The 144,179-nt window shown below is 30.5% G+C and overlaps 9 protein-coding genes and 1 long non-coding RNA gene across 10 annotated transcripts in view; all 10 read right to left on the reverse strand.

Annotated features, from left to right (window-relative positions):
• Positions 1–8,427, reverse strand: part of LOC135950476 (CD109 antigen-like) — a 13,162-nt gene extending 4,735 nt beyond the window's left edge. Inside the window, exons 1-4 of the mRNA XM_065500015.1 lie at positions 8,348–8,427; positions 7,871–8,279; positions 2,511–3,331; positions 2,154–2,415 (exon numbers count right to left, since the gene is read on the reverse strand). Coding sequence (XP_065356087.1) covers positions 2,154–2,415; positions 2,511–3,331; positions 7,871–8,279; positions 8,348–8,427 — 1,572 coding nt within the window. The remainder of the gene's footprint in view (positions 1–2,153; positions 2,416–2,510; positions 3,332–7,870; positions 8,280–8,347) is intronic.
• A 9,235-nt stretch (positions 8,428–17,662) lies between these two features.
• Positions 17,663–18,767, reverse strand: LOC135952287 (thioester-containing protein 1 allele R1-like). Its single transcript, XM_065502157.1, has 2 exons — positions 18,263–18,767; positions 17,663–18,202 (listed from the first exon to the last, which is right to left on the reverse strand). Exons 1-2 carry the CDS (start codon positions 18,677–18,679, stop codon positions 17,711–17,713), a joined length of 909 nt encoding a protein of 302 aa, XP_065358229.1. The 5' UTR covers positions 18,680–18,767; the 3' UTR covers positions 17,663–17,710.
• Positions 18,768–29,198: 10,431 nt separating this feature from the next.
• Positions 29,199–37,843, reverse strand: LOC135950156 (uncharacterized). The gene is made up of 3 exons (XR_010575938.1): positions 37,704–37,843; positions 37,229–37,637; positions 29,199–29,382 (listed from the first exon to the last, which is right to left on the reverse strand). It is a non-coding gene; the product is annotated as an uncharacterized LOC135950156 (long non-coding RNA).
• A 3,246-nt stretch (positions 37,844–41,089) lies between these two features.
• Positions 41,090–50,520, reverse strand: LOC135950477 (thioester-containing protein 1 allele S3-like). The gene is made up of 4 exons (XM_065500016.1): positions 50,501–50,520; positions 42,218–43,301; positions 41,650–42,162; positions 41,090–41,584 (listed from the first exon to the last, which is right to left on the reverse strand). Exons 1-4 carry the CDS (start codon positions 50,518–50,520, stop codon positions 41,090–41,092), a joined length of 2,112 nt encoding a protein of 703 aa, XP_065356088.1.
• A 3,956-nt stretch (positions 50,521–54,476) lies between these two features.
• Positions 54,477–63,110, reverse strand: LOC135950478 (thioester-containing protein 1 allele S3-like). Its single transcript, XM_065500017.1, has 5 exons — positions 63,040–63,110; positions 62,549–62,957; positions 55,144–55,964; positions 54,810–55,071; positions 54,477–54,752 (listed from the first exon to the last, which is right to left on the reverse strand). Exons 1-5 carry the CDS (start codon positions 63,108–63,110, stop codon positions 54,477–54,479), a joined length of 1,839 nt encoding a protein of 612 aa, XP_065356089.1.
• A 5,318-nt stretch (positions 63,111–68,428) lies between these two features.
• LOC135951200 (CD109 antigen-like) lies at positions 68,429–77,191 on the reverse strand. The gene is made up of 9 exons (XM_065500799.1): positions 77,054–77,191; positions 76,581–76,989; positions 71,926–72,746; positions 71,593–71,854; positions 71,268–71,535; positions 71,127–71,214; positions 69,767–70,850; positions 69,090–69,596; positions 68,429–68,917 (listed from the first exon to the last, which is right to left on the reverse strand). The coding sequence occupies exons 1-9, from the start codon at positions 77,119–77,121 to the stop codon at positions 68,429–68,431; spliced, it is 3,996 nt and encodes a 1,331-aa protein (XP_065356871.1). The 5' UTR covers positions 77,122–77,191.
• A 6,544-nt stretch (positions 77,192–83,735) lies between these two features.
• On the reverse strand, positions 83,736–99,182 carry LOC135952266 (thioester-containing protein 1 allele S3-like). Its single transcript, XM_065502125.1, has 9 exons — positions 99,047–99,182; positions 98,570–98,975; positions 89,852–90,660; positions 89,417–89,678; positions 89,096–89,363; positions 88,952–89,042; positions 84,946–86,029; positions 84,372–84,884; positions 83,736–84,299 (listed from the first exon to the last, which is right to left on the reverse strand). The coding sequence occupies exons 1-9, from the start codon at positions 99,112–99,114 to the stop codon at positions 83,808–83,810; spliced, it is 3,993 nt and encodes a 1,330-aa protein (XP_065358197.1). The 5' UTR covers positions 99,115–99,182; the 3' UTR covers positions 83,736–83,807.
• A 12,570-nt stretch (positions 99,183–111,752) lies between these two features.
• Positions 111,753–119,316, reverse strand: LOC135950479 (thioester-containing protein 1 allele S3-like). Its single transcript, XM_065500018.1, has 9 exons — positions 119,249–119,316; positions 118,776–119,184; positions 117,813–118,621; positions 117,394–117,655; positions 117,069–117,336; positions 116,924–117,011; positions 112,983–114,066; positions 112,305–112,817; positions 111,753–112,241 (listed from the first exon to the last, which is right to left on the reverse strand). The coding sequence occupies exons 1-9, from the start codon at positions 119,314–119,316 to the stop codon at positions 111,753–111,755; spliced, it is 3,990 nt and encodes a 1,329-aa protein (XP_065356090.1).
• A 3,391-nt stretch (positions 119,317–122,707) lies between these two features.
• On the reverse strand, positions 122,708–127,553 carry LOC135950480 (thioester-containing protein 1 allele S3-like). Its single transcript, XM_065500019.1, has 9 exons — positions 127,486–127,553; positions 126,999–127,410; positions 126,064–126,872; positions 125,655–125,916; positions 125,330–125,597; positions 125,192–125,276; positions 123,936–125,019; positions 123,267–123,779; positions 122,708–123,203 (listed from the first exon to the last, which is right to left on the reverse strand). Exons 1-9 carry the CDS (start codon positions 127,551–127,553, stop codon positions 122,715–122,717), a joined length of 3,990 nt encoding a protein of 1,329 aa, XP_065356091.1. The 3' UTR covers positions 122,708–122,714.
• A 3,486-nt stretch (positions 127,554–131,039) lies between these two features.
• LOC135950481 (CD109 antigen-like) lies at positions 131,040–133,457 on the reverse strand. Its single transcript, XM_065500020.1, has 4 exons — positions 133,443–133,457; positions 132,454–133,314; positions 131,585–132,097; positions 131,040–131,529 (listed from the first exon to the last, which is right to left on the reverse strand). Exons 1-4 carry the CDS (start codon positions 133,455–133,457, stop codon positions 131,041–131,043), a joined length of 1,878 nt encoding a protein of 625 aa, XP_065356092.1. The 3' UTR covers position 131,040.
• Between the last annotated feature and the right edge of the window lie 10,722 nt (positions 133,458–144,179).

Below are 144,179 nucleotides of genomic sequence, written 5' to 3' on the forward strand. Positions count from 1 at the left end.
CAAAAGTTATGTGTATTCCAACTTAAAAAAGTAAGGAAATCTAAGAAAAGATTAATCACGATTCATTGTTGGTGTTTTGTGCTTTGATATTTTTACAAATAAAGCTTGAGTGTCTGTAATTCTCAAATACTCTATAGTTTTATTTGTATAATATCTTTAGTTTTTCTAAAGCCTTTTGGGAAAAGGTTTCCTGATGATCTGTACCTGGTTACTGATTGTACCATGGAACAAAAGTATCTATATACATAAGTGTAAAATTTCAATAAAAACGATTTTATGATTTTTACCTATTTTGATCTGCTTTTTTGCTAATAACGGATCCAGTTCTTTTCTGATATTCTTGAATTATCTTTTTCTGAATTAAAAACAAAATTGTTAAAAACAGTTTAAATACCTTTACTGAGTCAAAAGTTATGTGTATTCCAACTTAAAAAAGTAAGGAAATGTAAGAAAAGATAAAATCACTGTTTATTGTTGGTGTTTTGTTTAAGCTTTGATATTTTTACAAATAAAGCTTGAGTGTCTGTAATTCTCAATCACTCTATGGTTTTATTTGTATAATATATTTAGTTTTTCTAAAGCCTTTTGGGAAAAGGTTTCCTGATGATCTGGCCTAAGCAACCAGTGAAATGCGCATAGGAACTAGCTTATCCCCCAACAATAAATTTCAGTGAATTTACCAAATTAAAAATTAGGAATTTAGCATAAAACAATTTTACTAAAATACTAATTTTGTATTCCCGAATAACCTTTTAACGTAAAAGTTTTTCGCCATTTTTTTCTTTCGAAAAAAGTACTTACATTAATTTTAAATTATACAGAAAATAAGATGAAGATAAATAATGTATTTACATTTTTCTGAAAGATAACATTTCGGGAAATTTTATAAAATTAAAATAATATCAAAATTCGCATTAGTGTTTGGTCCAGAGCCTTCCGAAGTAGACCTATTTTTTATGAATATTTCATCTTTAGACAACATGTTCTCTAATCGCATAGCTGCCTTCAAAAAACTAGTACCTGTTTTTTATGTCCCAATATGTTCTTCAATATTGTGCAAAGGGATTTCATAGCCCCGAACTTGGTGCCTTCAATAGATCCAAAAATCAAAAAATCCCAATTTTGGGATTTTTGAAAAGTTTTTTAGGAATTGTGGGATTGTCATTAACAATTCACAAATATCTTTTCAAGTTTTGTATTTGGAACAAAAGCATGGCAGAACAAGCAAGGTACAATTATTAGAAAGTATGTGCTCAATTATTCATTCCCTATAACTTCAAACAAAAGAAAATGAAAAAATATCAAAATAAAATGTCTAAAAATAATAATTGAATTTAAATTTTTGTTAAGAAAAAATTCAATTTCAACCATAAATTCATTAATTAAATGTGTACTAATTTCAATTAAAACGTTAAAAATGTATAAAATATCGCGGTAACAAATTGAAAAAATGTAAGTAATTAAACACATAGTTTGACGTTTTAGGGTTGAATAATGAAAACTCTCTCTAATAATTGTACCTGGTAACTGATGGAACAAAAGTATCTATATACATAAGTTAAAAATTTCAATAAAAACGATTCATAAACAAAACTTTTATTGCATTTTAAAAATTAAAATTTTCCAAAAAAGTCAGCTACTATTTTTTTTCCCATATTTTTGAAAAAAGTCTTCGATAATTTTTTTAATTCTTAAAAATGTTGTACAATTTTGAAAAGAAGACATAATTTCCTACACGTTGATATATAATATGTAATCAAATTTAAATCGGTCTATTCGTTTAGAAGTTACAGATTTATTTCCAATTTTTGTCTCAAAATTTCATAATCGGAGAGCACTCATAGCGGACACAGATAAGAACATAGCAAAATTGAGAGTTGGTCGAAAGAATCAAAAGGTTAATTGGTACATAATAGACCTAATATATGTCCAAATTGTGGTCAGGTTCAAAGCAAGAGCTTTGAAAATTATTGCTATTAGTGTTCTTTGCATCCTTAATTAAATCGGCAACCTTTGTAATAAAATTTCATTTAACTCGGCAGAGGCGCTAATTGATAAATTCGAATACTAAAAATTTCAGTATTCTTGAATTAAATTTTGTGCAACGATTATAAATATGTGCCCAATTGCAACACAGTGTAATCGATAATTACCTGATTTTCCAACTCCATAGGAAATTTCAATGTCATTTCTTTGAACCTAAAATTACCGTCTTGTATGTAGTGAACATATAAGTAGGATTCTGGAATCATTTCTATTGATGGAGTTATTTTGATGGTATGTCTTTTTCTATTAGCTGGAAGTGCTATATACTCCAGGTGGACTATACTACCGTGACCTACAATAGTATATACCAAATATGGTATATTAAAGGCTGACCGAACTTCTACTTCAACCGGTTTTCCGAGTATTGGTCTGGAATACAGGAAAATATTAAGACAAAACATCATTTCAGATTAAAATATATTCATGGATATCATTTAGCAATTAGCAAATCCAAATTATCTTACCTTTCTTTCAATCTTAATTTACAATACAATGGGCTTTTTCCCTTGGTCGCACTGTGGTCTACTGTATGAATATTTGGCATTGTTCCTTTCGAATCTTTAAATGTCACTGTATATGAAGCATCTCGCTGTTGATCAAACTCAAATAATGCCACACCCTGCTCATTCAAATATGTTTGATATTTCATGGCACCATGTTCCATAACAACGGGTGTCGTAGAATCCCAGATTGGCCCATCATTCCAATCTTCAATATGGGCTCTCAAACGAAATGGTCTATTGTTACGAAATTCTATCTCATCATACGGTATAAAGACTTTGTAACTTTGTTCACGTACTGTAATCGAATGTGTCAAATTTTGCCACATGTGCGTATGGTTTTCTTCAAACCTGACCTTCAAAAACAAATCACCCACTCCGGCTAGTTTTTGTGGATTTTCCAGGTGAAACTCAACAATGGCTAAACCATCCATATGTTGACTTTGTTGTTCGATTAAACGGTTGTTGCGTACAATACGTAATTCGACGTGTAACATGCCTTCCACATATTTATCAAACGTATATTTTCCATAGATTTCTGCCCTGATGTGTGGTTCAGCAAGTATCAAATTGTGGGGTGCTTGTATGTACAAATTAAATTTTGGCAGAGTGTATAATTGGACGTTAATATGTTTAGAGTTTTGATGAGAATATTTTCCACTTATTGTCACTCTTATTTCCCATTCGCCCATTACTGGATGTTGCGACAATTGGAATTTTTCCATAAAGACACCTTTTGTGAGGGTAATGTCCTTGAATTGTTTAACGCGGTTTTCGTCTTTATCCTAGGAAAAAAATTTCTGATTATTATATGTAATATGTATAAGAGACCCGTTATTCTTTTCAGCATTTATCTGGTAACGCTGGTAACATTTGTCATTTGCTCAAAAATAAAAAAAACTGTTTTCTTTAAAAAAAAACCAAACTGTAAGAAAAAGTTGAAAAAATATATTAAAAAGAGTTTTTTATATAATTTGGACAAAGAAAATAAAAGGTATATTTATATGTACATAAATATGTACGTTCAGCAACGTTTTTTCATAACAACGTTCATATTTTTATTAAATTGTTTTACATAGAAGTCAGCTGCTTTATGACTTGTCAAAAATAAACCACTTAACTGTCTAAAATGCTGATGTAAACGGCATAGTTTATTAAAGTAGCTTATGATCATAAACTAGTTTGAAAATTACAAGTGTAAATGCACTATTACACCGATCAGTAATTTGTATCCAAGAATCATACTATACAAATATTAGGAACAATTTGATCGACATTTATTCTGAACTATTTTTTTTTTTGTTTCGAGAAGTTAATTTTTGGTCTTACAATATTTTTGAGATATTGACTTGAAGTTTTTTTTGTAAGACCAAAAATTAACTTTTCTAAACAGAAAAGTTAGTTCGGAATAAATGTGGATTAAATTGTTTCTAATATTTGCAATCCTTATAAAATTTTGATACAAATTTTAGTTCTAAAAACTCAATAAATATGTAATATTTATATGTAATATCTTTATTTATTATCAAAACTAAATGAAATTTTCATTAGAACGAAAATCCCAAAAATTATATTTTTTACAATTTTGCCCATAGAGTCCACATCATTCTACGAGATTGACTACCACGACTGAAAACCCAAAAACCCTTGAAACATTTTTTCAAGATGATTTGAATAGGAGAAAACACTTAAATATTACTATGTGTAAGTATTTAGAACTTATTACAATAAGGTCCTCATGTAAACGCTTATATGTCTGGCAAACTGTGCAATCTGTGCATTTTTACACTCTCGCAAATGAACTGTCAAAAAATGTATGGAAATTCGTTTGCACAACTCCGATAAGTTTGCGCGTCAATTTAGACTCGCAAACTTGAATTTATTGTGCATTTGATGAATCAGCTGCTTTTGTTTATTTTTATTTATAAGAAATAAAAATCAAAAAATATAAAAATGTTGTGCATGTGAAAATTGTGTAACTTTGGAACAGAATGATTGGATTAAATGGCATTGTGTCTGAAAACATTAACCAACAGATAGAATATAAACAAAATCTTCCAAACTATGTATACCACCATTTGTTCCAAAGATTTAACTTTCATTCAACATTTTTCAAATTAAAATATGCAATTTGAACAAATTTTTTTAAAAGCTTTTGTTGAATTTATTTTTATTTGACATTTTTATCAAATATAAATTTTCTGTATAAACTTGCACAAAATTGAAAAGGTGAGTTCATGAAACACGTCGCGCAAATTTTGCACAAATGGGAAACTTAAGCGTTTAAATGAGTACCCTTAATATTTCATTGGCAAAAATAATAGTTTAAACTGATTATATTTAATTATACCCTTCAGTTTCGTGAGAAGGGTATATATAAGTTTGTCATTCCGTTTGTAATTTCTACATTTTTCATTTCCGACCCTATAAAGTATATATATTCTGGATCCTTATAGATAGCGGAGTCGATTAAGCCATGTCCGTCTGTCTGTTGAAATCAATTCGGGAACCAAGACAACCTCGATTTCTGACCTATTTTTGACCTATATCTGGATTACTAAGACATCTAATGATAGATATTTCAAAGACATTTGCAACGACGTATATAAGACCATAGTAAGATGGACCTACAATGGGTCAAAATTTTCACCAAAAAAAATTGAAAAAACAAAAAAAAATTTAAAATTTAAAATAACAATCGAAAAAATTTCTTTTCCAAAAAATGAAAAAAACTGGAAAAAAATTAAATTTTGTTTTCCTAAAAATATTTAAAATTTTGAAGTATAATTTGGTGAAGGGTATATAAGATTCGGCACAGCCGAATATAGCACTCTTACTTGTTTTTTAATGTAATTGGCATGTTTTAGGCTAAAATTGGGGTTCAAACTTGACTCTGATTGTTTATTTGCTATTATAAAACTGTTTATTGAAACCGAATGTATTGTTACGAAATTGTACTTGAATTCAAATATAACGATTTTAACGGCTGATTTAAAAGTAGCATAATGCTTTCAAATAGCAGTGCCTCTCAAACTGTGACATATCTGTGGGCATTATTAACATTGAATAAAAGCTTTCAGTTGACCATTGATCGTAAGTATGGCAACGCTGTTTGCTGCGACCGTATATTCTAATTCGAATATTCAGTTAAAGAACATTGTAGAAAGTACACCACAGATGGCGTATGTATTAGAAAGCTCTAGAATATACGAGCTTTGACAGTTAAAGAGTAATCTAGAGTGCAGATGGCAGTGTTATAAATAGTGGCAGAGGTTGCAGTCGTTAGTGAGTTTATGAGAGACGCTTTTCCAATAAACATCAACTGAGTGCCTTAAAGTGTGCTGTGTTTTTCAAGTGAATTCGTGTACATTATAAAGTGTGTCTGTATTTCTGCGAATTTATAAACGTGTATAAAAAAACATTGAGTGACTATTATTCTGTTGTTGTACATTTTTAAATAAATAAAGAGTTGTTACAATTTTCAAACTACTAAAGGGCTTTTATTTGCAATCAAAAGTATCTGATTTATTTAAAGGAAATAAACCAACGTTTTGAAAAGGTTAAAACGTAACAGTATACTTTCTATTAATTTTTTTAGTTTTTGTATACATATATTTACATAATATATATTGTTTAATTATAAGAGAAAAATCTGTCACGTACGGTATGTCACGTACCATATTAAATTTTATTTATTATAAAATGTAAGAAATTAAAAGTAAACATAACGCCTCTCACGATTCGAAAATTTTCGCATATTTCTACATGTACCTCAAAATGACTTCCGTTTTATGTCACGTACGATATATCCTTATTTCGCTCGATATTTTGTTTCGAAAGAACTTTTTATTATTTTAAAATATAAATATATATATGAATGGAACATAAAGACCAAATTATTTTTCAGATACACTTATTTTTGCAAAATCTATTCCACTCTATATGCGTACAAATGTCACGTACGATGATATGGAATTGCAAAATTTTGAACTTTGTCTAAATATATTTCGGTTTCCTCACTTGAGGTTAATAACGAAAAATGTTGAGCCAAACCCGTAATGATAACCAATTATTAACTATATAAATTGTAATAGCAATAAATGACAAACTCTATTGAAAATGGTAATAATCTGTATTTATTTCAATTATAAATTGCTGAATTCGATACATTTTTTTACATTTAAAATAAAATATCTTCTGCGTAAACTAGTTTTTCTAACAATTTGTATATTAATTCAATTGTTATATCATCATATTTAGGTGGAGGGTATTTAAGATTCGACACGGCCGAATATAGTACTCTTATTTGTTTTAAATGCGAAATAATATTTATACACCTAAATACCTTAACATAAATTTAACTTTATAAATACACTCTGCTATAAAATAGCCCTTTTTGTCAGACCTTGAAAAGCGGGCTAGTTGGTTTTATTCCTTAAATTCATGATTTTTACTTTTATTTTTCTATAAAGTATCAAATATTTAGTTCATTTTTATTTGTTATATTTAAGATAGCTTTAGTTTGATTAAGAATATCTTTAGCTGAAACTTTTCGTACTCCATTTGATTTTGCTGAAGGAGAATCTGAATTAGTATCAAGCTTATTTTCGTCTAAAATTAAGTGGAACTGGAATGTAGACAATTGGCAACAATATGCATTAAAGGGTTATATGCATTAAAGGGTTTTTCAATGATGTTGAAAAAAAATTGGGTAAAAATTATGATTTCCGATTTTGACCCATTGTATGTCCAATTTACTATGGCGTTATATAAGTTGTTGCTAAGGACTTTGAAATTTCTATTATTATATATCCACGTAGTCTATATTAATGTAGGACATTTGGCGAGATCAAACACACATGCCGAAAATTCCATAAGAATTTCCCTAGAAATTTATCCCATAACTCGTACAGAATTCTGTCCGACATGTATGAATTTCCCCAGACAAAGACCTATGATTTCTTGTCAATCTCTCATACGAATTTCGGTACAATGTCGGGCAGACAACGGATACGAAATCGTCAACTTGTGAATATTGTCGGTACGAGTTCTAACCGAATTCGGCAAAACTTGTATAATGGGGAGTAATTTTATAAATTCTGCAATTATTAAAAGCAACAGGAAAACTAAATTAATATTTGGTGACTATTTAGATACTAAAGGAAAATTTAAACTGAATGTAGTTGCATACAGATTAAAAATAGCTCTAATTTAGAGGATCATGGTCCTTGCTGTAACAACAATTTTTATTATTAGAAGTTAAATATTTATTAACACTTAGTTTTCGATTGTTGTAAATATCAAATAAAATAAACTTTACTTACAAATATCTCGATACGAATTGGTTCTCTTATGTTAACAGGCCTTGTATGTTCATCCAATATGACAACACGAAACTTTACCAAATCTAAGGGTTTATACACCGACTTATCAGTTTGTATATAGATTTTTGGACCCGCAGAACTTTCAATTAATAGTTCACTTTGATTTTGAAATGTACAACCACTTAGACCTTCTGCAAACAACTGATAGTCACCCTCCTCTAACTTTGGTGGAAAAAAATCCAATGTTTTGGATTCGAATGGTTGCAACTGTACTTCATCTGTAGCATTATAAGAACGACCCGCAATGGAGATACGTATATTGCAGGGCGTATTAGAATCATGTAGTGTAACCGCCACAGTATATTTACGATTCGATTTCATTAAACCTGGTGCAATTATGGTATAATAACTGGAATTTTGAAATTAATACTCAATATTATTGATTTTATTTAAATCTCAAAGACATTTTATAAATACTTTTCGCAATCAATGAATGCCATACAGTGCAACAGTATCAAATACTGATAAATCGAGTTGAGTTTCATATTCCAGCCCATTGTTATTATGATTTTATTCCGTATCACAGAACTCAACACAACTGGTTGCACTCGCAGAGAATGCAAAACTGATGCAAACTTGTTTGTTGTGTGTAAATGAAGATGATTGCTGAAATTGTTAAGGACCTACAATGAACATTTTGTGGGCATTTAAGGTTTAGGGTAATGGGTGTAACAATTATAGAGAATATTTATAAAGAGTTTGTGAAAAATACTTTTGTTTTCAAACAACTATCTTTCGATTTGTTTTTAAAATACATAAGAATATGAAGTAACTAGTTAAAGAATAGGTTGTCCAAATTTACTTTGAAAATCAGTCATCGGTGCGCTAAACTTATAAACGACTGTCTTATCGTTAAATTGTGTTGAGCGATGAGCTAATTTTTGCTCAATTGCCATAACAGACTCCATTTCATCCATAAAAATATACCGTGCGTTTTACACGCTGCACAGTGGAGCAGAATCCAAATTTTTTGGAATTAAATCTGGCATTTCTAAACGGCTGGCCCGATCGGGATAAAATTAGACGTTGGAGTAGACAAGTAGTATTTCCAGGGCGGCGCTATGGGGGCTCAAATTAGGGTACCTTCAACATGTAAAATTTTTAACACGTGCCATTTTTTGGTTTCCCATCCGATTTTTATTTATTTTATTTTCATTTCTACTTAAGAATTTATTTATACCCTACACCACCATAGTGGGGAGGGTATAATGCGTTTGTGCAGATGTAACGCCCAAAAATATTAGTCTAACACCCACCTTAAAGTATACCGATCGATTTAGAATCACTTTCTGAGTCGATTAAACGATGTCCGTCCGTCCGTCTGGTTGTCTGGCTGGCTGTCCATGTAAACCTTGTGCGCAGAGTACAGGTCGCAATTTTGAAGATATTTCGATAAAATTTGGTACATATAAGGACGAAGGACGAAGCCTATTGAAACTGGCTGAAATCGGTCCATTATTTCACCTAGCCCCCATACAAATGTCCTCTCGAAATTGGACTTTATCGGTCATAAATGTTTAATTTATATATGTATCATGTCACCAAATTTTGTTACGATCGGTCCATAATTAGTCATAGCTTCCGGAAATCATATTAACGTGCTTAAATCACTTAAAAATGTCGGTATACACAATTCAACATAATTAACTTTCATATAGACATAAATCACACGACCTAATTTCATGGTGATCGGTCCATAATTGGTCATAGCTCCCATATAAGGCCCACTTCCGAAAATCACTCAAAAATATAATTTATTGAAATTTAAGAAAAACATGTTTTTGATCTTTTACTTAGTGTAGGGTATTATATGGTCGGCCTTGCCCAACCATACTTTCTTACTTGTCTATTATAACTCGGAAACTACTGAGCCGATTAAAACGCAATATATATGAGCAAATTTGTACATATCATGGGGAAAATGTTTTCAAAATTCAATCAGTTAAAAGAAGAACATTAACTACTCAATTTTATGTATATCAAACAAAAAAGTGAAATTTTTTGTGAAAATGAGGGAATTCACTGAATGGTGAATAAATTCGAAAAAAAAATCTATCGATTTTTATGTTCAATATTTCATTTTGTTGCTATTATATGCGGCTTTGCGTCAAAGTAATAAACCCGAACAAGTTCTTCCATTTTCGATTTTTCATGAGTATTTTAAAAATTTGCTATATACGCAATATATAAACAGATTAATGTTTATGTAAATTTGAATAATATCGACCTAACACTTTATGGGTTATCATAAATTATGTGGAGAAACATCTAAAAAAATTCACAATTTTAGAAAAAAAAAATTAAAAAAAAAATCTATCCATAGAATTCAAAAATTTTACTATTTTTGTACTTAGGTAACCATGATGCATCAAATCTATATAGTGGTTAATGAAGCCTTTTTTTGCTGTTGACCTGTGTTATTTGTATGCATTACAAAAGGAATGACAAAATCAATACCCCCATATTTTTCATGGTGGTACCTAGAGTATCCAAAAACCGAAACTGAAAACCGGTTTTTTCGTCTTTGTAAACTCCACCGGTTTCGGTTTTTTAAGTTTACAGTTTTTGAAAAACCGGTTTTTGTAAGACTGTTAACCGGTTTTAATGAAATATATTTTCTAAAGATCATTCCAATATATTTATGAAAAATTTTGATAACGTTTTTAAAAATATTGATTTATTTTATAGAAAATGCTAAATTTCGGAAGATTTTGTACACAATTCTTAACACATTTCCTATTAGCGTACAAAAATAAAAATAAATTTTAGTATACCTTTTTCATATTAAATAAAAATTTATTATAAACCGGTTAACCAGTTTTTCTTAAGACAACAACCGAAATCGCTTCACCGGTTTTTTTAAGAGACAATAATCAAAACCGGATTTTTCAAAAACACACTTTTTCGGTTAAACCCGAAACCGGTTTCTTAAATTTTACGGTTTTTGGACACTCTAGTGGTACCACTTGGGAAACAATTTTATTGTTAGCGTTACACACTTCCAGTCAAACTTATAGTAGTTTTAATTAACTATAGTGTGTAAAGGGCATATACACTAAACAGACATAGAATAACTAGTTTCGAAGCGCTCAGTTATAAAGTTAATGATGAATTGCAACATAGTTGAAGATAACACAAGTGACTTAAAAATACTGACCATGAACTAGAGATGAGCGATATTTGCATACCTGAGATTTAATCACCGTGATTGAAAGTAACAAGTACATTTAAGTAATTCTTTCATATCTTTCAATATACTGTTAAATTTCGTTCTTTTATATTTTTCACCATTCACTGGTAACAACTGATACTGAATATTAAATGGGTCATTTGACACGTATGTGCTCTTAGTAGTGCAGAGTAATATAGCATGAATAAAATTGTCGCTTAAGTGTCTTTAAGTAATCTAGGGTATGGTCACGTTAAACGTTTATTTTGTTATGTACTTTTTTATGAGTAATTCGTACAATCTGGTTTTATACAAATTCTGTTGATATAATTCTCATACAGCTTATTTTCTTTTTGCTTAAGTATACTGACATCCCATGCAACCAAGAGTGAAGTTAATTGCCACTTTAGTGTCTCTAAGTATCCCAGATTTTGACTCACTATTTAATATCAATATACATAACGTGATTACTGTTTAAAAGATCAGTGATTTACAAATCACTTTCACTGAGAATGATGTTCTTCAAAAATCATGAGATCGCTCATCCCTACCATAATCTTGAAAAACTAAAATAAACTAGTCTGGCTGTATGCAGTAGTGTTGCATAGAATTTGATTTGGCATTGAATTCGACGTCCCGCAGGATAATCGTAATTCCCCCATTTTAAGATTTTTCAATTCAATACTTACTTGACAACAAGTTATTCCAGAATATCAGATTCTAAACGAACTTCATTTAATAACATGAAATAACACTGTCCAACCCACTGAGACTTTTTGATGGAAACAGGGCATGTTGAGTAGATCATTTTTGTAGAATATACATAAAGTCCAGCTGGTCTGAAATTTGGGTCAAAGTTTTAATTTTTTCATCGAAGGACAGCATAATACTAACTGAAAAAAAATGTTGTAAGTTAATGTCTGAGAGAATTCTTATTGTCAAAGTTATATTGTGGTCAATTTTATTGGTCAATTTGACCCTTATTTCGAGAAAATAATAAAAGTCCTTTCAAAAAGTACATTTGAGGATTGAAATATTCTACGAAAATTTTTGCCTGAATATTTCAATGGGGGTCACCAGAGATACAAAAGTTGTAAATAAAGCTCTTTACGCTTAATGAGCAGAATTATAGGCCACCTCGGATCTCACATTTAAAAAAACGCCAAAAATCCAAGTATTATCCGAATAAGCTGAAATTTTAAATATAAATAGTCCTTAAGGAGATCTACAAAATATATGTATACATATGCAAGTTATCTTAGTTCAAGAGATATTTATGTAGGTTTATTTATGTATTATTTTTAATTCTGCTCGAACTTTATTTGGTTTTTTAGATATGTCGGGCCTATGGAGGTTTGCTAACAGTTATCTCATCCCTATAAAAAGTTACACGCATCCAAAGTTAGAAGATGTAAAAATGGCTGTACTTTTTATATTTAAAAAAAAAGTTAAATTGTTCAAAAGGGAGTAAGGTTTGTGTAGCTCCTAATGAATAAATATATGCTTTTTGTATAAGGAATAGGTATTGGTGAAAACCTTAGGACCTGTAATAAAAGATTATTGCAGAAATTTGAAATACAAACAAAAATTTCATATCTGAAGAATTTGTTTTATTAAAGTCCTCAATTTAATTTTCTACAAACTTATAATTGTTTATGATATTATCAGCTTTAATATTAATATTCTTCTAATTTAATTATTGTTAAGCATAAAAATTTATTTCGTTTTATTTATTAAATTTATATATATTTTCATGTATAATAGAAATATTAACATTTGCAGACAATAACAAATCTTAATATCAACATTCTTTATTCTCACTGAAAATTGGTATTTTTTCTCTTTGCATTTGTTCCCATGTCTTGCGATGTTAAAAAAATAACATTGACAAATTATTGTTATACATTGATATTGGTATAATGTTGGTTGTTGTCTTAACTAAATACCTAATTTTATAATTGTACTAACATGAATCATGTAGATCATTGTTATGTATGAAAAAGAAAAGAAGAAGAATTACTTCGTGTATAAATAGCTTTTATTGGAGAAATTAATTATATTTATACAAATTTTCTTCAATAATGAAGTATAATTTAGCTGTGTTTAGTTACCAAATACTGTATTGCCATTCTTTTGTTAACAATTCGACCAATGTTGTCAACATATTTATTGTAATAGTTTCTGAAAAACATTCAAACTTATGATTGACTATTAGTCAAGCTTTTCTGGTGTATGCGTGATGTAAACCGAGGTGTCTTAGTGGCAAACTCATTCGGCGAAAATTCTTTTCTCACGAACAGCAGATAACTTCACAACTATATTAAAATTTAATAAAACGCAACCGTTTATACTTGAATATATTAAAAGTTAATAAAACGAAACAGTTCATAATATAATATATAAAAAAATAAATGCACCCGCATCAAATTTTATATTTGGAAGAAATTGTGGCGAACAATTTTTATGCTATAAAATTTATTTAAAAGGTAATAACAATTACAAGTTTTATAGTTTTACTTTTACCGACATTAAAAATTATGCAATATTGCAGTAATTTGTTCCTTATCTGAAGAGACATTTATATGTAATCGGGTTTCTTCTGCAAGACAACATTTGAAATATTTCTGTCAAAATATCCTACAATATTCAATTCTCCAGCAATTTTAATAGTCAAGGTAAAGTTTTGAAATGATGACCTAAATATTAGTTATCTCAAATACATTTAACATGCTAATTTTTTATTTTAATTAGGAATTCTTGATTACGCAAAGCATATAATATTCATCTTTGTGGTGGTCTCACGATTTGAGCCACCACTGTGTTTTTTTCTTGTCGTTTGTCTTAAACATACGTATATTTCATCAACATATTACAATATTCTACCAATATTCTCAGTTGGTTGCGAAAGCACATTTATTTCTTCATCTACGTCTGAAATAAAAGAACAAGCAACAAAAGAAGAAGAAAAAATACAATAACAACTACAATAATTAACTGCATAATCAAGTTCAACATCGATCTCAATACAATTGTCATGCTCGCTAATATTTCAATTCAGAAACAAATTCCATTATAAAGTCGAATGTTACAACTTAAAACACCAAGAAGAAGCTAATATCAAATATCAAAGCTAATATTTTAAAACTCAATTTAATTTGTGATTGGAATCGTAATTTTTGGAAACATAATTGTGGAATCAACAGCATTATACCAAGATCAATTTCTGACTAAATTTGGACACCAAGGAATCATTAGTTAATAAATTAATACAAAGAATTGGTTAATATGTGGATATCACAGTAACTATATCATAAAATTTAATCCCAAAGAAAAAAAAAAAGAAAATTAAGTTTCATAATGCTTAAAATTCTAACGTGTTAAAACGAGAAAACCAAATGTTATAAATTTGTATTACAGCTAAATAAATAAACGAAATGTGTAAAAGAAAATAAAAGATAAATTAAAACCTATAAACTATATTGCACGAATATCACAGTGATCATTTTCTAAAAGCATTATGGAATTTAAGTTTCTCTATTAAGTTTACTATTAATTATTTTACCTATTTTATATATGTAGCTAAGTATATACCCCGACATAATTTTTTCTACACCTAATATTGTTAAAAATCTTCATTTAACCCGATAAGAACCAGCAATTGGCGAGGCCTCATCAAAAGCTGCTCTCAAATTTTTTTTGTATATCGGTGAGTGAAACAAACATATTTATTTTATTCTCTTATCACTACTAACATGCAATATTAAGAGAATGCTAAGCTTCAAGAGGTTTATAAACATGTTGCTTTAGATTCTAAAGTTCAGAAACATATTGATGATTAATGTGGATCGCTCTTATAAAACTTCTCTTAACTAAAATATTGCTTGTTTGTACGCTATTGTCGGTTTAGTAGATCTATATATATTTATTTTTTTTATATTACTTTACAAATGCGGAAATATAAGTAACTTAAAATTAATTGTGAAAAAGAATAATATATATAAAAAGAAATCTATCCAAATCTATAACAACATACATATATACTGATAAGAAATATTTTTTGTTTATAATTTAAAATAGTGCATATGCTATCTACTATTTATTTAAGTAATATTAATTCGGGAGTTATTCGCGTTAAGTATTATGAATATTTTTGAAATTTTTGTTTAATAAATTGAATTAATATGGAAAAATAATTTGTTAAAGCAATTTTCTTACAAAATGTGATTTGAATAGGAAGTGGTAGATTTCTTTTTGGGATTTTAGTACAAAATTAAAGCGCCACTAAAATCATTGGTAGGGAGGGTTGAGAGACGCGTGTCTACCAAATTACACCTTTGGTAGATTATTAAATTTTGGTTATGGTTGATCCTTTTTAGTTTTTTTTTCTTTCCGTTTAGTTGTTCTATATAGGGGTAATTAACATCTTCATTTGTTTCGTTTAAAGTTCAACTTCTAGTCCATTCATTTTATTTAAGACTACGGGAGTCTATAATAATATTTATGATGAACTGTCTATTGACAAGAGAAAGTTTGGAAAACAAGAACCCCCCCAACCGACTGACCGCTAGTGGTTATCAATGGCTCCCATTCGTTTTCTTCAGTTCTTCCCAGAGCACCAATCGTCAATAGTACTATACTTTTAACACCATGTGTATACATTTTTATTAAGATTCAGTATAGAATAGCAAGTTTGTTCATTACAGACCTGAGGATTAATAGTATAGTAAGAGGACATAATTTTATTATTTTTTCGGATGTCATTTACCTTATAAACTAAAAAATTATAATATAGGGATTTTCCATGAACAAAAATATAAAATTTTTAATAATGTACAATTGTAACTATTAAAGATATTACAACAAAATTGGGAAATAATGTAGATCCAAATGTCCTTAAATCAATGGCGTTATAATTTTTGGAATTTTTAATTTTCAAATACCCAAATTCCTTAAACGGGGAAAATGTGTCCAAAATTGAGTTTTTTTTAGAAAAGTGCCTACTGTGACGTTAATTACCGTATGATAGTAAAAAAACTTGATACAGTTACGTTTTAACCTTTTTAAAACGCTGGTTTATTTCCTTTAAATAAACCGGATACTTTTGATTGCAAATAAAAGCCGTTTAGTAGTTTGAAAATTGTAACAACTCTTTATTTATTTAAAATGTACAACAACAACAGAATTAAATAGTCACTCAATGTTTTGTATACACGTTTATAAATTCGCAGAAATACAGACACACTTTATAATGTACACGAATTCACTTGAAAAACACAGCACACTTTAAGACACTCAGTTGATGTTTATTCGAAAAGCGTCTCTCATAAACTCACTAACGACTGCAACCTCTGCCACTATTTATAACACTGCCATCTGCGCTCTAGATTGATCTTTAACTGTCAAAGCTCGTATATTCTAGAGCTTTCTAATACATACGCCATCTGTGGTGTACTTTATACAATGTTCTTTAACTGAATATTCGAATTCGAATATGTTACAGATATGCTACAGTTTGAGAGGCACTGCTATTTGAAAGCATTATGCAACTTTTAAATCAGCCGTTGAAATCGTTATATTTGAATTCAAGTACAATTTCGTAACAATACGTATTTAAATAAGATATATGTATGTCTTTTTAGAATTTTTAGTCAAACCTAAATTATTTTCTCAATTTGGTAAAGTTTTGATAGGTCTGAGGGTGACTAGGTCCGCTTAAGTTAGCCGAGTTTACTTTACCTGTTTTTTTCTACTAAAGAAAAAATATAGGGAGTTTTTTGGGAAAAATTTAAAAATACGGCCGTTTTCCGATGTTCCAAATTTTTTTGTTGCATGTAACCTTTAATAGGTAGGAGATAACTGTTAGCAACTTGTTTTGATTTAATTACGAATTTTATAGCAAAAATAGCTGATATTTAAAAAAAAAATAAGACCTTCCATAGGCTCCCCATATCTAAAATACCGAAAAAAGATCGAGTAGAATTAAAAAAATAAACCTAAATATCTATTGAACTGAAAGAGATAACTTACATATGTTTTTTGTAGAACTCCTTAAAGACTGTTTATATTTAAAATTTCAGATAATTCCGGTCATACTTGGATTTTTGGCGATTTTTTCCAAAAATGTGAGACCCGATGTGGCGTGTAATTTTGATAATTTTGGTTAAAGAGCTTTATTTACAACTTTGGTATCTTTAGAGACCCCTAATGAAATTTTCAGTCAAAAATTTTCGTAGAATAGTTTAATCCTTAAATGTCTTTTTTAAACTGACTTTTTTTGATTTTCTTAAAAAAGGGTCAAATTGACCCCTAAAGGGAGGAGATAGAGGGTTAAGATCTTCCACATAGAGAATAGACATTGAGCGAAAACTCTCCTGTCAAGGTTTCTGACGAAGTTGTCAGAAACCTAAGTGGTGAGAATGTATTAGTAGAAAAAGCTATGTTATAACAAAAAAAAAAACAGACACTCGTATGTGGGATTATTTTGAGTAATTTTTTTGTTTGAGTTTTTTTCTAGTTTCCGCTCTGTGCTTCTCTATGATCATCCATTTAAATCAATGAAAGAAGTGTGAGCTTTAGAAAAATTGTGCTCTGGTGTATTTTATTTACAAAATTTATAAACTATAAAATTGAGTATTTGAACGACTCAAATTATAATAATCGTACATAATAATGGCAGCTGGTTTTGTCATTAGAACTTCATTAATTTTATCTGCTGGAATCTCTAGGCAATGATTAACATTTGCCTGTATTTTATCCAAATATAAAATAATCGTTGATTCAGAATTTCTGGACTCAATTTTCTGCACAAGATCGTTTTTATTTAAACGGAAACTAGTTTCAGCCTCAGATGTGAAACCAGATGGTAAATTTGCTTCCATTATAACCATATTGGTGGCTTGGTTGGTTTGTGCTTCCGTATCCGTTTGGTAAGTGAAACAAACTTCCAAATTCATTTCTTTATCATTTTTAAACTTTGTCTTGGGTTGTATATTAAAATGACGAAACTCCTGAGCATTAGCAATGTGGTATTGATGGTTGAGTTGTACCAACGAGGCTCCAGAGCCCTCAATATCAAAACTAATATGACGTGCGGTTTTAGGTAACTAGAAAAAGGAAGAATTATTTAATATTTTTTTATATTTCACAGCCATATACATACGTACCTCATGTTTTTGAAAATCCAAAATATTGTTTGAGTCCACATAGAATTCACCTGTAGCTACCTCAATTCCCTGCTGATCTTGAGCCCTATAGGTAATTTGTAAATTCACATTTTTAAGATTTTTATATTTCTCCGAAAATTTCACTAAAGCCTCCATGCCCACCACAGTGTCGTGGGAAGATGTAAAACCTCCATTAGCATTTCGTTGTTCTATCAGCCACTTCAAAATAGAGGTATGATCTCCTGGGGTATCCAACAATGTTATAGCAGCGTATGCTGTAATTTCTATATCATTGGCCAAGTTATGATCATTTGCCGACCACCATTTTAAGCCATTATCTTCTTTAACATGGGACTTTAGCTGTTTCACAAGAGTATTGGCATTCTGATGTTTAGCGCGTTTTATAACAGAAGCCATCAAGGATAATACATAAATGTCGTTGATATTATTTAAATTTGAATTTAAAAATTCTACTCCATTTTGTATAGTTTTGTTATAATTTGTGGCGTATTTCTACAACGAAAAATGAGTGGGTAAATTGACGACAATAACGATATGAAGTACTTACTTGATTCTCCAAAAATGCCAACAATATAAAGGCTGTAAGTCCATACTCGTCTTTATGATTTGGCTTCAATATATAACCCGTAAAAATAAACTCCCCATTTGGCTTCTGCTGTCCAGCCAAATACTCCAAGGCGGACTCAATTAGTTTCTCCTCAATTTCTAAAAATTGCGAAGCTTTGATAAAATAACGCACCACATAGGCGGTCAGCCAAGTACTGGGCTCCTCATCGGTCGCCATGCCGAAAACGCTATAACCACCATTTTCATGACGAAATGATAGTTGTTGTTGGTAGGCAACTTCCATCGCTGCAGTTAGACTTTCAACCAAACCCTTCTCTTTCGAGAACTTACCATTTGCTTTAAGATATTGCAAAATTAAGACACTGGGAGCAAAATTCACCATATTTTGATCACCACAACCAGTGGGCATTTGTATTAGATCATGGAAATTCTCCACTGTGGGCACTAAATAATGACCACCCACTGAAAAAGTAATATAATCAGAATCGGGTACACTATCCATTGGCTCTTCAATGTTAAATAATGAGGTTATTTTCTCTCCTTGGGGTATACTTAAATATAAAGCCTGATTTTTTTGTTCTGCCACGCCTTCTGGTTCAACTTTAAGTGTTTGCTGAACAGCATCTAGGTGTAAAGAGTTTGAGGCTGTAATTCTCAGAGTTATATCACCCACTTTTATGGGATAAATAAGAAAATCAACCGTTTTTGCTTTATCCGCCGGTACACTTATGTGTTTAATTTGTTGTTGATCATCATTTGATTTCTCCAGGCCCTGTATTTTCGATTCCATAAAATAGAATTCTTGATCGTTATTATGAAAAACAACTTCCGTATCTAAGCTCTGATTGAGATAATTAAATATTATTATGGGTATTGTAACAATTTCCCCACGTTTCACTGAGTATGGCAGATTTAGTGATATGAAGAACGGTTGTATGGTGGTGATATCTGTGGGTCCATTTACTATTCCGAATCCGGTGACGTCATTATTTGTAAATGCTGTTATACGCCAAGTGGTTATGGCATCGGGTATTGGCAGAGTTAACTTCGTGTCGGTTTCGTTGCTGGAAGAGATTTAAAAATTTAGATTTTGTATTAATTTTGTAATCCATACAAAATCTATAGAGTTGTCATTAACTCATACTTACACTATAAAGTTATCAAATATCCAGGTTTCTGGAAATTTTTGACGATAGCGATATACCCTTGGATAAGTAGATTTGTATTCTACACGGCCTGTCAAAAAACACACATTAAACCAGTTCCAATCACTAGTAATAAATTCACTTACCAGACAAAGTTTCAAATGGATAATGAGCATTAGTCAAAGTCAACAGACCGGATATTAAGCCGGGATAAACCGTTGCCGCTATGGGAGAATACGACTTTTCACTTTTCAATTCAGAAAGTATAACATTCCTATCTAAATCATAGGAATCATCCAACAAATATACACCCAAGTCTACGGCCAATATACTAATATACGATTTAGGTTGTGCCTTTAGAGTAATTGTAACTTCTTCGCCCGGTTTCACTTGCTTGGGTGCTGTTAGTGATATCTGAAATTAAGAAATATGTTTAGATTGGGTTTTTATATTTTGTACTGAGCACCTGATTTTCAAATTCCTCTGGAAAACTCAAACGCATTTCTTCATAACGTAAATTGCCTTTGTGAACGTAATACACATAAATGAAGGCATCCGGAATCATCTCAATTGAGGGTGTTATGCTTATGATGTGGGACCTTTGATTGGGCGGTACTTTAATATGCTCCGTTTTTATGAGACTAGCGTGACCCATTATTATGTACATCAGATAAGGTATGCTGTCAATAGAACTGACCTCAATTAGCACAGACTTTCCAAGCTTTAATCTGAAATTATACATTTTGGGAAATTTTATAATGTAATGGCGTTTTCTTTTCTGGCATAAATGATGCCTTATTCTGCATTTTGCCCTTTTCTGTGTTATTTTCTAAAACAAATGTAGTTTGGTAAGGGTATAAAGTGTTCTTTTCAAATAATGTTGCCCTAACCTCAATTCTATCAAAGGGTTGGAAATGCAGCACTTTTTAAACAGTAAAATGTATAGTTTTACAACATTTAGAAGGTACATAAAAGAAAATTGCATAAATGGTAATGGTTTTTGTTCTATTGTGATCGTTAAAAATGTAAAACATTATGAGGGTATGGGTAGTCTTTAATAAATAGTACAAAATATGTAGGCAATATTTTGTGTCAGAAAAGAAAACTCCATAAGACTATTTTTATCTTCCTAAGATTTACAAATGCTCTGGTATGATTTTCTATCTAACGATGATAACGTTTATTAATTGCCATCCGCGACCAAAATGGGTAAATATTATTATATCATCTCCAAAACTCCAATTTCGAACTTTTTAAAATTTCGTTTAACCAAAATTCTAGAATTGGTCTTTAAAATACAGAATTTTGGTATCAAGATTTTAATTTATCAGTACAGACATCAAATTAATGACAAAACTTTTGTCAGTTTCAAAGAATAAATAATTTTAAATTTTCAACATCCAAATGATCATTACTTTAAGAGGTAAATGATTTGGTCTACCGATGTACACTGGTATAGAAAAAATAGTGGGAAATAAATATGTAACTTCTAAACAAAGAGGAAGTGTTGTTTTGAACTTGGACCACATGGGTCCACCAGGGGAGCGACCGAGGTTCCTTAAAGTAGGAAACCTCGGGTATGTTACATATTTAAAACTATACTATTTCTTCGTTTGTGTTCCGATTTAAAAAAAATTCACATATAGAATCACCTCGTCGAGCACTACAAAACATAGAAATTCATAAAAAAGTATGTTGCCTACCTAACACAATTGTTATTGTTAAAAATAACAAATTTTAATTTTTTATATAAAAACAATATTAAATCTTTATTGAATGAATAATTTTCAAAGAATAATTTTATTTAAAATATGACAGACAAAAGTTTCAAAGAGAAATTACAATTCGTATTATTTGTTTTTAAAATAAGTAGATATATTCATAACTAGGGGGCGGATTTATATGCAAATGCATGTTTTTTCTCGAACGTCCAAATACAATGTAGACCAATTATCTATCCGAATCGCACATTTTGCTGCAAAATGGCATCGATTTTTTAGTGCATATTTTTGCATATTTTATTGATAATGCATATTTTGTTATATTTTACTTCAAAATGCATATTTATATGCATATTATGCCAATTTTTAATAAAAATATAGTTTTTTGTCATTAATGGGCAATACATTATTTCGACAACCATTTTTTTTGTCGAATTTATTATAGAAATAGCAGTAGATAACATTTACTAACTAACTTCTTTCGACATCGAGAAACTGGCATTAAATTCTTCATTTCTTCAACAATAATTGAAAATTATCATTTCAAAACATTTTTCTTCAAAAAAGTTTAGTTTTTTTAAGTATCAAAAATTCATTAAATGTATCGAAAAACATTCATATTTGTTTTAATGGCAAATTCGAGTTATAAGAGATTTCGTTATCGAAAGATTCTCATACACAGTTACCGCTCCTGACAGTCATTTCTACGAGACTGTCGTAAACTAGTGATTTTGGATAACTTAGAGACACTATAGATTACATAGAGACACTTAAGTGATAATTGTCTTTATGCTAGATTCCATGGGATGTATAAAGTAACCAATTGACTTCTCTCTGCATTACAAATAGCACGTCAAATAACCCAAAATATATAAATTGGAGTCAGCCAAGTGATCAGATATTATTTCCCTCTATAAGGGATACATTTACTAATTGCTTAATTGCTTGGTTATTACGAGATAAAAATTAAGGTTGGATGCTACTTTACAGCACGATCAAAATAGAGAAGCTCTAAAGATTATGGCTTTAAACAAGTATTCAATAGTTTTAGAACTTTAATTGTTTAATTCCTGGTATAATTTAAAGAGTTCTAACTGCTGGCAACAGTGTTGTGTATTTTTTTTGGACATTTCGAATTCCATACTTAATTATTTTATGTTTCTGCACAAAAATATAAGTGCATATTTTTTAAATTTTTAGGTCATATTTTGATTTTTTTGAAGCATATTTTAGGCGCATATTTTCCAATAATAAATGCATGAAAATCCGCCCCCTATTCATAACATTCCCTCACTCCTATTTAGTTCTACTCGAGATTTTTTTCTTATTCTTTCTGAACGTCTAGGAGTAAATTGTTGTTGGCGTTTTTCAGATCGGCTTCTTATAAACATCTGTTGAACATCAATAGTTTGCTGAACATTTGTTGAAGATTTGGTAGGAATCTGTGTATTTCCTGTTAAATTATCAGGCTGTACAGTGAGCTGTTCATTTGCTGAATTGTTGGGACTATTAGCTGATTCATTATTTGGAATTTGTAAATTATTTTCTGGATGTCTCTGTTCTTGTTGGTTCAACTGGTTATTTGGCATTATTATGTCTAAATCGATGTTTCTGGTCCTTGGAAAAGTAAATTGATTCGAATTTTGATCATCGTTCGATTGTTGATTGTGGTTTGTTACATCCAGTCTATTTTTCATTTGATTTTGATGTATTTTTATTATTCCTTGTAATGTGTCTATTAAATACATGAAATTTCCAATCTTATCTTTTACCTCACCCTGTATCCAACGTTTATTTCCTGAAAAATTTCTTACATATACTTTTTGACCAATATTAAATTTTGAACTTGTATTAATATTATTATGTTTAACTGGAAACATTTCTGTTAAAATTGTTCGTGGTTGACGACCGTGCAATAACTCTGCCGGTGATCTGCCTGAAATCGGATTTGGAGTTGCTCTGTATGTTGTGAGATATTTATATAAAGCCTGTTCTTGTTTGGGTTCTTCTTGACATATTTTATAAAATGACGATTTAAAAGTTCGAACAAAACGCTCTGCTAATCCATTCGAGGCTGGGTGAAACGGTGCAGTTGTTAAATGTTCTATTGAGTTCAGTTGACAAAAACGCTTGAAATCAGACGAAGTGAATTGCGTGACATTATCACTAACTATCGTTTGTGGAAGACCTTCTATGCCAAAAATATTTTGTAAAGCAATTATAGTTGTTTCATTCTGGTTGCACCCCAGTGACCTTCATGTAACATATTTAAAACTTTGGAGCGGAGTGCCATTGGAATAATTACACGAGAACTATCATTGTGAAGAAGAAGTACACCATTTTCTATGGAAATTGAATGTTTTCTAACAAAATATGGATTTATTACATTATCGGGTTTGATATGTTCTGGCCAACCATTCATTACGTAATTAGAAACAATTTTTAAAATCTCATCTTCTTTAGAGTATTTGGATATGATACTTGCATCAATAGGACAATCTTCTAAAATGGTATTGTATACTTCTTCAATAAATTGTATATCAGTTTCATTTTGATCAAATTCAATATCATCACCAATAGGTAACCTTGAAAGTGCGTCTGCATTTGCGTGATGAGTTGTTGATTTAAATTTAATGGAATAATCATAAGCTTGCAAAGTAATTGCCCAGCGTTGAAGCCGATGCAATGTCATAACAGGAAGTTTTTTGAATGGATGAAACAATGTAGTAAGAGCTTGATGATCAGTTACTAATTCAAAATGTCTACCATAGAGATATTGGTGAAATTTCGTCACTCCAAAAATTATGGAAAGAGCCTCTTTTTCTATTTGAGAATAATTCATTTGACTTGAATTAAGAGTTTTCGAAGCAAAACATATCGGTTTCTCAGATCCATCAGGAAACCTATGAGACAAAACTGCCCCAATTCCATGCTTTGAAGCATCAGTAGCCAAAATAATTGGATATTTGTCATCATAATGGACTAATTGGACTATATTCATAATATCTTGTTTCAATGTTTTGAATGCAGATTCTTGTCGCTCACCCCAAACAAATTTCACATTCATTCTTCGTAGCTCATTAAGAGGTGATGCAGTTTTAGAAAAATTTGGTATGAATTTGTTATAGTAATTTATTTTTCCTATAAATGCCTCTAACTCTTTAATATTTGATGGTTTAGGCATTTGCCGAATGGCATCTAATCTTTTTTCTGATGGTTTGATACCATAACAATCAATGATGTGACCAACATATTCAACCGATGATTTAGCAAAAGAACATTTTTCAGGTTTACATTTTAGTCCATGGAACTTTAGTTTTGTAAGCACATTTGTCAAATTCCTAATATGTTCATCATTTGATCGACCTGTTACAATTATATCATCCAGGTAAACGGCACACCCGGGAATACCTGCTACGATCTCTTCCATAAATCTTTGGAAAATTGCTGGAGCACTTGAGATTCCGAAAGGCATTCGGTTATATTGGTATAAACCAAAGGGTGTATTAATTACCATAAATTTCCTTGAATCTTCAGAGAGTTCAATTTGTAAATACGCTTCACTTAAATCGATTTTTGAAAAATATTGACCTCCTTGGAGTTTATGGAAGAGGTCCTCAATTCGTGGTATGGGGTATCTATCAACTTCAATTTGAGCATTTAAAGTAACTTTGAAATCTGCACATATTCGAATAGAACCATTAGGCTTTTTTGCAACAACTATTGGGGATGCCCATTCGCTAGTCTTAACTGGTTTTATGACATTGAAGACTCAAGGCGATTAATTTCGTCACGAACTTTTTCATATAAAGCAAATGGTAAAGAATATGGCTTCATGAATTTTGGAACAGAATTTGATTTCAAATTTACTTTTGCTTTAAAAGTTTCACAATGACCAAGACCATCAGAAAAAATTATGCTAAAATCTTTTTGAAGATTATTGAGTGCTATTTCTAGGGTTTTTCGAGATTCGTTTTGCATTTGTAAGCATTCTTCATTAGATAAATTGTAAAATGGATATTTTATTTCAAACCTTAATTGTTTAAACCAATCGTACCCAAATATGTTAGTTACGTGATCAATATCAACGACATAAAGATCTAATAGTTTCCTTTCATTACCTATTTCAACTTCGACGGTAGTCTTTCCTTTTAAAGGTAATACTGTACCACCATAAGATGTCAATACTTTATTGGTAGGAATACACAATGGACAATGTAGTTTTCTATAAACGTCTAACCCAATCAGGGAGCATGAAGCTCCAGTGTCTATTTGAAATACAAAATTTATGTTATTTACCTTGATATCAATCATTATTTTCTCTCTACTGTTTTGAATATTATTAACGCTTGAAGTCCCGATTTCTTCTATTTGACTTATAGATGTTTCTTCTAATGATGTTTCTTGAACTTGACGAACTTTTTGATAGTTTTTATTTTGATCAGCTAAACTTTCCCTTTGTACATTTGTTGCTTGCGATTGACATACTTTCGATATATGACCTAATTTATGACACTTATTGCATTTTGTTTTATTTTTGAAGTGATAACAATCAATTCGTTGATGAAATTTGCCACAACCTGGACAGGACTGAAAATATTTATTTGAGATATTAGTTTGTAATCGATTTGAGGAACGTTGTACAGCATTAACGTCAGTTGATGATTCTACGGTACTTCCTATTTCACTGGATGCATTTACAGTTGCTTCGAAAATGTTACAAATTTGTAGCACTTCTTCTAATGTTGGATTTGACTTTTGAAGACAAGATGATCTGACTTTCTCATGTGGTGTGTATAATACGATCATATCTCTAATCTTATTATCGACGTACGATTCTCTGCAGTTTTCGTTATTACATGTAAAATCACATTGTCTTGCAGCTCCACGCAGTTCTGCAACCCATTCGTTATAACTTTGATTCGGTTTCATCCTCATGTTATTATAAAATTTGAATCGAGCCGCCAAGATATGTATCTTTTTCATAAAATATTCATCTAATGTACTTACTAATTCTTTGTATGACTTCTCTTCAGCTTTACCCTCGAACAATTTTTGCAATAATTCCAATATATCAGTCCCAACCCAACTGAGAAAACAAGAACGTTTTGTGTCATCACAAGAAATGGAGTTAGCTTTAAAATAATGTTCCATTTGAAACTGATAGGTAGACCATTTGTCAACGCCTGTGTTGAATTTTCCGAAAGATGGTATTGATGGCGCATTTTTGTTTTTTGAAACTACATCTTCCATAAGAGATTTATTCTGCGCAAGAATTTGAGTTACAAATTGTTGATTCGACTGCTGGAATTGCTGCAGGATTTGAGATAGTGCGTTCATATCCATTTTTGAATATAAGATGTATATCCTCGTCGCCAAATGTTAAAAATAACAAATTTTAATTTTTTATATAAAAACAATATTAAATCTTTATTGAATGAATAATTTTCAAAGAATAATTTTATTTAAAATATGACAGACAAAAGTTTCAAAGAGAAATTACAATTAGTATTATTTGTTTTTAAAACAAGTAGATATATTCATAACAGTTATAAATGTAAATAACAGAGATAGGTAAATTCTCTGCGAGTTTTCCCTAATTAATTTGCCACGTAAAAAACATAAGGGAGACATATTATATATCAATGGATAGATGTAGATACAAAAAGAGTTTTTAGTGAAATTTTACAGTTATGCAGAATTTTCTATTTAAAATGTAAAAATAAAAACAAATTTTGAAATTTATTATCGGCAATCCCGCAATTCTCAAAAAAGTTTTGAAAAATCCCAAAAATGGCAATTTTTAGTTTTTTGGCTATAATATACATACCAGAGTCGGGATTATCGGAACCCTTTACAAAATAATTAAAAATCGGTTACTATATTTTGATATCGAATATGCGATTTGAGAATTTTTGCCCTAAATTTGAATTTTACATAAGAAATATACGTTTTTTAATGGAGCTGCTCCCATCGGTATCAAACATTTTACATTTTTTTTTCATTTAAAATATTTGATTAGAAATTAGCTTTTCAAAAAGTATAATTTCCTTATACATCATTTTAGAAATTTTTTACGATAACTTAAAAAGAAAAAAAGGAATTTTTTCCCAAAACATTAGCGAAAAATCGCCTTTCTAAATTTTTTTAAATTCGAATGCATTTAACTTTGGACTTAGTCATTATTTTTAAACAATTCTTTTTCTATTTGACACATACATGTGTTGTTACTCCAATAAAAGGAAATTGGAGAAAATCGGGAAATATTTAGATCCGCTGTTATCAAAAAACTGGACTAGGGTGGGTAAAAATGTTTAAAATTTAATTTTCAAATGCGAATATCTCCTAAGCTAATTATCTTTTATATCTTAGGAGATATTCGCTACGCCGGTGTTTTTTATAGTGCTCGATGAGGAGATTCTATATGTGTAATCGGAACACAAACGAAAACGAATAAGATTGTTTTAAAAATGTAACATACCCGAGGTGTCCTACTTTGAGGACCCTTGTTCGCTTGTGGGCCCATGAGGTTCAAGTTCAAAACTTAAACTCGACAACACTTCCTCTTTGTGCATGTGAAATATTTATTTCCCTCTATTTTTTTTCTATACCACTGTGCGATGTTTATTAGGGCGGCCTTATTATTGTAACTAATTTTTCAATTTGATCGGTGCTCCCAAGGTTTAAAATAATTCTCCGTGATTTAAAAATCAAATTCTGAAAATGTTAGCAATATTGATTATAGTTTTTAGATGACGGAAAACAATTTTACACCTTGGAATCACCGAAAATCTTAAAAGGGCAATGTAAGGGCTACCCTTATATATAAGTAGAAGTAAACTCACTTTTCATCCACCAACTTCAAACGACAATAGTACTCCCTATTGTTTAGCATTAAATTTTCACTCGTGTAAATATTTGACAACATTCCTTTGGAATCCTTAAATTGAAATTTATGATCGGCATTTGAATCATGCTCAAACTCAAATAGTGCTGTACCATTTTCATCCAAAAATGATTCATATACTTTACTGCCATGTTCCATGGTAACTGGCGACTTGTGGTCCAAAACGGCTGCTCCCGTCCAATGTTTCACATAAACTTTCAGGCGATATGGTTTATTATTTTCAAATTCAATCTCATCATAAGGTATATCCAAATTATAATGCTCCTTACGTATATATATATATTCTGTCTCTGTTTCAGTTCTGCCCGTGTGCTTTTCGCTTAGTTTCGCCTTAACCCTTAGACCGTAGATATTATTAATGTGCTTTTCGTTTTTAATATTGAACTCGACAGAACCTAAACTTTCAATATCAATACTTTTGGTTTGCAAGAGCACATTATCATCAGCATTATACAATTCAATTGTTGCATTACCTTCCACATACTTGTGAAATGTATATTTTCCAAATATTACAACGTTAATGTAACCACTGTCCCAAACAATAACCGAAGGAGTTTTCAGGTAGACACTGAATTTTGGCAGAATATAATTATTTATTGTAATGGTTTTTGAGCTGGAATAGTCATATGTTCCACCTAGAACAACTTTGATTTTCCAAAATCCAAAAACAGGATATTTGGATAGTTTGAATTTATCAGTATAAACACCTTTGGTAAGCGTAATATCCTTGAATTGTTTTACACGATTACCTTCATGGTCCTGAAAAGATATTAATGTTGAAATGTAGACAGTGGACTGTGAAATTCAAAATTGATTTTACAGACGGAATTTTAACTTTGTAATTTCCAAACCCAAAAAGCTGTTTCTAAATTAATCTTATCTCGTTTAATTACCTTTTACTTATTCATAAGATTGAATGCAAAAATAATTGAAATTGTTAAAACAAAGAGAATAATAAAGCTATAGTTTGTATAAAAAACAAATCAGAGTGCTGAATACTGTTAATTACCTTCATCAACATTTTTTTGTAAATAAAGCTGGCATTTCTAAACGGATCGGTATAAAATTTGACGTGGGCGTAGCCAAGGAGTATTCGAGTTTAAATTATTAAAACGGTCTCTACAAATGCTCCAAGGGCTCAAAGTAGGGTACCTTCGACATGTAAAATATTTAAACACGTGAAATGTTTTTGTTTCCCATCCGATTTCTATTGCTATTTATCTCTTATAATTTCCGAGTTATCGGCATTTCAAAATTGAAATTTTAAAATTTTGCAATACCTTGGTCCGTTTATATAAAAATATAGGGCGTACTTTTGGACCGAATGTACTCTAATTTGTTTGCTAGTTAGACCACTAAATTGAGAATAACAGACTTCAGAGCAATATCAATTATGGATCCAAAAATAAACGATTTTCAATTTAAATATTCAAAAAATAGTTGATTATTGCCATTTTTGGGCGAAAAAATCATCCATCTGAATGCATAACAATTTTATATTTTTCTGTAAGGTATCTTTATGGAGAACATTTTGGTATAAAAACCATGTCCTATTTTTCGAATATGTCGCCACTACGCCCTTCGGAATGTGACCTATTTCTTAACAAATTTGGGACACATGTTTTAAAATCCCAAAGCTGGGATAAAAAAATGGAAAACAGCTTTAGAAACTTTGATGTGTTCCCTATTTCTCCCCAAAATATTTTCCCAACCCAGCAGAGGGAGCTTTAAAAACGATAATTTTTGTGTATAGATTTTTGATAATAAAATGAAGTTATTCGTGTTAATATTTGCCAATATTTTCTTGAATATATCTAAAAAAATAAAATTATTAAAATTAATAACATATGTATGTGAATCCATAGGAAACCTTATTTAAACCAACATACCATATTCGATATCTATAAGGATTCAGAATATAAATTGGGTGTAAGACTTAAAAATGCGAGATTTTTTTAAATTTTTAGCTTTTATTTTTACAATATATTTGTATAAATTTATTCAAAATATTGGTCATTGTGATATGGATTCCGAGCATCTTTTGAGTCCAAGAACGAATCAAGCCAATATAGGATACTCTGTTCCAAAGTGAAGCGTATCCCATTGATCGAAACACATAGTAATATGACGGGATAAGGTCAGCACTATAAAGCGGGTGATGAAAAATTTGCCAACCTCTTCATTCTATATAGTATCTAACAGGTATTCCAACATGTAGTCGATTGTTGTCATGATGAAATATTACGGTTTCATGTCTGGCCACATATTCTGTGCAATTTTCGGCTAATGCTTCAAACTAATCAGTTGTATTCGGTACAGTTTCCATGTGTCTCATCAAATTTTAGCAGCTCATAATAGATAGGACCCTATTGGTTTCACCAAATACAGAGCAATACCTAACCGCCATGGCTATTTGGCTTTGGTGTCGATTCGGCTGGTTGGCCGAGCTTCACGTACGATCTCTTACGCTTCGGGTTATTGCAATGGATCCATTTTCCATCGCAAGTGATGATTCGAACATGCAAAATCGCCTTTCAAGGTCTTTCGGCACCAATTCGTATGGTATGGTTCCGCTTTTGGATGAATTCTGCTGCTATTTTAAATTACTGCTTGAGTAGCTTCTAATGATTTTGCAAGCTCTTGTTGAGTTTTACAACAATCTTCATGGAGTAATGCCTCCAATTCATGGTTTTCAAACTTTTTTGGATCCACTTCCGAAGAGAACTAACCATTATTCGCACATTGAAACCAATAGAACACATTCGCCATAAGCTCTGCTGAGGGATCGGTGTGCATCAGCTGCACTTTTATTCAAATTAAAGAACTAAAGCAAAACTTCCCGCATATGACGCTTTGTTGTTTACACTATAATGTTCAATAACCAAGTGAGAATAAATGACAGATATGACATATAAGTTATTAAAAACCGCATTTCAAAGTCATAAACCCAGTATATAACATATATACTTTATAATGTCACAAATAAATATTGTAGAAATTACATACGAAATCATAAACTTATATTACCACTCATAGTGCACTGTTAATACATTTAGTAAAATTATTTTATTTCGCGCGAGTTACGATGGTAACCCTCTTATATTATTTACATACTAATTACTCTCTTTATTACTTATTCATAATATCTTGATCATCTATTTTCGTTATTCCTTAATTCTCATTTTAAGTTTTGAAGTAATAACCATCATTGTTTTAGTATTATAATTTAGTCATATAAGAATACTCTAAATGAAAAGACTTAATAAAATATTAAATAAAACAATAAATTTGTGTTAAACTATTTAATTACATAACTGGCGCAGTCGTTTATTTGAACCTAATTAAAAATTGGATATAATAATTAAATCTAAAAAAAAATATAAACTGAAGTTTATTATTTAAATAAAAATCAAAGTGTATCGGTTATTTAAAGAAAATAACATAATATTAAATATCTATTAATAAAAGTACATAAATATTACATATAAATAATAAAAACATATTTAATGTCAACTAATTTGTTATTTAAACCAAAATCAAAGACTTGATAACAACAATTATGTTATTTAAATAAAGTACAGTTTGTAACAAAACATATTATAAAAATAAAAACTTTATTTTATTTTAAAAATTTTGTTGGACATTGAAACAAAATAAGAACGTAGTGAAAAATATCACCGTTAAAACAATTTCAAGGTTACATTTCTGTAACTCTTTAAATTATAAAGAATAAAATAATAAAGTGAATTGGCCGTTAACATCACAACATTCAAATACAAAAGAGGAGAACACACACTCAATACAATAAAATTAACAATTGAAACAACAAAAAGTGGGAGCCAAAGTTATTGAGTTGTGAATGTGGAGCAGATATTTAATGAGAGCGGGAGAGTACTAAACAATAATATAAATAACAACAATATTGTAATACAAACAATAATATCATCATGGAGCCATCATTCACTCTATCAATCAACGATGTTTTAAAAGATGCTCAACGGATTCATGAATTTAGAGGCAATGATGAATTCGCCTTAACATCATTCCTGAGAGAGGTTGACACATTATTTGAACTTGTACAAAGTCAACCAGATGCTAAACATTACATATATAAACGAATTATTATAAACAAGGTGCAAGGGGAAGCACTTCACGTCATCAGAACGTTAGGGGCAAATCCAAGCTGGGAGGAAGCAAAAGAAGCCTTAATAAGAAATTTTGGAATTAAAGAATCTTACCATCAACTTTATCAAGATGCATTTGAAGCAAAAAACAATGGTATTGTAAGTTATTATAAATACTTAAGAAATATTTTATGTAAAATCAATGAAAAATATGAATATGACATAGAAAAACCGATAGAATTTAGCCCTTTATATACAGAAAAAATTATTTTAAAAACTTTTGTAAATAATATAGATGTAAATCTAGCCTCTGTAATTGTGAATAGAAATTTAATGAAACTAAGAGTTGCTTATAACTTACTAGAAAAAGAGGGTTTGATTAGAGATGATGTTGAGGAAAAGAAATTTAATTTGAATCGTGAGAATAAGGGTAATAATAGAAAATATAGAAACAATGGAAATAATTTTCGCAATAATGATAGTGGTAATTTTAACAATCAGTATGGTAATTATAGACAGAATTCATATCCTAATTCCAATCAATATGGAAATAACTCTTATTTTAATAATGTTCCTACAAATTCTCAAAACTCTTCTGGACAGAATAGATATATTACTAATGTAAATTCTCAAAATGATCGAAGAAATCATCAAACAGGGAATAGTAGTGGAAATTTCAGGCAAGATAATTCTCGAATGGACGTAGATCACCTACAGGAAGTAGAGGAAAATTATGACGTTGAGGAGGAGGTAAATTTTCTTACAATAGCCTCCACAGGGCACTTCCAATAGTAGATCTTACTATAGGTAAGGACAAGATAAGGGCTCTAATCGACACCGGTTGCACTACGTCGTTACTTGATCATGATAAATTACCAGAGTACAGACGATTGTTACTGAAAGATCCAATATCATTTACTTCTTTAAATGGTAGAACAATTATAGATCAAGAAATTATTACTCATTTACCAGTAGAATTTTGTATGAATGCTACAATGGCATGGAAGTTAACATCATTTAAAGGTAAAAATTTTAATGCAATTTTAGGACAAAATCTATTAAAACCACTAAATGCTATAATAAATATGAGTAATAGTTGCTTGACTATAAATAATAATATAATTGAGTTTTTGAAAATGTGTCCATATGGGGAAAGTGGAGTATATCAGTTGGAGTCTTTGAATATTAATAATTTGGTTTTAGATAATATATATAAGGAATTGAATACTGAAGAGGAACATGCTATGGATAATATATTGAATTCTTTTAAAGAATTAATATATATTGAAGGACATGTTTTGGACAATACTAATATTATAGAACACCACATAAATACTACTACCGACAGACCAATTTATACACGGATGTATCGTTACCCACATATTCACGAACAGGAAATATGCAATCAAATTAATGATATGCTAGAGCAGGGTATTATAACCGAAAGCAATTCTCCATACAATAGTCCTTTGTGGATAGTTCCAAAGAAAGTAGATAATTCTGGCCAGAAAAAGTGGAGAATAGTTATAGACTACCGGGGATTAAATAACATTACTATTGATGATAAATTCCCTATTCCCAACATAGAAAATATATTGGACAAATTAGGTAGAGCTCAATATTTTTCAACCATTGATTTGGCTAAGGGTTTTCACCAAATTCTTGTTAAAGAAGAAGACCGGTCGAAAACAGCATTCTCCACACCATACGGACATTATGAGTTTGTAAGAATGCCTTTTGGGTTGAAAAATGCCCCTGCTACCTTTCAGAGACTTATAAATGGTGTTCTTCGTGATTTAATAAATAAAATATGTGTAGTATATCTGGACGATATCTTGATTTTTTCAACTAGTTTTCAAGAACATGTTTCCAATATAAAAAGAGTGTTTGAAAGATTAAGAGAAGCTAACCTAAAAAAACAGATAAATAAATGTAAATTTTTTGCAAGGGAAACTTTGTATTTAGGTCATATTTTAACGCCACAAGGAGTCAAGCCTGACCCAGCTAAAATTGATACCATTTTGAAACTTAAATTACCAACCACTACAAAGGGGATTAAATCATTCCTGGGTATTACAGGTTATTACAGAAAATTTATCAGGGATTTTTCAAAAGTAGCGTACCCCATGATTAAATATTTAAAAAAATGTACCACTTTAAATATAAATGACCCAAATTATATTAATGCTTTCGAGAAATTGAAAAGTATTATTACTGAAGCCCCAGTTTTAAAATATCCTGACTATAAAAAACCATTTCAACTTATAACAGATGCCAGTATGAACTCTTTGGGAGCCGTTTTGCAACAAAATGGACATCCAATATGTTTCACTAGTAGAACTTTAAATGACCATGAACGAAATTATTCAGCTACTGAAAAAGAGCTTTTGGCAATTGTGTGGGCAACAAGTTATTTCAGACCCTATTTATACGGCATGAAATTTGACATCCTTTCAGATCACCAACCATTAAAGTGGCTTTTTGTAAAATCTCAAAGTAGAGAGTTGAATCCTAGACTTTATCGGTGGATATTAAAGTTGAGTGATTTCAATGTGACAGTCAATTATATAAAAGGAAGGGATAATCAAGTAGCAGATTTTTTGAGCCGAATAGATAGTGATTCAGGGGAAATTAATATTTTGGATGATTGTGATTCTATGTATAATAATATGGACGTTGGTCTGGCGACAATTCACTCTCAAGAGGAAGAATTACACGATCATATTGGTATTTTGGATACGACAGTAAATAGATTTAAGACTCAAATCATTCTAACTGAGAATAAAACAGTTGAATTTGAAATAAGGAATGGTAATAGAAAAGTATATATAAACTCAACGGACATAGAAGACAATTTGGATGGAATCCTGGAAAGAAATATTATAAAAGGTAAAGTTGGCATATTTACGGAATTAGACGATCACAAATATAATATTTTGCAGGGAAGAATAATAGAATTATTTAAGGGAAATAATGATCTGAAGTTTGTAAGATGTTCGTACAATGCCAGAGAAATGTCATCTGAAGATGAAACCTATAAACAGATTGACCATTATCATAGAACTGAAACCGGACATTCGGGAATAAATGAGAATTATGAAGGTTTAAAGAAAATAATTTATTTTCCAAACTTAAAACTTTTGATTCAAAAATATGTAAATAACTGCGATGTATGCAGTAGGGCAAAATTTGATCGAAATCCTGTTAGGGAAAAATTTCAATTAACAGAAACTCCAACTGATATCGGACAAATCATTCATATGGATATATACACTAATTCGAAATTTAATTTTTTGATTTTTTTTGATAAGTTTTCAAAATTTGCTACCGCTTATTATTTGGAAGATCGAACTAACCAAACAATTATTGAGAAAATAATGTTATATAAGTCTCAAAAAGGAAATTTTAATAAGTTGGTTACCGATAATGAATTTAAAAGTGTTAACATAAAAGAATACTTACGAAATGAAGGTATTGAACTTCATTTGGTAAAGCCTAATAGCCATACAGGAAATGCGGATATAGAAAGACTGCACAGTACAATCAGTGAGAAAATTAGGTTGTTAACAATTGAACAAAATCATATGAATATTAAGGATAAGATAAGTAAGTCAATAGAGTTTTATAATAACAGTATCCACTCGGTTATAAAGGAAAAACCTTTTAATGTCGAATATGGGAAATGTAACAAAGTCAAGATACATGAAAATATGGAAACAAATAAACAAATTTATATTGATAAAAGGAATGAAAACAGGGAAATTTATGAAGAACAGAGGGATAAAGGTTATATAAGGAATTATAAGGCTTTGAGACATAAGGAACAACCTAAGTTTAGGGAAAGCGAACTACGAAATATTCATAGTTCAAATATAAAAAGGCCGACGAAATATAATGGAATTTTAGATGTTAGACAATTTATTGATAAATAAATTTGATTTTTCTTTCTTGTATCTCTTAGTAAATATTACTTTATTTTATATTATTTATAACTAAATATTACTTAATTGAAATTAATTTGAAATATTAGATATTAACATAAGTATTTTTTTTACTTTGAATATAAAAATAATTTGTAAATAGTTTTTAAGTAATTCATTATTTTTGTTGTTGTTATAAATTCAATACCTCAAGGACTCAGGAGTGTCCTTTATTTAAGGAAGGGGCAGTTACGATGGTAACCCTCTTATATTATTTACATACTAATTACTCTCTTTATTACTTATTCATAATATCTTGATCATCTATTTTCGTTATTCCTTAATTCTCATTTTAAGTTTTGAAGTAATAACCATCATTGTTTTAGTATTATAATTTAGTCATATAAGAATACTCTAAATGAAAAGACTTAATAAAATATTAAATAAAACAATAAATTTGTGTTAAACTATTTAATTACATAACTCGCGCAAAACTATAAAATTCAAAAACAATTGAAATAAAACAAATCCACTGGTTTTATTTCAGAACTAAGTACTTACCAATATCTCCACACGGACAGGATCTTCGATGTTTAGCGGCCTCGTATGTTCATCCAATATTAGAACACGAAATTGAACTAAATCTTGAGGTTTATAGATTGCCTTATCGGTTTGTATGTAAATTTTTGGACCATAATCTGTTTTTTCATATATACGACTTGTATTTTTGAAACTCAAACCCGATAAGCCTTCAGCACTTAATTCGTAATCTCCGCCGAGTAATTTTTTGGGCAAAAAATCTATCAGTTTTGATTCAAATGGTTTTAAATTTACATCACGAATCTCATTGAAACTAGGTCCCTTAATGGCAAGACGTATAGAACACGGTTCACTGGCTTCATGGAGAGTTACAACAACCGAATATTTTCGATTTGATTTTATATTACCGGGTGCATTTATTGAATAGTAGCTGTAAATAAATGATTTATTCTTTTTATTCTTGATTTGAGATAAATATTAAATCGTTTCACAACACCTAGTGGGGGCTACTGCTGCCACCATAAACTGCATCAGTATGTAATGATTAATCCAATGGTGTTTCATACTGCTAAATCTTTAATTATTCTAGGCAAATCTTTAATTATTTCTATTTAGCCGTATCTCACAACCGCTGACTTTCATTGAGTATAAATGAATGAGTTTTTTTAATATTTGAAAATGAAAGCTGTAGTTTGAATAACAGTCCCTTCACCTACAGCGGATTGTATAATTGTTAGCTTCAGCACCACCATTTCTCTTACTATCTTCTAAGATATTGTTCTTTCCGAAAACAATCAAGTTTACCCAATATTCTTGTTTCTTTGTTTACAAAGATTTAAAATTACCAGTTTCATGTTGCATTTATAATTAATAATCGTAGCGTCACAAAATATTATTTTAATTAATAAATGTTTGTATTCGTTTAACTCAATGATTATATCCTTCACCTTCGTGAGAAGGGTATATATAAGTTTGTCATTCCGTTTGTAATTTCTACATTTTTCATTTCCGACCCTATAAAGTATATATATTCAGGATCCTTATAGATAGCGGAGTCGATTAAGCCATGTCCGCCTGTCTGTTGAAATCAATTTTCTGAAGACCCTAGATATCTTCGGGATCCAAATCTTCAATAATTCAGACATTGTCAGACATGCTTTCGAGAAGTTTGCTATTTAAAATCAGCAAAATCGGTCCATAAATAACGGAGATATGAGCAAAAAACCGGGACAACCTCGATTTTTTACCTATTCTTGATCTATATCTGGATTACTAAGTCATTAATATAGACAATATGGATATCTAATGATAGATATTTCAAAGTCCATTGCAACGATGTAGATAAGGCTATAGTAAGTTGGACCTACAATGGGTCAAAATCGGGAAAAATATTTTTTAATCCGAATTTTTTTTTCATACATTTTTTTTCCAAAAAAAAATTTTAAAAAATTTGGAAAAAACTTTTTTTAAAAAAAAAAAAATTAAATTTTGTTTACCTAAAAATATTTAAAAAAAATATTTTAAAGTATAATTTCGTTAAGGGTATATAAGATTCGGCACAGCCGAATATAGCTCTCTTACTTGTTTTAACTGGTTTTAATATTTTAAAAAGTGTTACTTTTTTAAAGAGTAAGCAGGCAGCCAGCTAATTAATCTTATTTTTGTATGGAATTTCATTGCAGTGACAATATATACTTTGAAACTTAGAATATGTCTAGACATCCATCCCCACATTATTAAGAATTTCGTGAATATACCTTCTATATAATATGTCATGCATCAGGGTATTCAGTATTCATTCTTGGCTAAATTTATTTGTATTATTTGTATTAATTGAGAACTGTATGTACTTTGATTGCAAAATTTTCATGGACTGATAAAACGATGGGTACAAGTAAATCTATTTTTACTCTCTGGCTACAATTTTTGGATTAAAAAATGGTTATCTTAAACATCAAATCAAGTTGTAATACTTCTTTAACTCTTCCAGTCAAGTTTTTTTTGGGTATAAGTTTAAAATCAAACAAATTGCATTTTTACTTTAATCAAGGTTAGTTTATTATAAAAAGTAAGAAAAATTAATCAAAACATGAAAAAACCACCCCATTCCAAGGTTTATTGTGGAGTGAAGTGGTTAGTTTACTAACCACCGTGGCGGTTGGCATTAAAAATAACTATGATAATAAACATTTTATAAATTTTTTGGAAATCGAATATTTTTGACAAAATTTTCTGACCAAACAACCGAAATATCAAAGTAACACTGAATTCGATGAACAATAAACACTCTGTGCTTTTTTTTATTGAATACGTGAAAGTTTCTTAAAAAAACTGATTTTTACAAAATTTTTAAGTTAATATATTTATCTAACCAGAGAATCCTGACGGCAAAGTTTTGCAAAAAATCTTCAATGACTTCAGAAAATATAATTGTTTAGCAAAATGGCAATAGATAATTGCAGTTTTGTGTTGATCAGTTAAAAAGCTAAAAGTTAAATCAAATTAGTAAGTAACAAGTGTTTTCGAATATTTAGCAAGAATAAAATTGGTTTAAAAATTATTTTAAGTGAAAATTTACAAAAATGCCACCAAAAGAACAGGCATTGGTGAAAACAATGAAACGGAATGAGATCGAGAATAACGGTTTTGAGCAAATGCGTCGCAGTGCATCTTCATAGACAGCTGCAGATATACCCCAACAGCATATCAAAAGACTAGAAGCCAATAGTTCCCGAATGTCTCGATCAAGAGAAATAATCGATTTAAAGTTGGCTGAATTTCATTACAATAAGGATGATGACTACAGGAATCACAAGGATGAACTGATTGTCGCAATGACCAATGAATGGAGAGCGTTTTGATTCCCCGGGAATGTGCTGTTCGAACGGTAAAGTTGTTCTGCCACCAATTATTGAGCCGCCTGCGCCGCTTCTAAGTTACATTTCCGGCGCCACTCCAAGCTCCTCCTTTAAAATATCCGAAAGTACAACTTATGCCTTCAAATGATTTCCTTCGGGGCAACTAATATCGTAAACAACGTCGGTTCCGTCAAACTTATTTCACTGGAAATAAAGCTACATAAGCCGAACGCTGTCGACAAACACACGTGTGCATTTATTGCAACACCCTTCTGCCGAAACATTCTCAAAACTATTGTTGGACATCGGCAATGGAAAAATTCCAATTGATCCCGCCACAAATGAGATTTCGTTCCCACCGGACTTCTGTCTAATGCAAATGAGTATTCAAGCCATTGTCGACAAGGTATTCCCAAGACTTACAATCAACTACAAAAATTCGGATTTGCTGTGGGAACGTGCAATTTTGGCACCAACAAATTATGATGTCAACAAGCTCAATGAGCAAATTCAATTGAGACTGACTGGCGAAACAATAAAATATAAATCGAAATGCCACCACATGTATCAACATTGAATTTTGGATAACCGATAATGCTTCTCCGACACTTAAACCCGTCAAAATGATGCAACAGGACAAGATTGACCATTAAAAAATGATCACCAAATTTAATTGAGGGTACAATCATTGGTGGCAGATTCAAAGGCGAAGATGTACTGATTCCACGCATACCGATGATTTCCAACGACCTACCATTTGAATTCAAGCGGCTCCAGTTCCCGTTTCGTCTTCCCTTTGCTTTAAGCAATCGTTGACTATTGCTGACTTACATTTGGAAAATTCATGTTTTTCACACGGTCAATTGTATTAGGCTTGCTCCCGAGTTGGCCCACCAAATAATAAAGTAAATTAATCTTGCTGCAATTTAGTGTTTTATAAGCATAAAAAATTTATCAATTTAGCTTACTATAATAATAACGAAGACCAAATCGATTAAAATCATAAAAATTTAAGCTCCAACATTTATTTATGAACTGTATAAAATAATGTATTTGAACGACTCAAATTATAATAATCGTACATTTTAATGGCAGCTGGTTTTGGCATTAATATCTCATTAATTTTATCTGCAGGAATCTCTAAGCAATGATTAATATCTGCCTTCAATTTGCCCAAATATAAAATAATCGTTGATTCTGAATTTCGTAACTCAATTCTCTGCACAAGATCATTTTGACTCAAAGGAAAGCTATCTTCTGCTTCATATTTGAAGCCAGATGGTAGATTTGCTTCCATTATCACCATATTGGTGGCAATGTTGGGAGCTTCTGAATCCATTAGGTAAGTAAAGCAAACTTCCAAATTCATTTCTTCATCATTTTTAAACTTTGTTTTGGCTTGTATACTAAAATGAGGAAACTCTTGAATATTAACAATGTTATATTGATGATTGAGTTGAACCAATGAGGCTCCATTGCCCTCGATTTCAAAAGTAATATGGCGTGTGGTTTTGGGTAACTAAAAAAAGGTAAAATTTTATTAATACTGTTCTTATTTTTACTAAAATGAGTGAATTTATGTACCTCATGTTTTTGAAAATCCAAAATATTATTTGAGTCCACATAGAATTCGTTTTTAGACAATTCCATTCCCAACTGATCTTTAGCACTGTAAGATATATGTAAATTCACATTTTTAAGATTTTTATATTTCTCCGAAAATTTCACTAAAGCCTCCATGCCCACCACAGTGTCATGAGAAGATGAAAAACCTCCATTAGCATTACGTTGTTGTATCAGCCACTTCAAAATAGAGGTATGATCTCCCGGAGTATCCAACAATGTTATTGCAGCGTATGCTGTAATTTCTATATCATTGGCCAAGTTTTGATCATTTTCCGACCACCACTTTAAGCCATTACCTTCTTTGCACTGGGATGATAGCTGCATTATAAGATTGTTGGCATCTTGATGTTTAGCACGTTTTATAACAGTAGCCATCAAGGATAATACATAAATATCGTTGACATTGTTTAAATTAGAATTTAAAAATTCTACTCCATTTTGAATAGTTTTGTTATATTTCGTGGCGTATTTCTGATATGAGAAACGAGTGAGTAAAATGAAGAAAATAGCTGAATTAGTTACTTACCTGATTCTCCAAAAAGGCCAACAATATAAATGCTGCAAGTCCATATTCATTTTTATGATTTTCATTTAATAAATAACCCGTACTAAGAAACTCCCCATTTGTCTTTTGCTGTTCAGCCAAATACTCCAAAGCCGACTCAATTATTTTCTCCTCAATATCTAGGAAATGCGAAGCTTTAATAAAGTAACGCACCACATAGGCAGTAAGCCAAGTATTGGGTTCCTCATCTGTTTCCATGCCAAAGATACTATAGCCACCATTATCATGACGAAATGACAGTTGTTGTTGATAGGCAACTTCCATCGCTGAAGTTAGACTTTCAACCAAACCTTTCTCTTTCGATAGCTTGCCATTTGCTTTGAGATATTGCAAAATTAAAACACTGGGAGCAAAATTCACCATATTTAGATCACCACAACCAGAAGGCATTTGTATTAGGTCATGAAAATTCTCCACTGTAGGCACTAAATAATGACCACCCACTGAGAAAGTAATATAATCAGAATCAGGTACACTATCTACTGGCTCCTCAATGTTAAATGATGAGGATATTTTCTCTCCTTCCGGAATACTTAAATATGAAGCTTGATTTTTTTGCTGAAGCACACCTTCTGCTTCAACTTTAAGTTTTTTCAGAACAGCATCTGCATGCAAGGAGCTTGAGACCGTAATTCTTAAAGTTATTTCCCCCACTTGTTTGGGATAAATAAGAAAGTTCACCGTTTTGGCCTTATTCGCCGGTATAGTAAGATGTTTTGTTTGCTGCTGGTCAGCATTTGCTTTCTCTATACCTTGTATTGTAGATTCCATAAAATTAAACTCCTCATCATTATTATAGAGAACAACTTCCGTGTCTAGGCTCTGATCAAGATAATTGAATATGGTTACGGGTATAGTCACAACTTCGCCACGTTTCACTGAGTTTGGCAGATTTAGTGATATGAAGAAGGATTGTATAGTGGTGATATCTGTGGGTCCATTTACTATACCGAAACCCGTAACGTCATTATTTGTAAATGCAGTTATACGCCAAGTGGTGATGGCGTCGGGTATTGGCAGAGTTAACTTTGTGTTAGTTTCATTGCTGAAAGATAGAAAATATTTGTTGTCAATTATACTGAACTCCAATTTTAATTTTTTAAAATTTTTGTTAAACGCATTCTAAAAATGTAAATATCTGTTAAGTAACAAGGATTTGGATTACTACATCTCGTATTTGAAATCTGTGAATATTAGTCAATGATCCATTTATTTTTAAAAATATTGTGAACTAGAATTGTTACACCCTCCCCACTATGGTGGTGTAGGGTATAAAAAAGAGGGAAATAAATATGTCCACTTTGAATGAAATTTGACATGCGTAAATAGGAAGTCTTTTCGAGTTTGGAGGGGATCCCAAATTAGGTCACCTAAACGATTCTATTTCTTCGTTTGGATTTCAAAAAAATTACATGTAAAGAATCTCCTCGTCCAGCACTATATAAAATTTTATCTCATCGTATCTATCAATTATCTCTTATAGCTATATGAAAATTAAATTTTCAACATTTTTACAGACTTTGCTCCAGTTTTTTGATATCAGTGGGTGCAAATATTTCCCGACTTTCTTCATTTTTATTTTATTAGACCAGTATGCCAGTAGAGCATCTGGACTTTCATTAGTATCGAAAAGCGTACAAAGATTGTTTTAGACCATTCCACAAATTAAATCCCTAATTACATTTATAAAATGCTATAAATAACCAAATAAATGTGTACTTTCATCTAAATTTAATTATATTCTGATGTTTTATTATTTTTTTTAATTTCGATTCACTCATCAAGAACACACAGAGAAAACAGATTCGTGATAGCAACCAAATTTGTTGCCAATCGAATGATTCTGTCTTAGTGACCGAATAATTTCGGAAGTGAGCCATATATGGGAGCCATGACCAATTATGGACCGATCACCATGAAATTAGGTCGTGTGATTTATGTCTATATTAAAGGTAACTATGTTGAATTTTGTGTGTATACCATTTAAAAATAGCCATATAAAAAGATCCCTGAATTGACTTCCTCGATATAAAGGCAGCTTTAACAATTGCAAATCGGAATCAGTTATTGACGCTATGAGACAATTTGAAAATGTTACCGAACTATAGACACCTCGAACATTTCAAAAGTAGCTTGTTTGGTATACACCACAAGCTCCCGAATCTTAACATCAACACTTTTCTAAAAGCCATTGAGATAATGTGTTGCATTACAATTGCTTAAGCGGACATTGTGCCAGTGGCAGCTAAGGCCTTAGATCCAATAATACTCTAGGAAGTACCGGAATTTGCTCTAAAATTATTTTTAGATTGGAGTTAGGGTACTTTTCATTAGACGATACAAAATCCCTCAATTTGTTACTCCTAGGATCAAAGAGGAGACGTCATTCGATCATGCCAAATACTAGATAATAAACTAAATTGAAACCTGAATATTATATAGGAATTCAGAACTACTGCACTATTCAATTGGTCTAAACTGGCGAATAAGCCCTAAAAATGTATACAAGTATACGATTTTGGTATCAAACCAATTCTATTCTACGAGGAACCAAAAAAGAGAAGCGTTGAAGAAAAAAAGTTACCAAAGCACGTTCGAACTTATTATAATAATGTTAACAATCTCCTTATCTGGTTATCACCAGACATCTTGCAAAAACAATTAGCCGCGAACACCGAAATTAGACTAAATGAAATATTAGAACTTTGATCATATCGAAATATTCAGAGTTCTAAATATGGAAATTCCTGTTACATAAACTTGCAGAGAATGTCGCTGACGGACATATGTGGTATTTATTCGAACCAACTGAATTTTAGACTATCCTTTGGTGATAGGTAAAAGTACTGTAGCGTAATTCCAGCCAAAATGTATCAAGCAGGGATATTAGAAATATAGAATGTGAATATCACATAAAAAATTTTCCGAAAATGCCGAGTGTCTCAAGAGGAGCTTGACATTAATCGGCTAACTTTATATGGGTTCCTATATATAAGGACATTGGTGAAAAAACTAACATGAATTTTGTATATATAAAACTTATTTGGAGCGGAATTTGTGGAGATACATATATAAATTAAACATTTATGACCGATAAAGTCCAATTTCGGAAGGACATTTGTATGGGGGCTAGGTGAAATAATGGACCGATTTCAGCCAGTTTCAATAGGCTTGGTCATTGAGCCCAAATATATATACCAAATTTGATGGAAATATCTTCAAAATTGCTACCTGTACTCTGCGCACAAGGTTTACATGAACAGCCAGCCGACCAGCCAGACGGACGGGCATCGTTTAATCGACTCAGAAAGTGATTCTAAGTCGATCGGTATACTTTAAGGTGGGTTTGTAGGGTATAAAAATTTTGATGATTAAAACTATAATATTTTCCACAAAACTATTCCAAAATTCTGTAACATCGTCATAATTATACAGTAATTTTGACTTAACTGCACAATCAACTTTGCACGAAATTTTGTGCAGGTAAGTTAAAAATGCAGTTAACCTCAATGCACTTACATTGATGCTGGAAAGTGCATTTACAGTTTACTGCCCAAAAAAGCAGCTAACGGCAAATAATTTACACGAAGCTAATAACGTCAAATTGATATTTTAGCTACTTTTAAAATTATTAAGAAGTGTACAACATATTTTTTCATTCAAAATCGTATTTTTCTTATTTGTTTTGATTTAATTTTGTATTAGGCAGCTAAATTAATTTTTTTTCATGAAATCCAGTTATAGCTTCCAAAAGTATTATGCACTTATCTCAAATGTGTAATATGCGATTCATGAGCATAATGCCATCTTGAGCATGTTGGTATAAAAATTTCTTATTAGTGTAATTAATTGTTTTAATCAAGAAAATACAATATTCATATATGAATATGTACACACATACATATGTACAACAAACAAAACAATCATAATTGTTTTGCAAACCCCTGTAAAATTGTTTTATTTGCGTTACAAGATATCATCTAAACATAAATTCTTCTGATTTTTTTTAAAGTGAGCTAATAAATTTCATAACGCATGCTATTATCAATCTTGGTTTAACTGCTTTATCATTCATTAAGCCTAAGTCAATTGAGTTGCGTTACCAACTTCCATTACAAGCTTACGTCAATAACGTAAACTAAGAATATTTTTTTTACTAGTATTTGTTTTTTTTTTTCAATGACCCTTCAAGGTTACAATACAAAAAAAGAAACATTTTGAAATTCAGAAATGTAAGGAGGAGTTAAAACATGATCGCCATTATTCTTTTCCTTCAGAACGGCGAACAGTCAACATCGACCTACAGTTATAAATTTAGAGAAAATATAACCATTTTTAATTAAATGATTCAGTTAAATTCATTTTATAAATTCCATGTTGATAAATTAATTACAACACGAAAACAGCTTTAAAAATTCAGAGTAAGTTTAAAAGAAAAAGGGACCAAAATTCGTTTAATGTCATAAATTAATAGTGTAAACTAAAACCTCTTTATTACACAGTTTTTCTTGTATGTCTAAGGATTGTTGACTGGCTATCCGTTTGAAACTACTTATCTCTAATTTTGTATCACTTTTGGAAAAGAAAGCATCACTACGAGAGCCAAAACTTTAAAAACTATCATCAGATAGGAGGAATTATTAGGTAAAATCCCTGGAAATAAATACAATTTCATAAAAATATTACTAAATAATATTTTTTAATTAGATATCAACGCATTGATAGTGGAAGCAATTTACATCGATGTCTCTAGTATGGGTTAATAAAATAATTCATAACAACGATAAATAACCAGTCTCCAGAGATTTGCGTAAAACCTATTTTATTGAGAAACAATTTCCAATCACAAATTTCAATTATTGGAAAGATCGCACAAAGAAGAGTTGAACAATAAAAAAATCTAACTGTTAATCGTATCACACTGCTAATAGTTAATCATTTCAAGTTTGTCACTCTAAGAAGAACAATTATATATACATATTGTCGACAGTGAATAATCAATTTGCTCAACGAAAATTAAATTAATTATAAAAAAAAAATAATAACAAAATTTTTAAAAAGTGATTTTAGGAATTGTTATTAAAATTTAAAAAAATTTGTCAGCTTCTATGAAAAGTGTCACATATAGGTATGCCAATAAATTGTTTGAAAATTTGGTTTATAATTAGTAAAAAAAAATATAATATATGTATGAAACTTATATTGCACTGATCAACATTTTGTTACGGCACAGTAATCCGAATTGAAAAAAAAAAAAGTTAAGAAATAAAATTTAATCGAAAAAATATTAAAAATAAGAAAATCTTGATATATAAAAAAATTTAAAAAAAAAATTATAATAAAAAGTGAATAGAAGTTACTATCAAATTTTTTTTAAATATATAGAAGAATGTGTACAAAAGAATATAAATATATAAAAAGAGTTGAAATTAAAAATCAATAAAATCTGTAAAAAAAAAAAAAAACAACAAAAAAAAAACAATTAAAAGAAACAAAAAAAACAATTCAGTGATCATAAGCAAATAAAGAAAAAACTACCTGACTAACAACTACGTCATCAATTTTTCTCATCAAAAGCAAGCAGAACATTGGAAGGCCTTTCGACGTCGCTACTTGTAAGTTTTTTTGTTTTGTTCTTTATTTGCAATATTTATAATTTTAACATTCCCACATTATATTAATAATCACCAATCATAATTGCTTGCGACCATATTTATGCAAAAGATCTAAATAACAACAAAAATTTAATATACATGTTGTTGATATAATTTTCTAAAATTTGTCTTAATTTACGTTTGACCATTTGCAATATAGTGTAAAAAAATAAAATGGCACACGATATTAAAAAATTTTCAAACTTTAATTAAGCCTAATTAAAAAAGAAAAAAATAGAAAATTTATGGAAAAGCAATTTTGATTTTTATAGTTTAAATACAGCAGTATATTTTCATTTGTACACATTAATCTACATTACATGAACATTTCATAGTAATTACTATTCACGAATCTAATTAAATTAAAAAAATAGTTTTCATTGACATATACAATCATATTGGCTTATATTTTATCATAGGGACTCTGTAAAAAAATGAGTAATGAGGTATTTTGTTTGGCAAGGGTCAAGAACCTACCCCAACCCTGGGTATAGCTGGCAGAGACGGGTCCCATCGACCCACTGTCATTCAAATATAATAACTAAAAATTGTCTGAACATTCATCGAAAAGGTAAATTGGTGTATATCCCTAGCTCGAAGTACCTATCAACTACAATGTTTTTTTTTGATATTTTCGTTTATCTGAGACAAGAATATGTTCAGCAATTTGCTAATGAGAAATGCACCACTGCATATGATTTACAATCAAGTAAATACAAATCTCGCAATATTAAAATCATTACAAATGTGCAGGTATGAACAATGCACTTAAATTAACGAATTTATATGGAGTTTGGTAAATAAATATACAAAACACAAGTTTTGTGCACTTATATGCAAAATGCTCTTAAGTGAAAGGCAGGTAAGTCAAAACTACTGTATTTATACTTCCTATAGTTAAAGAAGCTTGTTATACACAGAGAAAACAGATTCGTGATAGCAACCGAATTTGTTGCTAATCCAATGATTCGGTTGCATATATAGAATTTTTCAGTTCTAACAACAGAAAGTCTGTTGATAAAGAAGAATTTCAGTTGAGGCAACCAAACTTTAGTTTCCCCTTACAAAATATTGTAGTCACAACTGTAAAATTCGGTCACAAAGATAGAATCATTTGATTGGCAACAAATTCGGTTGCTATCACGAATCTGTTTTCTCTGTGTAACTATCATACTACGACAGACACGGATCCAGGTCAACCATTTGGGGTGAAATAAAGTAAAATTTATTTTTTCCTTTTGTATATGAGAACGCTTCGGTTATGGGGAGGAATTTCGTATTAACCCCCATCCCTCTGGATCCGCTCCTGTACTAAGAGATATAAAATTAAGCTTTAATTTTAACTTTTTAATATCCACCAGACTTGAAAACTTTTATTAAATATAAAGGTAGATTGAATTATGTTTATAATTATACTTACATTACAAAATTATCAAATATCCAGGTTTCCGGAAATTTTTGACGATATCGATAAAAAGTCGGGCGAAATGATTTGAAACCGACAGTACCTGCAAAACATCAAGTTAGAGTACTGAGCAGAATGTTATACTTATACCCTTCACCTTAGTGTAATTTTGCTGTTTTTTTATATTAAGGATACATTTTATTTCATTAACCGAATTTGGCCCAAGTTGCTAAGCCTTTTAAAATACCATTAGATGTTCTCAACTAAAATAAAAGTTGTATTCAGTCCATGATACTGTTTCTTTCCCTTTTTAAGGTATTTATGATTTGTGTTTATTAAGGTGGACCAATGTATGAAAAAATTTAAAACTCATCTGTTTCAAAAACGAAGGGCAGTTTTGTGTGAGGTTAGGATACAAAAAAATCTGAAAAAAATTTCAGCTCGATCGGTTAAAAATTGGCGTTCCGCACGGGGGTCAAAGTTCGTGAGAACGAAATTGGTGGTAAATGGATAGAAAAAGGTGCATAACTACTCAGGAGTCACCCCTAGGTAGGTAAAATGTATGAGCAACCCCCATTATTTTCGTACCCCCAATATTTTTCTAGAACAAACATACCCCCTATCTCCAACCGTTCAGGGGGTCCCCATACAAAAAAACTGAATTTTCACGAAAATTTTCCAAATTAAAAATTAATGGAATTACACAAAGTATAAATATGTTCTAAACTTCATTTCGTGAATTACTCTTCACATTTTACTAACATTAATTAAACACCCATTTCTATTGTCAAAGAACGCAAAAAAGTGAATAGACCAATTGGCTTGTTCATTGAGTTTTATTTTATTTAGCAATGTAATCATAAAATGCCCCTTTAATAATGAGCGGTTGTACCTAAGACAGGTAATATTTAAAATTTTTAAAAAAACATTACATTTTTAATTCCATGGAAATTATTTTTGTTTTATGGCTTATATTCCACGTATTCATTTTTAAGTAATAATATAACAGGTAATATTACTAAATATTGTCAAATTTTCCAAACAACATTGAAAAACCCATTGATGTACTTTCGTGTTTTTTATTTCGACCTGATATATAAATCTAAATTTCAGTTATATTTTTATTGGTTTTTTACGAAGATTATATATAGGTAAAAATATATTCAATGAATTTTAAAAACTTACCTAAATTCATTGAGAAACATTTGCATAACATTTTTTAAAATATACACCTTATTTTATGTACATAAAAGTATTGACCTTTTAGTTCTTCTATGACTTTTATAAATAAAACATACAAACTGTGACAAAAAATTAAAAAATAACTGTAATTTTAAAGTAAATTTATGAGCTGTGAAAGTGAATAATTTTTCATTTAAATTAAAACTAACAGTAGTTCTGGAAAAAGTGAGTACAAAGAAATAAAACAATTAAAACTAAAACCTAAAAACTAAATTTTTCAATAGAACAGGTTCGCATTTGAATTGCAATGGCATCATCAACGACAAAAATTAATTTGAGATCGCAACAGCATAACATTTATTTGATTGAATATGTTATTCCGCAGCTGTTGGGATCAAAATTGCCGTCTAAAAAAGAAGTTCTTGGTGTATTTTATTTTCACACTCGTACACTAAAATTGGAAGTGCGAAAAAGTACAACAATGGCTCCAAACGAAGTGCTCCTTTTCTGGAATAAAGCACGAATTCCGACCCGAGACAAGTCCTCGGTCATAAAGCAAATTGAGAAGCTGTACCAGAAGTGGAGGAAATTGAACAAGAGCTCAACAAGAGGAGGAACGTCGCATAAAGTAAAAGAGGATAAGTTTGTCGAAGAATTAGACAATCTCTTCGATATTGCTCATGTTAATGCACTCACAACGATTAAAATAGAGGAGGATAAAAAGTTTTTGCTTGCACAGAGGAAAAAAGGCCGCCCAGGCAGCATGATTGGCATTGACATGGCTCTTGTAGGCATTGAAAAACGAAAATTGGAACGAGAAGAGGCAGATGAACGGCGATTACGAGCAACTACTAAAATTAATACCTTAGCAATGGGTACAGTGCAATTCACATCATCTACCGAATCGTCAGGCAATGTTGGTGCTGGTGGAATGGAATTGGAAGTGGACGCTCTACCGTCGGCTTCGGAAGTTGTTAAAAGAGGAACACAGTTATTTATCAATGAACGGATCGTTTCTGCTTTGGATAAATGCATGATATCTGACCGAAATGCAATGCATTTAATGGCTGCAGTAGCTGAAGGACTTGGTCACAACGTATCAAATTTGGTATTAAATCGCTCGTCAATTCGAAGATACCGTACTGCAAATCGACAAAAAATCGCTGATTTTGTAAAGGAGAACTTACATGTAAGGTTACTTTTCTTATACCAATTTAATTTCAATACTAATATAAATATTTTATTCCATTACAGTTGAAGGCAACAGCATTTTTTGTAGTGCACTGGGATGGCAAAATACTGGAAGACATTACAGGAATGAATAAGATTGATAGAATTCCGGTTATTGTAACTAATGGCGAAATCGAACAAATATTAGGCGTTCCAAAACTAGATTGTGGAAAAGGAAAAAATATTGCAGCGGCCGTTTATCAACTACTGGTAGAATGGAACCTTTTGAAACGAGTTCAAGCCATGTCTTTTGACACGACATCATCAAACACCGGTGAATTTGCAGGAGCTGCAGTTTTACTTGAACAATTATTAGAGAGAGATTTGATGCATCTTCCATGTAGACATCACATATATGAATTGGTGCTAAGAGCAGTGTTCGAAGAAAAAATTGGAAAAACTTTTGCTCCAGATGTTTCTCTGTTTCGCCGTTTCCAGCAGAATTGGGAAAAAATCAATCAGAATGCATTCGAAACTGGAGTGAGCGATGAGGCCGTTACTTCGAAATTAATTACTGCTCCAGATGACATCATTACTTTTTGCATGGTCCAACTACAGAAAAGACAACGTCGTAACGACTATAAGGAAATATTGGAACTGGTTGTTTTATTCCTTGGAGGCGATTTTGGCGAATATAAGTTTAAAGAACTCATACCTATTCACCACGCACGATGGATGAAAGCAATTTATTCACTGAAAATATTTATGTTCAGAGACCAATTTAAACTGGCAAAGTCACAATTGGATGGAATTCGAGATGTCTGTGTGTTTATTGTTCGTCTGTACGTGAAAGTCTGGTATCGCTGTACTGAAGCTGTCAAAGCGCCCAATCAGGACATCAACTTTTTGAAAGCACTTCACTCATATGCAGACTTGGATAAGAATTTGTCAAAAGTAATGGTAACAAAGTTTATCAGACATTTGTGGTATCTGGCGGAGGAGGCTATAGCTCTCGCCTACTTTGATTCAGATGTTTCGTGTGACATAAAACGAAAAATGTTGGCAATTATGTGCATATATGATGGAAAAGAAATCCTTGAAGAAAAAGACAAGGAAGTTCAACTTGAAAAAGATGAAGAAACTGGAGAAGAAGATGATGATTGGGATGAAGATGATGAATTAATTTTGCAGAAGTAACTGAGCAATTTTTTCGAATGACTTGAGCGCTTTTGTAACTGTGAAAACTATAAACATTTTTCTACGCTTCAACTTGCCGCATGAATTTATACGATATCCGCCGGAAACGTGGCCACAGCGCGAAGATTATCAGCAAGCACTAAAAATTGTTGAAAAAATTCACGTAGTAAACGACACCGCTGAAAGAGGCGTGAAAATGATGGAGGACTACAATAAAATATTGTTCAGGAACGAAGAGGAAAAGCAATATTTGATTCAAGTTGTCGGTGATTATCGCAAAAAATATCCGAGTTTTGAAAAAAGAAATTTAATATAGCATAACATAATTATTCATAAATAACATCAATAAACTAATTTATTTTATTGTAATAGTAATTGTATATATTTTTTTTCTATATTGGAAAATTTTCGTGAAAATTCAATTGTTTTGTATGGGGACCCCCTGAACGGTTGGTGATAGGGGGTATGTTTGTTCTAGAAAAATATTGGGGGTACGAAAATAATGGGGGTTGCTCATACATTTTACCTACCTACGGGTGACTTCTGAGTAGTTATGCACCTTTTTCTATCCATTTACCCATAATTTCGTTCTCACGAACTTTGACCCTCGTGCGGCAAGCCAATTTTTAACCGATCGAGCTCAAATTTTTTTCAGATTTTTTTTTATCCTAACCTCACACAAAACTGCCCTTCGTTTTTGGAAAATCGAAAATAAAAAAATAAGGTCCACCTTAGTGTTTATATATCTAGCAAAGGAAATATCTGAAATATTCATATAGAGATCTTTCAAAGGCTCTTTTAATGTTATATCTGGAATTCAGTTACCGCATTGAAATCGCATTCCAAATACCTCTCATATGGTATTGTTATGAAATTGCACTATCAATTTGAATTTAACGGTCTGTAACGACTGTTTGCAACATTCATCGTGTTTATAAACATGTTTATCAGTAGATGTTTCCACTTATCAACAATGTTGATAAAACGCAGTTATTAACATTGTTTGTAAGTATGACAACATTAAATATTAAAGCTGCTAACGTTGACATTCTAGTTTTGTCCGTTAAAATAACTCATGAAACCGCTGGAAGATGGTACTGTATACTATAGTCAGTTTGGTTTATCAGGACATTATAAAGTGTTTGTATTAAAAGAGAGTGGCTATTTAAATTGTTGTATATTTTGTTTAAGTAAATAAAGAGTTGTTACAAAAATTAAAACTAGTAACCTGCTTTTATTTGCAATCAAAAGAATAAGGACAAACATTTTAGGAATTGATCTCCTCTAACAATCTAATCTTTCATTTTAGTTGAGAATATCGACAACTAATTATTACTCCATACAAACTTAGTACACAAATCAGAGAATTCGTGGTTATTAGCTTATATATTTATAGATCGATTTTACTGATATTTAATAACACTATTCTCATGAATCGTAAGATATCATCGAAAATAGCTTTTCAAGCCACACACGGATAGGCGGTCAGACCGACATCGTTATCAACATAGAAGAGTTCAAAATATACCATATAGGGTAGCAAATGAATATTGTAGAAATTAGCTATTCCACTCTTGGTAAAGGGTATAATTATGTACAGTCTTTAACAAATTTACTTACTATGCACTCTTTTAAATGGATAATGAGCATTGGTTAAGGTCAAAAGACCAGATATTATGCCGGGATAAACAGCCGCTGCTATGGGTGAATATGACCTTTCATTATTCAACTCAGAAATTATATTACTTCTATTTAAATCATAAGTATTATCCAATAAATATACACCCAAATCCACTGCCAGTATACTAACATACGAGTTGGGTTGAGCATTTATAGCAATTGTAACTTCTTCTCCCGGTTGCACTTGCTTCGGTGCAGAGAGTGTGATCTAAAACGGATATTTGTTAAACTTATTTAGATTTTGTTTTAAGTCTAGTTTAAATACCTGATTTTCGAATTCATTTGGAAAATTTAAACTCAGTTCTTCGTAACGTAAACTGCCTTTGTGGATGTAATACACGTAGATGAAAGACTCGGGTATCATCTCAATTGAGGATGTTATGTTAATGGTATATGATTTTTGGTTGGGCGGTACTGTAATATGTTGCGTTTGTATGATAGTGGCATGACTCATTACAGTGTACATCAAATAAGGTATGTTGACAATAGAACTGACTTCTATTAGCACTGGTTTTCCGAGTTTAAGTCTGAAGGGAAAACAAGGGAACGTAGAATTGAAAAATTTATGAGCAAGTAAAAAGAATGTAAAAAAAACTTACTTTTTATCGACCAAGGTCAGCCTGCAATAGTATTCCCTATTGTTCAACATTAAATATTCATTGGAGTAAATATTAGGCAACATTCCTTTGGAATCTTTAAATTGAAATATATGATTGGCATTTTCGTCATATTCAAACTCAAATGTTGCTGCACCTTTGTCATCTAAGAATGATTCATACATTTTATTACCATGTTCCATGGTAACTGGCGTCTTGTGATCCAAAACTGCAGCTCCAGTCCAATGTTTTACAAAAACTCTGAGGCTATAGGGTTTATTGTTTTCAAATTCTATATCATTGTCTGGAATTTCGAAATTATAATGCTGTTTATGTAAATTTATACTTTGAGACCATCTTTCAGTTCTACCCGTGTTCTTTTCGCTTAGTCGCGCCTTGACTTTTAATTTTTTGGCATTATTAGTGATTGTTTCGTTCTTAATATTAAACTCGACAAAACCTAAATTTTCAACATCAATATGTTTGGTTTGTAAGAGTTCTTTTGCATCTTCATTCCACAATTCAACTGTAGCATTGCCTTCTACGTGTTTTTGGAACGTATATTTGCCAAAGATTACCACTCGAATGTAACCATCTTCCAAAATAATATTCGAAGGAGCTTTTAGGTAGACACTGAATTTTGGCAGATTATAGTTGTGTATCTTAATGGTTTTTATGCTGGAGTAAGTATTGTTTCCTCCTAGAACCACCTTAATTGTCCAAGTTCCTAAAGCGGGATATTCAGATAGTTTGAATTTACCAGTATAAACACCTTTTGTAAAAGAGATGTCTTTGAATTGTTTCACACGATTATCTTCACTATCCTAAAACGAAACAAGTAAGAGTATGATATATATTCGCTGTACAGAAATGTAATATCCAAGAGTGGATTCGTCAGGTTGTAATATGTATTTATAGTTCAGATATAGTCTTCTCTGTCATCTAATCTTCTCTGTCATCTAAAATTTGGTTGAACTTTAAATTATTTTCGAATATCTGCAGAACTAAAATTTTGACTATCTTCAAACTTTATACGAATCAATTTCGTATCACTGTTTCAAGTTTAACTAAAATGGAACGGATCGGAACAATGGGTGTGACACCTCCCATACAAAGTAAATAGTTATTTTCAAATATGTGGTGAACTATAATTGTGGAAGTCTTGAAATTTAGTCCGAATAGCACCCTTATCATTTTACATGGTTTGGCTAAAAATGGGTTGTATTAAATTAGTGGGCTACCATACAAAGTAAATTGTTATTTTCGAATATCTGGAGAACTGAAAATATTAAAGGTTTCAAACTTCATATGAGTTAATTTCTTATCAGTGCAAGAAATTAATAAAAAAAAATGGGAAGAATCGGAACACGGGATGAGTCACCTCCCAAACAAAGTAATTAGTTATTTCTAAATATCTTGAGATCTATAATTACTAGATTCTTCCAACTTTGTCCGAATAGCGTTCTTATTATTTTACATAGAATAGCTGAAAATGGGCGGGAGTGAATAAGTGGGCGTGGAACTTCCCATGCAAAGTATATAGTATTTTCGAATATTTGCAGAACTATTATTGCGACTGCATCAAACTTTATACGAATCAATTTCTTATCAGTACATGAAGTTTATCCAAAAATGGGACGGATGGGAACAAGGGATGTGGCACCCCTTCTTAATTTCTGGAATAACAGGACACTGGCATCCACGTAATTTACACAAAGTTTAAAGATTCTTACAATTAGATTCTCTTGATATTCGAATATTTACATATATATTTTATCTACAATGGCAACAAAATAACTCATTTGAAGCATTACTTTAACTATTATAATAAACAGCTTTCATATCAATATAAGGAGTCTGACTAAAAATAGGCCAATGTCTTAAAAAAAGCTTCAAGATTTTTTTAAAATCACAGACTATTTTTTATACCTTCAACGGCATAGTATGCAATTAATCACAAACAAGAAATTCCGGTATTAATTATATTCATTTATTTGCTTATAAAATCTTTTCACATTTTTATACCCTTCAGCTTCGTGAGAAGGGTATATATAAGTTTGTCATTCCGTTTGTAATTTCTACATTTTTCATTTCCGACCCTATAAAGTATATATATTCTGGATCCTTATAGATAGCGGAGTCGATTAAGCCATGTCCGTCTGTCTGTCTGTCTGTCTGTCTGTCTGTCTGTCTGTCTGTCTGTCTGTCTGTCTGTCTGTCTGTCTGTCTGTCTGTCTGTCTGTCTGTCTGTCTGTCTGTCTGTCTGTCTGTCTGTCTGTCTGTCTGTCTGTCTGTCTGTCTGTCTGTCTGTCTGTCTGTCTGTCTGTCTGTCTGTCTGTCTGTCTGTCTGTCTGTCTGTCTGTCTGTCTGTCTGTCTGTCTGTCTGTCTGTCTGTCTGTCTGTCTGTCTGTCTGTCTGCCTGTCTGTCTGTCTGTCTGTCTGTCTGTCCGTCTGTCTGTCTGTCTGTCTGTCTGTTGAAATCAGTTTTCTGAAGACCCCAGATATCTTCGGGATCCAAATCTTCAATAATTCTGTCAGACATGCTTTCGAGAATTTTGCTATTTAAAATCAGCAAAATCGGTCCACAAATGGCTGAGATATGAGGAAAAAACCAAGACAACCTCGATTTTTGACCTATTTTTTACCTATATCTGGATTACTAAGACATTAATATAGACAATATGGATATCTAATGATAGATATTTCAAAGACATTTGCAACTACGTATATAAGACCATATTAAGTTGGACCTACAATGGGTCAAAATCGGGAAAAAAATTTTAACCCGAATTTAAAAAAAAAAAAAATTGAAAAAACAAAAAATATTTTTTTTAAAATTTAAAAAAAAATTTTAAAAAAACAATTTTTTTAAATTTAAAAAAAAATTTGAAAAAATTTTTTTTTTTTAAATTTAAAAAAAAAAAATTTTAAATTTAAAAAAAAAAAATTAAAATAACAATCGAAAAAAATTTTTTTCCGAAAAATTAAAAAAATGGAAAAAAAATTTAAATTTTGTTTACCTAAAAATATTTAAAAGTTTGAAGTATAATTTGGTGAAGGGTATATAAGATTCGGCACATCCGAATATAGCACTCTTACTTGTTTTTATTTTACTTCGACAGGGTAGAGAAGAGCACCGGGTCACGCTAGTATGTGATAAATATTTAAATTGAAATATAGTTTTTTATGTGTAGTCAATGCATTGGATTCACTTACCGGTTACACAGTGTCAGTTACCTTACTAGCTACCAAACTGGTTACTTGATCAGCTACATAACTAGTTACTTTAATATATACGGGTGTTAATTGACCAGTAACCGATTGCTTTTAATGAAACCTTCCCACGACAACTGTCCAATAGATTACTTCTGATAGATAAAATAACTACTTTTTAAAGTGAAGTACAAAATAAACGCTTAAGGTGACTATACTCTAGGTTACTTAGAGGCACTAAAGTGACAATTGACTTCAGGCTAGGTTACATGGGATGTAAGTATACTTAAGCAAAAAGGATCTGTATGAGAATTATATCAGAACAATTCCCAGCAGTTCTAGGAGACAGTCCCGAACTAGTGATTTACCCTTCATTTAGGGTGACAATTAGTTACATAACTAGATATGTACGTGACTAGTTATTTTAACACGTGATTGTCCTAAACAGCGATTACTTAGAGAGACATAAGTGACAGTTGTCGTCACGCTAGATTACCTGGTATGTGTAAAGTAACCAATTGTTTTCTCTCGGCACTACAAAGAGCACATACGTGCCAAATGACCCAAAATATATAAATTGGAATCAGCCAAGTGATAGGATTGAGTACATTGGGTACTTGCTGGGTTTGTATAAAACGGGTTTGTTCGAATTAACCATACAAAAGTGCAGCATGAAATAAACGCTTAAAGTGATAGCACTCTAGATTACTTAGATACATTTAAGTGGCAATTGACTTCACGCTAGATTACTTGGGATATATAAAGTAACCATTTGACTTGTCATGCACTTGAAATAGCACATATGTGTCGAATGACCAAAAATATATAAATTGGAGTCAGCCAAGTGATCAGACATTAATGACTGTTACTGCTGGGTAACTCATAGGGTATTCAATCGATTAACCGTTAATCGGTTAACCGATTAATTTTGGACGGTTAACTGTTCGAATAATTTGAAATTGCCGATTTTCAAATAACAAATAAACCGATTAATTTGTGTCGATTAACCGATTAACCGAAATTCCTTTTTTTTGCACTTTACATTTTTTTTCAAATTAAAATTAGATATTTTTTGAACATCCAATAAACATGTTTAGTGAGTATGTAACAACTGGCATATTTAATTTACATGTATTTGAAACTTTGTTTGTATTTACATGTATAGACGAAACTTTTTTTTTGAAATGAGTCTTTTATCATAACTGAACGAAACTATTAAATTAATCAATATCTAAAACAATCCAAAAAGTAATATTCTTGATTTCTCCAAAATATACAATCAGCGAAAAAGTTTTTTCCAAGAAAAGTTTTATTAAATCTAAAGAAAAAAATCGTTTTAATTATATTCTTTTTATAAAAGATTATTTCAGAAGATCTCACTAAAACTATAAAAAACTCACACATCGCTCATTTGATGCAACAACGTCATAATTCAAAAAAAGTCGTTTCGAGAAACACATCTTTGAATATTTTATGACATTTTACTATTTCTTAAATAAATTTTCTACAAGTCATGCGATTTCAGAAATTTAAATAGCAGATTTTAATATCTTTCTAACCTGTATTTAACCCAAATTTTTACTTATCAAATATACCAGGAAACATGAATTTTTACAATAGCTCTGTTCAATAACTAAAAGTTGCTACTAGTTAGTAACAATTGTTACTGGGAAAGCGTTCATTAACTCAAAAAACTAGCAAGTAGAGAAAATATCTAGAGCATATAAATTTTAGAGAGTGCTCTCTCGTTGCAAACTATTACAAGTTCTATTTTGAACTCGTAATAGTTAGCAGCTTTTATTTCATATGTTTTGTGTTATTGTTTATTTATTTACAATTTTATTTTTGTGGTGAAAAAATTTAAAAAAAAATAATTTTCAATAAAATTGAAGAAAATGTAAGTATTTATACATTTTAAAAGGAATAAAATAAGAAAATTGTATGTATAAAACAATTGTTACTGGAAAAGTGTTCATTTACTTTTTACTATTTTTGAGAAATTAAGAGAATAATTTTGTAAAGATTGATTTTATTCTCTCGTTGCAAGTATTTACTGGGAAAGTAAACAGACCTAATGTTTACAACAAAAAAACACCCTCACACAAAAAATATTTTTTTTTTTGAAAACTGATAAAACTATATGAAATATTATAGAACAGCGCATATTTTGTATTTCTCAGTTCAATAAACACGAATTTTGAGTAATGATGTTGTTGCAGCAAATAGGCGATATGTTTACAAAAATGATCTCAAATACCTTATTTGCCTTTTTTATGTTTTTGTATACAAAATTCGTTGTTGTATTTTCAATTTGAAATGAAAATATAAATTATTCGGTTAATCGAATAATTTTAAATTAACCGATTAAATCTAAACCTCGATTAATTATTTGCTTGATTAACCGATTAAACCAGAAACCCGATTAATTGAATACCCTAGTAACTCATGAACCAAAACACATAAAAAAACTTTGGTATTGACGTCACCTTTCATGGGGAATTTCCAGACAGACATATGTATATAGATTAAGCTTATTTTTGGCAATAAACAAAAACATTGTTTTGCTAAACAAAATTACAATCTTACAGGTTTTATTTTATAATTAACTAGCTGACCCGGTTCGCTTCTCCAGGTAAAGTTAAATTTTATGTGGTTCTTAAGGATATTACTTATTTTGTTCTGTACACTATAATTCCGTATATTTTCACACCACTGTAAAACTTTAGATATCCCAGTGAGTAAGATTTAGTAACATTAGAAGATAAAATAGTACTATCACTCCATTTGCGAATTTTCACTCATTCTGGATAACACATCTCTAGTTTCATGTTTATTAAGGTAGGGTCTCACACGGCAAATATTTGCTCAAAAAAGCGTAACCACTTTTTATTAGCACAAATTTGTTTGACGTGTTTACTCTTACAAGTATTTTGTAAGATCGAACAGCATCATATAAAAAAAAAATAAATTTTTTGTTTTGAATCATCCTAAGTAAAATAAATTTTAGAAATAAATGAAAGAATTCAAATGTATTTTATTTAGTGGTTACGTCTTTTTCGTCAAATATTTGTCATGTGTGACCCTACCTTTACTTCATTGCAATGCGAATTCCAACTCATTTGAAACGCATCATTAAAATAAAGAAAATGTACCATAAAGACCTACATTATGTATTCTCACTAAGCATCATGACTGCTCTATTTAATATTTCTGGGTATTATTATTTTATAAAATCTTAAAAGTACCATTATGAGAAATTCTCATAGTGGCACTTTTGTATTCTCAATCACTTAGAACCATAAATAATTAATTTAATGTTTCTAGGTACATTATTATAGTAGGAAAGAAAGTACCTTTTTTGTAGGTTTATAACTCAGTCAGTATTATAGAAAATACAAAAAGAATTATTTGATATTAATATTAAGCCTCCTTTTTTCCTCTTGAACCCCAGTCAAGTTTAAGTTCCTGATACTATAGTTTCCTGATTCAATATAATAGAAAATTCAAAAAGTACCATTTAAGGAATGAAAATGTACCATTAGTTCTCCTTTTTTTTGGTACCACAATACCATTAAGAACCATATCCTTGATTCTGATTTTACTCTAAAGCATATCATCCAACTATTTTTTATTGTATAAAAGTTACAAAATTTAATTTAACCACTAGATGAAAAAGTACCAACTTTAATTTTCAAGTTTGATATTTCAAAATACTCCATTTTAGCAAAATTATTTTTTACGAATATAGTTATGTCTCAAACGATTCAAATATGTGGTCATGTGCGCAAGAAAATATACGTTTTAAAAAAGTACCAAACTGTTTACCCTGATTTGGCCAAATCTATTCCCTCGCACTCGAGTTCCAAATAAAGCCATGTTTAAAATTTCATTAAAATGAAAAGTTAATAATACGATTTAAAATTTATTTTACTCGTTTTCTACACTTAAGGGTTGAAATTAAAAAAATGTAGACGTGTTTTTAATATCTATATTAGTTTAGAAGATATAAAAATTTAAGCGTTTTTACCCAAAAACCTTCGAATTTCTAAAAGGCCCTTCTTAGTTTTAAATAGGGACAGGGGAACCTATAGTTCAAATTGCATCCACCTTTTGGCATTTGGGCTGTACGATGTGGAATCTGTCAGTTACTCAGTAACGTTACTCTTTTATATATACATATATATAGATAACTTACCAATACATCCACTCTAACAGGTACTTCAATATGTAATGGCCTCGTATGCTCATCCAATAACACAACCCGAAATTTAACCAAATCTTGAGGCTTGTAGATCGCCTTATCGGTTTGTATATAAATTTTTGGTCCATCATTTACTTGCTCATGTAAACGACTGAAATTCTTAAAAATCAAACCTGATAAGCCTTCTGCAGTTAATTGGTAATCTCCTTGCATTAATTTGTTAGGCGAAAATTCAATTAGTTTTGATTCAAATGGTTTTAAATTTACATCTTGAGACTCATTTAAACTGGGTCCCGCAATGCCAAGACGTATCGTACACGGCTCACTGGCTTCATGGAGAGTGACAACTACAGGATATTTACGATTTGATTTTATGACACCGGGAGCATTTATTGAATAGTAACTGTGAAATTAATGATTTATTAGTTTTGTTTGTAATTTTAGATAAACATTCATTAATTAATTGTGATAAATAAATAAAACACCTTTCGCAGTTTACCGCTAATGCTGTACACAAAATCAGCAATTGCTGATTAATCCAATGTGGTTTCTTCATATTGCAAAATCTTTAATTATTCCTCACAAATCTTTAATTTCTTTATATTTAGCCGTATCTCACAACCGTTAGCTGTTAGTGAGAATAAATAACTAAATTAAGTTAATATTTTAAAAAGAAAGCTGTTGTTTCAAATTCAAATTTTTAATTAGATACAATTGTGTAGATAAGTGAACAGTGAAATAGTAGAACTCGTGAGCTTCATCATCTTTATTTCTCTTACTATTTATTATTAAATTATCATGTTTTTTTTACAGTGAGCTCAAATTACTCGTTGGCTGTTGCATTTGGCGTTACCAGAATGATTATGAAATGAGAGTTGTGCTGGTGTTTGCAACGTCCAAAAATATTGTTCTAACAACAAGCTTAAAGTATACTGGTCGACACGGAATCACTTTTTGGATATATCGATAAAATTTGACCAATATTTTGGGCCCAAGGACGATTCCTATTGAAACCCGTTCAAATCGGTCCATTATTTCAGTAAGCACTCATACAAATGTCCTGATCTGATTTATTTATGTATCTGTACAAACTTCTCCACAAATAAGCTTTAAATAAAATAAATCACATTTAAAAATGTTTGCGGATCGATCCATAATATAAACCACAATGATTCTGGAATTAAATACAAAAGAAAAAAGAATTGAGATTTAGACCAAATCTTTACACTATTTTATTAATTCCAAATTATTTATATTATAAGATTTATTCTATAAAATTAATAATTTATTTATGTCTGGCATTAAATTATAAAATAATTAATATCGTCACATATTTGTTATTGGGTATAATTAGAATTATATACAAACATGTTTACTTTAAATCATTTCAACTGGTTTTAAAATATTCACAAAATTATTATTATTATAAAAATAATTTTTTTAAGAATAAGTAGCAAAACAATATTATTTCATTTGATATGTGAATGTCATTTACCCTTCCTAATTATATTAAACTTATTTTTGTGCCGAATTTAATTTAAATAATTTAATAGCCAACCCAACCGCAGTTAGTAATTCAGTAGAAATAATCTTAGAATAAAAAAATCGATGAAATACTCATAAATGTCTTACAATATATACAACATTTAATGTAAGCACATCATAGTTAACTAAATTGAAAAAGTATTTTATACGCATAATATATGCTGTAAATGTATTTTTTTTAATTTTCATTTATTTATTGTATTTTCATTACTTAATGAACTAACAATAAGTACTTCAAATATAATTAAATAACTTTTTTTAATTAGATCAGCCAGTAAGGACTTAATCACCGTGATTGAAAAACCACTAGTATCTAAGAACTGTTACCGAATAATACTGTTACGTTTTTACCTTTTAAAAACGTGGTTTATTTTTTATAGCAAATAAAAGCAGTATAGTAGTTTAAAGTTTGTAACAAACAACTCTTGATTTATTTAAAACTAGCTGACCCGACAGAAAATATCTAAATTCCTGATGTCCTGTCCAAGCAACAGCATACATGTAAATCAATCTACATTGTACATATTTTGATTTTTTTGTTCAGAAATATGAGTGATCACAGATCGAGCTGCTTTTCTTGATTAAACGCTTATTGGTCAAGTTATTAGCGATTTTAGATAGAGTTTTTATATAAAAAATCGAGTTTATGTCAGAAATATGAGTGATCACAGATCGAGCTTATTGGCCAAGTTATTAGCGATTTTAGATATTGTGAGTTTTTATATAAATAATCGATTTTTGTTCAGAAATATGAGTGATCACAGATCGAACTGTAATAGGAAAGCAAATAAATAAGAACTGGCAGGTGTATGTGGGTTGGAGAAATTTGAAGAACTAACATTAGTTAATGCTACCGGGCTAAGCCAGGGCGATCAACTAGTACTTAGCATAAATCGATGTTTTATATAAAAACTCAAAATATCTAAATTCGCTAATAACTTGGTCAATAAGCGTTTAATCAAGAAAGGGAGCTCGATCTGTGATCACTCATATTTCTGACCAAAAATCACCAAAAATCGATTTTTTATAGAAAAACTCACAATATCTGAAATCGCTAATAACTTGGCCAATAAGCGTTTAATCAAAAAAGGAGCTCGATCTGTGATCACTCATATTTCTGAACAAAAATCGAATTTTTATATAAAAACTCAAAATTCGCAATTCGCTAATAACTTGGCCAATTAGCGTTTATTCAAAAAAAGGAACTCGATCTGTGATCACTCATATTTCTAAACAAAAATTGATTTTTTATATAAAAACTAAAAATATCAAAATTCGCTAATAACTTGGCCAATAAGCGTTTAAACATGAAATGTATAACGATTAGGGTGATCGGCAAGGTTTTTAATAACCTGTTATAACCGGTTTTTTTGGTTAAGTCGGTTTCGGTTTTTTTGAAAAGCTCACATTTCGAATATCGAAGAAACCGGGTTTTTCTCCTCGAATAACCGGTTTTTTCTAAAAGTGTGTTTTTATGAGTTTTAGTGTATTAAACTCTTTAAAAAATATTAAAAATCCAAAAAACTTTAAAAAAAATACTGCAACTACTTTAGAAGACTTTTTATATTTAGAAAAATGTCACAAGCGATCTATATTATATTCTATATATTTTTTCCTTTTTTTTAATGGACTTTTGGCTTTTGAAATTAAATAAAAGTCGTAAAATATCAACCAGTAATTTTAGAAAAAACTCAATTTTAATTTCAAAATGTGTCAAATTTGACCCGAATATCTTAAGAAAACAATAGCTTTGGTATACAAGCGGAATCCCAGTTTTCGCAAAAATATAATGATCAGCAAGTATTATGAAAAGAGAGGGATATATGTTAGTGCTACCAAAGCTCTGAAAACATTTAACTTAATTGTGCGTAACAAAAATTTAAGATTTTAGCTCCAGGTCAAATTTGACCCAATGACCTTAAGTGCAAAAAATTTTATAGATATTTTTTTTGGCAGATTTGTTTTTCTAAAACGTAGTTGTTGATATTTGAAAAAAATCAATTTTAATATCAAAATGGGTCGAATTTGAACCGAAGACCTTGTGAACGTTAAAAGAATTAATCAAAATTTGAATTAAAAAGTATTTAAGCGTTTTAAAAAGAGATCTTTAATATAAAATAAAACTATTTTCTTCTTATTTCTAGGCGTTTTAATATTTTGCCAAAAAACCGGTTATTATTAAAAAACCGAAACCGGTTTATATTAAATTGCAATTTTTGAAGAAACCGAAAACCGGTTTCTAAAAAATGTCGAAGAATCGATCAGCCTAATAACGATCCAGAATATATATACTTTGTGGGGTCGCAAATGAAAAATGTAGAAATTACAAACGGAATGACAAACTTATATATACTCTTGCCACACTTGGTGAATGGTATAATAATATTTGTACAAGCATTAGACACACGGCTAGGATTCCGACGCCGCAAATATTTTACAGGAATATTTCTTTTGAAAATTTTTCGGGAATTTCTTTATAAGTTTTCTTCTTCAAGTTACAATATTCAGATTCGTGGCGATGGCCAAATATGTTGATAATTGACTTAGTATATTATTATAAATAATGTGTTTATATGTTTCTGAAAGGTGACATTTTAGGAAGTACTATAGAAGAGAAATGATTTCAAAATTTGTATAACTGCGATTTCCAAAGCTTTCTGAAGTAGACATATTTATACCCTACACCACCATAGTGGGGAGGGCATTATGCGTTTGTGCAGATGTTTGTAACGCCCAAAAATATTAGTCTAACACCCACCTTAAAGTATACCGATCGACTTAGAATCACATTCTGAGTCGATTAAACGATTTCCGTCCGTCTGGCTGGCTGGCTGGTCGGCTGGCTGTCCATGTAAACCTTGTGCGCAGAGTACAGGTCGCAATATTGAAGATATCTCGATATAATTTGGTACATATAATTTCTTCGGCCTAAGGACGAAGCATACTGAAACTGACAGAAATCGGTCCATTATTTCACCTAGCCCCCATACAAATGTCCTCCCAAAATTGGACTTGATCGGTCATAATTATTTAATTTATATAGGTATCTATATAAATGCTACAAATAAGTTTTATATATACAAAATTCATGTCACCAAATTTTATTATGATCGGTCCATAATTAGTCATCAAAAAAATCACTTTAATGTGCATAAATCTCTTAAAAATGTTGGTATATACATAAAACTCAACACAAATAACTTTCATATACACAGAAAAAAGTTTCAACATAAATATTATGATTCGAATTCATTGATTTCAATTCATAACATTTATAAATAATTTCTTAAATAGTATGATTTTTTTAATATTTTATGTTTTGAAATAAAATCTAGAAGGCTTGAAAAATATAATTTCAATTTCATTTTTATTTTTATGTTGTTCAAAAAGGTTTGAAATTTTTCATGGAAAATTTTTAGTTTTTTTTGTGATTTTCAGCTACAAAATGATATAAAAAGCGCGAAAATGATTAAATTGATTTAAGAGGATGAAATGCTTTTATATTTATGAATGTTTTATTATGTTTAATGATAATTTTTAAGTTTCAGATATTCTCCTTTTTATCTTAAAATATTGGCCAATATATGGCTATTATGCAAATATTCTTGCACTAATTCATTATATAATACAATTATAATGCAATTTATTAAAAAAATTAAGTAAAAAAAGCAAAAATTTCCGTCATGTAAAATTTTATAATATTTATGAACATGTTCTTATTTTGAATGAAATAAGTTTGGGAAAAAAAAGTCAAGTTCTATTAATAATATTTATTACAAAATTCCTTCCAATTATGAATTTCTTTTTTCTGTGTAGACATAAATAACACAACCAAATTTCATGTCGATCGGTCTATAATTAGTCATAGCTCCCATCATAGCACTCTGCCGAAATTCATTCACGAAAATAAATTATTGAAATTTTAAAAGAAAAATGATTTTGCTCATTTACTTAGTGTAGGGTATTATATCGTCAGGCTTGACCGACTATACTTTCTTACTTGTTTTTATATAAATTTCAACTTTAAGCTTTTAAAAAAATTAAAACCTCTTTTGTATGACACAATATGTTCCAAAATTGGAAATTTTGTGATTCTCAAAAACAATTCAAATTGTTTGAGGTTATTTCACCTTTTGGATCCGCGCCTGACCATAGGTCATACAAATGTATGTATTTTAAAACCCCTTTAACGGACCGATTAAGGTATTAGTTTTACCATATTTTTAAGCAATACCCTTCTAAATTGTATTTCTTTAATTGCGACAATTTACATAAAAGGCAGGGTGTGATTTACCCGACAAAATTTCAAATAAAAACTCCATATTTTATTTACAAACTATAAAATTCTGTATTCGAACGACTTAAGTTATAATAATCGTACATTTTTATGGCAGCCGGTTTTGGCATTAAAATTTCATTAATTTCATCTGCTGGAATGTCTAGACAATGTTTAATATTTGCCTCCAATTTATCCAAATATAAAATTATTGTAGATTCTGAATTTTTTAACTCTACTCTGTGCACAAGTTTGTTTTGTTTTAAGGCCAAACTATTTTCTTCTTCGAATTTGAAACCGGAGGGTAAATTTGCTTCCATTATCACCATATTGGTGGTTTCATTGAGTGTATCTGTATCCGTTTGGTAAGTGAAACAAACTTCCAAATTCATTTCTTCAGAATTGTTAAACATTGTTTTGGCTTGTATATTGAAATACTGAAATTTGTTCATATTAACTATGTTGTATTGATGGTTGAGCTGCACCAAAGAGGCTCCAGTGCCCTCCATTTCGAAAGTTACATGGCGTGTGGCTATTGGTAACTGAAAAAGAAAAAAATATGTTAATTTCATTATGCTCCACTAAAAATATGCAGGGGTTCTCATATAGCAATTCTGTTTTATTGGGGTCCATAGAAAAATTATTTCCGTACTCTATAGACTTCCACAAAATAGAATTGCTATTCACTGTTTTTTGTACCACTGAGTTATTTACCTCATGTTTTTGCAAATCCAAAATATTGTTCGAGTTCACATAAAATTCATCTTTTGCCAATTCATTATTTTCCTGATCTTTGGCAATATAGGAAATTTTAATATATTTTCGATTTCTATATATTTTCGAAAACTTCACTAAAGCCTCCATGCCCACCACTGTGTCGTGGGAGGATGTAAAACCGCCATTAACATTACGTTGCTTTATGAGCCACTTGAGGATAGAGGTGTGATCTCCCGGGGTATCCAGCAAAGTTATTGCAGCGTTTGATGTAATTTCTATATCGTTGGCCCGATTTTGGTCATCTTCCGACCACCACTTGAGGCCGTTTTCTTCTTTACTCTGTGATTTTAATTGCTTAATGAAAGTATTGGCATTTGGATGCTTGGCATTTTTTATAGCAGTTGCTATCAAGGATAATGAGTAAATATCCTTAGTACTATTTACGTTCGAATTTAAAAACTCTACTCCATTTTGTATGACTGTTCGATATTGGGAGGCATATTTCTGAAAAAAAAATAAAATGTTAATCAAGAAATAAGTCAAAAATGTATGTAGGTCACTACAGGAACTAAATTACAGGATTCATACCAGTGATTATTACTTTCTTTGCACAGATTATGATCCAAAATATTTTTAAACAATATTTTTATTATCAAAACCCCTTTGGTACTTACTTCATTCTCCAAAAATGCCAACAATATAAAAGCTGTAAGAGCATATTGATTTTTATGCTTCGGTTTCAATAAATATCCCGTATAAAGAAACTCCCCATTTGATTTTTGCTGACCGGCCAAATACTCCAAAGCAGACTCTATTATTTTCTCCTCAATGTCCAAGAATTGCGAAGCTTTAATAAAGTAACGCACCACATAGGCGGTCAGCCAAGTACTGGGCTCCTCATCGGTTCCCATGCCGAAAACGCTATAACCACCATTTTCATGACGAAATGCTAGTTGCTGTTGAAAAGCAATTTCCATTGCTGAACGTAGACTGTCCACCAAACCCTTCTCTTTGTCTAGCTTGTCATTGGCTTTAAGATATTGCAAAATTAAGACGCTGGGAGCAAAATTCACCATATTTTGTTCACCACAACCAGTGGGCATTTGTATGAGATCGTGAAAATTCTCCACTGTGGGCACTAAATAATGACCACCCACAGAAAAGGTAATATAATCTGAATCTGGCACACTATCTACTGGCTCTTCGATGCTAAATGATGAAGATATTTTCTCTCCTGCCGGAATACTTAAATATAAAGCCTGATTATTTTGTTCGGCCACACCTTCTGGTTCAACTTTAAGTTTGTGCAAAACAGCATCTGAATACAAGGGACTTGAGGCTGCCACACTAAGACTTATTTCACCCGATTGTAAGGGGTATATAAGAAAGTTTACTGTTTTGGCCTTGTCCGCTTGTATAGTAAGGAGTTGCATTTGCTGCTGGTCATCAGTTGATTTTTGCAAACCCTGTTTTGTAGATTCTATAAAATTAAACTCCTCATCATTATTATAGAGAATCACTTCCGTGTCTAGAGTCTGATCAAGATAATTGAATATGGTTACGGGTATTGAGACAATTTCACCACGTTTCACTGAGTATGGCAGATTTAGAGCTATGAAGAACGGTTGTATGGTGGTGATATCTGTGGGTCCATTTACTATACCGAATCCTGTTACATCATTATTTGTAAATGCTGTTATACGCCAAGTGGTTATGACATCGGGTATTGGCAGAGTCAATTTGGTATTTGTTTCATTGCTGGAAGAGATGAATGTGTTATTTTATTATGATTTAACTTTATTTTATTAATAACTACTAATGCTCCTTGGATTCGCTATCCAACTCTCTCCCCTTCTCTATTCAGTATCTCCAAAAATTAACAATATTCTTGAGAGAATTGGTGGACATTACGCTGTCATTACACTGAGTTCTCGTATCCAGAACATCAAAAACTACTAATGATTAATACAACCCCATTCAGAGATCAGCTAATGGACTTACTAGGAGTTAAGACTGCTTACATTACTTACTTACATTACAAAATTATCAAATATCCAGGTTTCCGGGAATTTTTTACGAAAACGATGCGTAATTGGTAGAACATTTGCGGCACCGGCAGCACCTGCCAACGAAAACATGTATCCCATTTCAGATTTTAACATTGAATTCTCTTACCACTAAAACTTGTCAATGGATAATGAGCATTAGTTAGAGTCAACAGGCCGGATATTATACCAGGATACATTGGAGATAATATGGGGGAATATGATCTTTCATCAGTCAATTCCTTCAGTATGTTATACTTTTTTAAATCATATGTATTATCCAATAAATATACACCCAAATCAACGGCCAATATACCGACATACGAATTGGGTTGAGCATTTATAGCAATTGTAACTTCTTCGCCTGGCTTGGCTTGTTTGGGTGCAGACAGTGAGATCTAAAATAAATATTTATTAAAATCTTCTATATTAGTTTTTAATTTAGTACGTAACACCTGATTTTCGAATTCCGTTGGAAAACTTAAATACATTTCTTCAAAACGTAAATTTCCTTTGTGAACGTAATACACATAGATGTAGGATAATGGTATCATCTCAATTGAGGGTGTTATGCTTATGATGTGGGACTTTTGGTTGGGCGGTACTTTAATATATTCCGTGTGTATAAGACTAGCATGACCCATTACCGTGTACATCAAATAAGGTATGTCGAGTATTGAACTGACCTCAATAAGAACAGGTTTTCCAAGTTGAAGTCTGAAGTGGTGAACATGAAATGAGATTTCCTTATATGTACAATATAAAAGTGTAGAAAGTCTGCTACTTACTTTTTATCCACCAACTCCAAATGACAATAGTATTCCCTATTGTTCAACATTAGGTTTTCACTTGTGAAAATATTTGGAAGCATTATTTTAGAGTTTTTAAATTGAAATTTATGATTATCATTTTTATCATGTTCAAATTCAAATGTTGCTACACCACTGCCATCCAAAAATGATTCATACAATTTTTTGCCATGCTCCATAGTAACTGGCGTATTGCGATCCAAAACGGCAGCTCCAGTCCAATGTTTTACATAAACTTTCAGGCGATATGGTTTGTTATTTTCAAATTCAATCTCATCGTAGGGAATTTTCAAATTGTAACGCTGCTTATGTAAATTAATATCTTGACTCTCTGTTTCAGTTCTACCCGTGTGTTTTTCGCTAATATTTGCCTTGACGCTTAGAATGTAGATTTTTGAAATGGCAGTTTCATTCTTAATATTGAACTCAACGAAACCTATATCTTCTATATCAATATGTTTGGTTTGTAAGAGTACTTTGTCGTCATTATTCCATAATTCAACTGTGGCATTACCTTCTACATGTTTACCAAATGTATATTTGCCAAAGATTACAACCGCAATGGTATCATCTTCCAAAAGAAAATCCGACGGAGTTTTAAGGTACACACCGAATTTTGGCAGAACATAATTTTTTATTGTAATGGATTTTAGATGGGAATAATCATAAGTTCCACCTAGAACAACTTTGATTTTCCATTTTCCTAAAACGGGATATTTGGATAATTGAAACTTCCCGGTATAGACACCAAAGGTAAGGGAGACGTTTTGAAATTGTTTGACACGATTACCATCACTATCCTAAAACGATATAAGTATTGGAATATTATTATAGAATTAAATATTGATTAAACCTTAACTATGTTTAAAATGTTTGATAGTTATCCGGCCTACATTTATAAAAATCGGACAACTAATCATAAAGATATGCCTAAAAATATGAAGTTTGAAGTTTTTGATTAGTCTTCGAAATATAAAGACATTTTTACTGAATTTTTATTATAACGAGATCCTTTCATAGTCCCACTTTGTGTTAGGAAAATATATTGAACAGATAAATTACCATTGCTATGAGACCAATGTTGTAAAAATTGGGTAAGCAGTCAAATTATATACAATTGAAACTGAACAATTTTACACTACTCTTATATAAAATTTGAACTTCGAACCTCGATAGAATCTAAACCATAGCAAAGTTAAACACTTTGAGGAACTTCAAATTTATTTCGTATTACCACTGAGAACCCGTTATCCAAATTTCAATAAATTTGGAAATGGTAAGGTACGATGCTTTGTCGATTTTGTTTCCTTCCTAATTATATGAAAGCTATAGAATGTTATGTGCCTATAAAAATCGATACCATAACTTTATTATATAAATTGGGAGTATGACTAAAAAAATCGCAATTTACAATAGATGGCGTATCTTGTGAACGCGGTTTATATATTTTTTATAACTTATGTATATGTCATATTCAAGGGTACATATCTGTCATTTATTCTCGCTTAATTATTGAACATTATAGTGTAAACAAAGTTTTTTTTGCTTCAATATTTTGTACCAACGAATCGTCATATGCGAAAAGTTTTGCTTCACTTCTATAATTTGAAAAAAGTGTCGCTGAAAAACACCGATTGCTCACCAAAGCTTATGGTGAATGTGTTTAATCGGTTTCAACGTGCGAGAGATGGTTTGTGCGGTTCAGAAGTGATGATTTTGACACAAAAGACAAAGATCGCTCAGGTCAGCCTAAAATGTTTTATGACCACGAATTGGAGGCATTACTCCATGAAGATTGTTATAAAACTTAACAAGAGCTTGCAAAATCATTGGGAGTTACTCTAGCAGCACTTTCAAAATGTTTGCCAGCAGCATGATTCATCCAAAAGCATGGAAATTGGGTACCGTATGAATTGAAGCCTGGACACCTTGAAGGGTGATGTTGCATGTCCGAAATGATGCTTGAACGCTCTAAAAGGAAATAATTTTTGTACCGAATCATTGCATACGATGAAAAATGGATTCATTACGATAACCTGAAGCGTAAGATCATATGTGAAGCCCGGACAACCAGACACCAAAGCCAAATATCCATGGCAAAACGGTACTATCTATTATGAGCTGCTGAAATCTGACAAGACAATAATCACAGGGAAACTGTACCGAACGCAACTGATTCGTTTGAAGCGAGCATTGGCCGAAAAACGCCCACATTAAGTGTCAATACATAAAACCGTAATATTCCATCATGACTACGCTTGGCAACATGTTGCAATACCTGTTAAAAAGTATTTATAATAAATAGGTTGAGAAGTTTTGCCTCACCCGCTTTATAGTCTAGATTGTTCCCCGCAGAACGCTATCTGGAATATGCTTTATTTTGGAACAGAGTATCCAATATTGGTTTGATTCGTTCTTTTCCTCAAAAGATGAGCAGATCTTTAAGCTCAGAATCTATATGTTTATATTATACAAATGCATCAAAATAAAAGCTAAACATTTTTAAGACATACACCCAATATAAGGATTATTTATGTCGATGTTTAATTTGTAACGATATTTTTAAGAGATGTGTACTTAAGGGCTTAAGGAAGTGAATTTCATTGGGGGGCTATGCTCAAATATGGACCGATCCAAACAAAGTGTCGTTTTGTGATCTCTTTTTAGATGAAACTTATTTTTTTAATTAATTAAAATCTATTTTATTATACCCTTCACCTTCGTGAGAAGGGTATATATAAGTTTGTCATTCCGTTTGTAATTTCTTCATTTCCGACCATATAAAATATATATATTCTGGATCCTTATAGATATCGGAGTCGATTAAGCCATGTCCGGCTCTCTGTCCGTCTGTCTGTTGAAATCAATTTTCTGAAGACCCAAATCTTCGGGATCCAAATCTTCAATAATTCTGTCAGACATGCTTTCGAGAAGTTTGCTATTTAAAATCACAAAATCGGTCCATAAATAACTGAGATATGAGAAAAAAACCGGGACAACCTCGATTTTTATCCTATTTTTAATCTATATCTGGATTACTAAGTCATTAATATAGACAATCCCTCTCTCTCAGATATTTCAAAGTCCATTGCAACGATGTAGATAAGGCTATAGTAAGTTGGACCTACAATGGGTCAAAATCGGGAAAAAAAATTTTTAACACAAATTTTTTTTTCATCAAAAAATTTTTTTTGTCATAAAAAAAAAAATTTAAAAAATTTGGAAAAAAAAATTTTTTTAAAAAAAATAAAAATTTGTTTACCTAAAAATATTTAAACAAATTTATTTTAAAGTATTATATATTGGATAAGATTCGGCACAGCCGAATATAGTTCTCTTACTTGTTTTTATTACGCTTTCTCAAAAGATATCATCTTTTCACTCTCTCCGTCTCTCTCAATTACGCTTTTCTTAAATTTTAAACACCTTAATTCTAATATTTGTTTGTGAATGGCAAGTAAGATGAAAAATTACTCCACAAATTACAACAACAATATGCAAATTATATTTTCTGTGTGAAGCAGAATCCGTATTAAAATCCGAAAGCTTATTTTTCTACAATGAGAGTGTTTCACGCAGATATATGTATATTAGGGTGTCCCTAACGCATACCCCCCTGAAAACTAATTTTAATTTTTGTGCTGTTATTATAAATACTAGACTTCATGTTCAATTTTTCTTAAGTTTAATCAAAATCTGTCCAAAAATATATAACATATTGAAAAATTTTACCTTCACGATTTAAGGGTTAAAGGTTTCCGATTTCAGTAAACCTTTAAAATTACATGGACTATAATATCCTGAATAGGTTTTACTTAAAAATCGTAAAATTAAGAAAATTCGGCTCATTCGCTAAAATATGGCCAAAAAAATAGTTTTTCTCGAAAATCGCAAAATTTAAATCGCAGGTACGGAAAAACTATAGGAGGTTTTGTTATACTTTTTTCATATTTTTATTTCCTATTATGTTCTCAATAAATCCCAATGTGATGATCAAAAAATTATGAAATTTGTTTAACAAAATTTTTAAAAATTTGAAATTGGAGTTTTGAAACTGTCGTTAAAAAAATTAAATTTTTTTGGTCATACCTGCGAATAGGTTAACGGTATCCCACGAAGACAAAAACTCATACACAAGTAAATATGGATATATTCTAAGTAAAAATAAGCTTTTATTTAAATATTTCTCATAATATGTTAATTTTGTTCCTACATATATTGTTCTAGTGGCCTGAGACACGTTAATGGCCTGGCGATTTTTTAATAACTTTAACATTTTTTAACCAATTTTGATCTTTTACATCTTATTAGAACGATAATTACGTGTACATTTCGATTCTTTTAAATTAAATTCCAAAAGTAATTATTTAATGGCAAAATTTTTACAAAAACTGAAAAAACTGCATATTTTCCCCTTGTAAATGCACCTCAAAAATAAATCGCTAAGTGGTATTTTAGGTCAATACGAAAGTTTTCAGGGAGTATGCGTCAAAAAATAAACGATATCGAAAAATAAGGGACACCCTAATGTATCTTAGACTTAGAATTTCATAAGGATCTCGAATATATATACCTTGTTGGGTGTCATTCAAGTATACAAATTTAATCACTTATACTATTTAATATTAACTCACCAATATCTCCACATGAACAGGTTCTGCAATATCTAATGGCCTGGTATGTTGATCCAATATCAGCACACGAAATTTAACTACATCCTGAGGTTTATAGACCGCTTTATCGGTTTGTATATAAATTTTTGGACCATAATGAGGATGCTCTTCTAAACTACTTTCATTTTTAAAACTCAAACCTAATAAGCCTTCAGCTTTTAATTTGTAATCTCCGCTCATCAATTTTTTCGGCATAAATTCGACTAGCTTAGATTCATATGATTGTAAATGGACATCTTTGGACTCGTTAAAACTCGGGCCCTCTATGCTAACACGTATCGAACATGGCTCACTGGCCTCGTGAAGAGCAACAAGAACCGAATATTTACGATTTGGTTTTATAACACCGGGAGCATTAATTGAATAGTAACTGTTAAATAAAATTGTTGTTAAACTTTTAGTTTGAAAACAATATAAATCGTGATATACCACACCTTTCGGCGGTTACCGCTAGCGTCATATATTGTATAAACAAGTATTGAATACAAATTTTGTTTTTCATACCGCAAATCTTGAATTATTTCATGCAATTATTTAGTTAATTTTATTAGCAGCATTTAACAACTGCTTTCATCTATCTAGAATTAATAACTGATTTAAGCAATTTTTAAAAAGCAAAACATCACGAGGCTCATCATCTTAATTTTTATTAACACCAGTTATGATAGCGGTATTCCAGAAGAATGCAAACAAGAATACAGATTTTTTGTTTAGCAGGTAACTTAAAATACCCGTTTTCCATTCTATAATTAAGATACATACATACATATTTATATATACGTGATGTAAAATGTCAATATTTCGTTTAAAACATGTTAAAATAATTAAAATCAGTTGAATAATTCACAAAACTGCCTATTTAGACTGATATACTGAATCAATAATATATGATTAAGCTTAAGGCCCTTAAAGTGATTCATTGGATTTATATGGGAACTATTAAGGTCTGAAACTATCAACCAGCTTTACCTGTGATAGAAGTAGCCAATATTGATCGCTGACTACGATAAAAGGGATACAATTTAGGAGAAGTTAAGCGTCAGTATAAAAGTCTTGATATGACTGAACTAGGGTTCCCAATTTCCCGGATTTTTCCCGGGAGGAAGTTAGAAAATCGTTTCATTCCCGGGAATTAAACCAAAACCGAGACAGTTTTTTCGAATAAATTATCTTATAATTTTACCAGCATTTCAAAAGAAGTTTAAAATAACTATATTTGGTTTAATAATGTTGGTTCAACATTTTAAAGGGCTTCTTATTTTATAGTGGAATTAGATCGGTATTGTCACACTCATAGTTTCAGTCGGTGTAAAATCAATAAATTCTATTGTTTAATTAAAAAACTTAAGAAACTATGTTAAATCTTTAATATATGCGTTGTTAGTTTGAAAGAAAAATTTTTCAAATTGATTGTAGACTAACAAATGTAAATCACTATTGTTATTATTTTCACTAAATGTGAATATCCTTAAAAGGTGTAAAATTTCAATTATATTCATTCTTAATGACCGAATTTTTCTACTGTGGCTTGAGTTAGTTGAAAAAAAATCGGTTATTTCAACCGTAATACTTTTTGCCAACTGACTATCTGAATAAATCTATGAATATAATAGAATAATTCAATTAGCTACAAATTTGGTCCGAAATTTTTTGAAATTTTTTCCAAAAAGGAAAACAATTATTTGGGCTCGTATATATTTTGTATTTGTTTCTGGTTCATTTAAGGCAACGGAGCCCCTCAACCCTATTCAATCTTGGGTAGATTTTAGGACATTTGCAATATTCAACTTCATTTTTGCAATATTCATTCAACTTTAAAGACACCTATTTGGAGTCGTACAAAATATTGATTTGAAATTTTTAAGAGTGATCGAAAAGTGCATTTCCAACACAAAAGATTTAATTTTAGTGGAATTCGTTGTGAAATTGCTTTCTATGTTTCTAATACTATGCAAATACTCCAATTCCTAAAAACAAGGAAAAAATTAAAATGTTCGTATTTTTTCGTGCTGGTAAAATAATAATATGAATGATTTGGAATACATCATAGTATCTAAAAACAAGTAAGAGATCTATATTCTTAGTTTTTAAATTTTTTTTTTTTTTTTTAAAAAATTTATGACAAAAAAATTTTTTATGAAAAAAAATTTCAGTTAAAAAATATTTTCCCGATTTTGACCCATTGTAGGTCCAACTTACTATAGCCTTATCTACATCGTTGCAATGGACTTTGAAATATCTATCATTAGATATCCATATTGTCTATATTAATGACTTAGTAATCCATATATAGATCAAAAATGGGTCAAAAACCGAGGTTGTCGCGGTTTTTTGCTCATATCTCCGTTATTTATGGACCGATTTTGCTGATTTTAAATAGCAAACTTCTCGAAAGCATGTCTGACAGAATTATTGAAGATTTGGATCCCGAAGGTATCTGGGGTCTTCAGAAAATTGATTTCAACAGACAGACGGACAGACACAGACAGACAGACGGACATGGCTTAATCGACTCCGCTATCTATAAGGATCCAGAATATATATACTTTATAGGGTCGGAAATGAAAAATGTAGAAATTACAAACGGAATGACAAACTTATATATACCCTTCTCACGAAGGTGAAGGGTATAAAAATATTGAATTCGGAAGGGCGTATCAGCCTGTTAGCATATTTTTGGGGTCTCTATTTTAAAGTATTTTCTTCTTGTTGAAATGCGATGGTAAATAAGTCCGCGAATTTTTCGACTCTTAGCTGAAAGGGCAACACTGCTTCTGTCACTCCTATCAAAATTTGAACAGGCTGCGTCATATAGTTTGTGTTTGAGGAGATATTGGAAAAAAGTGAATTTAGTCTGCTTCATAAATACTATGGGAAATCTGCAAAATCAATTTCAATGGTAAAAAAGTGGTTTAGTGAATTTCGTTGTGGCCGTACAAGCACGGAAAATGCCGAACATTCTGGGCGCCCAGTTGAGGTCTCTACACCCAAAACAATTGAAAAACAATTGGAAACCATAATCATCTCACCTGGCTCAGAGCTTTCAATTTTAAATGATCACTTGGGTATAAGATAGCTTTTCGCAAGATGGCCGCCGAATTTGGCTACCAAATGCTCCCTCTTCAGCCCTATTCTCCAGATTAAGATCAAGTGACGACTATTTCTTGTTTCCAAATCTGAAGAAATGTCTTGGCGGAAGAGAATAGACCCCAACGATGAAATCATCTCAAAAAAAATACTTCTTTTCATGACAAATGTTATCTTTTTTGGAAGGGATAAAAAAATTGGAAAAACGTTGGACAAAGTTCTTAGAACACAAGGAGACAGTGTTGAAAAATAAAATATTATTTTATCCAAAAACCTGTGTTTCATTCAAAAAGACAAGGTCTTTTTTTATATTTTATTGTTTAAGAAAAACAAAAAATAACGTTAAAGTTAACAATTCAAGTATTGATAATGTTAAAAAACATTCGAAAACAAAGTCCATTATTAAATTTTCAACAGAAATATTCTGATCAGATTAACTGCCGAACAATCTACAAAACAATTGACTAGCAAATTATTTAGTTTCCGTTTTGGAGCTATGCTTTAAACAAATTGAGCTAGTTGGACATGATCCTGAATTCAAAAACAATATAAACGTATAAAGAACTTTTTTATGTCGTTCATTAATTCGGGTTTTAAATTGAGTAACTAATTCTTATTAAATTAATTATTCACTTTTACTAAATTATTTATAACAAATTGTATTATACATCAAGCTCTATCAACGTTGCCGAATCTTTGCTTAATAAAGTGGTCTTGGGGAATTACACAATAAAGGGAATCTGTCCAAAAGTTTGATATCATTGTCAGTGAACGCATTTACAAATACGCAAATGTAGACAAAGATGTCAAACGATGTTCAAAATAATGTATAAGACGAACTCCATGCTTTTCTTGCAACAAAACATTAGTGTTTATCATTCGATTTATTAAATATTTTGCAACACTTATGTAAGCGGTTAATAACATCACTTATATACATATATTTTAAGATCATGGCCTTCATCTATTTCAATGTAATCATTATAAATGTAATCCTCAATCTTACTTTCGACGACCGTTTCAAAATCACATTCTCCATCACATTCAACTCCACTTTAATCTAAGTTAAAATTTTGATTATTAATTGCGATTCTTCTAATAGTTCGCCAGCTAAATAACAAATATTTTATTCCGTACCTTTTATTTTCATTGGTTCAAGTCCTAAGTAGGGTTTTTATCACGGGAATTCCCGGTACAAATTTCCCGGGAATTTTGCCAATTTTTCACTACCCGATTCCCGGGATTTTTAGTCGGGAATCCCGGCAATTAAAAACTGACGAAAATGCATAGAAAACAAGTTAGAACTCTATTTTTTTCACCAAAAAACAGTAAAAAGTTTTTTACAGTTTTTTGCTTATATCTCGACTATAATAGACCGCTTATTATTATTATTATTTATTTGGGGTTTTTCGTATGAAAACATAAAAAGTGAATTCATTATTTATAGAATTTATTTCTTATTGAATCATTCTAATTTCTTTAAATTTCTTCTTCAAATCCATAACAAAATAGCTTCAAAAATTGATTAATTGATTAAATTTTTCTTCAATTCAAATCTAGTACAAAAAGGCGTTTCAATTAATTTTGTAAATGATTTGATTTAACAAAAGTTTAATTATTCAAAGTTTGAATAAATTCTGTTATTAATTAACTTTAAAATTAATTCAGTTTAAGAATGAATCTAAAAAAATTCAATATTACACAGAAAAAAGTTTCAACTTAAATATTATGATTTGATTTCATTGATTTCAATTCATAACATTTATAAATAATTTCTTACATATTAAGGGTACTCATTTAAACGCTTAAGTTTCCCATTTGTGCAAATGGGCAAATTTGCGCGACATGTTTCATGAACCCACCTTTTCAATTTTGTGCAAGTTTTTACAGAAAATTTATATTTGTCAAATAAAAATACATAAATTCAACAAAAGCTTTAATAATTTTTTTTCAAATTGTATAAGTTTCAATTTTAAAATGTTGAATGAAAGTTAAATCTTTGGAACAAACGGTGGTATACATAGTTTGGAGGACTTTGTTTATGTTCTAGCTGTTGGTTAATGTTTTCATACACAATGTCATTTAATGCAATCATTCTGTTCCAAAGTTACACAATTTTCACATGCACAAAATTTTTATATTTTATTTGATTTTTATTTCTTATAAATAAAAGTAAACAAAAGCAGCTGATTCATCAAATGCACAATAAATTCAAGTTTGCGAGTCTAAATTGTCGCGCAAACTTATCGGAGTTGTGCAAACGAATTTCCATACATTTTTTTGACATTTCATTTGCGAGAGTGTAAAAATGCACAGATTGCACAGTTTGCGAGGCTTTTAAGCGTTTACATGAGGACCCTTATTAAGATTTTGTTCGTATTTTATGTTTTCAAATTATCTAGAAGGCTTGAAAAATACAATTTCAATTTCATTTACATATATTTTTATGTTGTTGAAAAATGTTTGAAATTTTCCTTGGAAAACTTTTTATTTATTTTTATGATTTTCAGCTACAAAATGAGCCAATATGCGCGAAAATGATTAAATTTTTTAAGGGGATGATATGCTTAATGTTTATTTATATTTTATTGTGTTTAATGATATTTTTTATTTTCAGATATTGTTGATTCATCTTAAAATATTAGCCAATATATGGCTATTATGCAAATAGTTTTGAATTAATTCATTAGATAATGCAATTATAATGCAATTTATTATAAAATATTATTAAATTTATGCAAAAAAAAGCAAAAATTTCCGTCATGAACAATTTTATAATATTTATGAACATGTTCATATTCTGAATGAAAAAAGTTTGGGAAAAAAAAGTCAAGTTCGATTAATAATATTTATTACAAAATTCATTCCAATTATGAATTTCTTTTTTCTGTGTATTTATAGATTTATGGAATGAAAGGCTGACAATCTTTAATTGCGGATTAAGATTTTAGTGAATTAAGCTCAAATTTTATTAATTAATTCGAAGCTCTGATATTTAATAATTATTGCACTAAGTTTTTATATGAAATTTGGCTATAAAATTCCTAATTTACAGTATCCTTATATATTTCGGGAGTAGCCGGATACCCGGGAATGTAAAAAAATATTCCCGATTCCCGGGAAACAAAAAAGGTCGGGAAATTAAAAACCCTAGTCCTAAGTTAAAAATTTTGAAAGATTTGTTTTTAGAATTGTAACTTCTTGCAGTAATATTTATATATTTCTAGAAGGTGCTATCGAAACACTCATCTACAGTGATCGAAAGTCCCTTTGTCTTTAGTTGTTTGTCGAATTTCAGAAACAATAAAATTTTTGTGAGTCATTATTACTTATTTAAATTTGAAATTATGAAAAATTTTAAGCAATTTAATAAACTTAAATAGATATGTACATTTTTTGATTATTCTACATAAAATTGTTCGAATTATTCTTTATTCGAAAATGTCCATTTTTAAATTGTTCGAATAATTATTCGTAATCGAATGATCATTAGTCGAATGAATACCCTAGATAGCAACATGTCTAAGAGATTTAAGTTCGCAAAAATGTTTTTCTTTTAAAATTTCAATAATTTATTATCTTGAATGATTTTCGGAAGCGAGCCTTATATGAGAGCAATGACTAATTATGGACCGATCATCATAAAATTTGGCGACATGAATTCCGCATACATAAAACTTATTTGGATCGAAATTTGTGTTGACACCCACATAAATTAAACATATATGTATTTCAGGAGAATATTTATAGGGCTATGTCAGTTTCAAAATTGCGACCTGTACTTTGAGGACGGACGGACGACTCAAAAAATTATTCGGAATCGATCGGTATTCTTTATGGTAAATGCTGGATTAATATTTTTGAGCGTTATAAACATCAGCACAAACGCATATTACCCTCCCCACTATGGTGATGTAGGGTATAAATATGTAAACTGGTGAAATGTTGAAGGCTTCGTACATCAGAATAAACGATTTTTAAATATGTGGATTATTTCCAACCTTTATTTAACAAATTGTACAAAAAAAAAATTAATTTGCTCAAAAGCCCTATACTTACAAAAATTGTGAAATTAATTTAATAATAATTTTTTCTTCATATTTATAAACTATAAAATTCGGTATTAGAACGAGTCAAATTATAATAATCATACATTATAATAGCTGCCGGTTTTGGCATTAAAATTTCATTCGTTTTATCTGCAGGAATTCCCAGGCAATGATTAATATTTGCCTCCAACTTATCCAAATATAAAATAATCGTTGATTCTAAATTCTTTGACTCGATTCTCTGCACAAGTTTGTTTTCTCTTAACGACGTACTATTCTCTGCTTCAGATCTGAAACCAGAGGGTAAATTGGCTTCCATTATCACCAAATTGGTGGTTGCATCATTAAGTGCATCTGAATCAGTTTGGTAAGTGAAACAAACTTCCAAATTCATTTCTTTCTCATTTTTAAACGTTGCCTTGGGCTGAATATTAAAATGACGAAATTCCAGCACATTAGCAATATTGTATTGATGATTGAGTTGCACCAGAGAGGCCCCATTGCCTTCCATTTCGAAATTAATATAGCGTGTTGTATCTGGTAACTGAAAAAAAATATATGTATAAGTATTATTATAATTTTTTAGTGTGAAAGTTATTTTAAGCAATGAGTGTACCTCATGTGTTTGCAAATCCAAAACATTGGTCGAGTCTACATAGAATTCATCTCTTGCCACTTCAATGCCCTTTTGATCTTTGGCACTATAAGAAACTTTTAGATTTACATTTTGAAGATTTTTATAGATTTCGGAAAATTTTACTAAAGCCTCCAAGCCCACCACAGTGTCGTGAGATGATGTAAAACCTCCATTACCATTACGTTGCTCTATTAGCCACTTCAGGATAGAGGTATGATCTCCCGGGGTATCTAACAAAGTTATTGCACAATAAGCAGTAATTTCTATATCATTGGCCAAATTATGGTCATTTGCTGACCACCATTTAAGACCATCCATCTCCTTAGCATGCGATTTTAATACATTTATAAAAGTGTTTGCATTTTTATGTTTTACTCGTTTCACAACAGTAGCCACCAAGGATAAGGCATAAATATCGTTGATGTTTTCTAGATTTGAATTTAAAAATTCGACAGCATTTTGTATGTTTTGTTGATATTGGGTGGTGTATTTCTGTAATGAGAAATTGCAATGTTAGACATCTCTAATATATCAAAAACCAATTGATACTTACTTCATTCTCCAAAAATGCCAACAATATAAAGGCTGTAAGTCCAAATTCATTTTTATGATTCGGATTCAACAAATAGCCCGTATAAAGAAACTCCCCATTTGCCTTTTGCTGGCCGGCCAAATACTTGAAAGCAGTTTCAATTATTTTGGGCTCAATATCCAAGAATTGTGAAGCTTTAATAAAGTAACGCACCACATAGGCGGTCAGCCAAGTACTGGGCTCCTCATCGGTTCCCATGCCGAAGACGCTATAACCACCATTCCCATGACGAAACGCCAGTTGTTGTTGATAGCTAACTTCCATTGAGGAACGTAAACTTTCCACCAAACCCATGTCTTTGGACAGCATGCCATTTGCTTTAAGATATTGCAAAATTAAGACGCTGGGAGCAAAACTCACCATATTTTGTTCACCACAGCCAGTGGGCATTTGTATTAAATCCTGAAAATTCTCCAAGGTTGGCACTAAATAATGACCACCCACGGAAAAGGTAATATAGTCAGAATCGGGTATATTCCCATCAGGATCTTTGATGTCAAGTGATGAGGATATTTTCTCTCCAGCTGGAATACTTAAATATAAAGATTGAGTTTTTTGTATGGCCACACCTTCTGGTTCAACTTTAAGCTTGTGCGAAACAGCATCCGAATACAATGAACTGGAGGCCGTTATTTCCAGACTTATTTCACCCACATGTGTGAGATATATAAGAAATTTCACTGTTTTGGCTTTATCAGCCGCTATACTAATGCGTTTAACTTGTTGCTGATCATCATTTGATTTCTTTACACGCTGTGTGGTTGATTCCATAAAATAGAACTCCTGATCATTATTATGTAGAATCACTTCCGTATCTAGAATCTGATTGTGATAATTAAATATTGTTACGGGTATAGTTACAATTTCACCACGTTTCACTGAGTATGGCAGATTAAGTGATATGAAGAACGGTTGTATGGTGGTGATATCTGTGGGTCCATTTACAATTCCAAAGCCTGTTATATCATTGTTTGAAAATGCTGTTATACGCCAAGTCGTTATGGTATCGGGTATTGGTAGAGTTAATTTGGTGGTAGTTTCATTTCTGGAAGAGAATTTTGTTATTTATTTCACACTTAATTGGAAAAATTTTTTTAAATTTTTGGGCAATTAGAAAAATAATGAATTGACCTTAAACAAAGCCACACCTAAAATAAAACTTGTGACCATCCCCCGTCGCTAAATTGATTCTTTTCCACACTCTGGGCCTGTCGAGAAATACACTTGTCGTTTTAGAATTATAAATTTTTTTTGGTAAAAAAAAAATTTTCTAGCGAAATTCAACATTTTTATTTTTTAAAACTGCATGAAAAATTGGAAAATGAAGCTACGCTGTTAATTTTTTTTTTCTAAGAGTATAAAAAAACAAAGTTCCAAACAAAAAGCGGTCTAAATGACTAAAATCTGTACACAACTTTTGATTTTATAAACAAAAGATAAAGCAAATATCCCCTAATAACATTTTAACATTTTGTCCCCTATTATTAAAAAAGTCTTCCATAAATTTTTTAATTCTTAAAAATTGTATATATTTTTGAAAAGAAGACACAATTTCCTATACGTTGGTATATAATATATCTTATCCTTTAAACTAGTAATATTTATGGATTCAAAATCAACAACAAACAGAAAATTTACAGAATCTTTTCACAAAACGGCACTGCATTGCCGACTATTGCAGTACTAAACATAAAAGAACACTGCACGATGTAGCTAATAAAATAATAAAATTAAAAGTTGTGGACAGAAAATGGTGGTAAGTTTATAAAAATTTAACAATTATTTATAATAATATACATAAGAACGTAAATACTAGGGTATTCATTCGACTAATGATCGTTCGATTAATAGAATAATTTCTTACGAATAATTATTCGAACAATTTAAAAATGGCCATTTTCGAATAACGAATAATTCGAACAACTTTGTGTAGAATAATCGTATAAAACGAATAAATGTTCATATACATTTGAAGTTATTAAATTACTTAAAGTTGTTCATAATTTCAAATTTCAATAAGTAATAATGACTCACAAAAATTGTATTGTTTCTGAAATTCGACAAATAACTAAATACAAAGGGACTTTAGATCATTGTAGATGAGTGTTCTGCTAGCTCCTTCTATAAATATATAACTATTACTGCAAGAAGTTACAATTCTATAAACAAATCATTCAAAATTTTTAACTTAGGACTTGAACCAATGAAAATAAAAGGTACGGAATAAAATAGTTGTTATTTAGCTGGCGAAATATTAGAAGAATCGCAATTAATAATCAAAATATTAACTTAGATTAAAATGGATTTGAATGTGATGGAGAATGTGATTTTGAATCTTTCGTCGAAATTGATATTGAGGATGACATTTATAATGATTACATTATCTGATCTTAAAATATATGTATATAAGTGATGTTATTAACCGCGTACGTAAGTGTTGCAAAATATTTAATAAATCGAATGATAAACACAAATATTGCAAACTAACGTTTTTTTCAAGAAAAGCATGGAGTTCGTCTTATACATGATTTTGAACATCGTTGAACATCTTTGTCTAACATGGTCATAAACTTTTTGCGTATTTGTAAATGCGTCAATCATACACTGCCTGACTTCAAATTAGCCACGTTCACTGACAATGATATCAAAGCTTGGACAGATTCCCTTTATTGTGTAATTCCCCAAGACCACTTTATTAAGCAGAGATTCGGCAACGTTGATAGAGCTTGATGTATAATACAATTTGTTATAAATAATTTAGAAATAGTGAATAATTAATTTACTAAAGAATTAGTCAGTAATTTTAAAACCCGAATTAATGATCGACATAAAACAATTCTTAATACGTTTATATTATATTTGAATTCAGGATCATGTCCAACTAGTTCAAATTTTTTAAAGCATAGATCCAAAACGGAAACTAAAGGGTTTGCTAGTCAATTGTTTTGTAGATTGTGCGGGAGTTATTCTGACCAGAATATTTCTGTTGAAAATTTAATGATGTACTTTGTTTTCGAATGTTTTTGTAACATTATCAATACTTGAATTGTTAACTTTAACGTTATTTTTTGTTTTTCTTTAACAATAAAATATTAAAAAACCGACATCAAAAATTCATTCTTTACCTTTTTTAAAAAAATTTAAATTATTCGCATAATTCGATTAATTTTAAACGTTTGATCGAATTATTCGAAAAAGTTAAAATTTCTTATTCGAATTATTCGTTTTATTCGAACAAGAGAAAAATCGAATAATTCGAATAGCCTAGTAAATACATTCTTTCAAATATATGTATTCCTAAACTTCAGTTATATCCCATTCTGAATTTAAATAAATGTTTTTATACCCTTCACCTTCGTGAGAAGGGTATATATAAGTTTGTCATTCCGTTTGTAATTTCCACAATATAATTTGCCGACCCTATAAACTATGTATTCTGGAGCCTTGTAGATAGAGGAGTCGATTAAGCGTCTGTTGAAATCAATTTTCTGAAGACCCCAGATATCTTCGGGATCCGAATCTTCAATAATTCTGTCAGACATGCTCTCGAAAAGTTTCCTATTTAAAATCAGCATAATCGGTCCACAAATGGCTGAGATATGAGGAAAAAACCAGGACAATCTCGTTTTTTGACCTATTTTTGGCCTATATATGGATTACTAAGTCATTAATATAGACAATAATGATATCTAATGATAGATATTTCAAAGATATAAAACCATAGTAAGTTGGACCTACAATAGGTCAAAATCGGGAAAAATATTTTTTAACTCGAATTTTTTTTAAACCAAAAATTAAAATAACAAATCGAAAAAAAAAATTAAAAAAAAACAATTTTATAAAAAAAATAAATTTTGTTTACATAAAAATATTTAAAATTTCTATTTTGAAGTATAATTTGGTGAAGGGTATATAAGATTCGGCACAGCCGTATATAGCTCTCTTACTTGTTATTATATATACTTACATTAATAAATTTTCAAATATCCAGGTTTCCGGGAACTTCTGACGCAAACGTTTAGCTTCGGGCACAAAACCACCAGAACCACCACCACCACCTGTCATTATACATATTAAACCAAATACAGTATTTAACCTCAAATTCTCTTACCACTCCAACTTTTAAATGGATAGTTAGCATTAGTTAAAGTCAACAGACCGGTTATTAAACCAGGATACACTGTAGCTTCATAGGGAGCATACGATCTCTCTCTAATCAACTGACTCAGAATGTCATCCCTATTTAAATCATATGTATTATCCAGTAAATAAACACCCAAGTCCACGGCCAATATACTGACATACGATTTGGGTTGTGCATTTATAGCAATTGTAACTTCTTCGCCTGGCTTCACTTGTTTGGGAGCTGACAGTGATATCTGAAATGAATATCTATTAAATATGTTTAGATTGGTTTTTAAGTACTTAATACCTGATTTTCGAATTCATTTGGAAAATTTAAATGCATCTCTTCATAACGTAAATTGCCTTTATGTATGTAATACACATAAATGAAGGACTTTGGTATCATTTCAATTGAGGGAGTTATACTTATTGTATAGGACTTTTGGTTGGGCGGTACTTTAATATGCTCCGACTGTATGAGACTTCCGTGACCCATTACGATGTACATCAGATAAGGTATATTCAAAATAGAGCTGACCTCAATAAGTACAGGTTTTCCGAGTTGTAGTCTGTAATTGGGTATTGAATATAATATTTTATGTAAACTGTAAATAAATAACTATAAATAAACTGCTAGTGAAAACAACTAGTTTCGATTTTAAAATATAGAAAAGTTGTCCAAATTTTCGAAATAAAGTAAAATACGAAATATGTAGAAAATAATAATAATAAATAAACTTACTTTTTATCCACCAACCTCAGCCGACAATAGAATTCCCTATTGTCCAACATTAAATCTTGACTTGTGTAAATATTATACAACGATCCTTTGGAATCCTTAAATTGAAATTTATGATCGTCATTTTTAGCATGTTCAAACTCAAATGTTGCCGTACCATTATCATCTAAATAGGCTTCATAAATTTGATTACCATGCTCCATGGTAACTGGCGTTTTATGATCCAAAACAGGAGCCCCAGTCCAATGTTTCACATTTACTTTCAGGCGATATGGTTTATTGTTTTCAAATTCTATCTCCTCGTAAGGAATATCCAACATATAGCTCTGTGTATGCAAGTAGATCCTTTGCTCCTCCGTTTCAGTTATACCAGTGTGTTTTTCGGTTAGTTTCGCCTTGACGATGAGACCTTTGGCCGTTTCGTTTTTTACATTGAACTCGACAAAACCTAAACTAGCAATGTCAACTTGTTTCGATTGTAATAGCTGTTCTGGATTATCATTCCACAGTTCTACTGTAGCTTTGCCTTCCACATGTTTATCAAAGGTATATTTGCCAAAGATTACCACCCTAATGTATCCATCTTCCCGTAAAATATCCGAAGGTGTTTTAAGGTACACACTGAACTTTGGTAAAATATAATTTTTGATTGTGATGTCTTTGGTGCTGGAGTGTGCAAAGCTACCATCTAGAACAACTTTAATGGACCAAGTGCCTAAGATGGGGTATTTAGACAACTGGAATTGTCCTGTAAAAACACCCTTTGTTAAGGAGATATTTTTATATAGTTTAACGCGGTTATAATCCCTATCCTGAAAAGATATAAAGGTGGAAATAGATTATTTTATGTGCAAATTAATAAATTCATTTAATTATGGCTGCCTGGCAGTTTAAATCTTGCTTTAAAAAATATCCAATAGCTTCTGGTTGGGGAAATTTTCAATATTTTTAATTTCTTTGGCAGTTTAAAGTGCGCATGGCAAATCCCTTTACAAATCTTTATATATAAAGAAAGATTGTAAACTTAGTGCGTATAACAAATGCAGATTTTCATGATTTTTAAATCAATTATGTAGCCAAAACTAAAAATTATATTTTTGGCATATATGGGAGGTATATGCCAAAAATATTATTTATATTAGCATACCAAATTTCAAAGGCACAGTTACTTTGTATGGGGGGGCACGTCCCACAGTGCCCCTCTCATACAAAGTAAATATTTATTATCGAATATCTGGAAAACTATAATAGAGAGAAAAATAAAAATTTGAGAAAAATATCAAGATTTTTTGAAATCGCAGCATTTTTTCTATAGCTTGGTATACAATTAAAAACTAACAAGCAGTTCCGGAATTAATTATATTTATTTAATTTGAAAGTAAATTTTTAATTCGGCTTAAGTTCATTTTTATTATATTTTTTTTGTAATAATTCAAAGAATATCACTGAATAGTAAAATTTTAGACAATTGGCAAATTGGAATGCATTTTCTATCCTGCCAATTGTCTAAAATTTTAGTATTCAGTGATATTCTTTGAATTATTACAAATAAATTATAATAAAAATTAACTTAAGACTAATTAAAAATTTACTTTCAAATTATATATATAAAAAAAGTTCGAATAATTACCAAAAAATCTATAAATAATATATTCATTTAATTTTTTATAAAATTTTATTACATTTTTGTTAATACAGTGGACGTCCAGTAGTACCAACGCTCTTTATTACGAATTTCCAATAATACGAATGGCAAAATTTTTGCATTGACTACTCTATAGTATGAACAGATGGGCATTTTTTCTATTCGATAGTACGAATGGTGGTTTCTTATAAGAATTTTTGTTTTATTTACGTATGAATGAAGTCTTTATTATGTTTTTACTTCATTCTTTCTCGGTCATCCACGTTTAGCAATGTTATTGTGATGTTTTTTTTTTATTTTTAAAAGTGTTTTTTGTTTTTAACTGTCAAAATGTTGCAAGTAAAACGATGTACAAAAAAGACAATTTCTTATAAACATCGTTGTTTGAAATTCCAAATAAATATGGATTATCCAAATCCACTATATGTACAATCATTAAACAAAAAACGCAACTGCTGGATAATTCCATGAGTTCGTTAAAAAAACGGTATAGACTTACAAGTGGTGAATTTAAAAAAATGGAGGAACACTTTACGAGTCGTTTTTAGCACAAAGAAAATTACATATCACAGTCGGTGGAGAACAATTAAAATGCAAAGCTGTGGAGCTGCACAAAAAATTCTACAATGGTCAGTTTTGTGCCAGTGATGGTTGGCTAACAAAATATAAAAAGCGAAACCTCGAAAATCAGTTTAAAAAGTAATAAACGTCAATGTTTAATGACGGATTTTTTAAATAAATATGTAAATAATAGTGCTCCAAGATTGTATGGACGAAAAAAACTTTCTAGGTACAGGCCGTCCCCCCCTCTAGAATTGTTCTATGTATTGTAGAAACACGTTGTGTAAAATATTAGGATGATAGGATAACGTTAACTGGTGGCGCAACGACGCTGAAGTTTTGAGGTGCATTTACAAGGGGAAAATATGCAATTTTTTCAGTTTTTGTAAAAATTTTGCCATTAAATAATGACTTTTACAATTTAATTTAAAAGAATCGATATGTGTACGTAATTGTCGTTATAATAAGATATAAAAGACAAAAATTGGTGAAAAAATGTTAAAGTTATTAAAAAATCGCCAGGCCATTAACGTGTCTCAGGCCACTAGAACAAGAAATTTATGAACGAAATTAACATATTTTGAGAAATATTAAAATAAAAGATTATTTTTACTTAAAATATATCCATATTTACTTGTATATGAGTTTTTGTCCTCGTAGGATACCGTTAACCTATTCGCAGGTATGACCAAAAAAATTAAATTTTTTTAACGGCAGTTTCAAAACTCCAATTTCAATTTTTTAAAATTTTGTTAAACATATTTCAGAATTTTTTGATCATCACATGGAGATTTATTGACAACATAATAGGGAATAAAAATGTGAAAAAAGTATGTCAATACCTCCTATAGTTTTTCCGTACCTGCGATATAAATTTTGCGATTTTCGAGAAAAACTAATTTTTTGGCCATATTTTGGGGAATGAACAGAATTTCCTTACTGTAATGATTTTGAAGTAAAAGCTATTCAGAATAATATAGTCCAGGTAATTTTAAATATAGTCTGAAAGTTTTACTAAAATCGGAAAACTTTAACCCTTAAATCGTGAAGGTCAAAGGTCAATTTTTTCAATATTTGGAATTTCTCATGGAAAGATAGCGAAATATTATATATTTTTGGTCCGATTTTGATGAAACTTAAGAAAAATATAAAATGAAGTCTAGTATTCACAATAACAGTACAAAAACGGAAATTAACCCTTAATAGCACTTGGGGTCCAAATGACCCTCAACTTTTAAAATCACGAAAAACACATTCATTTTGACCCCAAGTACTCTTAAGGGTTAATTGTGTACTGTTATTGTTAGAGTTAGAGTTTTCCGATTTTAGTAAAACTTTCAGACTATATTTAAAATTACCTGGACTATATTATTCTGAATAGCTTTTACTTAAAAATCATTACAGTAAGGAAATTCTGGTCATTCCCCAAAATATGGCCAAAAAATTTGTTTTTCTCGAAAATCGCAAAATTTATATCGCAGGTACGGAAAAACTATAGGAGGTATTGACATACTTTTTTCACATTTTTATTCCCTATTATGTTGTCAATAAATCCCCATGTGATGATCAAAAAATTCTGAAATATGTTTAACAAAATTTTTAAAAATTTGAAATTGGAGTTTTGAAACTGCGGTTAAAAAAATTTAATTTTTTTGGTCATACCTGCGAATAGGTTAACGGTATCCTAAGAGGACAAAAACTCATATACAAGTAAATATGGATATATTTTAAGTAAAAATAAGCTTTTATTTAATATTTCTCAAATTTTGTTCACAAATTTCTTGTTCTAGTGGCCTGAGACACGTTAATGGCCTGGCGATTTTTTAATAACTTTAACATTTTTTTACCAATTTTTGTCTTTTATATCTTATTATAACGACAATTACGTACACATTTCGATTCTTTTAAATTAAATTGTAAAAGTCATTATTTATTGGCAAAATTTTTACAAAAACTGATAAAATTGCATATTTTCCGTTCAGTTAACATTATCCTATCATCCTAATATTTTACACAATGTGTTTCTACAATACATAGAACAATTCTAGAGGGGGGGGGGGTCAAAATTCGCAATTTTATTTTTTTGGAGCACTCTAATGTACATACATTAGTATGTTCTTTCATGCGTGCTTAAGTACAAAAAAATAATTGTTCAATAATACGAATTTTTCGGTACTACGAAAGGGCCTGACAATATATAAATCGTACTGACGTCCACTGTAGTTGGGAATTTACAAGCTTGCGCTGGGATTGAAAATAGCTGATATTATTGAAAGTTTAAAGAAAACAAGTAAGCTGTGCCAAATCTTATATACCCTTTACCAAATTATACTTTAAAATACAAATTTTAAATATTTTTAGGTAAACAAAACCCAGTATATCATTACATTAGCCTTATATACACCGTTGCAATGGACTTTTAAATATCTGGCATTAGATATCCATATTAATGACTTAGTAATACAGATATATATCAAAAATAGGTCAAAAAACGTGCCATTTGTGCTCGAAGAAATAAAAATCAGTTTTTCTTACTTATATGAAAAAAGTCATAACTGTTACGTTCCCTGAGCTTGCGAGCTATACTTACTTACTCCACCATTTCAAAAAATTTTATTCAAATCGGTGATCATCGGTAAAATACTTGTAAATATGAGTATAAAATATAAATACTCAACATTTAACTTCAGATAGTTTCTTTGGGTAGCTTTTCACGATTTTGTAATTTTAAATTTTAAAGCACAAACAATTTTTTTATAATTTTTGTATACGTTTATATAAATTCTAATACGTATTAATAAAAACATACCTTCGAAATCTTCATTCAGAAATAAAAAAATTAAGTGCAATCGGATAAATAGAACACGTGCCGGAAATCGATTGAAAGTTGTAAAATTGGGTAAATAATGGTACTTTTTTCGATATCTTAAAAAAATTCCCTATTTGAATACTGTTTTTTAACATTCTAACAAGGTATAAAACATGAACATGAAGTTAAAAATAACAAAGTTATATGAGTTTTATCTGACCAAATATTGAACAAAAGGTACTAGTTTACGCATATTTTACACGCATTTCTGTTGTTGACATAGTTGTTTACAAAACTTTTGCATGCAAAACAGTGAGTAAATAATACAAAAATGCCGTTTTTCTTGTATATATGATGTCGGGAAATGCTAATAACATTTTTAACTCGATGTTCATGTTTTATATCTTGTTAGAAAGATAATTTTGTCTAGAAGCTTAGGTTTATTGCAAATGTTTTAAAAATAGTATTTAAATAGGGATTTTTTTAAGATATCGAAATAAGTACCATTATTTACCCAATTTTACAACATTCAATCGATTTCCGGCACGTGTTCGAGTTATCCGATTGCACTTAAATTTTGCAGTAGTTAGTTTTAGCTACTAATGAACAAAATAGGTACCGTGAAATAACTCCCCACGAAAAAATTAGAAAACCTTAGCGCCCGGCCGAAGGCCGTCAATGCAAAACAAATTTTCGGAGTGAAGCCAGTTTTTGATTCCCACAGGAGTAAAACTTTGCGCTACGCCATAGGCCCGCAATGCAAAAAATGTTAGGTAAGCGAATAATAATTTCACTTTTGTAGTTATTTTTTTTAGATTACATAAATAAATTGCTTCGGATTTGGAATTATTTCATTTCTATTGGGAGTTATTTCGCTTTTTTGGGACTAATATTTTTTTTAAATTATGAAACCGCCGATTATTGGTAGTAATTTCATTTTACCCTTTAATTTTTCAAGTTTGGGAATTACTTTATTTTTGATGGGAATTATTTCATTTGGGAGCTATTTCACGGTACCAACAAAATAAGACCCATCCAAAGCAAATCTATTTTTTAAGGGCACCTCTAGTGGACATGTCTGATGAAATTTTTGACCAAAATTCAATAAAAAAATTATTTTTTAAATTCACATATGGTTTATTTTGAGAACCAGTTGTCAACAGAATATTATGAGCATGGTGAACAATTTCCTCTGATATGCGCACCCATTGAAGAACGCTTATAGCTGAAATATAATATTTTTGAACATTTTAACCCCTTAAATCCCTGTTTTAATGGTGTTTTTTGCTTTTTTTTTTAAAAAGGACAAAAAAGACCCATGACTTGAGGATTTAGAGGGTTGACATATTCTACAAAAATGTTCTCCGTAACATTTTACATAAATGTTAGGATCACATGGTTTCTAATGCAGATTAACAATACGAATGTGCCAGAGTTGGGAAACTTTAACCCCCCTTCAAATGAAATTCAGATGTAAACTTTCAAATCGCCGATTGTAATTTTATTGTAATTTTTGTAAAAATTTATTGTAATTTTGGAAAAAAATTGATTTTGTTGTATACGAACGAAACAAATATTTCATTAAAAAAATCGTACAGAGTAGGCTTAACGTATTACAAAAAAATTTTTGGAAATTTAATTTGGTCCTAATCACATAATTTTGCAATATTTATAATCTAATTTGTAGGTGTTCGAAATTGTTATAATTTGAAACTTTAATCCTCATTTAGCGCTTATTAACGCCTTGGGGACCAAGGCTTTAAATCGTTGAAAAAGTTTTATGTTTTTTATGAAATATTGAGAATAAGGACTTCAGAAAGTTATTTACAAATTAATTTTAACTTTGTTTAGGACCTGCAAGGTACCGAAAGGGACCTACAATGATACGAAAGGGACCTGGTACTGTCGGGTCAGCATCAGCCAAAAGATAAAAAAGTTCATTGATTTTTGTTTACATTTTATTAATATATTTATTAATTTTGTTACTTTTATAAAATTTTCTATCACAAGTCTATTTTATGGTATTTTACGAAATATTATTTTTTGTCATTACACCATAAATAAACACCACAATGAGAACATGAAAAATTCAACGTTATTCTTGGTAAACGAGTTTGCCAATAGACAAAAAAAAATATATTATTCCAAAGATGATAGTGTACTACAAAGTACTTTTGGGCAAAAAGGTTCAAAATATGTTTTGTTTTCATTTTGTAAGCTTATTATTGTTATGGTACTTATAAATACCGTCGGTCGACAAAGGGTTAATCAATGTTCAGATGGTTGTCAGATCTAGTAATGAGCAGACAATAACCAGCAAATAAAAAATGTACACCACAATGTAGATTGGTAATTCAAACGGTTACAAAACATTTGTCTGGAAATCTGGTGATCCATTGTAAGACAATTATCTGACAATAATTTTATCTGATAACGTTGTCAGACAAAATATTGTAAGTTCATACTAGGGTTTTTATCCCGGGAATTCACGGTACAAATTTCCCGGGAATTTTGCCAATTTTTCACTACCCGATTCCCGGGATTTTTAGTCGGGAATCCCGGGAATTAAAAACTGACGAAAATACATAGAAAAAAAGTTAGAACTCTATTTTTTTCACCAAAAAACAGTGAAAAGTTTTTTGCTTATATCTCGGCAATAATAGACCGTTTATTATTATTATTTATTTGGGGTTTTTTGTATGAAAATTTAAAAAGTGAATTTATTATTTACAAAATTTATTTCTTATTGAATCATTCTAATTTCTTTAAATTTCTTCTTCAAATCCATAACAAAATAGCTTCAAAAATTTATTAAGTGTTTACATTTTTCTTCAATTCAAATCTAGTACAAAAAGACTTAAGACAATTTTTTCAATTAATTTTGTAAATGATTTGATTTAACAAAAATTTAATCTTTCAAAGTTATTAATTAACTTTAAAATTAATTCAGTTTAAACAAAGGCTTTGGAATGAATCTGAAAAATAAATACTAAGAATGGATTTATGGAATGAAAGGCTGACATTCTTTAATTACGGATTAAGATTTTAGTGAATTAAGCTCAAATTTTATTAATTAAATCGAAGCTCTGATATTTAATAATTGTAACACTAAATTTTTATATGAAATTTGGCTTTAATATTCCTAATTTATAGTATCATTATATATTTCGGGAATATCCGGGTACCCGGGAATGTAGAAAAAAATGTCCCGATTCCCGGGAATCAAAAAAGGTCGGGAAATTAAAAACCCTAGTTCATAAGGTCAGAATTGAAATAATATACGAACGCTAAAACACTTTGTTTACATTGAGAATGTTGCCATTGCCAGATGTTAAAAACTCGCATCTGTCAATATTAAATGATCTGACAAAGTTTTGACAATGACAACTAGATGTTTTCACACGATTGTCGGATATCTGAGAATATATTGATCAACTACCAGTTGGACCATGATCTAACAATGCAATATTGTCAGACAAAAATTGTAATAGTTCACACAATTTTAATACATTTTATGTACATTTATTATCTGATACCAAAACTTGAAACTTTAAATAAAATGCACAATCTGTAAAAATTATACAATTGCTCACATTTCAGCACTCAGACCTTATTATTGAGAATTCAAAAAGTGCAAAATAAGGGCCAGCCTAATACATTGTATATTGACTAATTGTTTACAGTTTTATTTTTTGTACTAACTCACCAATATCTCCACATGCACAGGTTCAGCAATATTTAGCGGCCTCGTATGTTCATCCAATATAACAACACGAAAATTAACAACATCTTGGGGTTTATAGATGATCTTATCGGTTTGTATATAAATTGTTGGATCACCTGAACGTCCGAATAAATTACTGGCATTTTTAAAGCTTAAACCTGATAAGCCTTCAGCATACAAATTATAATATCCTTTCATTAATTTTTTCGGCAAAAACTCTATAAGCTTTGCTTCATATGGCTGCAAATCCACAACACGAGACTCATTAAAACCAAAACCCCCAATACCAACACGTAACGAACACGGACCCTCAGCCTCATGCAGAGCAACAACCACAGAATATTTACGATTTGGTTTTATAACACCGGGAGCATTTATCGAATAGTAACTGTTAAATGAATGTAATTTTAGTTTGCTTTTTAATTCAAATATTTAAATATTAAATGTGAGATACACCACCTGTCGCATTTTACTGCCAGCATTAAATATTGTATTAGTAAATATTGAATGAACCAATGCCGTTTCATATTAAGTTTCTAATATATATAATTTTTTTATATTTTTAATTGAGTATTTTGCCGTATTTCACAACCGTTAGCTCTCATTGAGTATTAATAACTGAATTTCGCAAATATTTTTAAACGAAAGCTGAGGTAGTATAAAAATACTGGAATCATTGCAACATCATCTTATTTTCTCTTGCCTGCTGCTAGAGATAATGTTTGTAACTTTTAGCCGTCTGTGCCGGCTACCAATATAATACGGTTACCGATATTTGTGCATTTTGTATAAAAACATTTATCCGGTTCACCCGATTTGTTTAATCTTCTATTACTAGAAAATATCGGTGGTAAATGTTTGGAGTTATTGACTGGTTATTGGCAAAAAATTATGAAAAAAGGGCAAAAATTTAAATTTTTTAAAATTTAGTTTTACTATACTGGCGTATAGTTGTCCCCATTGTCCCCAGACAATGACCCGGAAATTTTCCATTGTGTAATTGTTATAGCATCTTAAGTAGTCATATTTGCCTGTCTATAATTTCCTACTTATTTGTTTATGTTACACAGACCTCAAATTACTTATTTGCTGTTTGCATTCATATTTATTGTATTACTATGTATGTATGTCAGGTAAAATTCACTTTACACGTTACTGTGAATCATTTGATATAAAAAGTTTCAAACTCAATTAATTAAAATAATTTAAACTGGTTTTAAAGTGTTAATATATGCAAGTAGCGTGTAGGTTAAATTTTTATATGAAGAAATGGTAATAAACAAATTCAAATTGTAATAATAATGATAATTAGATGTGAATTAATTATAAAATAATTGAATTATAATGAAAAGTTATAATTTTATTCACACAAAAATTAAAAATGTACCATTTAAAGAAACACTTCAACTGTTAGGCCTTTGCAAATAACACTGTTCAACAAATTGAGACTTTTTGATTGGAACAGAATAGCGACCCAATAATTCTGAAAGGGCATGTTGAGTAGATAATTTTTGTAGAATAAACTTATAGTCCAGCTGGTCGGAATTTATTTTTACAGTGGTTCAAAGTTTTAATTTTTTGATCAAAGGTAGCATTATACTAACTGAAAAAACTGTTGCAAGTTAATGTCTAAGAGAATTCTTATTGTCAGAGTTATATTGTAGAATTTTATGGGGATACTTTTTGTGGAAGATCTTAACACTCTAGCTCCTCTCTTTTTTCGAGAAAATCAAAAAAAGTACTTTCATTAAAGGATTTGGTGGATGTCACCAAAGATACCAAAGGTGTACATGAGTGACCACAAAAAAACGATGGCGGAATTTTGTTCGTCTGGACCCCACAGAATGATTCCCCTTTCCAGATATTGAGATAGCCGAAATTTGAGCTCGATTAAACGACGTTAACCCATGCCGCTCGTCGCTCAAAGTTTTGAAGTGTAAAAATTTTGCCATTCAAAAACTACTTTCGCAATTTAATTTATAAGAATAGACATGTACACGCAATTATCGTTCTAATGAGATATAATAGACTAAAATTGGTTAAAAAATGTTAAAGTTATTAAAAATTCCCCAAGCGATTAACGTGTGTCAGGCCACTAAATTGACCTAATTAAGTGGTTATATATATCATTACCTACATGTGTGAAATAGGTACTTGCTGGTAATGAATGTAATAAGCAATTAATTTAAAGATTTTTATTTTATTAAACACATTTTTTTTAAATAAATGATTTGGGACAAAAAATAAAAACAAATGCACCAAATTTTTTAAATATCTTCAAATTAGCGTCTTGTACATTGCGCAATAGGTTTATATGGACATCCAGCCAGAGTCTATCGGTATACTTTAAATTATATTTGTAATGATTACTAAACACTACAAATTTTAAAGCTATACATATCATAATATTAATAGGCAAGTCGATTTCTTTAGACCCCTTTTACGCTCACATTATACATTCAATTTGGGCAAGAAATATACGATTTTAAAGGGATTTATTCACAGAAGTGCAGAATATATATTTTATTGAAATCGGTTCAGTATTTTAGGAGCTATAAGCATGTAAAGTTGTTACTAACACATATGCAAAAATGTGTATATGTGAATCTTAAGCTAAAATGTAAACAAAGCAATGCGTGTTTGTCCAATTTGTTGTTGTAAATAAATAAGAGAAACAATTAAACAGTATTGATTTCGCTCTGTTTTAAGTGAGAGTTGTTATAGAAAACAAAGAAGAAGACTTTAGTAATTTAATTGAAGGTGTTTTTTTTTGTTTTCTAACTCCCATATGCATAAATAATTTTTAAATTTATCAAAGGTTTGTAAATCAAAATTTCCATTCAAAATTTGTTTTATAAACCTTTGACAAATTTAAAAAATTGTTTATGCATATGGGGGCAAATATGTAATTGTACATAAGTAAATAGTTATTTTATAAATGTGCAGAACTATAATTGTGACGGTTTTCAAACTTCATACGAATCAATTTCTTATCACGGCATCAAGTTTTATAAAAAATGGGACAGGTCGGATAGTTATTTCTAAATATTTTGTGCACTATAATTGCAAGATTCTTCAAACTTAGTCTAAATGGCTCATTTATAATTTTGCATAGTTTCGCGGAAATTGTTTGGGATTGGAATAGTGGGCGTGGCCCTATACAAAGTAAATATTTCATTTCTAATATCTGGAGAACTATAATTGTAAAACTTTTTACGAATTAATTTCTTATTACTGTACGGAGTTTAGCTGAATATAGACGGAATTAGATTAAAGGGCGTAGCACCTCGCACATCGAGTAAATATTGATTTCGAATATCTGGGGAACCAAAATGGGAGGGGTAGGAAAAGGAGGTGAGTCACCTTCCATACAAAGTAATAATTGCAAGGTTATTCAAACTTTGTCCGCATAGCTCTCTTACCATTTTACAGAGATTGTCTGAAAATGGTCGGGATTGCAGTAGTGGTCGTGGCACAATGTAAATAATTAATTTTGAATATCTCGGGAATTATAATTCTAAAAATATTTAAACTCTGTATCAATCAATTTATTACCATTTTACGGAGGTTAGCTAAAAAGGAATTTATTCCTAATCCCAGTACGAAGTTTCCTTATAAAGGAAAGTAAAGCTTGATATGAGTTATTTTTTTACAAAAAAGATTTAAAAATGGGTGGGATCAGAATAGTGGAGTGGTATCTCCCATACCAAATTAGTTATATTTTGCATGTGTTATTTTCGTACCATTGTACGTAGTTAGGTTGTATCAGAAATCATTCATATTTTTTTAATTTTACTAGGGTAGGGGTAGCGAAGTGCACCGGGTTATGCTAGTTAAAATAAAAGCTCATTTTTACTTAAAATATGTCCATATTTACTTGTATATGAGTTTTTGTCTTCGTAGGATACCGTTAACCTATTCTTAGGTATGAACAAAAAAAATTAATTTTTTTAACGGCAGTTTCAAAACTCCATTTTCAAATTTTTAAAAATTTTGTTAAACAAATTTCAGAATTTTTTGATCATCTCATTGGGATTTATTAAGAGTATAATAGGGAATTAAATCGTGAAAAAATTATGAAAATATCTCTTATAGTTTTTCCGTACCTGCGATTTAAATTTTGAAATTTTCGAGAAAAACCAATTATTTGGCAATTTTTAGGCCAATGAGCTCTATTTTCTTACTCTTATGAATTTTAAGCAAAACTTAATTAGAATATTATAGTCCAGATAATTCTAAATATACTCTGAAACTTTTACTAAAATCAAAAAACGTTAACCCTTAAATCGTGAAGGTCAAAGGTCAAATTTTTCAATATTTGGAATTTCTCTTGGAAAGATTTTGAAATGTTCGAAATGTTGTATATTTTTGGGCCGATTTTGATGAAATTTAACAAAAATATAACACAAAGCCTAGTATTTACAAAAGCAGCAGAAAAATTAAAATTAACCCTATATAGCACTTGGTGTTAAAATGACCCCAAACTTCTAAAACCATAAAAAATTATGATTTTAAAAGTTTGGTGTCATTTTAACCCCAAGTGCCATTAAGCGTTAATTTCCATTCTTGTGCTGTTATTATAAACCCTAGAGTTTATGTTATATTTTTGTTAAATTTCATCAAAATCGGCCCAAAAATTACAACATTTCGATCATTTCGAAATCTTTCCAAGAGAAATTCCAAATATTGAAAAATTTTACCTTTGGCCTTCACGATTTAAGGGTTAACGTCTTCCGATTTTAGTAGAAGTTTCAGAGTATATTTTGAATTATCTGGACTATAATATTCTGAATAGGTTTTACTTAAAAAGAGTAAGGAAATAGAGCTCATTGGCCTAAAAATTGCCAAATAATTGGTTTTTCTCGAAAATTTCAAAATTTAAATCGCAGGTACGGAAAAACTATAAGAGATATTTTCATATTTTTTTCACATTTTTATTCCCTATTATACTCTTAATAAATCCCAATGAGATGATCAGAAAATTCTGAAATTTGTTTAACAAAATTTTTAAAAATTTGAAAATGGAGTTTTGAAACTGCCGTTAAAAAAATTAAATTTTTTTGTTCATACCTAAGAATAGGTTAACGGTATCCTACGAAGACAAAAACTCATATACAAGTAAATATGGACATATTTTAAGTAAAAATGAGCTTTTATTTTAATATTTCTCAAAATATGTTAATTTTGTTCCTACATTTCATGTTCTAGTGGCCTGAGACACGTTAATGGCCTGGCGAATTTTTAATAACTTTAACATTTTTTGACCGATTTCTGTTTTTTATGTCTCATTAGAACGACAATTACGTACACATTTCGATTCTTTTAAATTAAATTACAAAAGTAATTTTTTAATGGCAAAATTTTTACAAAAACTGAAAAAATGCATTTTTTCCCCTTGTAAATGCATCTCAAAACTTCAGAGGGCTTGCGGCACGTCTTAACCCCAACCGATTTACCTAAAATTTTTTCAGGATGATTTTTTTGCTAATGTTCACCAAACTGGAGGGTGAGAATGGCCAAAATCCAACTTTCGTTTATTAAGGGCCACCCTAATATACACGCTTATAATGTACACGAATTCACTGGAAAATACAGCACACTTTAAGGCGGTTGATGTTTATTTACACAGCGTCTATCATGAACTGATAGTGCAGTCACATAACGACTGCAACCTCTGCCACTATTTATATACACGCCATCTTTCGTGAACATTCCACAATGATGCTATCGGACAACTAGTTATACTAGCATAACCCGGTGCACTTCGCTACCCCTACCCTAGCAAAATTAAAAAATATGAATGATTTCTGATACAACCTAACTACGTGCAATGGTAGGACATTAACACATGCAAAATATAACTAACTAATTTAATATGGGAGATACCACTCCACTGTTCTGATCCCACCCATTTTTAAATCTTTTGTGTAAAGAAATAACTCATATCAAGCTTTACTTTAACTTTCCTTTATAAGGGAGGTGTCATTTCTACTACGCCGATCACTCTTAGCTAAACTTCGTACAGGGATCAGGAATACATTCGTTTTTAGCTAACCTCCGTAGAGTTTAAATATTTTTAGAATTATAGTTCTCGAGATATTCAAAATTAATTATTTACATTGTGCCATGACCACTACTGCAATCCCGACCATTTTCAGATAATCTCTGTAAAATGGTAAGAGAGCTATGCGGACAAAGTTTGAATAACCTTGCAATTATTACTTTATATGAAAGGTGACTCACCTCCTTTTCCGACCCCTCCCATTTTGGTTCCCCTGATATTCGAAATCAATATTTACTCTGTATGGGAGGTGCTACGCCCTCTAATCCAATTCCGTCTATATTCAGATAACCTCCGCACAGTAATAAGAAATTAATTTGTAAAAAGTTTAAACACTTTTACAATTATAGTTCTACAGATATTCGAAATTAATTATTTACTTTGTATAGGGTGTGCCACGCCCACTATTCCAATCCCGAACAATTTCAGCGAAACTATGCAAAATTATAAATGAGCCATTTAGACTAAGTTTGGAGAATCTTGCAATTATAGTTCACAAAATATTTATAAATAACTATTTAATTTGTATGGGAGGTGATTCACCATTTGTTCCATCACGTCCCATTTTTTTTTAAACTTCATGCCGTGATAAGAAATTGATTCGTATGAAGTATTTACCCCCATATGCATAAAAAGTTTTTAAATTTGTCAAAGGTTTATAAAACATATTTTGAATGGAAATTTTGTTTTATAAACCTTTGATAAATTTAAAAATTGTTTATGCATATGAGGGTAAATACTTCAACAACAACTCTCACTTAAAACAGAGCGAAATCAATACTGTTTAATTGTTTCTCTTATTTATTTACAACAACAAATTGGACAAACACGATTTGCTTTGTTTACTTTTTAGCTTAAGGTTCACATGTACACGTTTTTGCATAAGTGTTAGTAACATATTTAAACGCTTATAGCTCCTAAAAAACTGAACCGATTTCAATAAAATATATATTCTGCACTTCTGTGAATAAATCCCTTTAAAATGGTATATTTCTTGCCCAAATCGAATGTATAATGTGAGCGTAAAAGGGGTCTAAAGAAATCGACTTGCCTATTAATATTATGATCTCCCATATAATGCACTCTTCCGAAAATCATTCATGAAAATAAATTATAAGAAAAACATGGTCGGGCTTGACCGACCATACTTTCTTACTTGTTTGTTTATCTTTAACAATAAAATATTAAAAAACCTACATTAAAATTTCATTCTGTACTTTTTTATTTATTCGAATAATTCGATTAATTTTAAACGTTTGATCGAATTATTTGAGCAAGTTAAAATCTCTTATTCGATTTATTTGTTTTATTCGTACAAGAGAAAAATCGAATAATTTGAATACCCTAGACCAATATCACAGTGTTGGCTTCATAATTATATCTCTAAATAATTATATATCTTATGTTTTTCCATTAACACTTTAAATTTCATTATGTACATTTCGATCCCAAAAACTTTGAGACACTACGTGATAAAAGACCAAAAAAAGACTCGTGTCTCCAAGTTTTGCCTAAAGTGATGCACTTTTTTATGGGCCCCTAAGATTTGGGGCCTATAAAAAAGTAATAATTTTCTCAGGCTCATATCTTGCAAACAGTTCGGAATTTTGATTTGTTTACTCTTACAAGTATTTTATAAGATCAAACAGCATCAAATAAAATAAAACTAAATTGTTTGTTTTGAATCATCCTAAGTAAAATAGGTTTTTGAAATAAATAAAAGAATTCAAATATATTTTCTTTAGTGATTACGTCTTTTTCGTCAAATATTTGTCATTTATGACCCTACCATAAGACATAAATACTTGTACTTTATATTTTAAAAATTTCTTATTTTGTCAATCAAACAAGTGGAATGTTGACGTTTTAACTGATTGGGTAATTCCCAAATAAATAAAAACAAACAAAAACTCAAGCGTACAATTCTAAATCGCATTAAAAATATACATATTTATTAGGTAAAATAACACAGGTTTAAAAAAATTCACTTAAAACTGGTTTTGACAATAATTTCTATTAATTTTTTATGAAATGATTTCAAGAATGACCTAATAAATTAACAATAGTCCACATTTAAATATATATGAATAATTACAACTTCATGTGTATTTGAGTATTTATCAATGTTGACTACCGATTCGAAGAGGCTAAAAGGCAATGGTAACGATAATTTGGATTATTTAGCTAACGGTATATGTATGTTTACGATTTATCGAATTATGTATGCATATTGATTCGTGGGAGCTTAATCTCAGAAAGAATATGAGTGACAAACAATAAGTTGCCTAAGACAATTTTTAATAACATAAATTTGATTTAACAAAGTTTTTATTACATATTTTAAGTTATGTAGATTTCAATAAACTCAATAACGGAAAACAAAAATTGGTATTTTCATACTTTAAAATTATTTATTGAATAATGGTAATGGTGGTAACGGTATCTACAATTATAACGTTAACGGTAGTCAAGCGGAAAGAGTATTTTAGAGGTAAAACCAGCTTAGCGATAACAAAAAACACTAGATACATATCTCAGGATTCGGTGTATTAAAAATTTAATTTTCAGATTTCTTAAGAAATCCCGGTCTTTATTTGAATTTCAGGAACGGTAATTGTAAAGAAGTTTTTTGATGATACAATTTAATTTATTTAGTAATTTTCTCAATTACAAATAAATTATTTGTATTCGATAAACTATAATTTTTAAGGGATTTTGAGGGCACTTCAGAGAAATGTTATAATTGTTCTCAAAATACATCCATTTAAAAAAAAACTGTTGAAACAAGATTGGTTTTTGAAGAATTCACTTTAGAATATTTTATTTTGGATTTTTGAAAGGAAACATTTTACATTAACCATTTTAGTCAGAACCAGTGTTGCCACTTCATGTGTAATTACACATATTGTGTGTAATTTTAACTTGGATGTGTAGCCCATGTGTAATTGAGTGAATGTGTAATTCATGTGTAGTTTTAAATTCCAATTATATCCAAAATATATTGTCAATGTATGTCTTTTATCTATATTTTAGATTTTAATTGAATGAATGAATTATGGATTGTTCAGATTTCAAAACCGATTGAAATAAATATGTACATTTATATGAGGGATAGTAGCAATATCGTCTATTTTAGTTGATAAATAAAAATCCAGTCCAAATCTCTAAATGTATTCATATTGTTACGTTTTAACCTTTTCAAAACGTTGGTTTATTTCCTTTAAATAAACCGGATACTTTTGATTGCAAATAAAAGCCGTTTATAGTTTAAAAATTGTAACAACTCTTTATTTATTTAAAATGTTCAACAACAGAATTAAATAGTCACTCAATGGTTTTTTTATACACGTTTATAAATTCGCAAAAATACAGACACACTTTATAATGTACACGAATTCACTTGAAAAACACAGCACTCAGTTGATGTTTATTCGAAAAGCGTCTCTGATAAACTCACTCACTACTGCAACCTCTGCCACTATTTATAACACTGCCATCTGCACTCTAGATTGCTCTTTAACTGTCAAAGTTCGTATATTCTAGAGTTTTCTAACACATACGCCATCTGTGGTGTACTTTCTACAATGTTCTTTAACTGAATATTCGAATTCGAATATACGGTCGCAGCAAACAGCTTTGCCATCTTACGATCAATGGTCAACTGAAAGCTTTTATTCAATGTTAATAATGCCCACAGATATGTTACAGTTTGCTATTACATCACTGTTATTTAAAAGCATTCGGCTACTTTTAAATCAGCCGTTAAAATCGTTACATTTGAATTCACGTACAATTTCGTAACAATATTTATTATATTGTACTCGTTTGTTACTCAGTATAATGGAATTATATGTACTAGGATCGCACGTGGCCGAAAAATAGGTTTGCAGAAAAATACGATAAGTAATTTGGAGATTGCTATGTTTGGTTTTCCAAGTGGACATTTCGCCGTTTGTGATAGTTTTGTTTGCGTAATATTGGTAATAGAAACTAAATTTTAGTTTATATACATATAAGACTTTTAATTTCAACATGAAAAAAATATAAAACAACAAATACTATACAATAACTATACATTTTTACAAGTTATTACAAATTGTTATTGGAAAAGCGTTAATTTTCAAGATAACCCAAAATCTAAAATTTGTATTTTTATAATTTTAAATTGTTTATAGAATAAAGGTAATATCGGTAGCGGTAATTGCAGTTATTTCGGAGTAACGTTAGCCAATCTTAAGAGAAAAAAACAAGAACGTAGGAATTTGTGGGAGAAAAATTTATTTACAAATTGTTACTAGTTATTTTTTATACCTGTAAGAACTGTTTTGTATTTATGCTATTGTCTGTCTGGTTTCCGGTTTGTGTTTTAAATAATAAACAATAAAACTGACTTACTATTTTGGAAGCTTTATTTCAAATTTATAACTACAAATTTTAAAAATATAAACGTTACAAGATTTTACTGGTAAAGTACTTACTGGGAAGAAAAATGATCAGAGCTATAATTTTTAAACAAATAGTAAAAAATATTTATCTTTGAAACTGAAAACAAAACTGATTTCAAAGCACTTAATATAAATTAGGAATAAATTAAAATTCGAAAGCAAACAGTGTGCTATTTTTTAATTTTAAAATGGAACAATCTCCGAATGGACATTGATTAATATTTGTTAAAAGCGTATTTGGGATTGACATATTTGACTGATCTCAAGAATTCATTAAATTATAAAAGTTCACTAAAAAAAGACATTGCTAACCTTGATTTAATACCGCTCATATATCCAATTCCTGGTTAAATTCAAATCACCGCAAGTGAAAATTGTCCATTGACAATAAAGTGATCGTATTTGGTCCAAACATCCCAGATTCCACTGTGACAAACCTTTTATTTTCATGACAATTTTAGACCATTTCTCCTATTGAAATCACGAAAATTTATTTACATGTGTAATTTTTTCCCGTATGTGTAATTTAGGCATGAGGCATGTGTAGTTTATAATTTTATTGGTGGCAACACTGGTCAGAACGCAATAAATGTGTTAATATCCATATATAGCTTTCAATTTAATTTCTAAAACTTCCTAAAGTCTAATGCCATGTTTCCACGGCAGTCTGAATTACTTAATTCGTGTTTTGAGTTACGATTGCGAATCAACCTGTTTACACGACAACATTCGTAATTCAGTTTGACATTTATTTATTTCTTCTTCTTGTTTTTTTCTTCTGTTTACATGTTTTGTTTTTCTGAAAGAATGGCAGAGCTGCTACTTCTACAAATGAATTTAACTTTAATCAGACTTTTTATTTCTTTTAATTTATTTATTTAATACAAAAATCTTTTTCTTTATTTTGTTTTCTTTTTAACATTTTTGTTTGGACAGCTGATTTTGATACATAAATAATCGATAAAAATTAGAGATGACAGTCATTCGTTCGTAATTCATAAGGTAATTCAAACTGAATTACGTACGAACAAGGTAATTCGCACTTTAAATTTTGTATGGCGAATCATGTAATTCAGTTCGTAATTGGGGGTTGAATGACGAATGAGAGCGTGAATGACGAATAATGCCGTCGTGTGAACATGGTATAAGTTCAATGAGTACTTGGGTTTGATTTAACTCAGGAAAATCATCATCATCATAATATTAATAGGCAAGTCGATTTATTTAGACCCCTTTTACGCTCACATTATACATTCGATTTGGGCAAGAAATATACCATTTTAAAGGGATTTATTCACAGAAGTGCAGAATATATATTTTATTGAAATCGGTTCAGTTTTTTAGGAGCTATAAGCGTTTAAATATGTTACTAACACTTATGCAAAAACGTGTACATGTGAACCTTAAGCTAAAAAGTAAACAAAGCAAATCGTGTTTGTCCAATTTGTTGTTGTAAATAAATAACAGAAACAATTAAACAGTATTGATTTCGCTCTGTTTTAAGTGAGAGTTGTTATTGAAAACAAAGAAGAAGACTTTAGTAATTCAAAGTCAATTAAAAAACTATATTTTGAAGGTGTTTTTTTGTTTTGTTTTCTAATTCCCATATGCATAAACAATTTTTAAATTTATCAAAGGTTTATAAAACAAAATTTCCATTCAAAATATGTTTTATAACTTTTTATGCATATGGGGGTAAATACTTCATACGAATCAGTTTCTTATCACGGCATGAAGTTTAAAAAAAAATGGGACGTGTTGGAACAAATGGTGAATCACCTCCCATACAAATTAAATAGTTATTTCTAAATATTTTGTGAACTATAATTGCAAGATTCTCCAAACTTAGTCTAAATGGCTCATTTATAATTTTGCATAGTTTCGCTGAAATTGTTCGGGATTGGAATAGTGGGCGTGGCCCTATACAAAGTAAATAATTAATTTCGAATATCTGTAGAACTATAATTGTAAAAGTGTTTAAACTTTTTACAAATTAATTTCGTATTACTGTGCGGAGGTTATCTGAATATAGACGGAATTGGATTAGAGGGCGTAGCACCTCCCATACAGAGTAAATATTGATTTCGAATATCTGGGGAACCAAAATGAGAGGGGTCGGAAAAGGAGGTGAGTCACCTTCCATATAAAGTAATAATTGCAAGGTTATTCAAACTTTGTCCGCATAGCTCTCTTACCATTTTACAGAGATTGTCTGAAAATGGTCGGGATTGCAGTAGTGGTCGTGGCACAATGTAAATAATTAATTTTGAATATCTCGAGAACTATAATTCAAAAAATATTTAAACTCTATATCAATAAATTTATTACCATTCTACGGAGGTTAGCTAAAAACGAATGTATTCCTTATCCCTGTACGAAGTTTAGCTAAGAGTGATCGGCGTAGTAGAAATGACACCTCCCTTATAAAGGAAAGTTAAAGTAAAGCTTGATATGAGTTATTTTTTTACACATAATATTTAAAAATGGGTGGGATCAGGACAGTGGAGTGGTATCTCCCATACCAAATTAGTTAGTTATATTTTGCATGTGTTAATGTCGTACCATTGCACGTAGTTAGGTTGTATCAGAAATCATTCATATTTTTTAATTTTAGCGAAGTGCACCGGGTTATGCTAGTTCAAATAAAACTACTTAATATTTATAAAGTATAAAACTCTGTATTTGAACGACTCAAATTGTAATAATCATACATTATAATGGCCGCAGGTTTCGGCATTAAAATATCATTTGTTTTATCTACAGGAATCTCAAGGCAATGTTTAGTGTTTGCCTCCAACTTATCTAAATATAAAATAATCGTAGATTCTGAGTTTGCTGACTCGATTCTCTGCACAAACTTCTTTTGCTTTAAAATCATATCATTTTTTGCTTCAGATCGAAAACCCGAGGGTAAATTTATTTCCATTATCACCATATTAGTGGTTTGGTTGAACATGTCTGAATCAGTTTGATAAGAAAAGCAAATCTCCAAATTAATTTCTTCAGCATTTCTATATATTGGTTTGATTTGAATAGTAAAATGACGAAATTCCTGCATATTCACAATATTGTATTGATGATTGAATTGTACCAATGAGGCCCCATTGCCCTGCATTTCGAAAGTTATATGGCGTGTGGTTATTGGTAGCTGAAAACAATAATATTATATAGTTTTTTCTTAATGAATAAATATATTGCACAATTATTATACCTCATGTTTTTGCAAATCCAAAATATTGTTTGAGTCCACATAGATATCATCTTTCCCCAATTCAATGCCTTCCTGATCTTTGAAAATATAGGAAATATTTAAATTTACTTTCTTGACATTTCTATAGATTTCCGAAAACTTCACTAAAGCCTCCATGCCCACCACAGTGTCGTGAGAGGAGATAAAACCTCCATTAGCATTTCGTTGCTCTATAAGCCACTTCAGAATAGAGGTATGATCTCCTGGCGTATCTAGCAAACTTATTGCAGCGTACGCAGTAATTTCTATATCATTGGCCAGATTGTGGTCATTTGCCGACCACCATTTAAGACCATTATCCTCTTTACCCAGAGATTTTAGTTGTTTTATAAGACTATTGGCATATTGATGTTTAGCTCGATTGAAAACAGTTGACATTAAGGATAATATATAAACATCGATGGTATTGCTTAAATTTGAATATAAAAATTCAACTCCATTTTGTATGGTTTTCTGGTATTTCATGGCATATTTCTGAAATTAAGAAAATAAATATATTGCGATGAATTGTTTTGTTAATACTTCATATTTGATTTAATATTTCCGTTTATTTATTATCAGAGTGCAGCTTTGATTTGATGCTTCCCTTTCTTTATATAAATTAGAATTTAGAACATAATACAATCAATTCACACTTACCTCATTCTCCAAAAATGCCAGCAATGCAAAGGCTGTAAGTCCATATGCATTTTTATGATTTGGCTTCAATATATAGCCTGTATGAAGAAACTCTCCATTTGCCTTTTGCTGATCGCACAAATATTCCAAAGCAGAATCTATTATTCTCGTTTCAATGTCCAAGAATTCTGAAGCTTTAATAAAGTATCGCACCACGTAGGCGGTCAGCCAAGTACTAGCCTCTTCATCGGTTGCCAAGCCGAAAACGCTATAACCACCATTAAAAAGACGAAATGATAGTTGTTGTTGATATGCAACTTCCATTGCTGAACGTAGACTTTCCACCAAAACCTTCTCTTTCGATAGCTTGCCATTGGCTTTAAGATATTGTAAAATAAGGATACTGGGAGCAAAATTCACCATATTTTGTTCACCACAACCAGTGGGCATTTGTATTAGATCTTGGAAATTCTCCAGTGTGGGCACTAAATAATGACCACCCACAGAAAAGGTAATATAATCAGAATCGGGCACACTATCTACTAGTTCTTCTATGCTAAATGATGAGAATATCTTCTCTCCTGCCGGAATACTTAAATATAAAGCCTGACTTTTTTGTTTCGGCACACCTTCGGGATCAACTTTGAGTTTCTGCAAAACAGCGTCCGAATACAAGGAACTATAGGCTGCTATTCCTAAACTTAATTCACCCACTTGTATGGGATATATAAGAAAGTTCACAGTTTTTGCTTCATCTGCCGGTATAGTAATGAGTTTAGTTTGTTGTTTGCTATCATTTGACTTTTGCGCACCCTGTATTGTTGATTCCATAAAATAGAACTCCTGATCATTATTATATAAAACAACTTCCGTGTCTAGAGACTGATCAAGATAATTGAATATTGTTACGGGTATTGATACTATTTCACCACGTTTCGCTGAAAATGGCAGATTTAGTGAAATGAAGAACGGTTGTATGGTGGTGATATCTGTGGGTCCTCTTACTATACCGAATCCTGTTACATCATTATTTGTAAATGCTGTTATACGCCAAGTGGTTATGGCGTCGGGTATTGGCAAAGTCAATTTCGTATTTGTTTCATTGCTGGAGGAAAAGAAAAATTATTTGGGTACATATATAATATACAGTTATAGAATTTTTTACTCAAATCTAAAATTTTTTTAAAAATTGGACAAGTTTGGAACGGTCCGAGGTCTGTTGTGTCCGCTTAAGTGAGTCAAAATTTAGTTTACACGCTTTTGCATTAAATTCTCTTTCCTAAAAAAAACTTAAAAATCCAAATGCGGATGCGTTTAACTTTTTATAGGGACAATATAACTGTTACCAAGCTTTTTTATATTTTATTTAGAATTTTATCGCCATATAGGTGATATTTTAGAAAAAATTCGACCCTCCGTAGGCCCCCCACATCTAAAAAACCCTAAAAAAATCGAGCAAAATTAAAAAAAACCTAGATATGTAAACATTTTTTTTGTAGATCTTCTTAAGCACTATTTATATTTTAAATTTCAGCTAATTCGGATCATAAATGGATTTTTGGCAATTTTTTTAAAAAAACAATTTTTACCCATTTTGAGGGGCAACGCACTGGCCCCCATTAGCTCTAGGTAGCTGAACAACTGCAAATCAACTCGAACTCGATACCTCAGGTCCATCCATAACAATAGCTTCAATAGCTCCCGAGATACCGAATTATTATACCACTGTGCAGAGGTCAAAACACATTCCAGTTACTAGAATTGCTTTAATATCTATTGCCATAGAAATAGAAAAAGACTTTCATGCAGATGATATCTGTATTCAAAAAAAAATACGGTGTAAGACTTATTATCTTTGAGCAAAAGCTAACTCCTCATGTTATTCTCAATGCGAATAAAACTGATATCTATTGAAAAATTATATAAACTTTCAGCACCGAAATCTCTTATACAAAAAATAACGAAATTTTCGATATAACGAATGGACTTGATATGAAAATATGCTTTGTGCAGTAACAAAAAATTATTAGCGGAGTTCAGTGTTTGATGCTTATGGTCTTGCGAAATTGTAAAAGCAAAATTGTTAAGGTTTTTGTGTGTATTTTGTTATTGGATTACGGTAAAATTTTACATTTGCAATGATGCTAGACCATTCGCACTTAATAGTGAACTCCGCTATTAACTATTGATCGCGCAATCTCCAAAAAATACACAACAGTGTTCACAGCAGTTAGGAATTTTTAAATAAAACCAGGAATTTAATAGTTAATGTTTTCAAATTATAATTGTTCTTCTGAGAAAACGATAGTAATATTAACTATAATATATTGCTATGAATACCTGTTTAAAGCCATAATCATTAGAGCATCTATCTTGCGACTTGACTTTTAAAATCGTCAATATGTTAATCGTGCTGTAAAGTAACATCTAACCTTAAATTTCATCTTCTAATAAGCATGTAGTAGATGTATCCCTTGTAGACAGTAAATGTCTGATCAGTTGGCTGACTCAATATGATACGTATCTGCTATTTGTAATGCAGAGAGAAGTCAATTGATTACTTTATACATCCCATGTAATCTAGCATAGAGACAATTGTCACTTAAGTTTCTCTAAGTAATCTATAGTGTTAATTTTTAATTAAAACGTTAATTTTGAAGTGCAATTGTATCTAGGAAATCCAAAAGGGTGAATTGGCCCTCTGTTTAGAACATGCGCATGTTAAAATAACTAGTCATATAGCTAGTTATGTAACTATTTGCCAACTTAAATGATAGGTAAAATCTTTAGTTCAGGACAGTCTCCTGGAACTGCCAGTAGCGGTAACTGTGGTTGTGAAGTTACAATATCTTATAAATCGAAATTGAAATGAAAACAAATATGAATGTTTTCGATACATTTAATTAATTTTTGATACATAAAAAAAAATTTAAACTTTTTTTAAGCAAAATGTTTTGAACTGATAATTTTCAATGGCTGATAGAGAAATGACGAAGACTTAATGCCAGTTTCTCTAAGACGAAATAAGTTAAAGAAGCTAATGAGCGATTCGGATATATAACATTATGCTACATACTGTAGTGGTCAGTGATTGGCCGAGGTTCTACTCAGCGGGAAAAGTTATTTCAGTAAAAAAAAATTTTGCTCTTGCGCTACCCAGTATTTATACTCTACACCACCATAGTGGGGAGGGTATTATGCGTTTGTGCAGATGTTTGTAACGCCCAAAAATACTAGTCAAACACCCACCTTAAAGTATACCGATCGACTTTTAATCACTTTCTGAGTCTATTAAACGATGTCCGTCCATCCGTGTGGTTGGCTGTCTGTCCATGTAAACTTTGTGCGCAGAGTACAGGTCGCAATTTTGAAGATATTTCGATAAAATTTGGTACATATTATTTTTTCGGCCCATGGACCAAGCCTGTTGAAAATGGCTGAAATCGATCCATTATTTCACCTAGCCCCCATACAAATGTCCTGCCGAAATTGGACTTTATCGGTCATAAATGTTTAATTTATAAATGTATCTCCACAAATTGCGCTCCAAATAAGTTTTATATATACAAAATACATGTCACCAAATTTTGTTACGATCGATCCATAATTAGTCCAAGCTCCCATATAGACCCGTTTCCGAAAATTACTTTAACGAGCATAAATCGCTTAAAAATTTTGGTATACACACAAAATTCAACATAGTAAACTTTCATAGAGACATAAATCACACCTAATTTCATGGTGATCGGTCCATAATTGGTCATAGCCCTCATATAAGGCCCACTTCCGAAAATCACTCAAAAATATAAATTATTGAAATTTTAAAAGAAAAATATTTTTACTCATTTACTTGGTGTAGGGTATTATATGGTCGGGCTTGACCAACCATACTTTCTTACTTGTTTTTTTTTTGCAAAATTTCATTATATTCAAAGTATTTAGGCATTTTCATTCATACTCACATGACAAAATTATCAAATATCCAGGTTTCCGGGAATTTTTGACGAAAATTATGTAAACTCGAAATCTCATATCCGGAAACTACATTAACTGTTAACAAATACATATATTAAACCAATTCCAGACTTTAACAACAAATTATCTTACCACTGCGATTTTTAAATGGATATTGAGCATTAGTTAGGGTCAACAGACCGGATATTATACCAGGATATACTTCAGCTGCCATTGGAGAATATGACCTTTCATTAATCAAGTCAGATAGAATATCGTCCCTGTTTAAATCAAAGGTATCATCCAATAAATATACACCCAAGTCCACGGCCATTATACTAACATACGACTTGGGTTGTGCATTTATGGTAATTGTTACTTCTTCACCAGGTTTCACTTTTTTGAGAGCTGAGAGTGAGATCTATAGCTGATAATTGTTAAATTAATTTATATTAGTTTTATATTTCGTACTTATTACCTGATTTGCAAATTCATTTGGAAAATTTAAACGCATTTCTTCATAACGTAAATTGCCTTTTTGTATGTAATAAACATAGATGAAGGACTCGGGTATCATCTCAACTGAGGGTGTTATGCTTATGATGTGGGACTTTTGATTGGGCGGTACTTTAATATACTCTGAATGTACTAGGCTGGCATGGCTCATTATTGTGTACATCAAATAAGGTATACTGAGAATAGAAATGACTTCAATCTGAACGGGTTTTTCAAGTTTTAGTCTGAATTGAGAAACGTAGAAGAAATGAAATATAATTAGTAAAAACTACTTTAACTCTCACTAAATGAAAATAGGTTAGCATTGCAAATACCAAATTCTTTTTCTTTTGTTGTTTTATAATATCAAGTAAATGCGGGAAGAGTTTAAATTAAACTTACTTTTCATCCACCAACTTCAGTCGACAGTAGTATTCCCTATTGTTCAACAATAAATTTGCACTTGTGTAAATATTAGGCAACATTCCTATGGAATCTTTAAATTGGAATTTATGATTGGCACTTTCATCATGTTCAAACTCAAATGTTGCTGCACCATTTTCATCCAAAAATGACTCATACACCTTATTGCCATGTTCCATGGTAACGGGCGTATTGTGATCCAAAACGGGAGCGCCAGTCCAATGTTTCACATTAACTTTCAGGCGATACGGTTTATTATTTTCAAATTCTATCTCATTGTATGGAACTTTTAAATAATAGTGTTGGCTGTGTAAACGGATATTCTGCACTTCTATTTCAGTTCTACCCGTGTGCATCTCGGTTAGATTCGCCTTTACGATTAGGCCATAGGCAGTTTCGTTCTTAATGTTGAACTCGACAAAACCTAAATTTTCTATGTCAACATGTTGGGTTTGCAATAGCACTTTTGGATAATCATTCCACAATTCAACTGTGGCTTTGCCTTTTACATATTTCTCAAATGTATACTTGCCATAGATGACCACCTTAATGTAGCCATCTTTCAAAACAATATCCGAAGGAGTTTTTAAATACACACTGAATTTTGGTAGAATATAGTTGTCTATATTAATATTTTTGATCTTGGAATAAGCATATCTTCCGCCTAAAACAACTTTTATTTGCCATATTCCTAAAACGGGGAATTTGGACAATTTAAATTGCCCTGTATAGACACCATGTATGAAGGATATGTCTTTAATTTGTTTAACACGGTTGCCTTCACTATTCTGAAAAAAATATGAAGGTTGAGATATATTAGAATTCACGGGGTTTTGATTGTGAAAACATCTAGGTTTAGATAAGTTTGGTTTTTTTTGAGAAGAAATTTTTCTTTTTAACTTATAAATCAGCAAAATACTGGTATTGTTCATATAAACTCACTAATATATCCACATGTACAGGTTCTTCAATATTTAAAGGCCTCGTATGTTCATCCAATATCACAATACGAAATTTAACCAAATCTTGAGATTTATAGATGGCTTTATCGGTTTGTATGTACATTTTTGGACCATAGACTGGTTGTATATTTAAACGACTTGTATTTTTAAAACTCAAGCCGGCTAAGCCTTCAGCATATAAATTATAATCGCCAATAATTAATTTTTTGGGTAAGAACTCTATCTGTTTTAATTCAAATGGCTGTAAATTTACATCTCTGAACTCATTGAAATTGGGTCCCTGAATGCCAACACGTATCGAGCATGGACCACTGGTCTCATGGAGGGCAACAACAACGGAATATACTCGATTTGATTTTATCACACCGGGAGCATTTATTGAATAGTAACTGTTAAATAAACGAATAGTTATTTTTCAGATAAATATACTAAATCATGATAAATATTTAGCACCTTTCAGATGTTACTGCTAGCGCTATACACTGCATCAGTAAGTACTGATAGAACCAATTGCGTTTCATGGTCGTAATTTTTTAATTATTTTAAACAGTTTTATAGCAATTAAGCTGTAACACAAGTGCTTGCTTTCATTGAGAATCTATAATTAATTAAATTTAACAAATAATCGAAAACGAAAGTGTTATAAATTTACTTGTATCATCTTATCATTTGTTAATATGGGGATCTTTCAAAATAAAGTGAACCAATTTTTCATGTTTCTTTATTACAGGGAATTTAAATTACCCGTTTGTTATTACGTCTCGTAATATTATTATTATTATTTAGAAAATACAATTTTTGTTGTTCGAATTTTAAAAACGCATTTCAACTGGTTTTAAGATATTCACACGAGCAGAACAATATTTAGATTCATATTTGGATTCATTTATTTAGATTCATATACATATATTCCACCAAAAGATAAGTGGAATATTGATTAAGTCATTTCGTTTGTAACACATCCAAATTTAATTTAATCGAAAGCACTATTGGGCATAGGACGAACGGGGATGAATTTTATCTGTTGATCAGAAATGTTTGGTATTAAAAATTTACTAATATGTCCAACCAAATAAAATAAATTAGAACAAAATGTCCATTCATAGTTTTAAAATAATTAAAACAAGATCGGGAATAATAAAACCAAAATTTTCCACAAATAGTTATTGCTAATAATAATAAACAACTGCGCTGAGGTTTTTATGAATATGAATGAACAACACACTGTATTTAGGGATATTTTAAATATTTTTGTTAAGAAAAAATTAAAAAAAATCAGTAAATTATTAGAAATAGATTGGAATAAATGTGTCCCACCCAATATTGTGATTTTAGAACATATGGCTCAAAGTTGAAATTTTGTTAAAAATAAGTTAAATTCTGAAGAGCGTAGGGGCGACATATTCGAAAAATAGGACATGTTTTTATACCCTTTACATTAGGGTATTCAATCGATTAACCGTTAATCGGTTAACCGATTAATTTTGGACGGTTAACTGTTCGAATAATTTAAAATTGTCGATTTTCAAATCACAAATAAACCGATTAATTTGTCTCGGTTAACCGATTAACCGAAATTCCTTTTTTTTGCACTTTAACATATTTTTTTTCTGTTTTGATTCAAATACAAATTTCAAATTAAAATATTTGCTTGTGACGAAACTTTTTTTCCAAACGAGTCTTTTATCAGAACTTAACGAAACTATTAAAAGTATTCAAAATTTAAAATAATCCATAAAGGATTCCAATGGTATAACAAAGGATTTTATATTTTTTGGATATTCTTTATCATGCTTTCGAATTTTCCAACATCTACAATCAGCGACAGAGTTTTTTTTTCAAGTAATGTTTTATTCTAAAAAAAAAATCGTGTAAAAGAATATTTAAATTATATTATTTTTTTAAAAGATGATTTCTGAAGATCTCACTAAAATCATGCAAAAATCACATGTGTATACAAAATGTAGCTCAAATACCATATTTGCTATTATTATACCTGTGTAACATTGAAAAATATTCATCTGAGACCCAACAAAGTGTATATATTTTCTTGATCGTTATGAAATTCTAAGTCGATTGAGCCATGTCCGTCTGTCTGTCCGTCCGTCTGTGTAAAACACGCTCATGTCCAAAATACGCCAAAAAAATTGGTAGACTTGCAAAAAATATGGTTATTGTTGTCCTAAGCAGTTTGGTATTGAAAATGAGCAAAATCGGTTCAGTAGAACCAGAGCTATGAACCAAAATGTGAGACAACCAAAAAAAAAATTGACAATTTTCATATATTTTTGGTTATTTGTGTAAATGTATTGCAGATAATACCATAAAACTGTACACACGTTATTTTTATAATAAAAGTACTAACTATAGTGAAAATTATAAGAATTGGTTCATGATTTCTCTTAGCCCCCATACAAATTTCTTCCCGAAATATGGTTCTTTGGTCTATAAATGCCTTCAGAATTGCAGTATCCATACAAAATTCAGCAACAATAAGTTTCGTGATAAAAGAAATCACAACACTAAATTTTTTGTGGATCGGCCCATATTTGACCATAGCCCCCATAAACTTGTTTTTTGGTTGAATTGTTATGTTTTGTTTGTTTTTTATGTTTTTGTACACAAAATTCGTTGTTGTATTTTCAATTTAAAATTAAAATACAAATTATTCGGTTAATCGAATAATTTTAAATTAACCGATTATTAACCGATTAAATCCAAACCCCGATTAATTATTTTCTCGATTAACCGATTAAACCAGAAACCTGATTACATATATAAGTTTGTCATTCCGTTTGGAATTTCCACAATATAATTTTCCGACCCTATAAGGTATATATATTCTGGATCCTTATAGATATCGGAGTCGATTAAGCCATGTACGTCTGTCTGTCCATCTGTCTTACATACACGATTCATACATCAATATCTTCCGGCTCGGTTGCTATTTAAAATCGGACCAGAAATGCCTGAGATATAAACCAGCACAACCTCGATTTTTTACCTATTTTTGACTAATATCTGGATTACTAAGTAATTAATATAGACAATATGGATATCTAATGATAGATACTTCAAAGACCTTTGCAACGACGTATATAAGACCTAGCAAGTTGGTCCTACAATGAGTCAAAATCGGAAAACCGAAAAAATTGAAAAAACCAAAAAATAATTTTAAAACTTTAAAAAAAAAAAATTTTAAACCGAATTTTTTTTTCACCAAAATTTTTTTTTTTTTAAATTGTTAAAAAACAATTCGAAAAATAGTTTTCCAAAAAATTAAAAAAAAAACAACTTTGGAAAAAAAAAATTTGTTGTGAAGTGTATATAAGATTCGGCACAGCCGAATATAGCTCTCTTACTTGTTAATACAAAAAATGCTCTCCGTAAAGATAACTTACAGAAGAACATAAAATTGTTGTATGATCTTAAAGAATGTTTTTTTTAATAAAAAAAGTTAAGTCACCTTTTCGCCCAAAAAATAGAAAAAATCTCCTATTTTTATAATTTTTAAATTGAAAATCGTTTATTTTTGGATCCATTTATATATTATTGGTAATCTAGTTGTCTAAATAGCAAAAAAAAAGTATGGCAAAATAATAAGAGGAAATAGAAATTATAAGAGATAAAAAGGAAATGGAAATTTTAAGAGATAAAAGGCATGATTTTTCAAGACCTAGCGTAGCGCATATTAGAAATCAGATGGAAAATCCAAAAATTGCACGTGCTTAAAAATTTTAGCATTTGTAGGGTAGGTCCACTTAAATAAATTAAACTCGAATACGCCCACGTCAAATTTTATCTCGATCGTAGCAGCCTTTTAGAAATGCAGATTTATTTTCCAAAAATTTGAATTCTACCCCACTGTGAAAATCTACCCCCTCAGGAAAATTCAAATAAAACTCTAAATAATTAATATTTATAAAGTATAAAACTCTGTATTTGAACGACTCAAATTGTAATAATCATACATTATAATGGCCGCTGGTTTCGGCATTAAAATATCATTCGTTTTATCTACAGGAATATCAAGGCAATGTTTAGTGTTTGCCTCCAACTTATCTAAATATAAAATAATCGTAGATTCTGAGTTTGCTGACTCGATTCTCTGCACAAACTTCTTTTGCTTTAAAATCATATTATTTTTTGCTTCTGATCGAAAACCCGAGGGTAAGTTTATTTCCATTATCACCATATTAGTGGTTTGGTTTAACATGTCTGAATCAGTTTGATAAGAAAAGCAAACCTCCAAATTAATTTCTTCAACATTTCTATATATTGGTTTGATTTGAATAGTAAAATGACGAAATTCCTGCATATTCACAATATTGTATTGATGATTGAATTGTACCAATGAGGCTCCATTGCCCTGCATTTCAAAAGTTATATGGCGTGTGGTTATTGGTAGCTGAAAACAATAAAATTATATAGTTTTTTCTTAATGAATACATATATTGCACAATTATTATACCTCATGTTTTTGCAAATCCAAAATATTGTTTGAGTCCACATAGATATCATCTTTCCCCAATTCAATGCCTTCCTGATCTTTGAAAATATAGGAAATATTTAAATTTACTTTCTTGACATTTCTATAGATTTCCGAAAACTTCACTAAAGCCTCCATGCCCACCACAGTGTCGTGAGAGGAGATAAAACCTCCATTAGCATTTCTTTGCTCTATAAGCCACTTCAGAATAGAGGTATGATCTCCTGGCGTATCTAGCAAACCTATTGCAGCGTACGCAGTAATTTCTATATCATTGGCCAGATTATGGTCATTTGCCGACCACCATTTAAGACCATTATCCTCTTTACCCAGAGATGTTAGTTGTTTTATAAGAGTATTGGCATATTGATGTTTAGCTCGATTGAAAACAGTTGCCATCAAGGATAACGCATAAACATCGCTGGTATTGTTTAAATTTAAATATAAAAATTCAACTCCATTTTGTATTGTTTTCTGATATTTCATGGCATATTTCTGAAATTAAGAAATTGCGATGAATTGTTTTATTAATACTTCATATATGATTTAATATTTCCGTTTATTTATTATCAGAGTGCAGCTTTGATTTGATGCTTCCCTTTCTTTATATAAATTAGAATTTAGAACATAATACAATCAATTCACACTTACCTCATTCTCCAAAAATGCCAGCAATGCAAAGGCTGTAAGTCCATATGCATTCTTATGATTTGGCTTCAATATGTAACCTGTATGAAGAAACTCTCCATTTGCCTTCTGCTGATCGCACAAATATTCCAAAGCAGAATCAATTATTTTCGACTCGATCTCCAAGAATTGAGAAGCTTTAATAAAGTAACGCACCACGTAGGCGGTCAGCCAAGTACTGGGCTCCTCATCGGTTCCCATGCCAAAGACGCTATAACCACCATTCTCATGACGAAATGACAGCTGTTGTTGGTAGACAACTTCCATCGAGGACCGTAAACTTTCCACTAAAACCTTCTCTTTGGATAGCTTGCCATTGGCTTTAAGATATTGTAAAATTAAGATAATGGGAGCAAAATTCACCATATTTTGTTCACCACAACCAGTGGGTATTTGTATTAGATCATGGAAATTCTCCAGTGTGGGCACTAAATAATGACCACCCACAGAAAAGGTAATATAATCAGAATCGGGCACACTATCTACTGGTTCTTCGATGCTAAATGATGAGGATATCTTCTCTCCTGCCGGAATACTTAAATATAAAGCCTGACTTTTTTGTTTCGGCACACCTTCGGGCTCAACTTTGAGTTTCTGCAAAACAGCGTCCGAATACAAGGAACTATAGGCTGCTATTCGTAAACTTAATTCACCCACTTGTATGGGATATATAAGAAAGTTCACCGTTTTTGCCTCATCTGCCGGTATAGTAATGAATTTAGTTTGTTGCTTGGTGTCATTTGACTTTTGCGCATCATGTATGGTTGATTCCATAAAATAGAACTCCTGATCGTTATTATATAAAACAACTTCCGTGTCTAGAGACTGATCAAGATAATTGAATATTGTTATGGGTATTGAGATAATTTCACCACGTTTCACTAAAAATGGCAGATTTAATGATATGAAGAACGGTTGTATGGTGGTGATATCTGTGGGTCCTTTTACTATACCGAATCCGGTGACGTCATTATTTGTAAATGCTGTTATACGCCAAGTGGTTATGGCGTCGGGTATTTGAAGAGTGAATTTGGTATTTGTTTCATTGCTGGAGGAGAATAATAAATTAGATAGATACATTTTACTCAATATGAATATGAACGTGATGTTTTTTCGTTCTGATTGCAATTAACCTATAGGTTGTTATGCGATTGTATCGAGGATTCTTTAATGTTTTTCATTATTTCCAAAGTATTTAGACATATTTTTTTCATACTCACATGACAAAATTTTCAAATATCCAGGTTTCCGGGAACTTTTGACGAACAGTTGGTAAATCCAAAGGCTGCAAATCAAAAGCTACACCTGTTAACAAATATATTATACCAATTCCAGACTTTAACAACAAATTATCTTACCACTGCGATTTTTAAATGGATATTGAGCATTAGTTAGGGTCAACAGACCGGATATTATACCGGGATATACTTCAGCTGCTATTGGGGAGTATGACCTTTCATTAATCAAGTCAGATAGAATATCGTCCCTGTTTAAATCAAAGGTATCATCCAATAAATATACACCCAAGTCCACGGCCATTATACTAACATACGACTTGGGTTGAGCATTTATGGTAATTGTTACTTCTTCACCAGGTTTCACTTTTTTGGGAGCTGAGAGTGAGATCTATAGCTGATAATTGTTAAATTAATTTATATTAGTTTTATATTTTGCACTTATTACCTGATTTGCAAATTCATTTGGAAAATTTAAACGCATTTCTTCATAACGTAAATTGCCTTTTTGTATGTAATAAACATAGATGAAGGACTCGGGTATCATCTCAACTGAGGGTGTTATGCTTATGATGTGGGACTTTTGATTGGGCGGTACATTAATATACTCTGCATGTACTAGGCTGGCATGGCTCATTATTGTGTACATCAAATAAGGTATACTGAGAATAGAACTGACTTCAATCTGAACTGGTTTTCCTAGTTTTAGTCTGAATTGAGAAACGTAGAAGAAATTAAATATAATTAGTATAAACTACTTTAACTCTCACTAAATGGAAATAGGTCAGCATTGCAAATACCAGTCTTTTTTTTATTATAATAAGTATAAATGCGGGAAATGTTTGAAAAAAACTTACTTTTCATCCATCAACTTTAGTCGACAGTAGTATTCCCTATTGTTCAACATTAATTTTGCACTTGTGTAAATGTTAGGCAACATTCCTATGGAATCTTTAAATTGGAATTTATGATTGGCACTTTCATCATGTTCAAACTCAAATGTTGCTGCACCATTTTCATCCAAAAATGACTCATACACTTTATTGCCATGTTCCATTGTAACGGGCGTTTTGTGATCCAAAACTGGAGCGCCAGTCCAATGTTTCACATTAACTTTCAGGCGATACGGTTTATTATTTTCAAATTCAATCTCATTGTGTGGAATATCTAAATTATAGTGTTGGCTGTGTAAACGGATATTCTGCTTTTCTATTTCAGTTCTACCAGTGTGCCTCTCGATTAGATTCGCCTTGACGATTAGATCATAGGCGCTTTCGTTCTTAATGTTGAACTCGACAAAACCTAAATTTTCTATGTCAACATGCTGGGTTTGCAAGGGCACTGCTGAATAATCATTCCATAATTCAACTGTGGCTTTGCCTTTAACATATTTCTCAAATGTATACTTGCCATAGATGACCACCTTAAGGTAGCCATCTTTCAAAACAATATCCGAAGGAGTTTTTAAATACACGCTGAATTTTGGTAGAATATAGTTGTCTATGTTAATATATTTGGTCTTGGAATAAGCATATCTTCCGCCTAAAATTACTTTTATTTGCCATGTTCCTAAAATGGGGTATTTGGACAATTTAAATTGCCCCGTATAGACACCATGTATAAAGGATATGTCTTTAATTTGTTTAACACGGTTGCCTTCACTATCCTGAAAAAAATATGAAGGTTGAGCTATATTAGAATTCACTGGAGTTGGATTGTGAAAACATCTCGGTTTATTTTTGAGAAGAAATTTTTAATCAGCAAAATACTGGTTTTGTTTATATAAACTCACAAATATCTCCACATGTACAGGTTCTTCAATATTTAAAGGCTTCGTATGTTCATCCAATATCACAATACGAAATTTAACCAAATCTTGAGATTTATAGATGGCTTTATCGGTTTGTATGTAAATTTTTGGACCATAGATGGAGGGATGTATGTATAACCGACTTGTATTTTTAAAATTCAAGCCGGCTAAGCCTTCAGCATATAAATTGTAGTCACCAGTAGTTAATTTTTTCGGTAAGAACTCTATCTGTTTTAATTCAAATGGTTGTAATTTTACATCTCTGAACTCATTGAAATTGGGTCCCTGAATGCCAACACGTATCGAGCACGGACCACTGGCCTCATGGAGGGCTACAACAACGGAATATTTACGATTTGATTTTATCACACCAGGAGCATTTATTGAATAGTAACTGTTAAATAAACGAATCATTATTTTGTGCATAATTTTCGGATAAATATACTACATCATGATAAATATTTAGCACCTTTCGGGTGTTACTGCTAGCGTTAAACACTGCATCAGTAAATACTGATAGAACCAATTGCGTTTCATGGTCGTAATTTGTTAATTATATTAAACAGTTTTATAGCAATTAAGCTGTAACACAAGTGCTTGCTTTCATTGAAAATTAATAATTAATTAAATTTAACAAATATTCGAAAACGCAAGTGTTATAAAAATCTGCATCTGCTTTCCAATAAAGTGAACCAATTTTTCATGTATCTTTTATTACAGCGAACTCAAATTACCCGTTTTGCTGTTTCCTTCAAAATTAACATATTTATTACGTCTCTTTCGAGTAATATTATTAATTGGAATTAAATTTTTGTTGTTCGAATTTTAAAAACGCATTTCATTTAAATAATTTCAACTGGTTTTAAAATATTCACACGAGCAGAACAATATAAATATTGTTCTCACAATATGGATTCATATTAGAATTTTGTTATACCCTCCACCAAAAAAAGGGGCAAGATTGATTTAGTCATTTCGTTTGTAACACCAAACGTCATTCATATAAAATTCTAAGCTATGTCCGTTTGTCTACGGAAAGCACAATAGGGCTTAGATGGAAGGACCAAGAAGGATACAATTTCCCCCAAATATTCTCTATTGATCAGAAATGTTTGATATTAAAAATGGAAACACTCGGTTCAACCAAATAAAAAACAAATAAGAGAGCTATATTCAGCTGTGTCGAATCTTATATACAATTCACCAAATTATACTTCAAAATACAAATATTTCAACCTGAACTTGTTTGGATTGTTAGTCGGTACTTAAATTACTTATGCTGTTACGTTCATATCACAGGTAAACAGCTAAAAAAAGGCTTCACTAACTACTATATAGATTTTATGCATCATGGTTACCTAAATACAAACATTTTAAAAGTTTTAAATTCTTTGGATAGATTATTTTAAAAATTTTTTTTTTTCTAAAATTGTGAATTTTTTGGATGTTTCTGCACATAATTTATGATAACTCAAAAAGGGTTAGTCCGATGTTATTGAAGTAAACTTTGAAAAGTTCAAATTTACATAACTTTTAATCTGTGTATATATTGCGTTTTAATCGGCTCAGTAGTTTCGGAATTATAATAACAAATTGAAGCAAAAAATATATTTTTCACATGAAAATAGCAAATTTTTGTGTTTTAAAAAAAACTCATGAAAAATCGAAAACGGCAGAACTTGTTCAGGTTTATTACTTTGTCTCAAAGCCGCGTATAATAGGAACAAAATCAGATATCGAAGATAAAAATCGATTGATTCTTTTCAAATTTATTCACAATTAAGTGAATTCGCTCATTTTCACAAAATTTAACTTTTTTGTTTGATATACATAAGAGACCAAAAAGTTCTTAAAGGAATGGACCTAAGCATTCATTTGAGCAAAAAGAAAATTTTAAAAAGAGGGCCCATTTTGGAAAAAAGTTCTATTTTGCCAAACAAAATCAAAAATTGTATATCTTGAGTTACAAAACATTTATATTGCTATATATCCCACTGAAATCTCACAAAGCAACCAAATAGGTCTTAAAGGATAGACCCAAGCTTTCTTTTGAGCGAAAAAAAATTTAAAAAAATGGGCTCATTTTAAAAAAAGTTAGATTTTGCAAAAAAAAAAAGTAAAAAATTGCATATTTTGAGTTACTAAGCGACTAAATAGGTCTTCAAGGAAAATATCTGAGCTTTCTATCAAAAAGTTATACGGGAATACAAAATTAATTTTTTTTGTTAAGAATTAGTGTGCTGAATTCCCAATAATTGATTTTTGGGAATTGAGCTTTCTGTTGAGCAAAAAAACTAAATAAAAAAGAGGGCCCATTTCGAAATAAAAGTCAACAAAGTTTTTGATTTTGCAAAAAAAAGTCAAAAATTCCATGTTTTGAGTTAAAAAACATTTTTTTTGATAGATATCGAACTCACATCCCACTAAGCGACCAAATAGGTCCTCAAGGAATCTAGGCTTTATTGTAAGAGGAAAATGTTTGTAGTTTTTTTATGTTGATTTCTAGTTTATAAGATTTTTATAAAATGAATTAAAAAAGTTTTAAATATGTATTGAAAAGTGACCATAAATTGCTAGTTTATATTATGAGTATGTCTGTACGGAGACTTAATTGATTCAGTGTATAAACGGATTAAAGGTTATGTAAATTTGAACTTTTTTAAGTTTACTTCAATAATATCAGACTAACAGTTTTTGAGTTATCAGAAATTATGTGGAGAAACATTAAAAAAATACACAATTTTAGAAAAAAAAAAATTTAAAAATCTATCCATAGAATTTAAAAATTTTACCATTTTTGTAGTAAAAAAAGCCTCCAAAATTTTTTAAATGTTAGTTTTTCTAACATTTACATCTAAACTGGCAACAATGCCCTGAGGCACTCTTCACCTTTTTGCACCTGGTTCCTAAACATAATTTGCAGATTAGTTTCTGATAGCTGTTCTGAGTTTATTAGGTCATAATTACCATAATCAAAATTATACGACAAATTTTTTTTTTTTGTTTTTTAAAGTTTGCGGGTTAGAGCGTTAATATTATTAATGATGGGAATATTTATTATTAGAATTTTTAAAACCACATTTGATTAAAATAAAATTAAACGGGTATTAAAATGTCAAACCGTTTATTTTTTGAATGAATTGTATGAATTCGCACACATACATACTTACAATTTTATATCAAATTTATTTATGATTCATAATAATAAAATTTTTGTTAAAACTAGTTAAACTGAGTTTGGCTACCTATACCGAAATAACTGCAATTATCGTTACCGATATACTCGTAAATACAAGCTGAGTTCAGATTTTAAATAAAAGTAAATCTAAAATTACACATAAAAACTTCATTTTTATACCCTTCACCTACGTGAGAAGGGTATATATAAGTTTGTCATTCCGTTTGTAATTTCTACATTTTTCATTTCCGACCCTATAAAGTATATATATTCTGGATCCTTATAGATAGCGTCTGTCTGTCTGTTGAAATCAATTTTCTGAAGACCCCACATATCTTCGGGATCCAAATCTTCAATAATTCTGTCAGACATGCTTTTGAGAAGTTTGCTATTTAAAATCAGCAAAATCGGTCCACAAATGGCTGAGATATGAGGAAAAAACCAAAACAACCTCGATTTTTTACCTACTTTTTACCTATATCTGGATTACTAAGACATTAACATAGACAATATGGACATCTAATGATAGATATTTCGAAGACATTTTCAACGACGTATATAAGACCATAGTAAGTTGGACCTACAATGAGTCAAAATCGGAAAAAAAATTTTGAACCCGAATTTTTTTTTTCACCAAAAAAACAAAAAAAAAAATTTTAAATTTAAAAAAAAAAATTTAAAATAACAATTAGAAAATTTTTTTTTCCAAAAAATTAAAAAAACAACTTTGGAAAAAAAAATTAATTTTGTTTACCTGAAAATATTTAAAATTTTTATTTTGAAGTATAATTTGGTGAAGGGTATATAAGATTCGGCACAGCCGAATATAGAACTCTTACTTGTTATTTATAAACTATAAAATTCTGTATTCGAACGACTCAAATTGTAATAATCGTACATTATAATGGCTGCCGGTCTTGGCATTAATATTTCATTAGTTTTATCTGCCGGAATGTCTAGGCAGTGATTATTATTCGGCTCCAATTTATCTAAATATAAAACAATTGTAGATTCAGAATTTTTCGTTTCAATTTTACGCACAAGATTGTTTTCCTTTAAATGCGTACTATTCTCTGCATTAGATCTGAATCCAGAGGGTAAATTTGCTTCCATTATCACCATATTGGTGATTTCGTTTAGAGTATCGTAATCTGTTTGGTAGGTGAAACAAACTTGCAAATTAATTTCTTCGTCATTTTTAAATATGGTTTTGGGTTGAATATTAAAATGGCGAAATTCTTGCTTATTCACAATGTTATATTGTTGATAGAGTTGCATCAATGAGGCCCCATTGCCCTCAATTTCGAAAATAATATGTCGTGTTGTTGGTGGTAACTAAAAAAAGGAAAATTAAATTGATTTTATTAATAGATAACATATTTTACTTTACCTCATGTTTTTGCATATCCAAATAATTATTCGAGTTCACATAAAATGCATCATTTGTCACCTCAAAGCCCTCCTTATCCGTGGCACTATAGGAAATTTTTAAATTTACATTTCTTGAATCTTTATATATTTCCGAAAATTTCACTAAAGCCTCCATGCCCACTACAGTGTCGTATGATGATGTAAAGCCTCCATTAGCATTACGTTGTTCTATCAGCCATTTTAAGATAGGAGTGTGATCTCCTGGTGTATCCAACAGAGTTATTGCAGCATATGCTGTAATTTCTATATCGTTGGCTAGATTCCGATCATTTCCTGACCACCACTTGAGACCATTCTCCTCTTTACCATGCTTTTTTAACTGATTTATAAGATTGGAGGCATTTGGATGCTTAGCACGTTTTATAGCAGTTGCTATCAATGATAATGTATAAATATCATTGATCTTATTTAAATTTGTATTTAAAAATTCCACTCCATTTTGCAGGGTGGTTTGATATTTTGTGGCATATTTCTGAAATGAAAGATATCCATCGAAAAAATTAATACACAATATAACTACAAGAGTAGTTTTGATTGACTGATTCTCCAATCTATTGAAGAAAAGTTATATAACAAATTTGTTCACTTAGAAATGGAAATACCAAACAATTCCTCTCATGTTTATGAAATGGTTTCTAATTGCTATTTGTCATGCATTGTTGCTTTAAATAGTTTAAAACTTAAGATATTTCAACACCAAAGACATCAAGACTTTTCCTTTGTTTAAATTCTTGGACAAGTATCAGGTTTCATACTTACTACTATTTAATTCTACACTTACAAGTTTTACTTTCTTAATATAGATACCAATAACCTTGAACTACTTACTTCGTTCTCCAAAAATGCAAGCAGTATAAAGGCTGTTAGTCCATATTCATTTTTATGATTTGGATTTAATAAATAACCCGTAAAATTAAACTCCCCATTTGATTTTTGCTGACCGACCAAATACTCCAAAGCTGATTCAATTATGTTCTCCTCGATCTCCAAGAATTGAGTTGCTTTTATAAAGTAACGCACCACATAGGCGGTCAGCCAAGTACTGGGCTCCTCATCGGTTTCCATGCCAAAGACGCTATAACCACCATTCTTATGACGAAATGACAGCTGTTGTTGGTAGGCAACTTCCATCGAGGAGCGTAGACTTTCCACCAAACCCTTCTCTTGGGACAACTTGCCATTTGCTTTAAGATATTGTAAAATTAAGACACTGGGAGCAAAATTCACCATATTTTGCTCACCACAACCAGTGGGCATTTGTATTAGATCTTGGAAATTCTCCAATGTGGGCACTAAATAATGGCCACCTACAGAAAAGGTAATATACTCAGAATCGGGTACACTATCTACTGGCTCTTCTATGCTAAATGATGAGGATATTTCCTCTCCTTGGGGAATACTTAGGTATAAAGCCTGAGTTAGTTGGTTGGGTACACCTTCTGGTTCGACTTTAAGTTTCTGTAAAACAGCATCTGAATACAAAGAACTTGAGGCTATAACTCTCAGAGTTATTTCACCAGCTTGTATGGGATATATGAGGAATTTCACAGTTTTAGCCTTATCTGCCGGTACATTAATGAGTTTCGTTTGTTTTTGGTCTTCATTTGATTTTTCCAATCCCTTTATTGTTGATTCCATGAAATAGAACTCCTGCTCATTATTATATAAAACCACTTCTCCATCTACAGTCTGATTAAGATAATTAAATATTGTTACGGGTATTGAGACAATTTCACCACGTTTCACTGAATATGGCAAGTTTAGTGAAATGAAGAACGATTGTATTGTGGTGATATCTGTGGGTCCATTTACTATACCAAATCCGGAGACATCGTGATTTGTAAATGCTGTTATGCGCCAAGTGGTTATAACGTCGGGAATTGGAAGAGTTAATTTGGTGACAGTTTCATTGCTGGAAGAAATATAAGGGATCCATGATGTGTGCGTAAATATTTCGTATGGCAAATATTACTTTAACTCATACTTACATTAAAAGGTTATCAAATATCCAGGTCTCTGGAAATTTCTTACGAAAACGAAGTGGATTGCTGTTATATGATTTTGGACTTACACTACCTGGCAAAAAATATATTAGAAGAACTACAGCAAAATCTAACAATGAAGGGACTTACCAGGAACATTTCCAAATGGATAATGTGCATTTGTTAAAGTCAACAGCCCAGATATAAGGCCAGGATATACGGTAGCCACTATAGGCGTATATGATCTTTCAGAGCTCAATTCATGTAGTATGTCAGACTTCATTAAATCGTATGAATTATCTAATAAATATACCCCTAAATCTACCGCCAATATACTGACATACGACCTGGGTTGTGCAGTGATAGCTATTGTGACTTCTTCGCCCGGTTTCACTTGTTTGGGAGCTGTCAGTGAAATCTGAAATTAATTGAGAATTTAGTTTTTTTTCGAATTTAAGTGGATATAAATTAATACCTGATTTTCAAATTCATATGGAAAACTGAAACGCATTTCTTCATAACGTAAATTGCCTTTGTGGACGTAATACACATAAATGAAGGACTGGGGTATCATCTCAATTGAGGGTGTTATGCTTATGATGTGGGATTTTTGATTGGGAGGTACTTTAATATGTTCGGAATGTATCAGGCTGGCATGACCCATTACCGTGTACATCAAGTAAGGAATGTGGACGATAGAACTAACCTCAATGAGCACGGGTTTTCCAAGTTTTAGTCTGAAATGAATGATTGCAATTTAATGATGGTAAAAAGTTATTTGGACATTTGATAATATGGGAAAAAAAACTTGATGATAAGTAATCAATAAAAAAAGTAAATTTCGGAGTTTTTGATGATACGTCATTTTGCATTTTACAAACTGAATTACATACTTATAGATACACTTATAATACATGAAGAAGGTTATATAAAAATTTCTTTAGTAAGGAAATGCTTGAATAATAAACTTACTTGTCATCCACCAACTTGAGTCGACAATAGTATTCCCTATTGTTCAACATTAAATTTCCACTTGTAAAAACATTAGACAACTTTCCCTTGGAATCCTTAAATTGGAATTTAAAATAGTCATTTGTATCATATTCAAACTCAAATGTTGCTACACCATTTTCATCCAAAAATGCTTCATACATTTTATCTCCATGTTCCATGGTAACTGGCGTATTGTGGTCCAGAACAGCAGCTCCAGTCCAGTGTTTTACATAAACATTCAGGCGATAGGGTTTATTATTTTCAAATTCAACTTCTTCATATGGAATTTTCAAATTATAACGTTCTTTTCTTAAATATACATATTTGATTTCTGTTTCAGTACTACCCGTGTTCTTGTCGGTTAGTTTTGCCTTGATGGTTAGTCTGTAGGCATCATTATCAATCGTTTCATTTTTAATATTGAACTCGACAAAACCTAAATTTTCTATGTCAATATGTTTGGTTTGTAAGAGGAGTTGTTTGTAATCATACCACAATTCAATTGTGACATTACCCTCCACATGTCTGTCAAATGTATATTTCCCAAAGATGACTGCCTTAATGTAACCATCATCCAAAACAATATACGAAGGAATTCTTAGGTACACACTGAATTTTGGCAGAACATAGTTGAGTATTTTTATGTATTTAGAGTTGGAGTAAGCATATCTGCCACCAAGAACTGCTTTAATATTCCAACTTCCTAAGACAGGATATTTGGATAATTTGAATTGTCCAGTGTAAACGCCATTTGTTAGGCTGATGTTGTTAAATAGTTTAACACGATTCTCATCATTATCCTGCAAACATATAAAGTTGGGAATATGATATATTTTGTATTTTAAACTTAAACTCTTTCTGGCTTCACACATAACTTACCACTATTTCCACACCTACATGATCATTAATATTTAACGGTCTTGTATGTTCATCCAATATTACAACACGAAACTTAACCAAGTCTAGAGGTTTATAGATCGCCTTATCGGTTTGTATGTAAATTTTTGGCCCGTTATTTGTATAAGCGGATAAGCGACTTTCATTTTTAAAACTTAAGCCGAACAAACCTTCAGCCCTTAACTTGTAATCTCCTGGCATTAATTTTTCCGGCAAAAACTCGATTAGTTTTGATTCATATGGTTGTAAATTAACATCTCTGAACTCATTTAAACTGGGTCCATCAATGGCAACACGTATTGAACACGGCCCACTGGCTTCGTGAAGAGTAACAACAACCGAAAATTTACGATTTGATTTTATAACACCTGGTGCGTTTATTGAGTAGTAACTGTTAAATTAAATGATTTGTTATTTTGTTTTCAATTTCAGATTCAGATATTCATGGTAAACAACACCTTTCAGCAATAGCTGTTAGCACCATATATTGCATCAGCAAATACTGAGTAACCCAATGGCATTTCATTCTATAAATCTGAAATTATTCAACGCTTATTTATTTAATTAATCATTTAGCCGTTTCTAACAACCGCTTGATCTGATTTAGAATTAATAACTGAATTTAACAACAGAAAGAAGCGGTCTATGAAGATACTTGTACAATTTTAGATATATTAATTATGTTAACTGCCTGCAATGGGATTTATATTGAAAGTTTGTAGTTACTCACAAACATATATGTATTGTATGTATCAGAACTGTAAAATAATGATTAAATTTTGAATGAAACATCGAATCATTCAGTCAATAAACTAATTATACCCTACACCAAAATAGACCCACAAATATTAGTCTAAAACCCACCTTAAAGTATTCCGAGCGACTCAAAATCATTTTCTGAGTCGATCGGCTTGCACGTCCGGTGGCAAAGTATAGATCGCAATTTTGAAGATATTTCGTATGATTTGGCAGGGTTTCTTTTTTCATAAAAAGAGAATACATTTAAAAATGTTGTGCAGATCAATCCATAATTGACCATAGCTGCCAAACAAGGTCCTCTTAAAAATGTTACTATCCAAATAAAATTCAACACAAATAAGATTATATCTACGGAAATCATGCATCTTAACTTCATGACAATCAGTCCATGATTATTCATAGCTGCCATATAAGGACTACTTTCTAATTCTTCCAAAAGTGTTTATATAACAAAGATTGTTTTCTTTGTTCTAACGACAAAATTTAATTGAAAAATTAATTACAATTCCTTGCCTTTAATTAATTTTTTGGATGAATCTAATTCATAATGAATTCATTCAAAATTTGTTTTGATAAAATCAATTTATTCAAGATTTTCTTATTCATGACGAATTCATTCAAATTTTAACTAAGTTTATATTTTTGTCAAAACGAATGCGTTTAAATGTTTGGCATTCATGGTGAATTTAAATCAAATATGAATCATTCATTTATAGCTCTGGTAAAATATAGTTAATATTACATATTACCATTGCGTATAAATATTATTGTAAACAAGTAAGACTGTTATATACAGTTGTGCCAAATGTTGTATACCTTTTGACCTTCTATGGGGACTTGAATCAGTTGTGGCCTGAACTTTACGGAATTTGATAGTAATTAATTTCTTTAAACTGTAAGTAACTTATGTCGAGGATCAATTAAGGTTCATATAAAACTTATTTATGTCCAATTTCATCACGATATTATTTAAGAAAATTAATAATGTTCAAGTCATTTTCTGAGGGGGACCTTATATGGGGCCTAGGGAAAAATGTTGTCCAATTTTCGACATACTTAACAGTAATTTCAGAGTACTTAGAACTAATTTGTGCAAAATTTTACCAGTATTGCCGTATAATCAACATATTTATGAATGCTCAAACAGTATTCCCGGGGGGACATATGTATGGGGGTTAGGTGAAATCAGGTACCGATATTGCCCATTTTCAATACCAAACAAAACTATCGATCCTTTTGGCCCTACCGAGTTTTCAACAGAAGACGGAAGGACATATCTAGATCGTGTTAGAATCTTATGAGGACCCAGAATATACATATGGGGTATTTCACGTCAAGTGAACCAACTTTTAAAATCGATGTCTTCCGATCGATGTCTTTGACCAAACATGTGATTTTTCTCATCCATGTAACTTATTACCTATTGTTCTCAGCAAAATATGTTCCAAATAGTTTAGATAGCTATTTCTTCAATCTTTCGAAAAAAAATATTTAAAAAAAATAAAAAAAAATTTAATATTTTTTTTCCGAAATCAAAAACTTTTTTAACTTTTTTTTAAAATGGGCCCTGTTTTTTTATTTCTTAAAATAAAGCTTAGATATTTTCCTTGAAGACCTATTTGGTCGCTTAGTGGGATGCGAGTTTTATATCTATCAAAAAAAATGTTTTGTAACTCAAAACATGCAATTTTTCACTTTTTTTTTTAAAAATCGAACTTTTTTTTAAAAGGGCCCCTTTTTTAAAATTTTTTTTTTTGCTCAAAAGAAATCTTAGGTCTATTCCTTTAAGAGCTTTTTGGTCACGTAGTGGGATGCGAGTGGAATATCTATAAAAATAAATATTTTGTAAGTCAAGACATACAATTTTTGTGTTAGAACATTTATTTTGATACTATCCCACTCTCATCCCATATTTCCATATTTCCATACGTATTGATGTGCGTCTGCGACACATATTTTGATGTGTTACAAACGGAATGACAAAATCAATACATCCCTCATCTTTATTGATGGTGAGTATAAAAACAAATATAAAACTGGTTTTAAAATATTGAACAAAAAAATAATTTCACAAACAAATAATTCTTCTATAAAAAAACAATTTTTTCAACAAATAAATTCCAAAAAAATTTAATTTTCTCAAAAGTATTATTTATCTTAAATACCCTACATCAGGCAATGGTCGAAAATAGTTATTTTTTAATATAATTCTAAGTTTATCATTAAACAAATTTCTTTACAAATTTCATTGGGATAAATCTGTCATTTGACTGTTACCCTCAGTCCGCTCAAAAACTTTAACTTTAGTAGCATTTTATACAACTGCAATTATGTATACTAACATTTTTTCTAAATTTTTGTTCTCTTATTGATTAAACAGAAAACAAGTATGTATTTTGACATTTCAAAAGTTATTGCGATGACTTTAACGGATAATTTTTTATGAGCTTTCAAATACAAAAAAGAAAGTACATGAGGTTAAAAAACAATGACGTATAATTTGGAACCAAAATATTTGTGTAGGTAAACATAAGAAAATGGATCATGCCAGTGCTAAGCAACCATTAGAAACCAAAAAACATTAAGGGCCATTATTACAACGTTATAGTTAAAGTTAACTTTAAGGGTACCTTTTTCTATTGCTTAAAGTTACCTTTAACTATAAAGGCAAGTTGTAATAATGGCCCTAAAGTTGATTAACGCTAGATTTATTTTTAGATTAACTTAAAAAAAATCTATTTTTCTTTAGAAACAAATAGCTATAGAGCCATCTAGCTATTTAGCCCATAACGCCAAAAGTATCTGGCTACAAAACACTTATTTTGCAGAAGATGGTGTTTTTTTTTGTATTTCTTCGAAATATATAAGGGCGAAAAAATCGCACTTGTTTTAATTTGAGTAAATTTTTTTCTCACGTTTTTTTTATTTCTTAGCACCAGAATTTTATCCCGAAAAATTTCAGCGAAACTATATAAAATTATAAAAGAATCGTTCGGACAAAGATTTTTTGTTTGTGAAGAGTATTTACGATATTGTAGCATAAAAAAGAACTCTTGGTAAAATGTGCCATTTATATGTCCATAGCTGTATACCATTCTAGTTTTGTCCGCTATAAATAGTAACAGTGAGCTGCTGAGGAGTTAGTATATCGTTACCTCAAAATACGAATGTCGTATGTGAAATGTTTCGATTTTGAGATTATTACATATTTATAATACACTTCGCAATCTCTTACTACCGAGATATTCAGTATGCATTTCATCATAAGTCACAAAATTTTATCGTCCTGAGCATAAATTTTGTCGTATGTGCACCACAAATAGACATACGACATTTTTTGTATGCAAAATAATGATTTTTAATATTGAAAATATAATTGTTGTACGTCATACAATTTTATTATTTTTATACCCTACCCTACACCATAGTGGGGAGGGTATTATGCGTTTGTGCAGATGTTTGTAACGCCCAAAAATATTAGTCTAACACCCACCTTAAAGTATACCGATCGACTTAGAATCACTTTCTGAGTCGATTAAGCGATGTCCGTCCGTCCGTCCGTCTGGTTGGCTGGCTGGCTGGCTGGCTGGCTGGCTGTCCATGTAAACCTTGTGCGCAGAGTACAGGTCGCAATTTTGAAGATATTTCGATGAAATTTGATACATATTATTTTTTCGGCTCAAGGACCAAGCCTATTGAAACTGGCTGAAATCGGTCCATTATTTCACCTAGCCCCCATACAAATGTCCTCCCGAAATTGAACTTTATCGGTCATAAATGTTTAATTTATATATGTATCTCCACAAATTCCACTCCAAATAAGTTTTATATACACAAAATTCATGTCACCAAATTTTGTTACGATCGGTCCATAATTAGTCATAGCTCCCATATAGACCCGCTTCCGAAAATCACTTTAACGTGCATAAATCGCTTAAAAATGTTGTTAAACACACAAAATTCAACATAGTTAACTTCAATATACACATAAATCACACGACCTAATTTCATGGTGATCGGTCCATAATTGGTCATAGCCCCCATATAAGGCCCACTTCCGAAAATCACTAAAAAATATAAATTATTGTAATTTTAAAAGAAAATTTTTTTTTGCTCTTTTACTTAGTGTAGGGTATTATATGGTCGGGCTTGACCGACCATACTTTCTTACTTGTTTTTAATGAAAAAGTGAAGAAAATAACTAATAAAGAAAATAATAATAAAGAAATTAACTTTTTAGTTTGATAAAATTCTTAAAAGAAGTATTTAAAAGATTTAGAAATCACATATGTATGTTAAGGAATGCTGAATATGAAAAAACTAAGCTTACAATTTTAGAAATTCAAAGTTTTAAATGCATTCCTTTCAGTAAAATAAAATATATTGAATATAATAATACAACCATTTATCAAGTCGGCTATATACTGATGCATGTAAGGATGATTTGATTTATAAAACTGTTGAAAGAGAAAATTTGCGACGCATAGTAGGAGAGAGAGATACCGGATAACTTCTTTCAAATATAATTAGGAATATTAAAACCCAAAAAACTTGATGTCAACAAATTAAATGATTTAAAAAGCATGAAGTGCTATTTTTTCGCCGAGAATGATCGGAATTTTTTTGAAGAATTATTCAAAGATACATATGTATGATCAATTCACAAGGTCTCCTCTCAAATTGTCATAATATTTCAAGACTCGGCGACTCGGAGCAGGTCTCTGCTAGTTGGTTACGATAACACAATAAACATAGTATACAGAGTAGTATCATCTTAGGAATTTTTTGCTTGAAAGGCAATAACAACATTTTTAAACCATTGTGAAATATTAGGACATTATGACAAAATTACCTTATGAATTGACCAATAGATAATATTATTCGCATATATGTTATCACCAGGGCAACCAAAAATATGCAATATCATATTTTTTGCTGTGCGTCGTATAAACATATGAGTTAGTTTTATATCCGTTTCAGACAATTTTAAGAATTTTGGCATCGATTTGTTAGTGCATATTTTTGCATATTTTGCTCTTTACTGCATATTTTAGCATATTTTGCGTTTTAGAGCATATTTTTGCATATTTAACTCATAACTGCATATTTTTGTTGCATATTTTCTTTTATTTTTCATTATTTTATTTTCCTGATATAATTTTATTGTTTGTATTGTAATTTTTCATTTCTATATTTTACTATTTTGTTGAGGTCCAATGATAATTGGTCTAAGCTACTTAAATACAAAAATAGAGTACCCATAATCGACTTATCTTCATTGAATTTTCGTTGACTTAAGGGTGCTTAGTTTCCATATATTTCAATTAAATTAAAAATATACACACACAAATAGTAAAAATACGTAAAAAATTAAAAGAAAATTCCAAAATTGTATGTTATTATGGGCAACTTTATAACAAATTTTTGGATACATTTAAAAGAAGGAATTTAAGGCAGCTTGAGACAGTTATGGTTGGGCATTAATAGTTTACCACTAATGTAAAATTGAATAAGTATTCAACAAATGTTCAGAATATTAAGATCCATCGAAAATTTCGCGTTCAAAACCCATTGATATATGTATTTACATAACTTGTAAAAAAAGTTATTAAGAAATCATTAAAAAACAATATACGTGGATATCGATAGACGATACAATGGATAAGAAAGGAAGAAACATGGGAATTTTGAGTCCCAATGATAAAACTTGAATATATTTATTTCATTGCAGTCATTCCACTATTGTAAGGCTTTTTTATAATTCTATTTAAATTTTAGAAGCCGTATTCAGATATTAATCTAGATACATGATGAATGCTCCAAAATCCATTGCAATTTTTACCATAAAATGACACAGGCTATTCATAGAGTTTTTGAAACATTATTTAAATGGTAAAACAGTTTTTAAAGCTTCTTATAGAACAGAAACATTTCGAGCAATTGATTGGGTACATCCTCAGTAGGGATCCTATAAACATTGGGACACATGGATTGAGAAAGTAAAATATTATGCCACTAATTACCAAAAAAAAGTTTGAAGTATTAGGCAGTTTAAAAGATGAGACAAATCAATTGATTAAGATTGTCTAAAAAACTCGGAAATCTAAAACAAAGATTTAGTTTAAAAATTTTAAAACTTAAGTAAACACATAGTAATTTATTTCTAAATATAATATAATAAAATTAATTGAATGAAACTATTTTCATGTAGTGCCATATTCACTAAAATCGAAATTTAATCCTATAATAACCAATTTTAATTTATGAGCTCAATATTTTATTTACTTCATATATATTTTTTTAATGAAATTTTGAAATCAAACAATAACCAACTATTTTTAAGTGCATATTTTTTATATTTTAATAGAATTTTTTCGTTTTTAAGTGCATATTTTAAGCGCATAAAACACATTTTGTTTTATTTAATTTTTAGTTGAATAAAGAATTTCAACTCATTAAGTTTTCATTGATTTTCATTACTATTTTAAGATTTTTCCTTAGATTTTATCACGAAATTTTAAATTTTACTCTATCAAATTATGTATTACCAGTGGGCTTTTTTTTGTTCAAAGAAAATAAATTGTTCTGAAAAAATGTAACATACGCTAAATGTATTCTGAAGCAAACAGGCAAATAACGCATTTGTAATTATAATTACAATAAATTTGACTTAGTTTAATAAAAATAAAATATTCCAGTTATATTCAATCCAAAACTGGAGCGAATCCATAGAGCCATTTTGAAGAAATTTAATACCGTCTGTTGAAAAGTTAACTTTTGCTGCATACAACATCCGTATTTTAAGGTAACTATATGTTAGGCGCTTTTATTAGCAATTCCGGTTTATTTAACGGAAATAACCCACCGTTTTTAAAAGGTAAAAATGTAACAATACCTAAGAAATAATGTACATTTAAGGTCGGTTTCATAGATTTGAAAAGAAATGTGTATTTGCCCATAAATAAAAATGTTTTGATGCAAGATATAATAATATCATAATAGTTGGTTACCGACTACTAAAAACTTATTTATGTTTTATGTCGCTAGTTGAACTAAATTTTTATTAAAATATGAGTTTCCATATAAATAGTTTTTATAAAACTTAATTCTTTATTCACAAACTGTAAAATTTCGTATTTGAACGACTCAGATTGTAATAATCGTACATTATAATGGCTGCTGGTTTCGTCATTAATATTTCATTGTTTTTAGCTGCTGGAATTTCTATACAATGGTTAATATTTGCTACCAATTTATCCAAATATAAAACTATCGTTGATTCAGAATTTTTTGTCTCGATTCTCTGCACAAGTTTGTTTGCTCTTAAAGACATAATATTTTCCGATGTGAAACCAGAGGGTAAATTTGCTTCCATAATGACCATGTTGGTAGCTTCATTGAGAGTGTCGGAATCGGTTTGGTAAGTGAAACAAACTTGCAAATTCATTTCTTCGTAATTTTTAAAAATTGTTTTGGGTTTTATGTTAAAATGGTGAAAATCTTGCTCATTCATAATGTTATATTGTTGATTGAGTTGTACTAAAGAGGCCCCATTGCCCTGCATTTCGAAAGTAATTTGGCGAGTAGTTTTAGGTAACTGAAAATGGAAAAATTAAATAGAATTTGTTATACTTATTAGGAAAAATATTTTGCGCTATTTATTTACCTCATGTTTTTGCAAATCTAAAATATTATTTGTGTTCACATATAATTCATCTTTTGCCACTTCAGTGCCCTCCAGATCTTTCGCACTATAGGAAATTTTTAAATCTACATTTTTAAGATTTATATAAATTTCCGAAAATTTCACTAAAGCCTCCATGCCCACCACAGTATCGTAGGAAGATGTAAAGCCTCCATTAGCATTACGTTGTTCTATCAGCCATTTTAAGATTGAAGTATGATCTCCTGGGGTGTCCAGCA

Source organism: Calliphora vicina, chromosome 2 (assembly GCF_958450345.1).
Source record: "Calliphora vicina chromosome 2, idCalVici1.1, whole genome shotgun sequence".
NCBI classification, from domain to species: domain Eukaryota; kingdom Metazoa; phylum Arthropoda; class Insecta; order Diptera; family Calliphoridae; genus Calliphora; species Calliphora vicina.

Bases quoted from the DNA above. Each gene is read 5' to 3' on its own strand.
- LOC135950480 (XM_065500019.1), bottom strand. From the start codon at position 127,553: ATGAAACGCAATTGGTTCTATCAGTATTTACTGATGCAGTGTTTAACG. The intron at 125,598-125,654 runs GTAATAAGTGCA...TATCAGCTATAG, and splicing joins CAAATGAATTTGCAAATCAG to ATCTCACTCTCAGCTCCCAA. The intron at 123,204-123,266 runs GTATAATAATTG...TATTGTTTTCAG, and splicing joins TGGATTTGCAAAAACATGAG to CTACCAATAACCACACGCCA.
- LOC135952287 (XM_065502157.1), bottom strand. From the start codon at position 18,679: ATGGCTTCTGTTATAAAACGCGCTAAACATCAGAATGCCAATACTCTT. The intron at 18,203-18,262 runs GTACGTATGTAT...TCCTTTTTCTAG, and splicing joins TGGATTTTCAAAAACATGAG to TTACCTAAAACCGCACGTCA.
- LOC135951200 (XM_065500799.1), bottom strand. From the start codon at position 77,121: ATGAAAAACAAAATTTGTATTCAATACTTGTTTATACAATATATGACG. The intron at 70,851-71,126 runs GTAAGTAAGTAA...CATCTCTTCCAG, and splicing joins ATATTTGATAATTTTGTAAT to CAATGAAACAAATACCAAAT. The intron at 68,918-69,089 runs GTAAATAACTCA...TTTCTTTTTCAG, and splicing joins TGGATTTGCAAAAACATGAG to TTACCAATAGCCACACGCCA.
- LOC135950481 (XM_065500020.1), bottom strand. The intron at 132,098-132,453 runs GTAAGTAGTTCA...CTTTCATTTCAG, and splicing joins TTGCATTTTTGGAGAACGAA to AAATATGCCACAAAATATCA. The intron at 131,530-131,584 runs GTAAAGTAAAAT...TCCTTTTTTTAG, and splicing joins TGGATATGCAAAAACATGAG to TTACCACCAACAACACGACA.
- LOC135950477 (XM_065500016.1), bottom strand. From the start codon at position 50,520: ATGTTTCTCAATGAATTTAG. The intron at 43,302-50,500 runs GTAAGTTTTTAA...TCTATCTTTCAG, and splicing joins ATGTTTCTCAATGAATTTAG to CAATGAAACTAACACAAAGT. The intron at 41,585-41,649 runs GTACATAAATTC...ACCTTTTTTTAG, and splicing joins TGGATTTTCAAAAACATGAG to TTACCCAAAACCACACGCCA.
- LOC135950478 (XM_065500017.1), bottom strand. From the start codon at position 63,110: ATGAAGAAACCACATTGGATTAATCAGCAATTGCTGATTTTGTGTACA. The intron at 55,965-62,548 runs GTAAGTTATCTA...GTTTCGTTTTAG, and splicing joins CTGTTAGAGTGGATGTATTG to GATAGTGAAGATAATCGTGT. The intron at 54,753-54,809 runs GTATTTAAACTA...TATCCGTTTTAG, and splicing joins CAAATGAATTCGAAAATCAG to ATCACACTCTCTGCACCGAA.
- LOC135952266 (XM_065502125.1), bottom strand. From the start codon at position 99,114: ATGAAACGGCATTGGTTCATTCAATATTTACTAATACAATATTTAATG. The intron at 89,679-89,851 runs GTAAGTTTATTT...ACCCAATTACAG, and splicing joins CTGAGGTTGGTGGATAAAAA to ACTACAACTCGGAAAACCTG. The intron at 89,043-89,095 runs GTAAGAGAATTT...GTATAATGACAG, and splicing joins TCCATTTAAAAGTTGGAGTG to GTGGTGGTGGTGGTTCTGGT.
- LOC135950479 (XM_065500018.1), bottom strand. From the start codon at position 119,316: ATGAAACGCAATTGGTTCTATCAGTACTTACTGATGCAGTGTATAGCG. The intron at 114,067-116,923 runs GTGAGTATGAAT...CTTTTCCTCCAG, and splicing joins ATATTTGATAATTTTGTCAT to CAATGAAACAAATACGAAAT. The intron at 112,242-112,304 runs GTATAATAATTG...TATTGTTTTCAG, and splicing joins TGGATTTGCAAAAACATGAG to CTACCAATAACCACACGCCA.